Source organism: Eriocheir sinensis, chromosome 17 (genome assembly GCF_024679095.1).
Source record: "Eriocheir sinensis breed Jianghai 21 chromosome 17, ASM2467909v1, whole genome shotgun sequence".
NCBI classification, from domain to species: Eukaryota; Metazoa; Arthropoda; class Malacostraca; order Decapoda; family Varunidae; genus Eriocheir; species Eriocheir sinensis.
Window position 1 is genome coordinate 16,397,854 of NC_066525.1, and position 144,179 is coordinate 16,542,032.

At 43.3% G+C, this 144,179-nt stretch overlaps 7 protein-coding genes across 18 annotated transcripts in view; 3 read left to right on the forward strand and 4 right to left on the reverse strand.

The window, feature by feature from the left end:
* The first annotated feature begins 9,331 nt into the window (after positions 1 to 9,331).
* LOC127000028 (dolichol-phosphate mannosyltransferase subunit 1-like) lies at positions 9,332 to 21,854 on the forward strand. 5 transcript variants are annotated; one of them, XM_050863430.1, is made up of 8 exons: positions 9,332 to 9,470; positions 10,733 to 10,853; positions 11,845 to 11,944; positions 12,239 to 12,349; positions 12,465 to 12,655; positions 14,317 to 14,431; positions 16,538 to 16,686; positions 21,148 to 21,854. In XM_050863430.1, the coding sequence occupies exons 2-7, from the start codon at positions 10,750 to 10,752 to the stop codon at positions 16,640 to 16,642; spliced, it is 726 nt and encodes a 241-aa protein (XP_050719387.1). In that variant the 5' UTR covers positions 9,332 to 9,470; positions 10,733 to 10,749; the 3' UTR covers positions 16,643 to 16,686; positions 21,148 to 21,854. The 5 variants fall into 5 exon arrangements, with proteins under 5 accessions (XP_050719387.1, XP_050719384.1, XP_050719383.1 ...); XM_050863427.1 differs by lacking the exon at positions 21,148 to 21,854 and adding an exon at positions 19,554 to 20,976; XM_050863426.1 differs by lacking the exon at positions 21,148 to 21,854 and having other exon boundaries at positions 16,538 to 20,976.
* Positions 19,453 to 51,955, reverse strand: LOC127000025 (uncharacterized). Of its 5 annotated transcripts, XM_050863420.1 has the most exons (5): positions 51,703 to 51,955; positions 35,370 to 35,418; positions 23,914 to 24,022; positions 23,456 to 23,678; positions 19,453 to 23,288 (listed from the first exon to the last, which is right to left on the reverse strand). In XM_050863420.1, exons 4-5 carry the CDS (start codon positions 23,648 to 23,650, stop codon positions 21,831 to 21,833), a joined length of 1,653 nt encoding a protein of 550 aa, XP_050719377.1. In that variant the 5' UTR covers positions 23,651 to 23,678; positions 23,914 to 24,022; positions 35,370 to 35,418; positions 51,703 to 51,955; the 3' UTR covers positions 19,453 to 21,830. The 5 variants fall into 5 exon arrangements, with proteins under 5 accessions (XP_050719377.1, XP_050719375.1, XP_050719378.1 ...); XM_050863418.1 differs by lacking the exons at positions 35,370 to 35,418; positions 51,703 to 51,955 and adding an exon at positions 26,179 to 26,555; XM_050863421.1 differs by lacking the exons at positions 35,370 to 35,418; positions 51,703 to 51,955 and adding an exon at positions 26,179 to 26,555 and having other exon boundaries at positions 23,876 to 24,022.
* Positions 51,956 to 52,593: 638 nt separating this feature from the next.
* On the forward strand, positions 52,594 to 69,314 carry LOC127000027 (mitochondrial-processing peptidase subunit beta-like). The gene is made up of 9 exons (XM_050863425.1): positions 52,594 to 52,725; positions 60,984 to 61,205; positions 61,474 to 61,650; positions 63,560 to 63,711; positions 64,444 to 64,628; positions 65,236 to 65,411; positions 66,010 to 66,117; positions 66,798 to 67,001; positions 68,972 to 69,314. Exons 1-9 carry the CDS (start codon positions 52,657 to 52,659, stop codon positions 69,110 to 69,112), a joined length of 1,434 nt encoding a protein of 477 aa, XP_050719382.1. The 5' UTR covers positions 52,594 to 52,656; the 3' UTR covers positions 69,113 to 69,314.
* Positions 69,315 to 74,071: 4,757 nt separating this feature from the next.
* LOC127000026 (uncharacterized) lies at positions 74,072 to 85,119 on the reverse strand. Of its 2 annotated transcripts, none has more exons than XM_050863423.1 (9): positions 85,054 to 85,119; positions 78,160 to 78,642; positions 77,191 to 77,348; positions 76,807 to 76,911; positions 76,017 to 76,201; positions 75,567 to 75,790; positions 74,912 to 75,040; positions 74,339 to 74,569; positions 74,072 to 74,218 (listed from the first exon to the last, which is right to left on the reverse strand). In XM_050863423.1, the coding sequence occupies exons 2-9, from the start codon at positions 78,617 to 78,619 to the stop codon at positions 74,109 to 74,111; spliced, it is 1,602 nt and encodes a 533-aa protein (XP_050719380.1). In that variant the 5' UTR covers positions 78,620 to 78,642; positions 85,054 to 85,119; the 3' UTR covers positions 74,072 to 74,108. The 2 variants fall into 2 exon arrangements, with proteins under 2 accessions (XP_050719380.1, XP_050719381.1); XM_050863424.1 differs by lacking the exon at positions 85,054 to 85,119 and adding an exon at positions 84,986 to 85,044.
* A 4,462-nt stretch (positions 85,120 to 89,581) lies between these two features.
* Positions 89,582 to 114,084, reverse strand: LOC127000030 (transmembrane protein 42-like). Of its 3 annotated transcripts, none has more exons than XM_050863434.1 (4): positions 113,105 to 114,084; positions 100,175 to 100,382; positions 96,528 to 96,674; positions 89,582 to 95,980 (listed from the first exon to the last, which is right to left on the reverse strand). In XM_050863434.1, exons 2-4 carry the CDS (start codon positions 100,349 to 100,351, stop codon positions 95,834 to 95,836), a joined length of 471 nt encoding a protein of 156 aa, XP_050719391.1. In that variant the 5' UTR covers positions 100,352 to 100,382; positions 113,105 to 114,084; the 3' UTR covers positions 89,582 to 95,833. The 3 variants fall into 3 exon arrangements, with proteins under 3 accessions (XP_050719391.1, XP_050719389.1, XP_050719390.1); XM_050863432.1 differs by lacking the exon at positions 113,105 to 114,084 and adding an exon at positions 102,090 to 102,360; XM_050863433.1 differs by lacking the exon at positions 113,105 to 114,084 and adding an exon at positions 101,751 to 102,036.
* Positions 114,085 to 114,543: 459 nt separating this feature from the next.
* LOC127000031 (lipase lipl-4-like) lies at positions 114,544 to 139,738 on the forward strand. The gene is made up of 11 exons (XM_050863435.1): positions 114,544 to 114,667; positions 117,471 to 117,672; positions 121,524 to 121,828; positions 122,002 to 122,090; positions 128,778 to 128,892; positions 129,508 to 129,658; positions 130,627 to 130,719; positions 134,239 to 134,394; positions 135,962 to 136,046; positions 137,659 to 137,801; positions 138,440 to 139,738. The coding sequence occupies exons 1-11, from the start codon at positions 114,663 to 114,665 to the stop codon at positions 138,629 to 138,631; spliced, it is 1,536 nt and encodes a 511-aa protein (XP_050719392.1). The 5' UTR covers positions 114,544 to 114,662; the 3' UTR covers positions 138,632 to 139,738.
* Positions 139,739 to 139,773: 35 nt separating this feature from the next.
* The window catches only part of LOC127000032 (anti-lipopolysaccharide factor-like), a 6,532-nt gene continuing 2,126 nt past the window's right edge, over positions 139,774 to 144,179 (reverse strand). The window contains exon 3 of the mRNA XM_050863436.1: positions 139,774 to 144,179. This exon is cut by the window's right edge and continues 639 nt beyond it. The gene's annotated coding sequence lies outside the window, so the exon portion shown is untranslated.

Consider the following 144,179-nt stretch of genomic DNA (forward strand, 5'->3'; position numbering starts at 1 on the left):
TACACACACACACACATCTCTAGGTTCCCATCATCTCCGTCATTCCGTCGCCCTCCACCACCACCACCACCGCCGCCGCTAGCCCGTCCTTACAGTTCTATTGGGTGCGTCTGTATGATTCTCGATCGCTATCTCCGCTCACCTCGTTATTCCCAACTGGACAGGACACAGAAGGGGTGGGGGGAGGAGGGGTGAAAGCGCCGACTGATAGAGAAGGAAAAAATGATGAAGAAAAGTAGATGTAAAAGGGACGACAGGCAGATAGAGATTAGAAGTGAGAGAGAGAGAGAGAGAGAGAGAGAGAGAGAGAGAGAGAGAGAGAGAGAGAGAGAGAGAGAGAGAGAAAACTAATTAGGGACATGGAGGAGGGATGATAGGGCAGTGTGATAGTTGAAAGCTTATAAATGAGTTGTCGTTCTCTCTCTCTCTCTCTCTCTCTCTCTCTCTCTCTCTCTCTCTCTCTCTCTCTCTCTCTCTCTCTCTCTCTCTCTCTCTCTCTCTCCCCCCCCCCCCCCTTGTGCAACAAAGAACAGGTCAAGAAAAAAAGGCTTGCGAAAATCCACCGTGGAAGGGAAGGAGAGAGAAAAAACGGAGAGTAGCCAACGAAGGGAAGGAGGGAAGGAGGGAGGGAGGAAAGGGAAAGGAGAGGTAGGAGGAACGCCAGGAGGGAGGGAGGGGGGATGGGAGGGACGAAGAAAGCGAAAGGAAGCTGTAAGGAATGCGGAGATAACGAGAAATGGATTAGTGAGAAGCATGATTTTGTGGAGGCAGTTCTTCGAAGATTTTATTTCAATGATTTTTTCTCTCTTCCTACGCGCTGTCTTTTTTTTATCTCTCTCTTTCTCCTCACCTCCCCTCCGTCCTCCCTCCGTCTCTCCCCCTTCCTTCCCACCTCCCTCCCTCCCTCCCTCCCTCCCTCCCTCGTTCCCTTCTTCCTTCCCTCCTTGCAAAAACAAGTGACCGTTGCAGGACATTTTGCAAACAGTTCACCACGTGTTACCTCTTCTCCCTTCCTTCCTTCCTTCCTACCAGTCTCCCTCTCCTTCATTAATCCTTCATTATTGTCCCCTCTCTCCTTCCTTCTTTTATTATTTTGTTTCCTCAGTTTATATTCTTACATCTCCAATTTGTCTTCTGTTTTGCTTGTTTTATATTTTTCTATTGTTTATTTATCTTGGTAAGTTATTTCGTATCAATTTTGAGTGTGTGTGTGTGTGTGTGTGTGTGTGTGTGTGTGTGTGTGTGTGTGTGTGTGTGTGTGTGTGTGTGTGTGTGTGTGTGTGTGTGTGTGTGTGTGTGTGTGTGTGTGTGTAAGTGAGAGCGTTCAAAATTTGCGCCTTTTTTTTCTTCTTTTTTTATCTTCCTTCCACTTCCTTTTCCTCTTTCTCCTTCGCTAATTTTTACTCCGACTCATCTTCCTTCCTTTTTGTCGAGTCATGACCCTAACCCTGCCCTTCCTCCCTTCACCCTACCCTCCCTCCCTCCCTCCCTCCATACCCCTTCTTCCCTCTCACTCTTCCTCCCTTCTGCCCTTACTTTTTTTTCTTTCCATCCCTTTCTCCGCCCTATTGGGAGTAGATCTACCGAAAATATTTTGTTATTTTTCACGAGAGGGCCTGTCAGTCAGTCAGTCAGCCAGTGAGCCAGTCAGTCAGTCAGTCAGCCAGCCAGTGAGCCAGTCAGTCAGTCAGTCAGTCAGCCAGTGAGCCAGTCAGTCAGTCAGTCAGTTTGCCAGTCCGTTAGTCAGTCAGTCAGTGAGCCAGCCTTTCAGTCAGTCAGTCAGTGAGCCAGCCTTTCAGTCAGTCAGTCAGTCAGCCAGTTAACCAGTCAGTCAGTCAGTCAGCCAGTTAACCAGTCAGTCAGTCAGTCAGCCAGTTAACCAGTCAGTCAGTCAGTCAATCAACCAATAAGTCAGTCAGTGAGCCAGTCAGCAGGCCTGTTAATAGGAACAAAGCTGGATAAATAAATGATACTGGAACAATAACAACAACAACATTCACCAAGAACAACAATAACAACAAGAGTAACAACTACAACCGACTATAAATACATCAACAACAATAATAACTAACATCATCAATTTCAACAACAACAACAACAACAACAACAACAACAACATTGAATCCAGGCAATCCTCCACCACCACCACCGCTAACCACAACAACTAACACAAAAATAACAACAATCATCATAATAATAACAACAATTTGGCCATTAAGAGAAACATCCTTCACATTACACCTCCCTTCCTTTTGCAACGATCAAACGCAGAAGGGATGAGATGGTGTGCTTCAGGCTGTATCTAAGGAAATGGAGTCTAATACTGCTTTGAAGTGGCTGCTATATGTATTAAACTATCAGTCGTCCACTCCATCTATACCCCGCCCAGCCTCACCTCGTCTCCTCTCGTCCCATCCCTTTCCTGCAACGAACCCCCACTATCGCCTCTCCTCCTGCCTGGCTCTGGCCGCTGGTTGGCTGAGGGGCAGCAGCACGCGGCCCGCTCATTGGTGGAGGGAAGAGTTGCACAAATTGATCAGCTCAACACGAGGCGAAAAACCGTCCAAGTTTGTCTGACGTCACGAAGGTTGTGTGTGTGTGTGTGTGTGTGTGTGTGTGAGAGAGAGAGAGAGAGAGAGAGAGAGAGAGAGAGAGAGAGAGAGAGAGAGAGAGAGAGAGAGAGAGAGAGAGAGAATACAGCCTTTGCTATACAGGTCTCTTCTATTATCCAACATACGTAGCAAGACGTTATATTTAATTATTTTAGACAATTGATAAGCTACTGAATTATACTGTTTGTTTTGATATTCTCTCTCTCTCTCTCTCTCTCTCTCTCTCTCTCTCTCTTAAACTCACAAGTGTTCAATGCGTTAAGGACCTGGGGATCTAAATCGCGTCAAACCTCAAATTCTCACATCAATGCATCGATGCAGCAAATAAAGCGAACAGAATGTTGGGCTTCATTAAAAGAAACTTTTTATTCAAGAATAAAGATGTAATACTTCCGCTCTACAATAGTTTAGTCAGACCCCACTTGGAATATGCGGTACAGTTTTGGTCTCCCCACCATGCAAAGGACATTGCTAAACTAGAAGGTGTTCAGCGTCGAGCAACAAAAATGATCCCTTCCTCGCGCAACAAATCCTACGAAGAAAGGCTTTCTACCCTTAACATGTTCTCTCTTGAGAAACGTCACCTCCGAGGAAAACTGATCGAATGTTTTAAAATACTTAATGGTTTCACGAATGTAGACAGAACAAAATTGTTTATGATCGATGACACTTTGCGAACGAGGAACAATGGCACAAAACTCAAATGTAGATAAGTAAATTCAGACTGCACCAAATTTTTCTTCACCAACGTTGTAGTGCGAGAATGGAATAAGCTCCCACCATCAGTGGTCCAGTGTAACACGATTGACTCCTTTAAAAACAAGCTCGACCGACACTTCCTTGAACTTAATATTAACTAGAGTAGAAAAGCAACGTTTTGGAGCCATCTGATTAATGTAAAATCACTTAGGTTTAAGGACAGACCACCTAGTCTGGACCATGGGGTCTGTGTGGTCTGATTTTCTATGTAAATCTTTGTAAATCTCTCTCTCTCTCTCTCTCTCTCTCTCTCTCTCTCTCTCTCTCTCTCTCTCTCTCTCTCTCTCTCTCTCTCTCTCTCTCTCTCTCTCTCTCTCTCTCTCTCTCTCTCTCTCTCTCTCTCTCTCTCTCTCTCTCTCTCTCTCTCTCTCCACTAAAAAAGGGCCTCACTAACTCGCTTTCTGACAGTCGTTGGGGTTAAAATAGGGTTGTTTTGAGCCTTGTCGTAGGCCTTAAGGAGCAGCGGAAGTCTTGGCCCCGCCCCGTGGCCACAACCGAGGCTTCTGATTGGCTGTTCGGCCTTGCAACGCACCGTTCTGCCCTCTGATTGGCGGGCCTCGTGCAACAACGGCGGCCGCTTCCTCTTGCACACATTGATGAGCCTCGAGACGCGAGAAAAACTGCCCAACTTTGTCTGACGTCACGAGGAGGGCCGTGTGTGTGTGTGTGTGTGTGTGTGTGTGTGTGTGTGTGTGTGTGTGTCCCGATTGGAGGAGAGGTGGCTGGTTGCACGAATTGATCAGCTCAACACGGGCTGAAAAACCGTCCATGTTTGTCTGACGTCACGAGAGAGAGAGAGAGAGAGAGAGACTGACTGACTTTGTGGCTTAGAAGTGTAGACCAGGGTTGAACTAGTACGAAAGTATTGTATTTTTTTATGGGAATGGAAAGAAAATTATATATACTACCCTTCTCTCTGCCCTGCACCACCATATCATTAATTGTCATAATGTTGTCTACTCATAAAACCTCTATTCCTTACCTTTCACTATAAAGCACAATAATGCGTAGACTTATTAGCTAGCTGTCTTCCTCATCCATAAATCTACCCAACCTCTATTTGAAACTTTGTCTCGTATTTCCACTAACGACATGGTCCCTAAGTTAACTATATTGATTTTTTTTTAATTCCCATCATCACCTTATTAACTTTCTCACTTTCATTTCTGTTTCTTGTCTTTGGCCGTTTCCACCCGCTTCCATCTTTGTCTTTCTTCCATCATTTTTTTTCTTTGTCATCTTTTGCCGCTTATTTCTCTGCTACGTGTTTGTAAAATGACTTGTAATGGAGGATAAGGGGGAGAGACGCACATCGCAGGGTAAGGAGAATAACTGCTTGTCTAAAGTGAGGAAAAGAATAAGTCATCGAAGGAGTAATAGATGACCCGATAAAAGAAAAAAGGGATTAGGAAAATAATATACTATGGGCCGTATTACTAAACATTTCGTCGCTCAAGTATTCGCATAATTGACAAGGCTATCGTAGAAGTTTCGGGTATTTCCAGGAGCAGTTTTATGACCCTGGTGGTAGTCTGACCCTTCTTCTGTATCGTGAACCTAAAGAAACACTCATTAGAACCCAATTAATCCTCTCTTTGACCTTTAGAAATAGTTGATGTGAGAAGCGTGTGTCTTATAAATGCCGACCATAAACTCTGCGGATTCCACGTACACAACTTCACCAGTCTTATGATTCCACTCCTATGAAAGTGATCAAAAAGAGGTAAAGAAAGGAAGGAAAGAAATTCATCTCTGTTCCATCTACGTTTCCACTGTCGTTCGCCTCCACAATCTCCACCTTGATGACCCTTTCCACCCTCGTCAAGAAGACCGTCATTACCAACACCATTACCTTTATCATCATCACCACCATCATCACCGCCAACACCATCTCTGCTACCACCACCGTCACCTCCCATACCACCTTCACCTCTTCCTCCTTCACCACCAACACGATCACCATCAAGACTACCATCAGCACCGTCACCATCTTCATCACCATCACCTTTAACACCAGCACCACCACCCTCACCTCCCGTACCACCTTCACTCCTTACACCTTCACCATCAACATAATCACCAAGACCACCATCAATTCCACCACCATCACCTTCAACACTATCTTTGCCATCACCATCTCCTCCAACGCTACCTTCACTGTCGTTACTTTCACCATCACCACCATTATCTTCAGCACTATCCTTATCACCTTAATTAAACGAATATTGCTCCTCTTGCCATTTTTGTTATGTCCTCCAAGCTCGCAAATTTCTCAAATGATATTGCATTTAATAATTTTTTCATCGGCATTTTTGCTTTTTGTTTCATCTTTTCAATTTTCCTACTTTCCTTCTCCTTCCATCATCATCACCTTTCTCACTTTCCTCTCTGTCTTCCTTTTCTTCGCTCTTTTCCAGCTGCCCTCGTCTTTAAATGTCTCTCTTTCATTACTCTTTCTATATTAGCTTTAGTAATTTATTTTTCTTCATTATTTATGTTTCCACCCTCCGTCTTTTCGTCACAACAAAACCATCCCCATCTGTGTTCCAATGTTGCGACACTCAGCCACTCGAGCATTAGAACACTTGGATCTCCTCCTAAGCGCTGGCGGGGTGTTGCAGCTTCTCTGATGTTGCTCCACGTTGCACTGTTGCAGAGGCGCCGTCGGTGGTGGTAGCAAAGGGTATAGGGGGATTAAGGATGGAGGTAGACGGGGAGGGGCTTGGATCTTGCATACATTGATCTCTCTCAACACGAAAAAAGAAGCGGCCAAGTTTGTCTGACGTCACTGACAACCAAAAGGGTGAAAGTAGTGTTGTGCTGAGCCTGGTCGTAGGCCTTAAGGAGCAGCGGAAGTCTTGGTCCCGCCCCATGGCCACAACCTGGGCTTCTGATTTGCTGCTCGGCCTTGCAACACACAGGCGCTCCTCTCTTATTGGTGAGCCTCGTGCAACACTGGCGGCCGCTGCCTCTTGCACACATTGATCAGCCTCGAGACGCGAGAAAAACTGCCCAACTTTGTCTGACGTCACAGCCTGGCCAGCAGAGAGAGAGAGAGAGAGAGAGAGAGAGAGAGAGAGAGAGAGAGAGAGAGAGAGAGAGAGAGAGAGAGAGAGAGAGAGAGAGAGAGAGAGAGAGAGAGAGAGAGAGAGAGAGAGAGAGATATAGAGAGAGAGAGAGAAGAGGAGAGAGAGAGAGAGAGAGAGAGAGAGAGAGAGAGAGAGAGAGAGAGAGAGAGAGAGAGAGAGAGAGAGATGTAAACGTTTCACACTGATTGGCCTCCCAGTGACTTTTAATTTCTTCTATCTCAATCTATAATGTTTTAATCCATCTGTTGTCTTATCTCCTACAAGCGTCCTGACCATTGTATTTTTTTTCTAATTGCCTTTATTACTGCGTCTACGTTTGCTTGTTCTCATAATCATTTAATTGCATTTTTTTTTCTAAACCATTATAACGATTCTCAGCATTAATTTCTCCATTCCCCTCGTGACACCTTTCAATTTCCTTTCCCGAGCCTTGGCTAAATCTTACAATAGTTGCTGCTCCATTTTCTGCATATATCTTCAAGAATTTTAAAATAGACATTTCCACTGGTAGTTAATGAGTGTCAAAGAAAAAGATTTTCTGTAATAATTTGTTATCTATTACCTGTTTGAGTGTGATCGATCCATGGTTGGAAACCCCCTTCAAAGCCTGCTTGTTTCGTAATGTGACCACACCTGCCATAGATCTTACACCAGGGGAATTTGTCTCTCTCCTGATGTTTCGCCACATCCATGATTACGTGGTGTAGTGCCTTGCTACGATTCCGTTGGTCCGTGTTTGAATCCCCGCCCGAGCAGTCAGTGTGCAGCCCACCCAGCTGTCCATCCTCCTTCGGACTCAGTGGCGGATACAAGGGGTGGTGAGGGGTGGGGGGAGGGCTAGGGGACTCCAGCCCCCCCCCCCGAAATTTCGGACGATTCCTTAGTGTGTGTTAGGCAGTTCCATGCAGTATAGGGCGGGTTGGGTGCTCCTAAACACAAAGAAAGAAAACAGGCACGATCAGCTGCGTGGAGGCGAGCATGCGCTTCATTGCCGCAGTGAATTTTGAGGCGAGTTTTTCGATTTTTTTGCATGTCTGATGTTATTTTTCGTGCTTATTTCATGGTGAATACTGTTCCTGAATGTGCCTGGAGTGTGCAAGTAAGGTACTGAATGTGGAAAGACACTCAATTATGACGAAACGAGAAGACAAAAGAAAATTTCAAGGCACAAGATGCCGCCATTTCTGTATTTACATGGTGGAGGTGGTAGTGTTGATGAAATGTAGCTACTACACTGACTATAGTATGCATTAGTAACTCAATGTTTTAAAAAATTGTTTGGCAATATATTTTTTAAGCTACAAAATAATCGATAGTTTTTTCTCCGCAGGTATACTAACGTCAGTCATGGGCATACGAAAATTCCTGAAACGCCCCGCCCCGAGCCTTCGTCTCTCGATCTCGCCTCCAGTTCCGCTCTCGCTCAATTGCCTGAAGAGGGGAAAATCTGTGATCCCAAGAGGAAGAAGATAAAGGAGGAAAAAGAGCAGAGCGACGGCGACGCGGACCCAGAGGGCGACGATGATTCAGAAGGCGACACCGGTCCAGACGGCGATGCGCCTGCTCCTCGCCTGGACATATCTGAAGCCAGGAGCCAAAAGCTCACCGACGATGAAGTCGCTTCACTGATACATGAGGCCGTAGATCCGACAGACAAGTGTTTTTCCTAAGAGAGCTGCTGAAGAAGGCACCAAGCCGGCAGAAGCTACTCGAGGCAGCGAAGCCGTACTCCAACGATCTCGACCCGAAATCTCTCGCGCACGCCGAGATCGATGGCTGGCTGTTTCGCTCAAAAGAACATCCAACTGTGATGGAAGCACTTGAGTTTGCCAAAGAAAACTACTTCTCCAACATTATCGTCCTCCTCAAAATTCTGGCAACCCTCCCCGTTTCCAACGCTTCGGCGGAACGGAGCTTCAGCACCCTTTAAAGATTGAAGACGTATGTACCTGAGCAACACCATGGGCGAGGAGCGCCTGAATGGACTCGCTCTTATGGCCGTTATTTCATGCCGAGCGAGACATCGAGGTCGACATGGTTTTGGACAGATTCGCGATCAAGAATCGTCGTCTCATGCTCTAGGAGTCTAGGGGAGAGCGAGGCGTAGTAAGACATGTGCCATTTTAAGCATGCTACTGCATTTCGCTTAAATTTGCCTTCGTCCTATCATGTTTAAAGTCAGAAATCAGTCCGATGGCGACATAGGGGGCGTTTTGAACTCAAATGGCTCCATAGCAACCACAAAGAAAGAGATTATTCGAGGAAAGGGCGGGGGGTGACGTCATATCCCTAGCCCCCCCCCCCCGAAATGGATCCGCCACTGTTTGGACTGTAGCCTATACCCAGGTTGATTCAACTCCCGTAATTTTTATATATTTATTATATCAGCCATGTATTTTTCTGGCACCGTCATTTCTTTAGACTTTTCGACACTTCCTGTCTAGGCACTGTGTACATGCCAGTTCCAGTTCTGTTGAGTCTAATTTATGAAGCGGTTTTCGATTCTCTCGTTACTTTTTCTCATCATTTGACGTAAACAGAATATTACTGTCCTGTCTTCATCATCCTTCTTATGTGTGCTGTATACTTATAATAACACATAATTTCTCGTTTTAGCCAACCTAAAGATTATAATCTGACGAAATGGGCTGCAAATCGCATATGTACAGTACTGTGCATTCATCATCATCTCCACCCGAACCGACCTCTCTTTTGACCTTGTTCTTTCTGCTTTTATTCGGAGCAGCGCCGACAAGCGGACTTTTTCTTGTTGTTGTTGTTTTTTCCCTTGAACTGCCTCCCTTGTTAAAAAAAAGAAGTTTTATTTAACTTTACCATTTTGTTTGAAATTTTGTTTATTACTGTGCCATAAAATGAAGCTGTATACATTAAATTTCAATACATAAAATTATTTCATTAGGCCCGTAGTCGCCGGCGCGTGACGTCATCTGACAACACGGCAGCCACGGTGAAGGCGGCGAGGAGCGGCGCGGAGACTTTCCTACACAAGGTGGGTGTGAGAGCCCTAGTCACGGTCCCCAGCCTCACAGTACTCAAGAGGTGCCAGGCTCAGTACCTGTATCCTCAGCATTGATTTAAGTAACACATCAATTTATATATACATGTACGCAACTAGATGTCTGTGGTTTTCACCTGCTGGTACTCTTCACCTGGGCTAATAGGTTGACGGGCGGTCCCCTTCAGCTATTATTACTTGCCACTGTTGATCCTCGTCTGTATGTTTCCTTGATGGCGTGTGTCCTTGCTATGAATGTTATGTTATTATTACGTGCCACTGTTGATCCCATATTACTGATAACCCGGTTTTAAAAGTCTAAGAAGTAGTACATAACCTAATGCCACTAAAATAATAATGTATCACTACTTAAGGTTAAGATTCGTTTTAGGTCCGTGCCAGTATCATAATCTACTTTATGAAACATCAGTATCTCTTCATATAATAAAATTATCTTTTCTACAAACCTTCAACAGTCATGGAAACGCTTTGAAAATCCAATTCAAGGACTTTTTTTTTACTCTTAAAAATAGGGGATAATGTTTACGAAAGCGCGTCGCCTCCTCTGGCGACGGTACAGCCGGTATTGCGAGAAATACCTCCTCGCTGAAATAATTCACACATACATGTGGGGGGGGTCCAAGGGGGGCGTAGCCCCCCCTGGTTAGAAGGGGGGGTCGAGGGGGGTGCAGCCCCCCCGTTAGGAGGTCGTAAAGTTCGGTTGGAGTAGTTTAAATATGCTCCCCAACCCTAAACCCTCTGCGAGCTATTTTACGGCTGCGGCGGCGGCGGCGCGGCCACTGCCAGAGGAGGCGACGCGCTTCTGTAAACATTATCCCCTATTTTTAAGAGTAAAAAAAATGTCCTTGAATTGGATTTTCAAAGCGTTTCCATGACTGTTGAAGGTTTGTAGAAAAGATATATGAAGAGATACTAATGTTTCATAAAGTAGATTATGAGATACTGGCACGGACCTAATACGAATCTTTACCCTACTTAATTATTTAAGAATTAATTATAAACTAACAAAATGCCACCTTAGCTCAAGGGATAGCAGTTTATCACTGCTAATATAGTTCCATTACTTGGCACTGCTAAGGCTAGTAGTCTATCACCGTTAGGATAGTAACCCCATCTAAGAGAAACAATTGTTAAGCAAAACTACACATTTACCACTTCTACAAGTAGTTATCAAATGGCTTGATTTAAATGATGTTCAATTAAGTTGATTCTCTTTTTTTCTCATTTAACCCTAGGAGTGCTAACCTTTGAGATGGCAGGTAAAGGTGACAAGTACTCAGTTCTGCTGCCAACATACAATGAAAAGGACAATCTGCCTATCATTGTCTGGCTCCTCTGCAAATACTTCGATGAAAGGTATCGTATTAAGCGGAGTATCGCTCATTTTCAATTTTATATTTTTATCAGCCTTTTTCATTGATTATGAAAAAAAAATTCAACTAAGAAAGTATTAGTAAACTGAGTAACATTGTTAGACAAAGGAAAGCAGTAGTGACAACACAGTTATGGTAAATATGGAGATTCACTGCACGCTTCCAATATTGCCCCCACAAGAATAATAACCTTTCCAAGGTCTCACATACTGTTGCACTTTTCTAGTTTTACCAGTGCATCATGCATGTGGGGGGGGTCCAGTCCCCCCTGGTTAGGAGGGGGGTTGAGGGGGGCAAAGCCCCCTCATTAGAGGTTAGGTTAGGTGAAGTTCGGTTGGAGTAGTTTAAATATGCTCCCTCACCTAAAATTCATGATTTCCCAGAGGTCCCCCAAGATCGTTAGGGGAAGAGGATTAGTCCTTTTTCTGTACCTACTTTTAAGTACTTGCGCCTTCATTTTATGGTTGAGGGACGTGTATTTCATCCCTTAACTATAATATGGAGGCGCGGAGTTAATCTCCACAATTACCACAGTTACTCGTAGTAAAGCTCACATTAGAAGTTGGTCTAAGATAAAATCTAACCAAAGGCTATGTTTAACCAGGTGTTAATAGTATAAAGTTACCAGTCACTGGGAAGAGGGATAGAGGTCTGGGGTTACTGGGGTGCAAGTTCCCAACAACTTCAGATTTGGGGATTATCTTGTTCAGAGAATATATATCTAAGCCCAAATTTTAAATGAAAAATTTGTACCTAGGTTATCCTAGACATCTTTCACCCTGTATGCCAGAAAGGAAAGTAAGTTGGATAGTATCCATCTTATCACGCAAACTGTCATGGTGCTCAAAATTGTCCATCAATCATCATTAGTCAGTGAGATGAAATGTAAGATTCAGCTTCAATTTGTTTATTGTTAGAGATTTGAAATTGCACTGTAATGGAGCCTAACCATTGCTAACTCTCCCATCTTACAGTGGCTATTCCTATGAAATAATTATCATAGATGATGGATCACCAGATGGGACTTTGGCTGTGGCCAAAAAGCTGCAAGAAATATATGGAGACAAAAAAATAGTAAGTATTGATCCATTGGTGCCAATGTCAGTATTACATTTAAAATTAAGTTCCCCTACATTGTCTTCATTAACACTATATGATTTATTATTTTTTTCCATATTTTTCTTTAAAATACCATAGTTTTAGAAATGAAGACACTAAATTATTGTCCTTTTTTAGTTTTTCCTACCTACCAGACATTTCATTCCATTCAGTTACTTGTGTTACAGGAAAGAGGAAATGTGGAACCAGCACTTTTATGAAGCTTCCTTTCTCACACCCCTCTCTAACTTCGCCTTTGCGCACCCACAGGTTCTGCGTCCTCGAGAAAAGAAGCTTGGCCTGGGTACAGCCTACATTCATGGTATTAAACACGCAACAGGCAACTTTGTCATTATCATGGATGCAGATCTGTCCCACCATGTGAGTATGTTGATAAATTTCCTCATACACTCAAACAGAAAACACTTCCCATGTACAGCAGTGTTGAAATTTATACTCTTCCTCCACTGTACTCAAGAAACATTATTATTTACAGCCCAAGTTTATCCCAGAATTCATCAAGAAGCAGAAGGAGGGTAACTATGATGTAGTGAGTGGAACAAGATACCAAGGCAGTGGTGGTGTGTATGGCTGGGACTTGAAGCGCAAAGTAATCAGCCGAGGAGCCAACTATGTTACACAAATACTGCTCAGACCTGGTGCCTCAGACCTCACTGGCTCCTTCAGGTAATGATAATGACCTAAAATTATACAGGGAGCTCCTTTTTATCCCATTAATCAAACATTATATCAGAACTAATTATATTAATTCCTAAGGTCTATTTGAACATTAGATTTCAATGAAAGACCCTACTTAGCCTTTTACCTTCTTAATTCTGAGTGATCCCGTTCCAAGTATGAAACTGCCCAACTTTAATATGCAGTATTTTGTAACTAAGAACCTGACACCATTAAGAGTTATGTCATTCATAATATAATCAGTGTGACATCTGTTTACATGTAGCGTGTACTTTTTATGTTGTCAAGTGAATAACAGTCCTACACCAGAATGTCACAGGGACACCTGGTGTTGCATGGAAACTAAACTGTTACCAGATTCAACATGTTAAATAACGGTGTGCGTCCATCTTGACCCATTGCCAACTCGGACCATTCACGATTACCGACTCGGCCCACCTGGTGAACCAACTCGGACCATTTTTTAATACCAACTCGGACCATCAGCTCGATTCAACTATCACCGCTCACAAGAAACTACTTTGATCTGCCATTCAGTGCTTCTCTTCATGTTTAGAGATTATTTTTTGTATTTATTTCTTTTTTCTTTTTTAGAATTGTATGACTTAGGTACTTAACTTTATTTTCGTTCAATGTATACATATTTTAAGTTTTCAAATTGTTCGAACCATCAGCTCGATTTAACTATCACCGCTCATTACAAACTATACTTTGATCTCTCATTCAATGCTTCTCTTCATATTTTTGTGAGGCCCCGACAGGTATATGTACTAGTACAGTGAATCTAGAAAGAAGCTCAATGATAGTGCTAATCCTTTTTTGGTGATTTTTTGGGTGATAATGCCTTTTTTTTTAAAGGTAGTGTCCAAAAGGACTATTTTGTTCATTTCATAGTTTCTGCCTTGTCATTTCTATGTTCATGAGTCATGATTATATTCTGAGTGAATGAAAACATTGTTGCCACATAAATTTGTCCATTGCTTTTATTTTTAAATACAGGAGAGAGTTGTTTATAGTCAATTTAATTTCACGTTTTAGTACCTGTCCTCCACGAGGGCAGAACACCTATACCTCACTCTGTATCTTTTCTCATGGTGCTATTCCTGTTATTACATACAATCCTCTGTATGGCGTATGTGTTATACATATCTCTTGTATTGACTAGGGGTTGGAGAGGCATGATCCATCCTCCTTTGTTGAAATTTTCAACAGTAAACTATTCTATTCTATTTTATTCTATTTTTATTACTTTTGGTTTCAGCAATTTACTGACTGCAGCTTACTGTACCATGTAAATAGGCATTGTGCAGTTGAAGAGAATAGATTAAATTTCATTAAATATTGTAATTTCTACCATGTGTTTTGTTGTGTTGAATACACAATGGGCTGAGTTGGTATGCAGTGGTCCGACTTGGTCATGGGCCAAGTTGGCAATGGGCTTAGTTGACAAGCATTCTAAATAACAATGCACTGCACTTCATTATGTCCATAATTGTTTGTGGTCCATTAAACTGGTTAAATTTTTATTTGAGTGACATTCTACTGCTTAATGATCTCATTGACTTAGTTGTTTACTTTTTCTTCTAATTCTGGTACAGGTGTTATAACTTAAGATGCAGCTTTACATACCATTCTACTTTTCATCACAGGCTATACCGCAAGGATGTGTTGCAGAAGTTAGTAAAGGCATGTGTCAGCAAGGGTTATGTCTTCCAAATGGAGATGATCATTCGAGCCCGACAGTTCCACTACACCATTGGCGAGGTTAGTTGCTGACATTTACCATATCTTTAGTCATAGAAATGAGTTTGAGAGATCTTTTCTGGAGGTGCATTCACTTTTATTGCAAATTATCACTCATTGCCATACGTGTAGGGCAGCCTTCAAGAGCTTATTTAAGAAGTTTATTGGCCCATGAGCTTTTAATTGGTAAAAAACCCTAGTACCCTAGAATACATGGTAAGTTAACCTGTAAACTGCGGGACCCCTAATCTGATCCATGTCTGTCAAGCGGCAGATTTGAGTTTTTTGCAACTCTTGCAGAAATCAGTGAAATGTATATGAGCGTCTTTGTCTCATTCCCCCGCATCTGCCCATGTAATTTTTATCCATGTCAACCATCTGGTTACAGCGTACAAGCAGGCGAAAGGGAAGACCCCGCTGTAGTGAACTCCTCCCTGTTGTGACTCATTATTTATTGTTTCTATGCATACTTTTACATTGTCAATGTTCTTCATACTGTGACAGTGTAATGAGAAAAAAATGAGTGCAGTTTGGCTGTAAAGGCTGTGAAGACGGTCCAGGTGCGGGGGTAGTGGAAGTGGAGGTGGTGGTGGTGGTGTGGGGTAGGCTACCGCGACCCCTCCCTCCCCTCACAGCTCCTGTACCTCGTGGCCGCTTCTATCTTGTTCCTGAAGGTGCTGGTGGTGGTGCAGAAGCATTGGTGATGGCTGTGGAGGTGGTGGGGGTGGGTGGGCCAGCTTGCTCAAGGCCACCGTGACCACTCGATTCTCTTCCTCGTGGTTGCTTTCGGCTTGCTCCTGAAGGTGATTGTGGGGGTGGAGAAGCGGTGGCTGTGGAGGTGGTGGTGGTAGCTGTTGAGGTGCTGGTGGTGGCTGTGGGTTTGCTGGTGGCCGAAAACAAGCCTGCCAGCGACCTCTTTACATAACGTCTTCTCTCCATGGCTGCTGAGTGTGTCCTTGCATGTGTAGTGATGTGGGGTGTGATGGAATGGCGAGTTGCCATGTTTCGCTAGATCCAGACCTAATTTCAGCCTGATACTAGTGTCTGTGTGGTTTCTGAATGCGATTAAAAACCCAGGATCAATTGAGGACTGCCGCAGTCGTGAAGATGACCTCACATGAGGACTGCCACAGTTTACGGGTTAAAAATGGTTACTCTCTTCAGGATTCCCTAGCACCCATTTATTGACCAGTCTGAAAAGGAGAATGAACATGTGGGTTGACTGCATACAACCCCCCCAGGCCAGGATTGAACCTAGGCTTGTGTATTCATAGCTTATATAGGTGTCATTGGGTAGGTGAGGTAATGCACTGCCTAGCATATGCCCCTATTAATTGACTGATTGATAAGAATCATGTGGGGCCTTATCCAATGTCTTTTTTAGCTCCAAATATATGTAATCTGTTGATCCATCCCTTTCCTGCACTACCTCCATCACCCTTGAGTTGAAGCTTATTATGTTAGTATTACCTGATCTTCCTTCTCTGAATCCAAATTGTCAGTGTCAAAATCTCTTCTCTCTATATATAATCTGTCTATGTGTTTCTTGATAACATATTTACAAATTTTACATGCTACTCTAATTAATGACACTGATCTGTAGGGAAGAGGTTCGTCTGTTACAATTTTTATAAATCATGGTTATATCTGCTTTTTTTCCAGATTCTTGTAACTCATCCAGTATTTAGGAAATATTTAAACATGCTAAACATTGGTCAGCTATTGTCTACACATCTTTCAGATATGTCCTAACATCCCATCTGATCCTGTTACTTTTATTTCCTTCAAACTCATTACTATTTCATGTCTCCTCTCCTTTCTTTCAGTTTTTCTTATTTATTTTACTATCACCTGTTAATATGGATTATACCTTCTTCATGCTCTGAATTTTTATTTGTATTATGATTTGGCTTATTTTTTACATTTTCTTCTTATACTTGCATATTCATTTCTTGCCAATTCATATTCTCCTCTCCTTCTCTGTATCAGTTTTTTCCTCGTTCTTTTCCATGCATCATCCCTCTGGACCCAAAAGATGATGGTAGTACATCTTTCTAACTGGTATTAATAACCTTTCCTGGTGAACATGACATTTCTCACATATAGCTTTGATTGTTTCTGTTGCAGGTGCCCATCAGCTTTGTAGATCGAGTGTATGGGGAGAGTAAGTTGGGCGGGTCTGAGATTGTGGGCTTCATCAAAGGCCTCCTCTACCTCTTTGCCACCACCTAAGGTTGACATTATGTGAACAGCAATCTCGATGCCCACTTGAACAGGTAATATTTAGCTCATTGCAGCTACTACCCCTTGTCCTACTTTTATAACTACCAGGTCCCTCATAGTTTATTTTCTACAATTTTGGGTTAGAAATGAAACCATGTCAATTTTCTTGTTTGAAAAGGAACAACCATTGTTATAGTGTTCTCATCAATGAAATAATTAATCAGCATTATTGCTTCACTCTCAATATTTGGTATTCTCCACAAGCTACTTTATTTTATAAATCTTTCAAGTCAGTGTATGATATATCAGCCTTTCACTTCACTTGAATACATACTTAAATAGAGACTTCCCCTCACTATTATCTAGTTCTGTTGAGCAGTAATCATCTCTTGTTATTTACTGATATACATTTTATTTGTTACTCCTTTAACGTGTCTCAATTTATTCCCACTTGAATATGTAAGCACTTGGTCTTAAAATATCATATAACAATATTTTCTTATATATGCTACTTTTTATGTAAAGTTTCTTATGAAGTGTAAGAGCAACTGAATATTTTGGATCTTTACATGTTAGGGGATGCAATATTAGCTTTCATTTTAATATATGTAAGGGCCTAATAAATTATTCTTTGTTTACTCCCCTTGCTTTGGGAGGCAGCACAAGAACAGCTGAGTTTTACAAAGTTTTATCACTTGTGCCACATAATTAACATTAGTGTTGTCACTTTTCAACATCAATGTTGGGACCCTACGACTTTACACCTAATACCTTATGAAATATCTAGAATGAGGGGCATGGTTGAGGAAAAATAATTATTTTATTATACATGCTTGTATATTTTTATTCATAAATCATAGGATCATTTTGTGCAGTAACAGGATCTACTAATATATATATATATATATATATATATATATATATATATATATATATATATATATATATATATATATATATATATATATATATATATATATATATATATATATATATATATATATTTTTTTTTTTTTTTTTTCATTAAAGATATACAATACTACTACACCCTTGATCTGCACAGGCAGATAATCACAGTTAGAAAATTTGTTTCATGAAATGACTATTACAGTGCCTTGTCCTTTGTGAATGTGTGTGTGTGTGTGTGTGTGTGTGTGTGTGTGTGTGTGTGTGTATTGCATTATGATGTTCACATCTGCATAACATCGGCTGTCACGTTTGTGGCTCTATTTTAAGTACTTGTTGCCATTCCATTGTGATTGTATTTATAATTTATAAAGCAAGTGAATATGCTTACACTTGCATAGCACTGGTTGTTGTTTCTTAGTAGTGATGGTGACATCCATACTTCATTAGGAAAAATGGATTGTCTGCTACATCATAAATTGTAAATGTGGGATGTTAATTAGGTAAAATGTTACTTGATGTAAGAGCTTTTGGTAATATTTCCTAAATGTGTTGTGAACACATCAAAATGAACAGAAATGTGGTATCATGATTACCATTAATCATTTATACCTCATTCCCCCCTGACACGTGAGAATCAGTAATGATACCACAATGATGCTTATGATAACATGGAATCTAAGGATTTTGATATGAAATCCAAAGTATATCATTTACCTATTCATTGATCCATGAATATCATATTAAAGCATAATTTATTTCCACAAGATATTACAGTAACATAGTAGACACTCATCACCAGACCAGCTCTGACAGCCTCTGTTGCTGTAGCTGGTCTGTTGGCAGCTCCCCCCCCCACTGACCATGTTAACCTCTGGAGGGTCATCCAAAGGCCATCCATTCATGGTGCTGGAAAACAAGATGGAAAGTAGCTCATAGATCAGTGTCCCAGGTTGAAAAGCTTTGTGTGAATTTTCACACATAAAGCTGCATCCACACAAGGATTCATGACCATGCTTTTGCCTGTGCTCTGTTGCCAGAAGCAGATTTTGGGGCAAGTGAGGGGCAACAGCATACACTTCTGGTGATCGAGGCAGAAGGCATTTTCAGGGTAGGAGTGCAGTTGTAAAATGCACCCGCAACTGATAGTCAGGTGACACCCTCACCCTCTCCCTAGGCTGCAATTCACAGATGGGAGGACTTAAAGGGGTGGCTAAATACCTTTTTCTTCCCAATGTTTTAATACTACCATCTGTCAGTTGCAGCATAAGGCAGGGAAGGTGACCTGCCTCACTTAGGTTGAAGGAATCACCCACCGGCTAGTAGCCTATGTCACAGCACACTACCCACTGTATGAGAGCAAGGGTGTGCACATTGTGCACATCAATTGTACTATGTTGCAAAAATTGAACACACTAGTATCCATTGCATACTGAACATACCTCATGTTCTTTTTTACTTTGTTCATTCAGCACTGTCATTCAAATGCACCACTAATCTTTTGTTGTGCATTGAATCAACAACAGTCAGTATTCCTTGTGGATACTGAGCACATAAGCAATACATTCAATTCTTAAAGAGTAAATATATAAGCATGAAAGTTTGAATTTATTAATGCATCAGTCAATGTTCATACTAAAACACATGAATATTGATAGTCGTGTGGCCTTGGTTGATTCCCTCCTTTGGTCTGGCCATTCCTGCCTCGTCTTGGGTGGTGATATGTATGTAGCATTGGTATTAGAGTTATTGTGGGTAGATGAGTAGTGATGATTGATTTACTAGTTAAACAATTTAATACTGCAGCTCTTTTGCAGTAGTATGAACTATTAAAAGTTCATGCAAGATTTGTTAAGTTTTGTATTTTTTGTACTCATTTTGTAGCCAGAGAAGGAACAAATAAATTAATATAATATAAACATAATGCCTTCATTACATAAAAATGATCAAATAATTTCCAGACCATGATAATATAGCCTGGGACTGTTAACAACAACAAAACCATCGGTTTCAGTTACAGAGCTGAGATTTACACCATGGAAACACAATGCTGTCAAGTAAGAGATGAGAGTAAGTTACTGATTTGGTGTTTTATATGCAAGGCTGACCATACTGTTGTCTGTCTAGTGTCTTCAAGTACTCCAGTTGTTCATTCCATAGTCCCAGCAGCATCTTGCTGTAAAGCAGTACTGTCTCCTGTAAAACCAGGAGTTACATCGCTTCTTTAGATCTCTGAGACATGCAATATTCCTGTTTCTACAAACTACTTCAAATTGTAAATAGTCTAAACAAAGGTTGAAGATTGGGCTAAGTTAATATAACTAAGCAACTGTCAGAAATAATCTCAGAGAAATTACTCTCCAGTTGGCAATGTGCAGTTTGGAATTTAAACTCCAGTATGGTGGCATGCCTTTGTGAAACACTTCATTCATTCATTTCATCGACGCTTGCTCCTAGGAGCTCCCACCAGGGGATGGCCACGGCAGAAGAGCTTCCAACTTTCTCTATCCAGACACTTCCTCTTTGCCTGTTCAAAGTTTCTCAAAGACCTTTCCCCCCTCTCCCTAACGTACTCTTGCACCCTATCCCTCCATTTCACTGGCGTTCATCCTCTAGCATTCCCTCCCTCTATCTCACTCACATACACCCTTCTGGTCATCTTACTCTCCTCCATTCGCTCCATGTGGCTAAACCACTTTAAAGTCTGTCGCTTCACTTCTCCACCACTCCACACTTCTTCCCTTCACCCCTGTGACACATTCCAAAATGCTCGTACACACTTTCATTACTCATTCCATCCATTCTACTCACACCACAAGCACTCCTCCAATAACTCATTTCCACTGCCTGCACTCTAGACCTCTGACTTTCATTCCAGGCCTGTCTCACTTGCATATGTGAGGGTAGGTACTATTATTGTATTTCTTTGTGACACACTTAAATCAGAGAAGTAGTCTTCAGTTAGCATTGTGCTATCTATTTGAGATCCATAGGCTATCAATTTCACATCTTCATCCATGTAGTGAAATGCCCTCCCATGTTTGTCAGCAGCCCAAAGGTCTTTCCAACAATCTTATACATATGGTAACAAATTATCCTGGACCAACACTTCCAAGTCCTTCTCCACTCTTGTATTTGTGATTTGCTCAGTTCACAATGAATAGTTCAGTGGCAGCCTCTCAGTACTGTTACCCATCATCAATAATTTGCATTTCTTTGCACTCCTTAATTTTCCATACCTTGCTCCATTCATAACGTCTATCAATCTTACTGCAGCAGTTTGTAATTTTCCGGTTTCTACTTTCCTCATTATCTTTGTTTCATCTGCAAACAGGCTTGTGTAACTTCGTACCCTCCACCATATCATTCTATTAGTAAAGTTCTGTAAATTTTCGTGGGGATGAAATGAATTCCTATAAATTAAGATGAAAAGTCTGGATTACTTCTTTTTTTCCCATCCCCGCCTATAGCACTGGTAGGCTAAGTTTCTTCAGGGGCCAGATTGTCAGCCCAAGCCCATCGTGGCACAGGCAATTTTCTTTTATAGTGACACCACTTATGCTTGGCTCATGGTGCCCTCCGGAACTCATTCTTGATTCACTGGACAGTTTCTTCTAGAGTCCGGGTTGGTGGGTGGTCTTCTGGACAGCAAGTGAGAGGTCTTAGGCCACTCAGTGGTGACTGAAAAATCCTAGGTGGTAGCATGGGGATTCGAACCGACGTTGTCCATGGCGTGATGAATGTGAGCCCAGTACGCTAACCACTCAGCCACCACCTATTGATCCACCGCCTGTTGATGAACTGAACTTCCATCATATCTCAATGAATTCCAGATCTGGCAACAATGATTGGTAACATAATACAAGTGCTAATAAAAAGCAGTCTTTCAACACTAACATTGCCAAGCTGCCATAGGACTAGGGGTCTGCACCTCTCCCTTCACACTACTAAGAACTGTAAACTTCTACACCCTTATTCTTCAAGATGCCAACATTAAAAGTCAGTTTTTCAGTATTTGAAATTACATCATATAAACATTTAACATGTCAGTAATAACTTGTTTCATATCATTTTGCCTTTTCTAGTTTATGTGAGGAAACCTTTGAGAAAGAATTGAGAAAAATCAACCAAAAAATTGGTTCTACCAGTATTTTTTGCCATTTCTTATTTACAGTAAATTTCAGACAGTCTGACTCCATAGAGAATCAGTTATATGGAACTTTGAGATTAACTCTTTCAAGAGAGAATGGAATATTGTAGAAAAATAGTTCATTTTACCAGCACAGTGGACTCACAAATAAATTTCTGATTGCCATTTACCTATGTCTAACTCCCACCCGTTGTCTTGAATCTTCTTGATCAAAACCTGATATTCACCCCAATCAAAGGCCCATGAAGAAAGTGGTCCCACAGTATGCAGATGAGGACACTTATCTAATAATCTCTGAAGGCCCACCATTGTTATCATTGCCTTATTAAGATAGAGAGTTTGTAAGTTTTGCAGGTTACTAGAGTCTAACAGATTACACAGGCCATTGTCATCCATCATGACATCATTTGGACCGATAATCCGCAGTTCATTTAAGTTTTTGCACTTGCTAACTAATACTGCTAGGTCTTCAGGTGTGATTTCTACCTCTTCAAGACTTAAATGTTTTAGTGTCTTGAAGTATAACAAATCAGGCTCAGAACAAGAGTAAGACACATCAGGCTTTATGGAAGTATGGAAGAGTTTTAAATTAAGTTTCTCCAGCTTAGGGCACATATAGATAATATTTTGAAGGTCACTCCTAGTGAATTCCAGATGAAGTGGACTTCCTGAAAATTGAAAAACTGTCAGGTTCAGCAAATCAGCACCTTTCCGCCTTAGGTACCGCAGCAAAGCACGTATGTTACAATTAACTACTTTTAGAGTTACAAGCTTTAGGCTCAAAAGATGGGCAAGCAAGTAAGTGTCCTCTTTCTTTTCTCCAGTGCACACCAAGGAAATATTTTCCAGAAGGGGGCAGGTTTTGGTAATTGATGATAGTGTCTCCTTTTTAATGGGTACACTAGTGTTCATGCAAGTGAACACCTTTAGAGAGTACCTTCTTGTGATTTCTGAGTGTCTTTCCACATCAGTTCCATATAACATTTCAAATACAGATTCAGTACTGACATCAAAGTTACTAATGATTCCAAGTTCTTCAATAGAAGGAGAAATATACAAAAGAATCAAAGCACCCTGAGCAGAGACCTTGGTATAATGTAAACTGACTTTCTTTAGCTTAGTACAGACAGACTTTGAAGGTATTTTTTCTTCTTGTATGATCTTTTTAAATATTTCATAATCATCATCTGGTGAGTTGCCTGCAAGGTAAAAAATACCTGCATCAGTAACATCTGGACATGAGTAAATACCTAAGTCTTCTAAGTGAGGGCAGGACTTGGCTACAACTTCCAGTAAGTCATCACAACACATATGAGAACAGTGAAATGTTGTCAAGTTTTCACATGTTTTTAGAAAGCAGTATAGGCCTGCAAGTTTATAATATTTTTGAAAATCAAACGTGATCTCTTCCTGATTTAAAACATCCCCACAGTTACACCTCTTTATCTTCAGTGTCTTCACACTTTTGCCGTTCAGCATCCTAATAACTGGTGCCACACACAGGCAACTGGAGATCCATAGAAACGGGGACTGCAGCTCTGTGCATAGCAGCAGGCACCTCTCATTAAGGTGGTCACAAACAGACCCATAGCTCTGCGTCTACAAGAAATGTGAATGACTTTGTTAGTAACACTTTATATTTGATGGTATATCTTCCTCTCTTTATAATTTAATAAATAATATATTATCACGCTGAGATATTGCATAGTTAAGCAGGCAGAATAATGCATTGACAAACAGATATATATTGCAAAAGATGAACATACCTTAACTATATCCTTTAAGATCAGTTGACATATATTTACTTGAGCTTTCTGGGATAAGTAAGTGTTCATGTGGTCAGCAATAAGCTTCATATCCTCTAATGGGCATGACTCACTAAAACATAGTCTCTTAAGATGACTGGCCAACATTCCTAATACAGTTGACTGTAAACTTGGAAATGGCTTGATAGGTGGCATATTTGCTTAATTTTCAAAATCCCTGAAACTGATTAAAAAAGGATTAGTCACTAGCAAATGTAATATATAATAGGATGTTGACTTAACATGAAGCAGTTTCAAATTAATGATATAGTATCAAGTAACTGTGTCCCTAAAGCCTGGAAAAATGCCATCACATTAGTTCATATTTTAAAGGCAACATAAAAGACTTTACCTGTACAGCGTCAGATATGTATAACGTACATAATATTTTTTAATACCATCGAGCGTCAGATACGTACGTCGAATGTGTTTAATGTATCATTTTTTCCCCGTCAGTGGAGTGTGTCAAGGGTGATTTCTGTGGTGGAGCCCTAGTAGACTGATCCTTTGGGAATACTGTCTCCTTTTCTGTAAAAAGAAAAGAAAAAAAGAAAAAAAAAAAATGAATGGCAAGCCTGGCGGCCATTATTCTGGGTACACTTTTTCTTTTATTTGTGTGGATGTTGGAGGTGGTTTTGGATATTGTGATGTGGAAAATGAAGTGGTTGGAAGTTGGAAAGTGGTCTGACAGTGTTGTGGGTGAGGTATACTGACATCCAGAACCGGCAATTTTGGTAAGGAGGGGGGCCACGTATAAACTGTAATTGCGTGATTGAACACTTGTGGGCGACTGAACACCGAGTTGAACTATCAAAAAGCTCAAAATAAGTTACTCTCTAACAATATATATAAGTCTGTGCTAAATATTTTGAGAGAAACCGATTTACTCAGATATGCACCCTCAAATCCAAGAAAGTCTACAGCAATCAACACGACCATTTCGCTTCCCGACTCGACTAAAAATGGCCCAAAACACCGATTTCTAGGCGACGGTAAGCTAAAAGACGTTTCATTTCTTCATTTTTCATGGTTTTAAGCTGTTTTATGCAAAAATAGAAAAATCGATTTTTCCTCCGATGCTGGAGTGAGGAGGAAATTACAAAATACCAAAACGCTGTACGGGTTAAAGAACTAGGTAATTACCAACCTTGGAATTAGACTGCATGTGACAGTGGAGTGTGAAAAGGATTGCAAAGACAATGGAGATAATGCAAGTAACTTTGACTGTATTGGGATGTGAAATGAATGCAATGGTGGAAAGAACAGGAAGGGAAACAATGGTGTTTTTGTTGGGACTGTCTGATGGAAAGAAATTGAAATATATTGTGATTGCTGCTATGAAATATTTCTTGGAGAATGTGACACGGTGTATCTACTGATACTGTATGCAGGGTAATGGGTAAAGATTCGTTTTAGTACCATGCCAATATTTCATTATCTACCTCATGAAATATCACTAGCTCTTCAATATCTTTTCTACAAATGTTCAACAATCATGGAAACGCTTCCAAAATCCAATTCAAGGACTATTTATTGTTGAAAATAGGGATAATATTCACAAAAGCGTAGCCTCCTTTGGCAGCCGCCGCGGCGACGGTGCCGCTGCCGCAGCCGCAAAATAGCTCGCAGAGGGTTTAGGGTGGGGGAACATATTTAAACTACCCCAACCTAACTTTACAACCTGCTGATGAGGGGGCTCCGCCCCCCTTGACCCCCCCTTCTGACAAGGGGGGCAGTGCCCCCCCCCCCTGGACCCCACCCCCCCCCACATGTATGAGCATATGCGACTTATTTCTGCAAGGAGGTATTTCTCGTAACACCAGTTGCACCGCTGCCGCGGCCGCCGCCAGAGGAGGCTACGCTTTCGTGAATATTATCCTCTATTTTCAACAATAAATTCCTTGAATTGGATTTTGAAAGCATTTCCATGATTGTTGAACATTTGTAAAAAAGATATATGAAGAGCTAGTGGTTTCATAAGGTATGTAATGAAATACTGGCACGGTACTAAAACAAATTTTAACCGGGTATTGTTCTCCATTGCATGAGCTGTCAATATGAAGGCATATCTCTAAACAACTCTCTTATTGCATCAAGAGCAAGATTTGCTCCAGGAGACACCTTGTTTCTGCTGGTCTGCATCACCTTACCTAGACGGGTTCCACGAGAAGGGAATCCCACAAGTGCCAACACGCCAGCAGAATACATATTTGTGTAATTACTCTTAACACTAAAACTATTAAGCCGCTGCTGGAAAGTGTGTTGATTGCACTAAGTAAAGACTAGTTATAAAATATAATGACATATTTATATAAGTGAAATAAGTATTTATATTTATATTGCTGTAAGTAGAATAAAGTAATTTAGAGTTAATATGTTCTTTGACCAGAGTGTTTAGGAACTATAGTTAAAATGAGATCATATGAAATTATATATGAGAATACATTGGTATTAGTATGTAGGGGTTAAAATTCGTATAGCCTTTGACCAAGGTACTCTGCTAGTTTTCTCTTAAGCACAGTTAAGGATGTTGACAGGATAACTGTGTCTGGCAGGCTACTCCACAAAGCAATCACTCGGACTGAGAAGTATCGCCTACGTATTCCTGCTTGCTTGAGGCTGCATTGCCACTGCAATATACATGAAAAAATCTAGAACTTGCATTGTTTTCCTGTTTAACTTACCTGAGTCACTGTCAGCCACTGCCTCGCCTGCCACACCCTTGGCCAAGGAGACTATAAAACGTATATAGTCTCTTTGCCCTTGGCCCACTGATACTGATAGCAGCTACATGGTGACGGTGACCAGTGAGTCGCCCCCGAGCCGTCCAGAGTAACCCTTTAGGCTTCTTGGTGTAGTAAAGACTCCTTAGTGATCGCTCGTAAGAAAGTGTCTTTGATTTCTTACCCAATAAGTATGGCATAAGCTTGTTGAATGGTTGGACATAAGTGCTATACGTAAACATGATAGACCTGTGAGTTGCCAACGTTTATTTTGTGCGTTTATCCCGCCGCGTAGGAAAGTAGGTAGAGGTCCCGAGCCACTTCATAGCACGCAGCCTACTCTTTACGAATCTTAAGATCTGGGTCACCTGTTTTACAGTACATCAAGTTTGTGAGTTCCCCAAACAAACACAAAATACAACGAAATTGCCCCAACGAAATACCAAAACAGAAAAAAACAAAAAAAACATTGTAGTGTTAGGCGTTGATATAAAAGGAGGAAAATTTTGAAAGCCACACGTCCTACGTACAATGACTGAAAAATTATCGCCCTGCTTGCCCCCAGCCCTGTCATTAAGCCGCGAATTTTGGAAAATCAGTGCGAATCGCCATAACTCCCTTATTTCTGGGGCTACAGAAATGTTTTTGGTATCAATCGACGGCAAAATGAAAGGGCTATATTTTGTAATAAGCGACCGGGCTCAAAAACCGACTCGAAAGGGAAAAAAAATCGAAATTCGCAATAAACGACTGAAAAAAACCCTATTTTTGAGTTCTGAAACTTGAAACTCACTCTTTTTTTGAGAATTTCAAAAACCTTATTTAACCCGTACCGTACTAGCGACCCGTATACGCGTCAGCAACTTTTCTTGCAGGAACTACTAGCGACGCGTACACACGTCGGGCTTGCTAAACACTGTTAAAGTCGATGTAGCGTGTTTATTTTTGCTACAGAGACTGCTGCAGACAATGGCAACACTGTGCGAGTGCGTTTGTAGCATTGGCAACATTATTCAAGCTGGAAAGAAATCACAAGCGACCTATGACATCAAGATCAAGATCAAAACCAAGTGTAAACAATGTCGCCGCAGTCCATTCCTTTTGCCATATGGCGATAGACAGTGAGTTTGAGGTTTCCTCATCTGAAGGAGACGTGGGAGCACTCTCAGACTCTGGTTCGGACAAGGATTATGTGCCAGATGAGGATATAGGCTATATTGAGCCGCCTTTGTAACACGAGATTCTACTGTCCTGAAAAATCTGAAAATCCCACACTTAAACTCCATGAAATGATACTCTGTGGAGTATTCTATACCTGTGTGCAACAAAAATGGGGGTTAAGATTCATTTTAGGTCCGTGCCAGTATCTCATTACCTACCTTATGAAACATCAGTATCTTCATATATCTTTTCTACAAACCTTCAACAGTCATAGAAACGCTTTGAAAATCCAATTCCAGGACTTTTATTGGTAATTATTGAAAATCACTCCGCACCTCGAAAATACGATATTACGCCTCCATATTGTACTTAAGGGACGAAATACATGTCCTTTATCCATAATATGAAGGCGGAAAAACTTAAAAGTAATGAAAAAGTGGTAAAGGTAGTGAAAAGGCGTATTATACATACCGACGATGTGTTTACATGGCGACGCCATTGCAATATGAGCAGCGTTGCCAACGATCCGGTTAGCAATGGTACGCTAGGTTAGCGGTGGTACGTTTAGTTAGCGATTAGCCCACGCATGAGACCAGGTGTACCACGCGTGGCTATTTTTTTTTAGAACACGCACCTTTACCTAATACTATTACCGATGGTACGCTAGGTTAGCAATGGTACGCTTAGTTAGCCATTAGCCCACGCATGTGAGACCAGATCCACCACGCGTGGTTATTTGTTTTTTAGAACATGCACCTTTACCCAAAGGGTTTTGTGAAGGTTTGGGCCGGGTATAGTATTAGGTAAAGGTGCGTGTTCTGGAAAAAAAAAAATAACCACGCGTGGTGGACTTGTCACATGCTTGGGCTAATGGCTAACTAAGCGACCAACGCTAACCTAGCGTACCGTTGCTAACCGGATTGTTGGCAACACTGCTCATCTCCGCCGCCGCCGCCGACGACGACGACGACACAAGCACATCGCGCGTATGTATAATATGCCTTTTCACTACCTTTACCACTTTTTCATTACTTTTAAGTTTTTCCGCCTTCATATTATGGATAAGGGACATGTTTTTCGTCCCTTAAGTACAATATGGAGGCGTAATATCGTATTTTGGAGGTGCGGAGTGATTTTCAATAATAACCCTTTTTTTTTTATATACTCTTGAAAATAGGGGATAATGTTTACGTAAGTGCGTCGCCTCCTCTGGCGACGGCCGCGGCAACGCTGCAGCCGGTGTTGCGAGAAACATCTCCTCGCTGAAATAAGTCACATATACATGGGGGGTAGGGGGGGGGCGTTGCCCCCTGGTTAGAAGGGGGGATCGAGGGGGCCGCAGCCCCTCCGTTAGTAGGTCGTGAAGTTCGGTTGGTGTAGTTTAAATATGCTCCCCGACCCTAAACCCTCTGCGAGCTATTTTACGGCTGCGGCGGCTGCAGCGTCGCCGCGGCCGCCGCCAGAGGAGGCGACGCGCTTTCGTAAACATTATCCCCTATTTTCAAGAGTAAAAAAAGTCCTTGAATTGGATTTTCAAAGCGTTTCCATGACTGTTGAAGGTTTGTAGAAAAGATATATGAAGAGATACTGATGTTTCATAAAGTAGATTATGAGATACTGGCACGGACCTAAAACGAATCTTTACCAAATTGGGCTACCTGGCCTCTATCACTTGTCAAATCCTCCATAAACCATCGATCACGTACAGGGACCGTTTCCATCCACACTGTGGTAACACTTCATGGAGTTCTCCTGCGAAAAGTAGGTCTATGACTTTTTTTTCCACATTTCCCATCACATGGAACATTTTCAAGCCCCCCCCCAAAATGGCCGGTACTGGGCAAGCCAAAAATATTTAAATCGGCCGGTACTGTACGGGTTAACAAATAATTTAGCCCTACCAATGTGCTTTCCAATATGATGCATAACATTTCCCTACTCCCAGTAATTTCATCGCTAGAGCTCGAAACGTAAACCCTTTTGAGTGCGATTTTGACGAACTCCAGACACTTTGCCATTTTTGTCTAATGTGGTATTGCTATTGCCTCTAGAAAGCTGTAATTTGGCATGTAGCTCCTCTTGGCAATGTAGTTTGACTAGCTCGACGGATTTTTTGATAGCTCGATTCCAAGTTTGTCGTCGAGCCATAAAAAAATAGCCTGTTTTTCATCCCTTTTGCCGCGATTTGGACATGTCCTAGTTTTTTTGCTTATAACTTTTTTTTATTTATTTAGTGCTTTCCAATTTTTTTCTGATTATTAATCAGTATTAATAGAGCTTTCATTTGCCACAAAGAACGCCTTCCTAACTTCAGTAGTTTTTGCTCGAGACCAGAAGTCGCGACGAAAATTCGCCGAAACTGACTCATTTCATGCGCCGCGACGAAAAACCTTCCTGACGCCACAAAAATTAATATATTTGCATAAAAAAATCATATTTGAACACTTCAATATGCTGACTATCTTGTGTTAAAATCATTTTAAGATATCTTTATAAAAAGTTACTATTTTTATATAATCATTTCATTATATAAATCAACTTATATGACGCGCCGGTTCAGCAAGAGCAGATTAGCCTACTTACAAGTTCTCTTCATTGACGGTTGCAACGCAGCGAGCAATCTGCAACAACTCTGGTGGACGTCTGGTATTCAAGAAACTATCAGGTCCATCCGGAAAAAAAGTAAGACCTTCAAAAACACCAACGAACCTCTTGCCGTTAAAGCAATTGAAGGTGACGGAAATTGTCTTTTCCGTGCATTGTCATATGCCATCACTGGAGAAGAGGACCAACACGACGTTGTCAGAAGCTTGATATGTGATTTCATTGTCAGCACTGAAAACATCAAAGTTGAATCAATGCGTCAGAATAAAGTGTGGGGAACAACAGAGATGTTAGCAGCAGCCAACATGTTCCAAGTGAATGTATGTGTGTGGGCAAAGTTCGGTTCTATGCACACATGGCATATACATAGGCCGAAATGCAGAAAAGTAGTAAACGAGTCAGTGTACCTCGACAATAAAGCAGGCAACCATTTTAATGTAGTTATTCGTGTGTAATGTGCACATGATTAGTGACTGGCTTTTGGATGGGAGACATTAATGTACTGTAGTGTGATTACTGATTAGTTTTTGTATGGGAGTCAACATCAATAAATCTTTTTCATCCAATAATGTGAGTCACTTCAACCTGATGGAGAGTCATATGAAACCAGTTTCAATTGACTGGGGAGTGCTATCTAACTAGTTTCAATTGACTGGGGAGTGTTTTAAAACTAGTTTCAAGAGACTCCGCGAGTCATGTCTAGGGGGAGTGTCCTGAAACGTCTACACCAGGGCGAGACAATCACATTAATGCCCTGGACGTGACGCCAGAAGTTAGGTTGTTTTAGTATCTTTTTTCGCGCCGAAGTTTCTGTGCCCATTAATTTTAGCTCGGGTGAAGCGGCAATTGCACGAGTTTAATGAGAGGTGTGACGCTGAACTTCGTGCCTGGTGATGTCCTGCAGGTATTGAGCAAAGTGGTCTACACACACACACACACACACACACACACTCATCGAAACATTAATCTGTCACTTTTTTTTATTTCAAGGTCGTGAGGTTCAAAGCGTCGAAGCTTCGGAGATCACAGTAAAGCAGTGAACCTGATGCGACGTAACAACTGAACGAGAGAGAGAGAGAGAGAGAGAGAGAGAGAGAGAGAGAGAGACCTATACATGAAAGGTATACAGAAAGAGCCATTCATCCATTATATTATTTCTGACGGTTTCTGGTGACGGTTAATTACGCTAGGCGATTGTTTTATTAATTCATTTATCCATCTATTAATTTATTTGATGATGGTGTTATTCATTTGCTATCAGTTATATTATTCTATCCTAAATTCAGTTACATTTCTTTTTTGTTCCAGGTCCCGGCGGCGGGCGGCGATGGGTTGGGGGCCACATAGGGACTGCCGCAAGTACGCCGTCGAACCCAAGCCTTCAACTCAGGGCAGGGAGCGATGTGCTGAACCCCTACCACCTACCACCTCCACGCATCACCACCAGTTGCTCTCCGACCTCCTCAGCTCCACAGCGCGCGGACCTACTTCTCACCCGGACCTTCTCCAGCAACAGCTCTCGCCTCCTAGCGATCGAGCTGCTGCTGGGAGAGCCAGCTCTTGACCCAGCTTGAGGAGTACCTGCCCTTTGTGGAGTTTGTTGTTTGCAGCTTTAGCGGGCCCTTTTTTGGGGCTCTGCTCCGTGTGCTTACGCGTGTTACCTTAAGTGCTTGTGATTAGTGATTAGTGATTAGTGTTTTCGAGTGATTTGCGTGTCTCCGCGGTGCTCTCTTGCAGGGCACCGAGTTGAGTGTGTTGCGCTCTGCGCACGGGTGTTGTGTACGTTGCGGTAGCAAGCCTGTGACTCCGGATCAGGCGCCGCTTGTGTAGTGTGCTTTCTTGCCGTGCCCATTCACAGGGTGTGGGCAAAGAGTTGAGCGTGTTGTGCTCTGTGTAGTGCGCTTCCAGTGTTGTGTACAGTGCGTCAGCTCGCCTGCGTCTCGGGCTCAGGCGCCTCTTGAGTGCAGTATTTTGTTGCCGTGCCCGCTCACAGGGTGTGGCTTCGAGTGCTCGTGCACTGTTAGGTGTGTGTTTCAGTGAAAAGTGTAGTGGATGATAGACACTGTCTGACAGACATGTCTGCCGTCGCCCCCCTAGAGGCCGTCTCCTTGGACACGCCCAAGAGGAAGGCCGACCGGTCCCCAGAGGACCACAAGCCACCCAGGAAGCGGTTCCTGGAGAACGACGACCTACCGCTGCTCTCGGACCCGGAGTCCTCGGACCAAGAGCTAGACCGATCGTCTACCAGCGCCGACCCCGAGTTTGTGACGCAAGAGAAGAGGAAGACCGTCCAGCAGAGGAAGAGGCAGCAGACACGAGCCGTGGAGGTCGCTCCTGCCCCCCGGGAAGCGGAGCGGAGGAGACCCACGGAGGGGCCCCCCCGGTACCGCCTAGTGCACAGGGGAGACTGCACCAGCGATTACCTCGCGGTGCGACACCTGGAGACACTGCGCCGCCCGGCGCCGGCTGTGCACCTCCAGACCCCGACGCCATTCCTCCTGACTCCGAGGGACGCGGCCGCGGCCGAGTTTCTCGAGGAGGTAGTAGCTCGTCGCCCTCGAGGCATTGTCCTCCAGAGGCTGGATCAAGTACCGAGGAGAGTGAAGGGGGTGCTTGTGGGGTACCCCCTCGAGTACGATGCCGAGGACATCAGGAAACTAACAGACAGCGGAGTGACTCACGTCAGGCGTTGCCATGTCGTGAGAGAAGGACGGAGACTACCCACGAGGAACGTGGAACTGGTCATGGACCGGGAATCGCTTCCCAAGGACTTGTCACTCGGCTGGCTCGGCAGGTACCGCGTACGGCCTTTCGTAGAGGAGCCGACGCGGTGCTTCAAGTGCCAGAAGTTTGGCCACGTGGCCAGGCTCTGCCGCGGGTCGCGGCTAACCTGCGCGGTGTGCGCGGGCAACCACGACTCCATCGTGTGCATCGGAGCCAGACGGGAGGAGGCCAGCCGGCCTCCGCCAAGATGCTGCAACTGCGGCGGGAGCCACCCAGCGTGGTCGCGGAGGTGCGCGGAGCGGAGGCGGCGACTTCCAACCACGGAGAGGGGACCGGTGCCCCAGCCGCGAGGCCACGGCCAGACGGAGATGACGGCGCCACCACGGCCCCCGCCCCCGACGGAGGAAGACTATCCGCCGTTACCCGCTCAGCAGCCACTGCGGCCAAGGAGCGCACCCCGCCGCAGGGGGAACCGCAAGAAGAAGAGACGACCAGCAACCACGGCGGAGGGACCCACTCCCGCCCCAGTGGAGCGGCGCACGCCCACAGAGACGGAGCACCTCAGCTCAGCCGGAGTGGAGACGCGTGCGTCGTCCGGGACGGAGGCCGCCCCGCCACTCAGCCGTACGAGGAGGATGAGCGCGCCCGGCCGTCTAGACGTTGGGTTGCTGAAGACGTTTTGGGTCAGCCCAGATTCCACCAGGAAAGCGACCGTCACCTATCGCCCCACCGCTCCGACCTTCGACCTGCACGATCTGATGATGCGCCTGCAAGCAGTGATGGCAAGAATGCACTGCGACCTGCTACAAGCCCTGGGGCCCATCGCACCTCGGCGACGGACGCTGTCCTGAAGAGAGCAGAGAACGACCTACTGACCTTGACGCCAGGGACGCCGAGGAAGACGCGACCGACGACGAACTCCGTGGACGAGGAGAACCCAATGCTGGAGGACCTCCGGGCCGCCCAGGCCTGAGGTTCTTACAGTGGAACATCCGAGGACTCCGCGCCAACAAGACTGCTCCAGGCCGCTCTCATCGAGGATGAAGTAAGTGTTTGCCTCCTACAGGAAACGCTGGTTAGGGGGGATTGCCACCTCCGCTTTCCCGGATACACGGCCCACCATCTCCCGATCAGGGACGAGACTGGGGGTAGAGGTTGCCTGATCTTGGTCAGCAACTCCATCCCCCATAGGGTGGTCGAACGCCCCATAGACTGCGGCGAGGGTGTCGAGACCCAAGCCGTCACCCTCCTCCTTAACGGGACGGAGGTCATAGTCTACAATGTATACAGCAAGCCGAGACGTGAGCTTGACCTCACTGAGCTCCTCGCTCTTGCCGGAGAGGCCAGCGTCCTTGTTGGAGGCGATTTCAACGCCCACCACGAGGTGCTGGGTTCCAGGAGCAACGCCAACACTGCAGGGCAGCATCTGGCAACGCTGCTCCAGGATCTTGAGGGCGCCGTGCTGCTAAACACAGGTGAGCCGACACACGTCCAGGGCAACGCCCTGGACCTCACGTTAGTTTCTTCCGCGTTGGCCGACGGAGCAGACTGGCGACTACACCCGACCTTGACGAGCGACCATTTTGCGATTCTGACGACGCTCGATGTCCCCCTCCCGCCGAGGGAGGCCGGGCCGAGCAGGTGGCGGCTGGACAGGGCCAACTGGGCCACCTTTCGTAGAGAGGTGGCTAAGTGGTGGCTTCACTACAGCCAGCCTGATGACATTGACCGCTTCGACCGCGACCTTGCTGCAGCTTTGACCGACGCCGCCGACAGAGCCATCCCGAAGGCAGTTGGTCGTAGACCGCCTACCAAGAACGGATGGTTCCGCAGCCCCCGAGTCAAGGAGATGAACCATCGAGTCAACACCATCCGCAAGCGCTTTCGCAGGGACCGCACGCAGGAAAATCTACAGCTACTTCGCGAAGCAGTGGATCACGCCCGACAGGTTGCCAGGGAGGAGAGGGAGACCAAGTGGCTGAGCTGGTGTGAGAGCTTCGGCTCGCGCACCAGCCTCGGAACGCTCTAGTCATGCCTCCGGCGGGCAACGGGAGGGAGACCTCCCAGGCCTGCCGCACATCCCACCCCGAAGGAAGAAGCCAACAGGCTCATCCGTTCGTACGCGGACCGCGCATCCGCAGGCAACCTCCCCCAAGAAGTGCGACGAAGGCAGCAGGAGCTTCTACAAGGCAGGCTGGCCCGCATCCGGCGTGCGGAGGCCCGGCCTGCAGACTTTTTCAGTGCCAATTCATTTTTCAGCAAGAGTCGCGCGTGTTCACCATTAATCATATAAGGAGACGAGGCGGCGCAGTTCGGGCATGCCCATGTGTTCACCGTGGTACGTACAGACAGCTTTAAGGGCCATGCTGCCCCCGCGAAGCCCGTGTCGACGCAAATAGCAAAGTAAAGGTGATTGGGTAATACGGGGATGACTTTGCAGCACGCGTTGAGCAGGGGATAACCTCGATAGATCTTGACGCACTTGTGATCAGCTGGTTTTCACGCCGCATATGATTAATATGATCAAAGGATTGTAAAGAAGCTGAAATATTAATAGAGGGTTTGTTTTTAGTTCACGTTAGGCTTCAGTTGATGTTGGGGGTGGAGGAATGAGTTGTATTTTCACCACACACACACACACACACACACACACACACACTTACCTGCACTGACCGACAGCATCATAACAATACACAACATTGCTCACCGCGCCTGTGAACAAGGAAAGTCATTAGTCTCTCTCTCTCTCTCTCTCTCTCTCTCTCTCTCTCTCTCTCTCTCTCTCTCTCTCTCTCTCTCTCTCTCCATCATCGTAACTTATTTAAGGGTCATCCACACATCACCACCTGGTTGTAACATCTCGGTTCTACCTACACATCCTCACTGCCTCGTATGCACATTCTCCCGCCAACCGCGCACCTTCTGGCAGCTTATCTTTCGGCCACCCCATGTCACATCTTTCTTAGTTATTGTTTGCAGGCAGAGTTTGTCCTTGTTTTACCCTCGCACCCTTAGGATAGTTTGTAGCCGTCACCAGTAGTAAGGAGAGCCAACATCTTTCTGCTTGTTTGCTTGTCAACCTCTCAGTCTCGCCCTTTGATGATTGCTTAAGTCGTTGTCTGCCTCTCGGTTCGTTATGCTGTCCCTGTTTCTCTGTCTTTGTCTGTCTCTATGTCTTTCACACTCACACACACCAACACACCGAATCCCACACACACACAGCTCGGTTGTCTACTTTGTATAGCTTAAAACATCATCCCACGCCAGCTTCGCACAAATCCGAGACAGTCTTCTCTAAACTTACACTATACACACCCAATGCACGACGTCAACAAAATTCGGAATGGCCTCTCAAATTCACATGGCATTACGTCAAGCAGTATATTTTATGAGCCTGGGTTTATAGTCGCCGGGTATATCACCAACCCTTCCACTATCCACCAGTCCATTCTCAGTCCCTTCCGCTATCCACCATTCCCTTCCCTATCACTTCCCCTATCCACCAGTCCCATTACCAAACCCTTCCCCTCTCCACCAGTCCCATTACCAATCCTTCCCCTCTCCACCAGACCCATTACCAACCCTTCCCCTATCCACCAGTCCCATTACAAACCCTTCCCCTATCCACCAGTCCTATTACCAATCCTTCCCCTATCCACCATTCCCATTACCAACCCTTCCCCTCTCCACCAGTCCTACTACCAACCCTTCCCCTATCCACCAATCCCATTACCAACCCATCCCCTCTCCACCAGCCCCATTACCAATCCTTCCCCTATCCACCAGTCCCATTACCAACCCTTTCCCTCTCCACCAGTCACATCACCAATCCTTTCCCTATCCACCAGTCCCATTACCAGCCCTTCCCCTCTCCATCAGTCCCATTGCCAACCATTCCCCTATCCACCAGTCCCATTACCAATCCTTCCCCTCCCCACCAGTCCTATTACCAACCCTTCCCCTCTCCACCAGTCCCATTACCAACCGTTCCCCTCTCCACCAGTCCCATTACCAACCCTTCCCCTATCCACCAGTCCAATTACCAACCCGTCCCCTATCCACCAGTCCCATTACCAATCCTTCCCCTCCCTACCACTCCCATTACCAATCCTTCCGCTCTCCACCAGTCATATTACCAACCCTTCCCCTCTCCACCAGTCCCATTACCAATCCTTCCCCTATCCATCAGTCCCATTACCAATCCTTCCCCTCTTCACCAGTCCCATTACCAACCCTTCTCCTATCCACCACTCCCATTACCAACCCTTCCCCTATCCACCAGTCCCATTACCAACCCTTCCCCTATCTACCAGTTTCATTACCAACCCATCCACTATCCACCAGTCCCATTACCAACCCTTCCCCTCTCCACAAGTCCCATTACCAATCCTTCTCCAATCCAATAGTCCTATTACCAACCCTATCCCTAACCCCCCAGTCCCATTACCAAGCCTTCCCCTATCCACCAGCTCCATTACCAAGCCTTCCTCTCCCCACCAGTCCCATTACCAATCCTTCCCATATCCACCAGTCTCATTACCAACCCTTCCCCTATCCACCAAATTCATTTCCAATCCATCCCCTATCCACCAGTCCCATTACCAACCCTTCCCCTATCCACCAGTCCCATTACCAACCCTTCCCCTATCCACCAGTCCCATTACCAATCCTTCTCCAATCCAATACTCCTATTACCAACCCTTCCCCTAACCCTCAGTCCCATTACCAAGCCTTCCCCTTTCCACCAGTCCCATTACCAACCCTTCCCCTTTCCACCAGTTCCATTACCAACCCTTCCCCCATCCACTAGTTCCATTACCAACCCTTCCCCTATCCAACAGTCCCATTACCAATCCTTCCCCTATCCATCAGTTCAATTACAAGCCCGTCCCCTATCCACCAGTCCCATTACCAATCGTTCCCGTATCCATCAGTCCCATTACCAATCCTTCCCCTATCCACTAGTCCCATTACCACCCGAAAGAAACCTTGGACCGACCATCAGGATCCACCGGGAGGAAGCCTACCCGCGCAATAGGCCGCAATGTAAAAAAAATAAAATAAAATAAAATAAAATAAAACAGGCCCATTACGAATCCTTTCCCTATCCACCAGTCCCATTACCAACCCTTCCCCTCTCCACCAGTCCCATTATCAACCCTTCTCCTATCCACCCGTCCCACTACCAACCCTTCCTCTCTCCACCAGTCCCATTACCAATCCTTCCCCTATCCACCAGTCCCATTACCAACCCTCTTCCTCTACACCAGTCCCATTACCAACCCTTCCCCTCTCCACCAGTCCCATTACCAACCCTTCCCCTATCCACCAGTCCCATTACCAATACGTCCCCTATCCACCAGTCCCATTACCAACCCTTCCCCTATCCAGCAGACCCATTACCAATCCTTCCCCTCTCCACCAGTCCTATTACCAACACTTCCCCTCTCCTACAGTCCCATTACCAATCCTTCCCTTATCCACCAGTCCCATTACCAACCCATCCCCTATCCACCAATCCCATTACCAACCCGTCCCCTCTCCACCAGTCCCATTACCAACCCTTCCCCTATCCACCAGTCCCATCACCAACCCTACCCCTCTCCACCAGTCCAATTACCAATCCTTCCACTATCCACCAGTCCCATTACCAGTCCTTCCCCTATCCACAAGTCCCATTACCAACCCTTCCCCTATCCACCAGTTCCACTATCAATCCTTCCCCTATCCACCGGTCCCATTACCAATCCATCCCCTATCCACCAGTTCCATTACCAACCCTTCCCGTACCCACCAGTCCCATCACCAATCCTTCCTCTATCCACCAGTCCCATTATCAACCCTTAACTTATCCACCAGTTCCATTACCAACCCTTCCCCTATCCACCATTCACATTACCAAACCTTCCCCTATCCACCAATCCCATTACCAACCCGTCCCCTATCCACCAGTCCCATTAAAAAACCTTCCCCTATCCACCAGTCCCATTACCAACCCGTCCTCTATCCACCAGTCCCTTTACCAACCATTCCCCTCTCCACCAGTCCCATTACCAACCCGTCCCCTATCCACCAGTCCCATTATCAACCCTTCTCCTCTCCACCAGTCCCATTACCAACCCGTCCTCTATCCACCAATCCAGTTACCAACTCTTCCCCTCTCCACCAGTCCCATTTCCAACCCGTCCACTATCCACCAGTCCCATTACCAATCCTTCCCCTATCCACCAGTCCCATTAACAACCATTCCCCTATCCACCAGTGCAATTACCAATCCTTCCCCTATCCACCAGTTCCATTACCAACCCTTCCCCTCTTCACTAGTCCCATTACCAACCCTTTCCCTCACCACCAGTCCCATTAGCAATCCTTCCTCTATCTACCAGTCCCATTACAAACCCTTCCCCTCTCCACCAGTCCCATTATTAACCCCTCCCCTATCCACCAGGTCCATTACCAACTCCTCCCCTCCTCAACAGTCCCATTACCAATCCTTTCCCTATCCATCAGTCCCATTACCAACCCTTCCCCTCAGCACCAGTCCCATTACCAATCCTTCCCCTATCCATCAGTCCCATTACCAACCCTTCCCCTCTCCACCAGTCTCATTACCAATCCTTCCCCTATCCACCAGTCTCATTACCAATCCTTCCCCTATCCACCAGTCCCATTACCAATCCTTCCCATATCCACCAATTCCATTACCAATCCGTCCCCTATCCACCAGTCCCATTACCAACCCTTCCCCTATCTACCAGTTTCATTACCAACCCATCCCCTATCCACCAGCCCCATTACCAACCCTTCCCCTCTCCACCAGTCCCATTACCAATCCTTCCCCGATCCAACAGTCCCATTAACAACCCTTTCCCTATCCATCAGTCCCATTACCAATCCTTCCGCTATCCACCATTTCCATTACCAACCATTCCCCTTTCCACCAGTTCAATTACCAACCCTTCCCCTAACCACCAGTCCTATTACCAATTCTTCCCCTATCCACCAGTTCAATTACCAACCCGTCCCCTATCCACCAGTCCCATTACCAATCCTTCCCCTATCCACCAGTCCCATTACCAACCCGTCCCCTATCCACAAGTCCCTTTACCAACCATTCCCCTCTAAACCAGTCCCATTACCAACCCCTACCCTATCCACCATTTCCATTACCAACCCTTCCCCTCTCCACCAGTCCCATTACCAACCCGTCCCCTATCCACCAGTCCCATTACCAATCCTTCCCCTATACACCTGTCCCATTACCAACCCTTCCCCTATCCACCACTCCCATTACCAATCCTTCCCCTATCCACCAGTCCCATTACCAATCCTTCCCATATCCACCAGTCCCATTACCAATCCTTCCCATATCCACCAGTCCCATTACCAACCCTTCCCCTTTCCACCAGTTCCATTACCAACCCTTCCCTTATCCACCAGTCCCATTACCAATCCTTCCCCTATCCACCAGTTCAATTACCAACCCTTCCCCTCTCCACCAGTCCCATTACCAATCATTCTCCTATCCACCAGTGCCATTACCAACCCTTCCCTATCCACCAGTCCCAATACCAATCCTTCCCCTCTCCTCCAGTATTATTACCAACCCTTTCCCTCTCCACCAGTCCCATTACCAATCCTTCCCCTATCCACCAGTTCAATTACCAACCCTTCCCCTCTCCACCAGTCCCATTACCAATCATTCCCCTATCCACCAGTGCCATTACCAACCCTTCCCTATCCACCAGTCCCAATACCAATCCTTCCCCTCTCCTCCAGTATCATTACCAACCCTTTCCCTCTCCACCAGTCCCATTACCAATCCTTCTCCTCTCCACCAGTACCATTACCAATCTTTCCCCTATCGACCATTACCATTACCAATCCTTCCCCTATCCAACAGTCCCATTACCAACACTTCCCCTTTCCACCAGTCTGATTACCAATCCGTCCCCTAACCACCAGTCCCATTACCAACCCTTCCCCTATCCACCAGTCCCATTACCAACCCTTCCTCTCTCCCCCAGGCCCACTACCACCCCTTCCCCTATCTACCAGTTTCATTACACATCCTTCCCCTCTCCACCAGTCCCACTACTAACCCTTCCCCTATCCACCAGTCTCATTATAAGCCCTTCCTCTCTCCACCAGTCTCATTACCAATCCTTTCCCTATTCACCAGTCCCATTACCAACCTTTCCCCTTTCCACCAGTCATATTATCAACTCTTTCCCTATCCACCCGTCCAATTACCAATCCTTCCCCTCTCCACCCGTCCCATTACCAACCTTTCCCCTCTCTACCAATCCCATTACCAATCCTTCCCCTATCCACAGGTCCCATTACCAACCCTTTCCCTATCCACCAGTCCCATTACCAACCCTTCCCCTATCCACCAGTCCCATAACCAACCCTTCCTCTATCCACCAGTCCCGTTACCAACCTTTCCCCTCTCCACCAGTCCCATTACCAATCCTTCCCCTATCGACCAGTACCATTACGAACCCTTCCCCTATCCACCCTTCCCATTACCAACCCTTCCCCTATCCATCAGTCCGTTTACCAACCCTTCCCCTCTCCATCAATCCCATTACCAATCCTTCCCCTCTCCACCAGTCCCAATACTAACCCTTCCCCTATCCACCAGTCCCATTACCAATCCTTCCCCTATCCAATAGTCCTATTACCAACCCTTCCCCTTTCGAAGAGTCCCATTACCAATCCTTTCCCTATCCACCAGTCCTATTACCAAACCTTCCCCTATCCACCAGTCCCATTACTAGCCCTTTCCATATCCACCAGTCCTATTACCAAACCTTCCCCTCTCAACCAGTCCCATTACTAGCCCTTCCCCTATCCACCAGTCCCATTACCAATCCTTCTCTTATCCACCAGTTCCACTATCAGTCCTTCCCCTATCCACCGGTCCCATTACCAATCCATCCCCTATCCACCAGTTCCATTACCAACCCTTCCCGTACCCACCAGTCCCATCACCAATCCTTCCTCTATCCACCAGTCCCATTATCAACCCTTAACTTATCCACCAGTTCCATTACCAACCCTTCCCCTATCCACCATTCCCATTACCAAACCTTCCCCTATCCACCAATCCCATTACCAACCCGTCCCCTATCCACCAGTCCCATTGAAAAACCTTCCCCTATCCACCAGTCCCATTACCAACCCGTCCTCTATCCACCAGTCCCTTTACCAACCATTCCCCTCTCCACCAGTCCCATTACCAACCCGTCCCCTATCCACCAGTCCCATTATCAACCCTTCTCCTCTCCACCAGACCCATTACCAACCCGTCCTCTATCCACCAATCCAGTTACCAACTCTTCCCCTCTCCACCAGTCCCATTTCCAACCCGTCCACTATCCACCAGTCCCATTACCAATCCTTCCCCTATCCACCAGTCCCATTAACAACCATTCCCCTATCCACCAGTGCAATTACCAATCCTTCCCCTATCCACCAGTTCCATTACCAACCCTTCCCCTCTTCACTAGTCCCATTACCAACCCTTTCCCTCTCCACCAGTTCCATTAGCAATCCTTCCCCTATCTACCAGTCCCATTACAAACCTTTCCCCTCTCCACCAGTCCCATTATTAACCCCTCCCCTATCCACCAGGTCCATTACCAACTCCTCCCCTCCTCAACAGTCCCATTACCAATCCTTTCCTTATCCATCAGTCCAATTACCAACCCTTCCCCTCAGCACCAGTCCCATTACCAATCCTTCCCCTATCCATCAGTCCCATTACCAACCCTTCCCCTCTCTACCAGTCTCATTACCAATCCTTCCCCTATCCACCAGTCTCTACCAATCCTTCCCCTATCCACCAGTCCCATTACCAATCCTTCCCATATCCACCAATTCCATTACCAATCCGTCCCCTATCCACCAGTCCCATTACCAACCCTTCCCCTATCTACCAGTTTCATTACCAACCCATCCCCTATCCCCCCGCCCCATTACCAACCCTTTCCCTCTCCACCAGTCCCATTACCAATCCTTCCCCGATCCAACAGTCCCATTAACAACCCTTTCCCTATCCATCAGTCCCATTACCAATATTTCCGCTATCCACCATTTCCATTACCAACCATTCCCCTTTCCACCAGTTCCATTACCAACCCTTCCCCTAACCACCAGTCCTATTACCAATTCTTCCCCTATCCACCAGTTCAATTACCAACCCGTCCCCTATCCACCAGTCCCATTACCAATCCTTCCCCTATCCACCAGTCCCATTACCAACCCGTCCCCTATCCACAAGTCCCTTTACCAACCATTCCCCTCTCCACCAGTCCCATTACCAACCCCTACCCTATCCACCATTTCCATTACCAACCCTTCCCCTCTCCACCAGTCCCATTACCAACCCGTCCCCTATCCACCAGTCCCATTACCAATCCTTCCCCTATACACCAGTCCCATTACCAACCCTTCCCCTATCCACCACTCCCATTACCAATCCTTCCCCTATCCACCAGTCCCATTACCAATCCTTCCCATATCCACCAGTCCCATTACCAACCCTTCCCCTTTCCACCAGTTCCATTACCAACCCTTCCCTTATCCACCAGTCCCATTACCAATCCTTCCCCTATCCACCAGTTCAATTACCAACCCTTTCCCTCTCCACCAGTCCCATTACCAATCATTCCCCTATCCACCAGTGCCATTACCAACCCTTCCCTATCCACCAGTCCCAATACCAATCCTTCCCCTCTCCTCCAGTATCATTACCAACCCTTTCCCTCTCCACCAGTCCCATTACCAATCCTTCTCCTCTCCACCAGTACCATTACCAATCTTTCCCCTATCGACCATTACCATTACCAATCCTTCCCCTATCCAACAGTCCCATTACCAACCCTTCCCCTTTCCACCAGTTCCATTACCAACCCTTCCCTTATCCACCAGTCCCATTACCAATCCTTCCCCTATCCACCAGTTCAATTACCAACCCTTTCCCTCTCCACCAGTCCCATTACCAATCATTCCCCTATCCACCAGTGCCATTACCAACCCTTCCCTATCCACCAGTCCCAATACCAATCCTTCCCCTCTCCTCCAGTATCATTACCAACCCTTTCCCTCTCCACCAGTCCCATTACCAATCCTTCTCCTCTCCACCAGTACCATTACCAATCTTTCCCCTATCGACCATTACCATTACCAATCCTTCCCCTATCCAACAGTCCCATTACCAACACTTCCCCTTTCCACCAGTCTGATTACCAATCCGTCCCCTAACCACCAGTCCCATTACCAACCCTTCCCCTATCCACCAGTCCCATTACCAACCCTTCCTCTCTCCACCAGGCCCATTACCACCCCTTCCCCTATCTACCAGTTTCATTACACATCCTTCCCCTCTCCACCAGTCCCACTACTAACCCTTCCCCTATCCACCAGTCTCATTATAAGCCCTTCCTCTCTCCACCAGTCTCATTACCAATCCTTTCCCTATTCACCAGTCCCATTACCAACCTTTCCCCTTTCCACCAGTCATATTATCAACTCTTCCCCTATCTACCCGTCCAATTACCAATCCTTCTCTTTATTTCATTTTTGCTGTCATATTTTTCTTATCTATTTTCTTTTTTTCTTTTTCTTTTTTTCCTCTTCCATTCTCTCTCTCTCTCTCTCTCTCTCTCTCTCTCTCTCTCTCTCTCTCTCTCTGTATCAGTTATTTTTTTCTCCCGCTTTCCCTTTCTCTGCAACACCTCCTTTATTCCTTCCTGCCTTGCCATGCTCGAAAAACTTTATTCACATTATACTCTTACGTTCATCTCTATTTTCCCTTCCTTTCGCTTGCCTTCCCTTCCCTTCCCATCCTTTCTCTTATTTTTCCTTTCCTTTCCTTTCTTTCCCTTCCTTTCCTTCCCTTCTCTTCCCATCCGTTCTCTTTCCTTTCCTTTCCTTCCCTTCCCTTCAGTGCTCTATCAACCGCCTGTCTGCCTCTTAATACTATTGTTAGCCGTTCACTTACATCCTCTGATCTTTCCTTACTCTCCTATTTTCTTTTGTTGTTCTTTAAGTTCTGAGCTCAACGTCTCCCGGTATGTCTTCACTCGCCCCGTCTCTATTATTTTCTTCGCCTCTTTTGCTCCGTGTCCTAGTTCTCATCTCCTAGTTCTTGATTCTCCCAGCAGTAGTCATTGACTACTGCTGGCAGCCGCGTCACTGGCCTAGCTGACGGGATCGAATGGTCGAGTAGCGTGATATGAGAGAACAAAAAAGTTTAACCACCGGAGTGTTGTAAACAGGGGCGGATCCAGAAAATCACTTTGGGGGGGGCCCAATGGTAAAATTTCATAAGTTAGCGACAGCCTCAAAACAGTGAAGACCAATGGATAGTGATGGCGGTTCTTTGCTTAAAATCCGCAGCTCCCGAGCAATCAACGTATATGTGACAAATGAAAGAAACAATTCAAATTGTACATCCAACCAGTGAAAAGACAGGTCTGAGCAGGTAGAAATCATCACCATACGAGCATTCGAAGAAAACTAAACGTTTATTTCGATATGTAAGCGGCAAGGGTGATCATAATACAGGTCATATATAAATTACAAACCTAACCTTTACAAAAAAGTTAATATGTAAAATTAGACACAGCTGAAGATAAAAAGGAATTCTTATAGGGCTTCTTTTACATGGGATTGAGGTAACACATTTGCAAAGATTGGCTGATCTAAAGAAATATATTTACAAATTCCCAAGTATTCAACAAGTGCCTCACTAAGCAAAGAGTAGTCGGCGGTTTTTTTCGCCGAATTCGCCGAACTCTCGACTGATATGGGGATATCATAGTGGACACAGAGCAGGGCAAGTCCGTTCAGGCGCTCTTGGCCGACGGTACTCCTCAGATAGGTTTTCAGCCTTTTCAATGCTGAGAAAGACCTCTCGGCTTCCGCGTTGGAAACTGGAAGCGTCAACAGAGTTTTCAAGAGAATGGCGAGATTGGGGAACATGCTAGTGCTGGCGTGTGCCTGGGCTTCTTTGAGAGTTTGGAAGACCGTAACAGATAATGCCCAGCGCTCCACTTCCGCCTTCACGAGTGTCAGGGATGCGATGTCGAGCTCGTAGAGCTTCGCCGCTTGTAGCACAGCTGCAACGTCCGTTTCGGGGCCTTTTAGGAGTTGCTTGAGCTGAAGTGCGACAGGCACTGTTTCGTCGCCGAACCGACTCTTCAACTCAGCCAAGACGTGGTCCACGAACGGAATGTACACCGCCCGGCGGTAGTAGGTACTCCTCAGCATTCTCCCACGGAACATTTGATCGCTGGATCTGTCGTCCACAGAGTCGTGGTACAGGGATGGTGTCATGCGATGACCCCACCTCGACCAAAAACTCTTCCGCTTTCATGAACACGTCGTGGAAATGATTCTCAGCATCTGCTCTGAACTTGGCAAAAATGGTCTCGATGCCACGAATCGTGGCATAGGCTGACACCAGGGCCCGGATTCATCAATCTTACCAACCACGCCTCTGGTATCTCTCACATTTACCGGAGCGCTACCAGAGCTGCGGCATCTTTCAAACACGGCATTCATCAACGGTATGGTAACGCTCCGGTAACTCGCACCCTAGCAACGATTGGTTGGGCTGGACAGCCAATCACGTGCGACCTTTGATGCTGTATTTCAGCTTTCACGTGTCGTTTGTTTACTAATACACAGACTTCAAAATCAAGACATGTGTATTGTACAGGCGTAAACACTGTCTTAAAACAAACAATTAGCGTGGTGATCCCTCAATTAGATGCGTTGTTACTTGTATATTTATTCTTGAAATAAAAATATACTCGCTTATGTAGCCTAGCAATATTCTGAACATTTGTGTATGTTACCTACATAGTTTTCCGTCGCCAACGCCAGCTGCGTGCCTCGCTATCACTAATGTTCGCCCATACTCACCCCTCGCAACCAAAACTGGCTAGGGGGCCATTGTCATCACGCCTCACTGGTGCAGCCAAGCAATGGGCGTGGGCGTGGGAAGCTGTGGCTGCTGAGGTGAATGGCGTGATGAGTGGCTTCGTGAGTAGTGTGGAGGAGGTCAGAGCAAAATTTTACGACATTAAACTCCACAGCAAGAATATTGGAGACTTGAGACGGGAGGTGACTCACAGACAGAACACTATTCCCTCTGCAGTGTTTTAACAAGTAGGGAAAAGTCATGTGGATGGACAGTTCCATGAGACGGGAGGTGACTGTCACAGACAGAACACTATTCCTTCTGCAGTGTTTTAACAAGTAGAAAAAAGTCATGTGGTGGACAGTTCCATGAGACGGGAGGTGACTGTCACAGACAGAACACTATTCCTTCTGCAGTGTTTTAACAAGTAGAGAAAAGTCATGTGGGTGGACAGTTCCACAGACTTACATACTATAGAGTGCGGCCTGCAAGTGAAGCCGGCCTGAGGCCGTGCACGGGTCTGCCCAGTTCATCCCAAACCGACGACTTCACACACCTCACTCCCACCCCGTTTCCTGACCCCAACATTCATTTTTGAGAAAAATGGAGACCACCATCATCTACACATCACACTAGCATACAATTGTAACAATAATGTGTAAATACACATACGAAAATCAAAGTTAAATGAATAGGGAGTACACATTTTCTTGCATTTATTTCTCTTCAACTCCTTCGTACTCAGCTGGTTTTCGTCACATCGCTTCTATAAGCCCAGATCCTAAATCTGCATGCTTTTCTGCTTCAGATGGTGTAGGGCACGTCACGAGGTAAAAAATACATAGGCTCAAAATCCCCTCCGAACATGAGGCGCGGCAGTGTCTAAGCACTTACCACGCCTGCGGTAACTCAGTTACGGGTGCTCGGAGCCGCGGTAACTTTTGGCCTTATCACGGCTCCGGTAAGTGGTTGATGAATGCAGATTTACCTTGTGGGCGGAGATACCGCGAAACTTACCAGACAGAGGTCCGGTAAAGGGTTTGATGAATCCCGCCCCAGGTCGCCATCTTTTCTCTGAAGATTTCGGCTCGGCTCGAGAGTATGCGCCAATATGCACTCCACTACAACCAGTCCAACGAGAAAGCGGGGAACACGTATAGCGATGAGGAGCCCAGCGGTGGCGTCAAGTTCTTCCTAGAGAAAAACAGTGATGACAGGCATTCAACGAAAACCAGCACTGCGTCATGCCTCTCAATCCACCTGGTAGGGCACAGGGGAACAAGCTTTTCGCGCTTGGCCGAGGTAAGCTTGACAACCTTTGTGAAGCGGAGAGAGCGCATATTCGAAGAATGAACGAAGTTGTACACATCGGTCAGTGTTTGAAGAGCGATCTTCACTTCCTTGACGTCACACGCCTTCGTCAGTACTAGATTCTGCCGGTGGTTAAAGCAGTGGATTGGCTTGGCCAGGGTGTATTCTTGATGAGTACTGCGGCACACCCTTTGAATTTTCCCATCATGGCACTTGCTCCATCGAAACCAAGTCCCCTGCACTTGGCCATGTCCAATCCGAGGTCTTCAACGGTGTGCAAAAGTAGCCAGGCTAAGCCTTTACCGTTGAGGTCATGGGCGTGCACAAAGGCAAGGGAGTCTTCCCTTATTTCCTCTTCGAAGTGCCGAATGATGATAGTGGTCTGCACTAAAATTCACTTTCTGCTTGCATGTGAGGAATGAGGTCACAAAGATATTTTCCTAGGCCTTTAAATCTTGCTCTTTAATATTCAGTATACGATTCCGTAACTTAAATACTGAAAATAAATAAAGAAAATCCCGAGTTCTCCAGAAATGGAGCAGAAAGGTACCAGTTTTAGTTTTGACTCTCAGAAAGTGGACATTTTAGCAGAGGGGGGGGAGGGCGTCCGACACCCCCGCCCCCCCTGGGTACGGCGTACTACGGCCCTGTACGAGTATATAGATTGTTAGATGAGTGCGGGCCCCATAAGAGCGCGGGGCACGTGCTAGTGGCGGTCGGCTTCGCTCTCCAGCTCTCTAGATTTTTAGGGGTATCTTAAATATATTTTGTTTTCTCAATTCATGGGTATTTCAAATATTTTAGTTATCCTAATATTTTTGTGGGGGGGCCCGCGCCATCTGGCTCCCCACCCCCGTATCCGCGCCTGCATATGCCTACAGCTGACGACACATTCCGTATTATAGTTGCAGCACATTTTAAGCGAGTCAGTTCTGTACCCACTATCCGCATACACTCGAGATTTTCTGGGGGGCGGATATTTTTTGGGGGGCCCAGGCCCCCTGGGCCCCTCCCCTGTATCCGCCCCTGGTTGTAAAGGGATAAATACCATTACCTAGACTATAATTTTGTAGGCTACAGTGAGAAAATAGAGGGAGGTAATGAGTAGATTTTCAAGTGTTGAAAAAAGTTTATGCTTCTCATGTAATACTTATCCTCCCAACTGACGATCGAAGTACTATGTGGCAAATTAGTTTATTTCTAGATGATTCGCATGATTATTTGGCCCCTTCCGCATATAACTATAAAGGCCTCTCAATGATCCTCTCATGTTAAAAGTAAAGTAGCTAAGGGAATATAAAGGGGTTGCACTGACGTCACACCGCTTCGCTTTTGTTGTAGGAAAAACAACTGTCAGCCATTTTAGGAGGCAAGAGCGATCAGCTGAGCCCCTGCCCCCTGATGATGGCTGGCCCGTGCCTCCCGTTTTCATAACACAATCTAAGAGAATATGCAAAAAATCTGGACAGTGAGGCTAGGCTTCGTTATATAACTATTCATTAGGCTGTCAAATGATGATGGACATGCAGTTTTGACATTTATCAAACTTCAAGATATATTTGATGATAAGAACAATGAATATATAACTAATTTAACCCCGGGCATCCCCGGCCGGTATTTAGCAAAAACATAAGAACGCAAGGGGTTCGCAAAAAGCCCATTGACCTATACTTGGCAGCCCCTGTCGATCTACCGCGAGTGGCAGTGTAGCACCTATCAGTAACAGTAATAGATGGGCCACTAACACACCCACCCACACAGTAATAGATGGAAACTAACACATACACCACCCACACATTAATAGAGACACTAAAACCCACACCCACACAGTAATAGATGGGCCACTAACACACCCACCCACACAGTAATAGATGGACACTAGCAACCCCATACACACAGTAATAGATGGACACTAACACACCCACCCACACGGTAACAGATGGACACTAACACACAGTCACATAGTAATAGATGGATACTAACACCCACACCCACACAGTAATAGATGGACACTAACACACCCACCCACACAGTGAGAGATGGACACTAACACCCACACCCACAGTAACAGAGGGATACTAACACCCACACCCACACAGTAATAGATGGACACTAACACACCCACCCACACAGTGAGAGATGGACACTAACACACCCACCCACAGTAACAGATGGATACTAACACACACACTCACACAGTAATAGATGGACACTAACACCCACACAATAATAGATGGGCCACTAACACCCACACCCACACAGTAATAGATGGGCCACTAACACACCCACCCACACAGTAATAGATGGGCCACTAACACCCACACAGTAATAGATGGGCCACTAACACCCACACCCACACAGTAATAGATGGGCCACTAACACACCCACCCACACAGTAACAGATGAACACTAACACACCCACCCACACAGTAACAGATGGACACTAACACACCCACCAACACAGTAACAGATGGACACTAACACCCACACCCACACAGTAATAGATGGACACTAACACACCCACCCACACAGTAATAGATGGACACTAACACACCCACCCACACAGTAACAGATGGACACTAACACACCCACCCACACAGTAACAGATGGACACTAACACACCCACCCACAGAGTAACAGATGGACACTAACACACCCACCCACACAGCAACAGATGGACACTAACACACCCACCCACACAGTAATTATATGCGTGTTATGCACCTTCTTTGGTGCCCTGCGCATTATTATCCAGATCCAGATCCAGTAATAGATGGGCCACTAACACCCACACCCACACAGTAACAGATGGAGTGATGGACACTAACGTACACACCAACACAGTAATAGATGGGCCACTAACACACCCACCCACACAGTAATAGATGGACACTAACACACCCACCCACACAGTAACAGATGGACACTAACACACCCACCCACACAGTAACAGATGGACACTAACACACCCACCCACACAGTAACAGATGGACACTAGCACACCCACCCACACAGTAACAGATGGAGTGATGGACACTAACATACACACCAACACAGTAATAGATGGACACTAACACACCCACCCACACAGTAACAGATGGACACTAACACACCCACCCACACAGTAACAGATGGACACTAACACACCCACCCACACAGTAAGATAGACACTAACACACCCACCAACACAGTAACAGATGGACACTAACACCCACACAGTAATAGATGGGCCACTAACACCCACACCCACACTGTAATAGATGGACACTAACACACCCACCCACACAGTAACAGATGGACACTAACACACCCACCCACACAGTAACAGATGGACACTAACACACCCACCCACACAGTAAGATAGACACTAACACACCCACCAACACAGTAACAGATGGACACTAACACCCACACCCACACAGTAATAGATGGGCCACTAACACCCACACCCACACTGTAATAGATGGACACTAACACCCACACCCACACAGTAATAGATGGACATTAACACACACACCAATTAACACAGTAATAGACGGGCCAATAACTCATCCACCCACACAGTAATAGATGGATACTAACACCCACACAGTAACAGATGGGCCAATAACACCCACACCCACACAGTAATAGATGGGCCACTAACACACCCACCCACACAGTAGCAGATGGACACGAACACCCACACCCACACATTAATAGATGGACACTAACACACACACCAACACAGTAATAGATGGGCCACTTACACAAACACCAATACAGTAACACGGCGGGGAAAACTGAGGAGCTCTCTTGCGGTAAGTATGTGCCTCCCAAAATGGCGGGCCTTTGCCGGCCGGCTGAGAAGTGATCAGCTGATCGCTGATGATGACGTCACGTGCAACCTCGGATCTCATGCATCTCTGTTTCATTGACCTTTAAACGGTGACAACAAAATTTCGCTTACATGAGGATAAATAAATAAATAAATAAATAAATGTCCAGCTAGGAAAGGGGCAGGAGCGTTTCTTTGGGAGGGGCAAAGGCCCCCCCCCCTCAGATTTTAAGCTGGCCCCTGGGTTGGCCCCCCCACATTTTTGGTCACTTATAAAAGAAACAAAATACACGAAAAATACCCAGAGAGAGAGAGAGAGAGAGAGAGAGAGAGAGAGAGAGAGAGAGAGAGAGAGAGAGAGAGAGAGAGAGAGAGAGAGAGAATAATAGTGTACCTTCGACAGGTTTACCCATATACTCATTTTTCATCAGTCCGGAAAAGATGATGGAGAGTTTTTTTGAGTTCGGCGCCGTCTGCCCCGGGCCGGAATCGAACCCGGGCATCGGTATTGCGCAGTAATCCAAGAGTGGGAAGCCAGCTTATATTTTGAGATCACATTCCACCCTGATAATAGAGTCATCAATATACTCACACGTGGAGTATATTGACTTGCATGTATTTTTAACTGGGGAATGAAGGGATTTCATCATCGCGACATTATCTGCTTGGAGGCAACTAGGGTAGACTCGCTGCCGATTATTACATTTTTATTTTTCGTAACTGTACTTCTGGTATGTCAGTATCTCGTTATAAAAATAACCATGATATTTTATTCTAAGCAATATTTTGTGTATATGAAAATATGTGTCATTCCCTATTGATATCCTCGTCGCTGGAGCTAGCCCTGGAGCCTCCATGTTCTGCCGAGCCATTCCCCTCCACCAAGATGTCTCGCCTGGTCCGGCCGGCTGGCGCTCTCCTCAGGGCCTACACCAACAAGACGGCCCTGGTCAAGGTGAGGAATTAAGGGACTATTGGGTAAGGCCGTTGTGGTTTGCGGGTGGCGGCGGGGCTCGGGGCAGGAGTGGTGGCGGCCTGACCCAATAATTCATGTCGGCTCTTTTAGTTTTATTTAAGTTCCCTGAAGTGGATTTGTGTACTTGGGTGTTCAGCCGCTGGTGAAGGGTTGGTGAGAATAGGCTTAAGGCGTACGTGGTCATGGCTGGGGTGTGTTTTATTGGGGGTTGTGGTCACGTAACAAACACCGGATTCTGGGTTTGCAACACACACACACACACACACACACACACCACAAACGTAAGAAAGTAAGATCACCGGATTTACCGACAAGTTGAATTTAAAGTAATCTGGCAAACGAAATTTTGTATTCAAACCTATTTTATACCATCAACTTAACTAATTTCTCCACCTGCCTTAAATTCTAGACTCATTCATTCACCTCAGGTCTTCAAGGTGATAGGACGTGCTCTGGCTAGCTCTTGGGTTGACCATGTCTGGTGGGATGAGTTTCGGTGGTGTAGTGAGGGGAGGAGGCGGGGCCGGTGGGGGTACAGTTGAGTTGGCGAATTCTCTCTTGGAGAGAATAGAAGAGTTGGAGAGGACTGTGGAGGCCATGAGGAAGGAAAATCGAGTCCTTCGTTCATCAGGTCCTCAGACAGGCGATGTACATAGTACACCGCCACAAGATTGGGGCTGGCAGGTAGTCCGGAGCCATGGCAGCTGCTTGAGGTTGAAGAGGTCCAATCCTGTGGGTGTGGAGTGCCGCAACTCCTTCCAGGCTCTCTCTGAGCCGAGGGAGGAGGAAGGAGTGGAGGAGCAGGAGGTGAAGGAGAGGAGGGCAGTTGACAAATCTCTGCCCAAAGGTAACATTTTGGTTGTTGGGGATAGCCAGGTCAGGTTTTTATATAGGGCCTTCTGTGCTAAAGATAGGAAAAGAAGGACCAGGGTGTGTTTTCCAGGTGCGGGGATTAGGGATGTCAGCGATAGGGTAGAGTCGTGCATGTCAGGCGAGGGAGTCAAACTCATCATCTGCCTGAGCGTGGGAGGGAACGACATAGGCAGGTTAGGTAGCGAGCAGCTTCTGCATCGCTACAGGGAGGCTCTTCGAAGAGTTATGTCCATGGGCGGGGTTCCTGTGGTGTGTGGGGTTCTGCCAAGGTGGCGGGTTGGTGGCATTTGGCTGTCCAGGACTATTGTATTAAACTGCAGGTTGGCAGATTATTGCAAAGCCAATTGATGGACATTTGTCGATGCCTGGGACTGTTTCTTTGACAAGAACTACCTATACCAGAGGGACAGGGTTCACCTTTCACAGGAGGGGGTACAGATCTTGTCTGATGCCCTTGAAAGTGGATTGGGGGCCCTACAGGGTTTTTTAGGATAAGTAAGAAGGGGCCTAAGATGGCAATACCAAGTGGGAGCACTAAGTATAGTAATAATAATAGCAGCTGCAGGGTAAAGCAAGGGGTAGGTCTAAATGTGTACTATACAAACAGTAGAAGTATTAGGAATAAGATAGTTTATTGAGGGGAAAGGCGTGCATAGAGAAATTTGATATGATAGTGATCACAGAGTCATGACAGACACTTTCTCCCAGAATTAGAGATTAAAGGGTATAAGTTTTTCCGGTGTTATTTTAGTGTTTGCCTATACTCACCCCTCCCAACCAAAATTGGCTAGGGGGCCACTGAGACTTCGGGGAATGCAGTAGTAAACATGAAATGCGTCGCAAATGCATAGTTTTTGAGTTATGGGGGGTTGAAAAATACCCTAGATGTAGGGAAATTCCTTACAATTACTTAGATGTAGGGAAATTTCATACATTCTGGGTTTTTTTACAACGTACGGAAACCATGCAATTTCACTCACTCTCCATACCAAAGGGGGGTTCAAGTTACAGCATTAAGATCAATGAAGCATCTAAACGGTAAGTAATTTACGTCATAGGAATCTTGCAACCGTCATATACGACTATGTATTTACTTACTAGTAGCACATACGAACACGTGAAGCAGGTCCGAATGCAGGTTACTTGTGTGTCAATGTCCCTCAGTTTGCTGTTCGCTTGGGGTATTTTAAGAGGGTGGGTGGGTCCAGGGGGGAGCTGTGCCCCCCCCTTGGCTAGCAGGGGGGTTGATTGGAGTTCAGTTGGAGTAGTTTGAATATGCTCCCCCACCCAAATACCCTGAGTTCACGCAGGTCCCTCAAGATCGTTGGGGGAAGGGGATTAATTCGACTTCTTTACTTTTAAGTACTTTGTTTTTTTAACTATGATATATGGAGGCTTATTATCGTATTCTGGAGGCGCGGAGTCAATATCCACAATCACCTTGTATACTGGGAATACGAACCCGTGAAGCAGATTCAAAATCCGGTCAGTATGGATTCACATGCTCGAACAGCTTGGGCAGGAGGTTTGAGGGCCTGCACTTCCTGTACACCCCGCAGTACTGTTGGACGGATCCCGGCTAGCCGGTGGTTTTACTTGTGTCAGTGATAAACAATGAAGATACACTGTGTTTGGTGCCTCGTACTCTACTTGGAGGACAGAAACCTTGCGATGAGGTGACAACCTACTAGAGAGGGCATGAGTGTGGTGTAGGCGGTTTATGTGAGCACAGATGGCCTCCGACGCCATGCCAGATGGTGTGGTGAGCATTGTTTGGTGGGTTCACTACGCTTCTCTCCCAAAACAAGCTTGGGGATCCAGTGAGTGCGTGGTTTCCGTATGGGAAACACTAAATTCGTCGCAAACGCTTATTTTAGTGGTGGTGGGAGGAAAAATTCCCTAAATTTAGGAAATTTCCCTAGATCTAGGGAGTTCCCCCCCCCACACACACACACTAAAAAAAATATGCGATTGCGAAGGATTTCGTGTCCCCCACCCGAAACCCCTCATTCCCACCAGGTCCCCAGGCTTGTATGGGGGGGAGGGGGGAGTATGGGCAAACACTAGAATTTTACCGTTATTCCACCAAGATCGAATAGGCAGGAAGGGGGGTGGGGTCGCACTCTTCGTCAGGGACAATCTTAAGTGTCTCATTAACAACTCAATCAAGGTAGATAGCAATACAGAATACCTCTGGGTAGAAACAATAGGTAGGAAGGAGAAGCTTGTCATAGGAGTACTTTACAGACTGCCCAACCTTACCAAGGACAGTAGCCAACCCCTTTTACAGGAAATTAGTAGGGCATCAAGATATAGAAATGTGTGTGTAATTGGGGATTTCAATTATAAGAACATAGTTGTATAATTTATCCGGAGACCAAGAGGCACAGGATTTGTTTGATGTGATACAGGATAGTTTCCTGAAGCAGTTAATTAGAACACCAACGAGGGAAGCAAATATTTTGGATTTGTTGTTAACTAATAGAGAGGACATATTAAGCAACATTGAGGTTGGGGATTCATTAGGTAACAGTGATCATAAGGAAATTAGATTTAATATCAAATGGAAGGATAGAGTCAGCAGTAACTACACATTAATACCTGACTTCAGGAAGACAGACTACGAGGGATTAAGAAAGCAGCTGCAAAGGTATATCAGAGGTAGATCAGGACCCAGAGCAGGGAGGGGCGTTAATCTCTGGTGAGGTCACTAGTCAGGTCAGCAGCTTGGAGGGTGAGTACAATAGTCTGGTCAGGGAGATTAAACTAGGGCAGAAACAGTTCATACCTCACAGGGAAGTCAGTTCAACAGACTGAAATAGGAAGGAAAAGAGGACTATATATTTGAATCAAAAGGGGGGAAACTCACCTAAGGGATAGTTACAATGATTTAGCTAGAACAGTGAAGAAGAACACGCATATGGCAAAACGTAATTATGAGATTAGAATTGCCAGGGAAGCAAAGACCAATCCAAAGGGCTTCTTTCAGCTTTATAAGACCAAGGTTAGGGATAAGATAGGGCCGCTTAAGTCAGGAGAATCACCGATTGATAGAGATGAGGAAATGAGCGAGGCATTAAATAGATATTTCTTAACAGTATTTACCAAAGAAAGATTAGATGATATACCTCAGGGAGAATAGATCTACAGGGGAGAAGAGGTAGAAGGATTCAGGGGTTGAGAAACTTGCCATACGAGGAAAGACTCAAACAGTTAAACTTGCATTCTCTAGAAAGGTGAAGGGTGCGTGGAGACATGATCGAGGTTTATAAATGGATGAAGGGCTTTAATAAGGGAGACATTCATAAGGTTTTGTTGGTAAGAGAACCGGGTAGGACATGAAGTAATGGGTTGAAACTGAATAAATTCAGATTCAAGAGGGACATAGGCAAAAATTGGTTTACAAACAGGGTGGTGGATGAGTGGAATAGGCTTAGCAGTCATGTGGTGAGTGCCAATACAATTGTCACATTCAAAAATAGATTGGATAAATTCATGGACAGCGATATTAGGTGGGGTTGGATACACGGGAGCTTAGGTTCAGAGGAGCTGCCTCGTACAGGTCTACCAACCGCTTGCAGACTCCTATGTTCTTATGTTCTTATTAACCAACATCAACATAAGTAGGGAGCGTGTGATTAGACAGATAGATAGACTTAAAGTCACCAAGGCGCCAGAGCCAGATGAACTTTTCCCCAGGGTAGTAAAGGAATGTGAAACAGAAATCAGTGGGCAGTTAACAGAAGTATTTAGGAAGTCGCTAGACACAGGGGTGGTGCCTGTTTCATGGAGGCAGGCACACGTTATTCCAATATTTAAGAAGGGTGACAAATCTTCTATGGAAAACTATTGGCCGATTAGTTTGACGTAGTTATAGGTAAAATGATTGAGTCAATAATAGCTGATAGTATTAAGGACCATATTGACAGACATAATTTAATTCACAACTCACTGCGTGGGTTTATTAAAGGAAAGTCATGCCTCACTAATCTTTTATCCTTTTACAATAGAGTATATGAGGCAGCTGACAATGATGAGAGCTTCGATGTAGTTTATCTTGATTTTAGTAAGGCCTTCGATAAGGTACCTCACCAGAGACTGTTAAATAAAGTCAGGGCTCATGGAATAAGAGGAAAGGTATTTGATTGGATTAAGGCGTGGATTAGCGACAGGAAACAGAGGGTTACCATTAACGGTAAAAAATCCGAATGGGGTAATGTTACCAGTGGGGTTCCTCAAGGTTCAGTTTTAGGCCTGCTTTTATTCATTATCTGCATCAGTGACATAGACAATGGGATAACTAGTGACATAGGTATATTTGCAGATGACACCAAAATAGGATGTACTATTAGGACTAGAGCTAGAGCACTGCAGGAGGATCTCAACAAACTGTCAGCTTGGTCTGAGAAATGGCAGATGAATTTTAACATCACCAAGTGTAGCGTACTTAGTGTAGGAACACACAACCCATTACACGGGTATAGTTTAGACTCCACAGCGATACGCAGATCAGAGTGTGAAAGGGATTTGGGTGGATTAGTGAACTCTGACGTAAAACTAAGGAAACAATGTATTAGTGCGAGGAATAGGGCTAACAGGGTATTAGGCTATATTAACAGGACGGTAACCAACAGGAGTTCAGAGATCATCCTCAGACTCTATTTAGTGTTAGTTAGGCCACACTTGGATTATGCTGTCCAGTTTTGGTGCCCACACTACAGAATGGACATCAACTTGCTAGAATCAGTTAAGAGGAGGATGACCAAGATGATTCAGGGGCTGAGGAACCTCCTATATCAAAATAGGCTGAAACATCTAAACTTATATTCACTAGAAAGATGAAGAGTGCGGGGAGATCTGATAGAAGTATTCAAATGGGTCAAGGGTTACAACAAAGGTGATATAAGTAAAGTACTGAGAATTGGCCAGCAGGATAGAACACGCAGTAATGGATTTAAATTAGAAAAGTATAGATTTAGGAGAGATATAGGCAACCATTGGTTTAGTAATAGGGTGGTGGGGGAATGGAATAGATTCAGCAATCACATAGCTAGTGCAGGGACGATAGCTTGTTTTAAGAGTAGACTGGATAGCTACATGAACGAGGATGACAGGTGGCAGTGAGGTGTGGGTGCAGTAAGGAGACAGGGTACTGGCGCGTACGCCCGTACTGAAGCTAAACGAGGATCAAGCCTCTACCTGTAACCCCTGAAACTACACCTCACCCATCGTGAGTAGTGGGGGGGATTCTGGAGTTGCCTTGTGTAGGCCACTCGGCCTCTTGCAGTTTCCCTATGTTCGTATGTTCTTATGTTAATAAACATTCATTTATAATTCAGGAGAACTAAGTGTCTTCCCACACAGTTATTACTTATGGTTTTCATATTGTTATTGTCTGTTTAGTGCCAAGTCTACTTGTATTCAGAAAAAAGTCAACATTCTTGTGAGGTCATAATACCTTTCCACCGTAGGAATTGCCTCCCTGAAGATTGCTGGGACATGGGATTCCACATCTCAGCTTAGGCTAATAATTAGGTCATTTCACAATTATTTGCTCATTTATTTTTCAGGATTGCTAATTATCAAAATGATTGCACTAAACAGTTTACCATTAGATTTATGTATTAATTGATCAAAAGACGATTTGAGAAAGTTCATAGTGTGAAAGAATGGATTGACTTACGTGGAGGGTTAGACCCCATGCAAGTTGGCTTGGATGAGTTGATTAGTTACCTGCTGTAGCCACTACTGAACCAAGATCAACCACACAACCACAGCACTGTGCAGTTTTCCACGGCAATATACACTTGAGTTCATTTCTGTACAAAATATGTTGCTTTTTTGTTAAGGATGTATTTGATTCTACCTTGAAACAGCTGTGATTTGGTGACTGATTTGCTCTAGCACTCTTATAGCTTCTCTGTTGAATGAAACTCTTCAGTTATTGTTGGTATAGTTTCAAAAATAAGGATAACCTCCAGAAAACTTAGGAGAATAGGAGAGCAAAGTTCCTTTTCCCCAAGATGAAAAGATGGCAGTGCAGCTCAGCCAACTTTCTCCATTTACTTAAATTCTTCTGCCAGTTATAATGAATCATGGAATTGTCAGTGGTAGAGTACAAGTATATATTTAGTCTTTTTTAATAATGAAATAAAAACCGAACTGGTGATGGCTAGCACATTCATGTAGGGTGTGTGTGTGTGTGTGTGTGTGTATGTGTGTGTCTTGTGTTATACATAGTGTGTTGAAATAGCTACTCTCATCTGTTTTCATTATTTCATCGACGCCTGCTCCTTGGAGCTCCCATCAGGGGATGGCCACGGCAGAAAAGTTTCCAACTTTATCTATGCTCAAAGTTTCTCAAAGATCTTTCCCCCCTCTCCCTAATGTACTCTTGCACCTTATCCCTCCATTCCACTGGAGGTCGTCCTCTAGCATTCCCTTCCTCTATCTCACTCTCATACACCCTTCTGGTCATCTTATTTTCCTCCATTCGCTCCATGTTGCCAAACCACTTTAAAGTCTGTCGCTTCACTTCTTCCACCACTCCACACTTCTTCCCTTCACCCCCATGACACATTCCAAAATGCTTGTACACACTGTCATTACTCATTCTATCCATTCTACTCACACCACAAGCACTCTCAAATAACTCATTTCCACTGCCTGCACTCTAGACCTCTGACTTTCATTCCAGGCCCACATTTCACTTGCATATGTGAGGGTTGGTACTATTATTGCATTTCTCAAATCCCTCTTTACCTCTATGCTCACACTTCTGCCATTCATGATTCGTCCCAAAGACCCTACCACCCTTCTTACTTTCAATGCCCTTTCTCTTATCTCTCCCTCCGTACCACCATGCTTACACATAACTAATCCAAGATACTTAAACTCAATGACCTCCTCCATTTCTTCACCATTCCAAATTATTTTGCATTCTTTTTCACATTCAGTTTCCACTTTATATGGGCATACAAAATCTACAACCTCACTTCTACTTCACTCACAAACCATCACTTTACTTTTGTTGACATTTACTTTCAGCTTTCTCCTTTTACAGACACTCAAAAACACTGACCAAATTTTGTAAGTCACTCTCTCATCTATTGTATTTCTCCCTTAACAGTTGGCAGTAGCTTACAGAAAATGAGCAAGGTGAATGCCTGCTGTTTTGATCCTCCACATTCCTTACTTTCTACCCACAGAAGCAGGTTTCCCCTACCTTTGATTGTGATGCCTAAAAGAAAAATTATACTTTTACCAGTTTGAGAGATCATTATAATCCCTTCAATAGTCTTATGAAGAAGTCAGTAATATCATCAGTGATCAAAACTAATGCCATACTTCTTTCCCATTCCTAGCCTGTGCGATGGAGGGCTACAGCTGCTGCCGCCAGCTATGAGCAAACACTCCTTAATGTGCCAGCCACACGTGTTACAGTGCTGGACAATGGCTTGCGTGTGGCCACTGAAGACTCTGGGGCACCCACAGCTACTGTTGGTCTCTGGATCGACACCGGCTCTCGATTTGAGACTGATGCTAACAATGGAGTGGCACACTTTCTGGAGCATATGGCCTTCAAGGTGAGTAAAGAGAATGTGGTTTACTTTCAGAGGAAATTAAATATAACAAAAAGAAGGGAATCAAGAAATTCACTTTTTTGGCCCTTTTATCAGCAGTCTCTGGAACAGTCCGCTCATCTAGAAAGTTTTGTGTACACAAGGATTTAAGATCACAGTATGCCAGTTGGCCCATTCATGGCAGCTCCTGAGATTAAATTATTGACTTACTCCTTGCCTTATCCATAAATCTATCTTAACCTCTATCGGAAACTTTCCATTTCCTTTATAGGGAACCTCTAAGCGCTCTCAAACTGATCTAGAGCTAGAGGTGGAGAACATTGGGTCACACCTCAATGCTTACACTTCCCGGGAGCAGACTGTGTTCTACGCCAAGTGCTTTTCCCAGGACATCCCCAGGGCTGTGGAGATCCTCTCAGACATTATCCAGAACAGCAAGTTTGGAGAGGTAAGAATGATATAAAAGAGTGAGAAAGGATTTATTTGTTCTTTACTTATATTTCATATTTATATGAAGTATAGAAACAGGGAAAAGGGGTTGAGTTAGGTACCATATGAGAGTTTATTCTTTAACATTACCTTGCTGCTCCATCAATCCAACCTTCCCTCCCCTCTTAGTACTGAGATGTGGTATCACTTCATTCCCTACTATGATGCCAAGGTTTAGCTGTTCTGCACAATACAGTATGTGTGGAAAGTGTTGTCGCCGCCTAAATAAAATATTGATTATGACATTCTGGGAGAATGGTGGACAAACAAATACGTATCATTGGACCAGTTAGTATTTATTTGCATAACCCTTCCTTTTTACAATATCCTCAAGACATTTAGGGAGACTGGTTGCAAGGTTTTGCAGGTAGGTGAGTGAAAAACTGGCCCACAGTTGCTTGATTGCAGCCTCAAGTTTCGGCACTGATGACGTGTCCATACCACGCAGGTGTCTCTTCATGTATCCCCATAAGTTTTCTATGGGGTCAATATCTGGGCTATTTCCAGGCCAATCACTGATGAAGGGAATATCACAATCAGTCAACCACTGCTTCACAGATTTTGCTACATGTGCAGGAGCAGAATCCTGCATAAATACTCTTGCCTTTGTTTTTTCAAACGAATCGCACAGGACATCACTTAATAGCTCCAAATAGTTGTGTTGGTTTACCCTAACGTTAGCAGGAAGAACAACTAATTCACCAACTCCATAGTAGGTGAAACAGCCCCACACCATGAGTGAAGCTAGGTGCTTCACAAACTTTGACATGTACTTGGGGTCCAAGGGGTTGGTGCCTGGCTTGCGGTACACTCGTGATGACGGTGTCCCAGTCACGGTGAAGGTTGCTTCATCACTCCATAGCACCGTTTTCCATTCCTCCTCACTCCAGGCTAGGTATTTCTTGCAAAATTTTACTCTCTTCTTTTGCTGTGCAGTTAACGGGCTTCTTGCGGGCGTGGTAACATTTGTAGCCAAGGTAGCTGCTGTATGCTCCCTAGAGATACATGTTCCAGTAACTGTGGGTTCTTTTCTTTGATTCCTCGTGCTGTCAGCCTTGGTTCCTTAACAACCTGCCTAGAGATAACTTGCTTGTATGATTTCCCCCTTACGGGGGAACGGGCCTTTGTCGTACAAACGACGGCCCGTAGAACCTAGAGATAAGTGCACGGGTCCTAGAAGTAGTCTTACGAGGCCAGTCACACTTGGGAAGGGGTGCCAGTGCAGTAGCCTCTCCGATGTCCTTGAAACGCTGCACCAGCCACTGTGTTGTGCTGAACCCAACACCAGTTTGACAGGAAATAAATGGGAGATCGTAACCAGCCTTATATAAAGTGAACACCTCCTTCTGTTTGTCTCTGCTTGTAGTCATTTTAGGCATACTGAGAGGGTGGAATTAAGCAAAATGAGAGCGCCATTAGCCTTCGTCTGGCACGCCTGACGATTGTACAACCTCTCTAAATGGCAGCTGAGCAGCTACCATCGGTGACTATCAACACTGGTGCCTGCTCCCCGGAGAGCGTAGAGGGTTGCCAGTTAGTGATGCAAAAGCGTCAGAACATCTTGTGATCCCGGGAGGGTAGTTGTGAGCCTCTTTCACTTAACGCGAAAAGAATTGTCGTCGGCACCTTGACGACAGCACTTTCCGCGCATACTGTATTTATGCATGATGATGGTCTTTAAAATGTCTGTGGACACAATCTATTTTGCTGTGGGATTGATCCTCAGCAATATACTTGCAGCACTGTAAAAGCTCAACACAAATTCATTTACTACTTCACGTAACGTGACATAGTCATCCATCTCTTTTTGTATCATTTGTCTTGTGTCCCTCAAAGATATTGTATTTCTATTATATTTTTTCATTCAGGCTGAAATCGAACGAGAACGTGGTGTGATCCTGCGTGAGATGCAAGAAGTGGAAAGCAACCTGCAGGAGGTGGTATTTGATCATCTGCATGCTGTGGCCTTCCAGGGTACCCCACTAGGCCGCACTATCCTGGGACCCACTAAGAACATCAAGTGAGTGGTCAAATGATGTCTCATAGATTGTACGAAATTTAGTGTGAGGTTATTCGATTGTTGATGTGTACCTACTAATCATTGTTCATCAGTTGACCTGTCTGATTGTTTCCCAAACATTTTTGGTTGTTCTCTGCTTTTCCTATCCTTGAGTAGGCAACTGTCTTGATCTATTTTTTTTTTTTTTCTTCTGGTTTACCTTACCTGATTGACACCTTTATGGCCTTATTATTTATCTTGTTATTATAGCCCTCCTAATTATTGTTCTCTGATGTGACACTTTAAAAGGTGTTCCTTACCCCTGGGTGGGCACTTTTAGTCGCAGGTTCTAGCTCAGGCGTGGAATTCGAGCCAGAAATGCAGGTTCTTCAAGCAGTCATAATTTGTCATAACTTCTAAAGCATACATGTTAAAGACACTTCTGCATTTTGTTGAACAATGAGCTAAGTTGGAAGCTCACCATCTGTCCAACTCTTTGGTTGTTTACATGTTCATTTTCCTTCACTTATTAATAGAAATAAAACCATCCTCTTTTCTTTCCTCATGTGAAGGTGAAAACTGATTGGGTTATGCAGCATGACAATCATTCCTTGATTTTTAAGAGGGTAAAAGATAACACTAGTCTTTACATTTACCCTTTAATGCATAGTTCATGTCATGGTCACTCAGCTTTATAAGTTTAAACAGAATAATCAAAAAGTTCTTACATTGACCACCTGATGTATTCCTCAGATCCATCTCTCGCAGTGACCTTGTAGACTACATCACAACACATTACAAGGCTCCACGCATTGTGTTGGCCGGGGCAGGTGGCGTTGATCATGGCTCCCTGGTTAAACTGGCCGAGGACCACTTCAAGGGTCTCGGCGTGACATACGAAGGGCAGACCCCTGAGGTAGCCCCCTGCCGATTCACTGGTAAGTCCTTTGGTGGTTCTAATACTCTAAACTTGTGTTTAGGTCAATACAGGACACCAAGAAACCTAGCAGAACATAGGATTGTAATTATACCAACATGGATGAGTTGTTGTTAAGCTGCTGCATGAGGTTTCATTACTTACCTTCATCACTCGACATAAGAAGCAGTTTGGAGGTAATAGCTTGGGTAGGTTTGTAGGTTTAGTTGGTGTAGGCAGACAGTAACAGTAAGGTATTCATAAGAGTGTAAGGCAAGTAAAAAGCAGTTTTGTTGATCATTTTTGTCTTAATTCAAAACATTTTATTTTGTGGAACATTCCATTAAATTGAGCCTCCTAGAATGCAATTTTAATGTCATGAACTATGTTACTAAATCTCATTTAGTAGATTGCTTGATTAAATCTCAATTTAAGATTTGGACAGTTCACTAAACTGAGTTCAAAGTAACCAAAAAATACCTTTTGCTAAATCTTACATCTAGTAAATGAAGATCCATTGAAATGAATTTGTATTGTAAATACTTTGCAGACAAAGTACAAAGCTAAACTGTACATGAAAACCATGATTAACATGAACTAGTCAACATCATGACTCGTTTCAACCACAGGTGCAGATATTCGTGTGCGAGATGATGCCATGCCCCTCGCTCACATTGCCATTGCTGTGGAGGGTGCAGGCTGGGCTGACTCAGATAATATCCCTCTCATGATTGCTAACACCATCATTGGCTCCTGGGACCGAACACATGGTGGAGGTGCCCACAATGCTTCTAACCTTGCTCAGGTATGGTCAAGATTATCCCTGGTTGTAGCCCTGTGCCCAGTACACTTCTGAACATTGAACAATAAATGTAATACAGAATAAAAATAATAATATTCAGCTATTATCACACTAGTCCACCCAAGGACACACTGACACTATTACTTTTGTTGTACATTTGTTATCAGGTCAATACATATTACATTCCCAAGTCCATTTTTTATTCTTGATAGTTATCAAAATACCTTGTCTTTGTCTTCTCTCTTATCCATGATGCTCGCTTCCTGTCTCCATTTTATAGCTACTCATAATTGTTGTCCATTCCTCTAAGCTATTCCTCAAATATTTAGAGTTGCCAAGATTCTGAACCTTGTGTTAGGACTGGCAGGATAGGTACATTGATTGTACACTTTTTTTATCAGGTACTGTGGTGGGTTAGTAAACACATACACACACACAACTAACATAGCATCAAGTACTTGGGCACAGGATTTGCTTTAACACATTTATTATTTAGATTTTTTTCATTCAGTATTTCATTTGCAACTTCCACACATGCTTCACATATTGTTCCTTAATAGTGAAGTCTTGTACAAATGCTAGACTAAAGTTTGTCTTGCAGGCTGCTGTCCTTGGGAACTTGTGCCACTCATTCCAGTCCTTCAATACATGCTACAAGGATACTGGCCTTTGGGGGATGTACTTCGTGTGTGAGCCACTCAAGATCGATGTAAGTTCTTTGTAGCCTTCTAGCTGACAATATATTGACCATTTTCTTACTTGAATGCTTTTAAACTTTCATTCCAGAAGTTTGTTGGATTGGCATTTTTTAGAGATATGCCATCAACTACATCTATTTATTTTAGATTCCTCTTCATTGTTTTATGAATATGTATTACTTAATGATCAAAAGAAAAGAAACATGCCAGCCAGCAACAGACACAGATTGAAACCTTCCAAATATCACAGAAATGACTCACCTGTCTGAAGTACTTAGTCTTGATCAGTAAAAATATTCAATGCCCATCTATTTAATTTTTTTATTTTTTATTTTATACATCCCCACCTATAGTGCTGATAGGCTTTCTTCAGGTTATGCTTGGCTCATGCTGCCCCCCGGAACTCATTCTTGATTCACTGGACGGTTTCCTCTAAAGTCCGGGTTGATGGGTGGTCTTCTGGACAGCATGTGGGTAGTCTTAGACCACTCGGCAGTGACTGCTGGCTCCTGAATTCTAAAGAGGATTGTTTGCCACCCAGTGACCTAGTCGAGCATGTATCTCAGAATTACACAGCTTTAAGAATTTTCTGTTTTCACCTCATCAGTGTATCTAGTTTGGTGGTTGTATTAGAAATCACATCAGCTCTGAATCTTTTTCAAAACCTCAATCCTGTTCCATTCCCTTTCAGGACTTTATGTACAACCTGCAGTCAGAATGGATGCGTCTGTGCACCAATGTAACAGAATTTGAGGTGGAGCGTGCTAAGAACATCTTACGCACCAACCTTCTGCTGCAACTTGATGGTACCACCCCTGTGTGTGAGGACATTGGACGACAGATGCTGTGCTACAACAGGCGCATTCCCCTGCATGAACTGGATGCCAGAATTGAGGTAAAGAAGAATGTGTTGTTGTTCTACTGCAGGGGCTTCTCAAACAGGAATATAAATATCTTTCACTGGTACAGTCGCGATATGAAGTGATGTCGCCGTGTACGTTTATTTTCGATCACGCAAGTATCTTTATATATTTTCAAGAGTACCATTATTTTCTTGTATCTTCATCATAACTTAAATAAATATATTTTACAAGCTAGAAAAAAAATAGAAAAGAAATATTCAATGATGCCTTACGAAGAGTTGTCGAAATATTTTGACACTGTTTTCGTTCACCAAGGAAAAAGTCAAATGAAGTCCAAATATCGACATATTACTCAAACAAAGTAAAATTATCTTTTAATGATCATTATTGACAACAATAAATCTAACATATGCACAATATATAGGACATGCATAATTAGTCGATATCTTAAACTTGGATGGCGTAATTTATTTAATTTATACTCTTGTTTGATGACGTCATCACCCGCGCACCATACCTATTATTCACCCCTGACTCACTCTTTGCCTTTCGTGGTCAACATAACGATAACAAAAGCTTACCGTGGACTTCTAATGCATGATAATGATCAAGGGAAGATGCCCACAGCCTATAACTACCGTGGGATAGTCGGAGATGGAAAAATAAGAATAAATAGCTTCAGAATAGGCTAGTTGTGTTTTGTAACTCCAAGCTCACTCTTTGCCACCGATCACAAACATCATTGCCTTTCTTGGTCAATATAACGATGACAAAAGCTTCATGTAGACTTCTAATGCTTGGAGGTGATCAATGGAACATGTCCACAGCTTATAAGTGCCATAGAATAATCGAGGAAGATGGGAAAATAAGAATATATGGCTTTGAAATGGAGGTGGTGATCGTGGTGCAGGCGGGTAGGCTAATTGCAGCGTTGCCAAACATTAGGCTATGGTCGAGTGTTCGTAGAGGCGTCCGGAATTTTGATAGTTCAGATATGGCAACCCTACCTATGAAGGCATTCTTCATTCATCATCGTCACTGAGCATTGTTACTACATATTCCAGTGCCCATGCTTATGATAAGAAGCCATCATAGTGAATAAAAGGTGTTAATGTGAAACTTTATTATTTGATCGTTTCTTAATCAATTAAACGCAAAATAATGACAGTAACTGTCCATTCGCTTCGTGTCATACTGTGCGTGTGTATCAACTGTATTAATAACTGCAGAAGACAGTTCATGGAATGACCCAGAAGAATATATATATATATATATATATATATATATATATATATATATATATTATATATATATATATATATATATATATATATATCGCCTAAATCTGAACGACGTATAACAACTGTTTTGCAAAGATAAGCACACGACGTGAGCTAAATCATTTCAAGGTTGTCTTCAGTACTGAAGACAACACATGACATTCGCAGTCGCATTTTTTAAAACAAATGCATGTATAATTGTAATTCAGGTACTACTACGTTATTTTACCGTGTTTTACATCACAACGTATTATAGATTATCATTAAAAGGGAACATTACAACATAAACACAAAGTAAACATCACTTCCGTTACCTTCAAATGCTCCTGTACGAAACATTCTGAAACCGGCGACATCACTTCATATCGCGACTGTACATAACATGAATTTTGTCATTTGATACTGTAGTCAACTTCAGACACTGGCTAAAGATGGAACAGGGGTTAAGTTTATCTCATTGAGTATATTTTTTCAGACTATCAGTGACAAACTAAACTAATTATACCCCAACACAGCTGTACTCTGGGTACATTTAGGCCATCTTTGAAATCTGACCTTCGTAATATACAATGTTAGGATTTTAGTGAGAGCAGCTTGGTTGTATTGCCAGAACTGAATGGACAGGGAGGGGTTTCATTAGTTGTGTCCAGGGTTTACTGTATTTTTGATTGAATAAGATATATGATTAGCTCTCACATAACCTTTTATTCTAAAATCACTAGGCTGTGACGACTGATGTTGTGCGCGACACCTGCTACCAGTATATCTACGACAAGTGTCCTGCTGTTGCTGCTGTTGGTCCCTGTGAGCAACTACCTGACTACAACCGTATCCGCTCCAGCATGTACTGGCTCCGAGTGTAACCAGCTCACCTGTCTTCCGGGGTGTTTGCAGGACTAGTAGCATGGTATTTATTATAAGATGAAAAGATTATGTAAAGAACTACAAGCATCTGTCATCGATTTCCCCCCACTATTTCTGTTTCCCACACTTGTCTTTGTACATTCATAATACTTGTACATACGAGGAATATTGTACAAAAGAAATACATCAATATAATCATTACTGAAGATAACTGTTTTCTCCTTTCACTCAATGGAGTTTTGTTGGTAAGAGCAATAGACTGCATTTTGAGTATTTTGAGTAATTTCCTCACTTCTCCCTAGGATAAGAAATGGCAACCAGAAGTGAAATAACCAAGGCATTCAGGTAAATGGGCCATATGGTGTTATTGGATATACTAATCTGCCAACACTTAAGCTTGCAGCATGGCGTGGCGAGGCCTCACTGGTTGAGTACCAATAGCTGCCGCCACCCAGGCTTGCTGCAAGGTGAAGCCTCACTAACAGAATAGTGATAGCTGCTGCCACCCATGACTGGCACAGCAAGGCAAATAGCTGCTGCTGCTGCCCATGATTGTGGAGCGGCAAGGGCTTACTTGCTGAGTACCAATAGCTGCCACCACCCATGATTGCAGCATAACATGGCCTCACTAGCCTAGTATCAACAGCTGCTGTCGCCCACGCTTCCAGTGTGGTGAGGCCTAGCTGCTGTTACCCAGGCTCACGGTGTGGCAAGGCCTCGCTGGTTGAGTACCAATAGCTGCTGGTGCCCAGGATTGCAGTGTGGCAAGGCCTCACTGGTTGAGTACCAATAGCTGCTGGTGCCCAGGATTGCAGTGTGGCAAGGCCTCACTGGTTGAGTACCCATAGCTGCTGGTGCCCAGGATTGCAATGTGGCAAATCCTCACTGGTCGAGTACCAATACAGTAATCCCTCAATATAACGGACTAATTGGGGGGGAACATTAAGGGCCTATCACACTGGGCAAATTTTCCGTGGCCCTTCAGTCAAACCACGATTTCTGCTGGCGTAGTTCTCATTTCCGTGGTTTTCTGACGTGTCCATGATCTTCCGTAGCTACAGCAGATTTCACCGAAGGACAACGGTATTCATAATCATCATCAGCAGCAATAACAAGAAAAGAGAAGAGGATGCTGCACCCTACTGTCCCTATACATTCGCTTAGCTATGAGTGTTGTTGCCTGGACCAAGGCCTTCGAGGTCACTTTAATTGAGAAAATACGGGACACGCCTTCCTCGTTTTCTAGACATAGCTCTTGCAACAGCTGCATCACTTCACTGCCGCCTCCACATTCTTTTCTATTTCCGTTGCTTGTATGAAGTGAGTGTCACTATATGAAAATGGGGGTGCAAACAGGATGTCAGGCGTCAGCCATATTTGTTGTGAGAATGTGTCGGTCAAGATTATCGTACTCAGAGCATAGTATTTACCGGTTTCTGGTGCCTAACTATTGCCAAGAAACATCAGGAATTAACTTTTAACGATAATTATAAGTGAATCTCCTTATTGGGGTCCACAAGACAGTTTTTGGGTCAGAAGTCGGTAAATATAAGAGGCTGAGTAAGACAATCTGGCAACGTTGGCAAGACCACGGAATGCGGGGCAAGTGTGATTGGAAGACGATGGTAGTGTGTCCACGTAGGCAAAAATCGGCGATTTATGACTGAAGATCCACAGAAAATTTACCCAGTGTAATAGCCCCTTTAGTCCATAAATAAAAACCCACACTGGCAGACAATAGTTATATTTTCAACCAAATAGTTTCGGTGGACACTGCCACCATGCCACCATCTTCAGTGGTGTAAAGGAAGAGTAGAAGGCTTCTTCTTCTACTCTTCCTTTACACCACTGAAGATGGTGGCAGTGTCCACCGAAACTGTTTGGTTAAAAATATTATTATCGTCTGCCAGTGTGTGTTTTTATTTATACATCAAGAAATCACGTTAGTGTGATTAGCTACTCCCCCCTTTAGTCCATTAATGCCGAAAGTCTGTTATAAGCATAGGTATTTATATATATTTTTTTATTGTATATGTTGTGTGCACGTTGTCTGTATAACCACACAGCACACTTAGTGACAGACTGCGAGGCACTGAGGCTGCCAGTAGGGCCATGCGTGGGGGCTGTATTGTGACCGGTATGAGTAAAATTTTACGTGTGTGCCAATCCCACACTTTTAGACTAAACTTTTTAGGGGTAGTTTTCGGTATTATGAAATAATCTGTTTACTGTTTGTCACAAATCGTTAGATGATTGACTTTTCAATGCCTGTGCAACACCCACCACATCCCACAGCTGCAGCTGCAAAATAACTCCCAGAGATGTTCAACTTGCTTACATTTTCTACATTTCACTCACTGCCCACAAAAGTCACAAGTGGACAAACTAGATCAAAACCAGTCAAATTAATGCTTTTCCTGCTGTGTATTCCCCCCAGTGCACATATGTGGTGGACAGCAGAGTGACTTATTTCTGCGAGGAGGTATTTCTCGCAACACCGGCCTGTGCTACTGCCATGTCCATCCTCCGCAGCGTGTTTCCACTGCCCCACACTGTCCTGTGCTGCGTATTTGCTCGCCCCCACACCGCGTGCTGAATAAATTTACTAACCAAACATAACATAACCCAACCTACCTAACTAGGGGCTTAGCCCCCCTCGACCCCCTCAATATGTGTCAGTACTGACACTTGCCACATTTGGCTATTTTTCATTACAATTACGTCCTGCTGGATTGATGCATAAGACTTTCTTCTGGTAAAAATACGTTTTTCATTTGAATGGAGACCACAAAGAGGAAAATATTTAATCAGGTGAGCTGAAAAAGACTACGGTAACCGAAGGATGGAGCAGGGAGGGAGGGGAGGGAGGTGGCCAGCAGAAGCTATTGTAGATATCGAAGGCAGGTGGTTCAAGACCTATTCTTGGTCACTGGGGATTTCTGACCCTCTGACCTTGTCCGTTACATCCAGAATCCGTTATATCGAGGGTTTACTGTAGCTGCAGGTGCCCAGGCTCACGGCACGGCAAGGCCTCGCTGGTTGAGTACCAATAGCTGCTGGTGCCCAGGATTGCAGCGTGGCAAGGCCTCACTGCCTAAGTACTAATAGCTACTAATAGCTGCCCAGGCGAGAGTCACAGCAAGGCCTCACTGGTTTAGTGTCGATAGCAAAGACATTTTACCATTTTCCGATATAGTAATCCCTCGTCTATCATGGGGGTTAGGTTCCAGAACCCCCCGCAATAGGCGAAAATCCGCAAAGCAGCGACCTTATATTTATTTTATTATTTATATTTTAAGGCTTTATAAACCCTCCCCTTACCCATATAAACTTTTCCCACACTCTTATAAACACTTCCTATACAGGAGGCCCTTGGGTTACGACTGTCTCGACCTATGGCATTTCGTCGTTACGAAGCGGTTGGTATGCTGCCTAGCTTCTACTCGGAAAGCTCAGGTTCGATTCCCGGCACTCAGTGGTGTTCATTATGGTGGTTCCAATAAATGATTATAGATTCTTGTCTCAACTTCCGACATTTGCTTCGTAAATACGAACTTCGCAAAGGAACTAGTTTGTTGAGCGGGGCGGAAAAATACTCGGAGAAAGGACAACATGAGCATAGCTCACTTCCTTTATAACACAACTAGGTAAATACGGAAGGGGTAAGGGAGGAGGAGAGGGACAGAGTGAGTGGTAAAAAAAATACAGATGGAGGATGTAAGAAGGGAGAACAAGGAAAAGGAGTGGAGGAAACAGGGAGAGATAGAGAGGATGAAAACAAAGAGAAAGGAGAAGGGTGTGGGAGGAGAGAGTCAGGGCTTCGGTCAAGACATCCCCCTCCCTCCCTACAGGCTTCCTATTTCCGTGTGTGTGAGAGAGAGTGTGTGTGTGTGCGTGCGTATTTACCTAGTTGTGACATAACTGTGTTACAACTAGGTAAATGCGGACACACACACACACAAGGTCATGTCCTAACCGAAGCCCTGACCTGACCCTCCCTCCCCAGACCCTTCTCCTTTCTTCTTTATGTGTGTGTTCAAATTATCCAATGGGGAAGGAGAAAGGGAGGAAGAGCATGATAGAGTGAGAGATAAGGCTAAAGATAAGAGGGTGTGAGAAAGGAGGAAACAAGGGAAATGATTGAAGGAAATGGGGCAGGAAAAGAAGAGAGAGAGGGTGGGAGGTTCAGGTAAAGGTAAGGAAAAAGGGAGAGAAAAGAGATTAAAAGAAAAACTTGGAAGGAGGGGAAAGGAAAAGAAGAAAGAAATGAGAGGGAAGGAGAAAAAATACAGGGATTGAGAGGGAGAAGAAAGAAAGGAAGTAGGGGAGGAGTGAACCAGGGAGAAGCCAAGTGGCGCAAAAGGCTGTGACGGAAAGTCGAAAATCGGGTTACAACACGTCGTTAGAAACGGAACTCCGTCGTAATTTTAACAAGATATAAAATTCAATTTTTATTTTTATTTTTTTAGGCTAGAAAATGCTTATTTTACCGCAAAAATATTTGAAATAAATATATAAAAATACCTATAAACAGCAAAATCCCGCAATATAGCGAAAAATCTGTGATACGATACAATTTAAAAATCCGCGATAAGTGAACTGCGAGGGATTACTGTACTTCTCTGAAAACTGGAAAAGTGTTCAATGAAAAGTACATAATTGAAATGAAAAAACCTGTAAATTTCATCCTTCAAAATTACGCTGTAGAAGGTAATGTTCCATACATATACACACCAGCATGCGGTGCCTTTCAGTGCCTACTGCCACCCATGGAGAGGATTGCTGAGCAGTTCTTCAACTTGTCTTTCAACCTCTGTCAAAAGACTAATCTGCTCAAAGAATATGAAGCTTATCATGATGTTATAGAGTAAAAATAGTGGTTGAGTAGCTGCAGTGTTAACCTACTTTAGTAAAAACGAACATTTTCTATGAGACTGAGGAATAACAATAAGCAGGAGTAAAGTTATAATTTATTGTAACCTATCTCTATCTCTCTCACTCCACCAAATACCTGAAGGTCTGATCAGCCCATGTGAGGGCGACCTCTAGACTGCGTACCTCTCGTCTCTGTCGCCGCACACTGATCTGACCTGACACCAGTTCACCTGAGGAAACAATTGCCATCAGCTAATCCATTTCTTTTAGAGTGTGTTAAAGAGATAATTGTAAAAAAAACATTACTACTATATAAGACCCTATTGAGTATATCTCTCTCTCATACTTACCTTTGGTAACTGGGTGTGGGTTTGGTAAATGGAAGATGGTCTGTTTCCAGTGTGTAGGGGCAGAATGGGGCCCTGTGGGGAGTGTCACAGGGCATGGAAGGTCAAAGTGAGCATCAAAGTACCCCGCAAACCCTGTCATCTGTCCATCCCTTGTGGCATGAAGCGAGAATGGACATGAGAATTCTGTGTCACTTGGCTGGGCAGTCATCAGGTTGAACTCTGCAATCTGTGCTGTTTTGAGGAGAGAGAGAATAGTAATGGTGAATCAATATGGGGTTTTGGTACGTTGGGGACTTCCAGGGCTGAACTTGTAGGGTTAGTTTGAAATGAGAAGACAATCATTAAGGAAGTTTTAAGGTGTCAGTTAATAATTATATAAAATGTTCCTACTATTAATCCATTCTACTTTTCTGTACATCCTTTACCATTTCCTCCATGCTTGTTTGCTCCACAACAGAACAATTTGCAACCATCACCCAACTCTCACTCTATATCCCTTTTGTCTTGTTTCGTGCATGCCTAAAACAAATACACAAAGAAAAATCATTGAAAAATATTAATAAAAGTAAATACCTGCAGTAGTGAGCACACAGGCTTCCTTGACCACATCTGTTGACGCCTCCTTCACCACTTCCCGCCTCATGCAGCTCATCTTAAACCCATACACATCATCCCAGAAGGTTATCAGCTTGTTGTGTGATTCTGTAGGGAGGGAGGGTAACCTATTCACTAAAGCAGTTTTGAGCATACTCATATTCTCACCCAGACCTATGAAATCCCACCATTCAGTTCTAGCAAGACAACCAAAGGCTGCTCTTGCTGAATTAGGCAAGGGATGATGAACATTTCCAAAGATGGTGTAATGAGAAAGGTAAGACTGTAAGGCTTGGGAAGTGGATAAAGATGTAAAACTCGAATGAAATGTATGAAAATACTGGTGCTCCTTCAAAAAGATGAGAGGATCTTGTCAAAAGTTTTGCAAAGGTATGTAAATGCAGTTAGATAAAGTAAGGTTATAATATAGAACTAGTGAAATTCTTGAAATGGTAGGTAATCAAGCATTTTTAAATACAGATTATTGAAAGTTTACCCAGTGGAGTCAACAAACTAGAAGAATTGCAAACTGAGAACTTGCAAAGAATGAAGAGGAACTGTATCTAAATGAAAATTTGATACATAATCTATTAAAAAGTAAAAAGCAACAAATACATAAAACACAAATACCTACCCAGATCTTCTATGCCAAGCAGGTGAAGAGAACAGCGATTGGGCATGAGTAGACCCCCAGGTGCAAGGTGGTGGTCACGGGCATAAAGCACAGAGTCCAGCATGCCCTCAAACAGAAGGAAATACCCCATCCACTCAGAGACAATGTAGTGGTACTTATTAGGGAGTTCCAGGTCCTCCAGTTTACCCTTGCAGAAGGTTATTGCTCCCTCCATCTTATTTTCTCTGGAACATCAGTAAGGTAAATTCAGTCAAAGCTAACTTAAGGAAAATACTGCACCCATAAAACACACCTATCTATACACCTGATATCAAAGTCAAAATATAACATCAATGTATACCACACAATAAAATAGTATCAATAATTTGCTGAATTGAACCATATTACATTCCCTTTTACAAACACACACATGAACACATGCATGCACTAATCCACACCATCAAAACAAACCTTACAATCTCCATGGCCTGGTAGATGACATCTGACATGTCTACTGCTGTCACCGTGGCTCCTGCCTTGGCACTGAACAAGGATAAAATACCAGTGCCACAGCCCAAGTCCAGCACTCTCTTGCCCTTCAGCAGCTCAGAGTTACCCAGGATTGCATCACGGTAAGCCTCAGTTCTCACTCGGTCCTGTGGTGAAGGTTTTACTTGACTCTGTACATACCTGATCATGTGGTTGCTTGATATCAAACATTCTCCAAAGAAGCTAAACAGATTATCCCTTTCCCTGCTACCAACATTAACTGGGTCTATTGCTAGGCTGGCCACTGAAGAATTGAAGGTCAGTCATCAATCAGTGAAATAATAGTAGCAAAGCTATATATTCAATCAACAGGGGCATACACCAGGGGGCATGTCGCCTCAACCAGCTTATGACGCCAGGCCCGGGGATCCCTCCAGGCAAGTTTCCATGCATGCCCTCTTCTCATCCCAAGTACCTGATGGCAGGATCTATTGACTTGCTTAAGTTACAAACTCTGGGCATCCCCTTGGCCTCCTCCACTCAGGATTGTCTCATAGAAACAACCCGATGAGAAGGGTCAGCTTCTAGCAACTGTGAAACAAACTCATTCTTCACATAAGTTATTGCCATTGTGGCCTTTCTTTTTGCAAGTCCTAATAGGCAAATAAGTTGTTATTCTTGCTCATATAACTAGAATTATTAATTAATAATGAATATAACTACCACTTGAATAGACACCTATATATGCAGATACAACATGCAGTCAACCTACTGAAAGCATTTCGTGGTGAATATCAAAGTGGGCATAGGAATTGAAGTAACCCTCATCCTCTTCTGGCCTTCTGTCTGCAACAGTGTGCTCCCAACCATCCTGCTTCTGTGTGAAAGAAAAAAGTAGTTTAGAACATGTGTATTCATCTAGCTGTCATACACATGAAGTGAGCTACACTCGTAGGGTCCTGGCTCCAAATCTCAGCTTGCCAAGTTGAGCTTTAAACATGAATATTAGAGTTCATTTCAGGTGTTAATGGATCTGTGGGAAAAGCTGTTTCTTGATATCCCTCAGGCAACTTGTGGGGAATGATGGTTCTGATACATTATGGCTGCACTATGAAAATGGGATAGCACATCTAACAGGTCCATAATCTGTGCACACCTTTCCATCAGCCAGACATGCAGCAGCCTGAAGGAGTCTTTGCAGCACTTCCCTCTGTTTCAACACAATTCGTTTCAACTCCTCTCTAGTTGCATGCTCACAGCTTCTCTCCATGTTCTCCTCCATTTCCTCCTGCCTTCCTGGAAGCCCTTCCACATCTGCAAGGGGAGGGAGAAATACAAATAACATGTATGGGGCTTGAATCGGAGAATGTAAGGAAAACTGATTTTGGTGACCACTACTACTAAAGGCACTATACTAAAACATGAATTTGTTCAGTGATCAAACTTATCTTGAGCAACTTTTTCTGAGCTGCTCATTAAACTGATTATACAGTGATGCAAGTTTTAATGAGCAATCTTGATCTTGACTTTGTTAAGAAACATCTGAAATTTTGGGTTTTGATCACACATGACCAAAATAATAATAACAGTGGCTTTGAAGGAAAGTGTCAAGCACCAGTTTGGGGAGGAGCATCATTTCCACCTCTACAGAAAGTGTAATAAAGTATGAAGAACCAAAAATGCATGTGACAACACCAGCAGGCAAGGGCTATGGCAGATGTCTAGAGGGAGGGGGGGGGGACAGTCAGGAGGGTGTAGGGGATGTCTGGTGTCTTGATGGTTAAGGAAGGGGTACTATCAAGTATCTGCATTACTAGATGATGCATCCAAGTTTATGAGCTTATGAGGCAATTGTTATGACTACTGGACACCATCAGCTATCTGTTGAGGGAAGGATGTGATTGTTACTCCTTGTTTTAGGTTAAGTACTAATTGAATATACAAGAAAGAGATAAAGAAATGGCTGACACCACCAAAATATGATGTGTTAGCTGGGGAACATAATATCATACTATACTATTGCAATTACTACTCATATAACTACTGTCAACCTCACAAATTCAACTACCATCATAACTTGTTCAACTAATTCCTTCATCCCTTCTCTATTTCATCACTGTCTTACCAAACATGAGAAGATGGTCATCCCTCAGGACAGGTGTGAGGTGTGTAGCAGCATCCCAAGGAGTTCCTTTAAGAGCTATGAGTTCTTCAGGGGAATGTTTAGTGGCTCTCAAATAATTTACCAACTTGATATATCCAACTTGGTCCAGCCCAGCACGGCACACAAATGCCACGAGGTCAAAGCCATGAGAGTCAAGCATGTGGGCCAGACAGGTGGTGGTGTTTTTTTCTGTTGACTCACAAAACAAGCAGATGACATTTCCTTTCTCTTCTCCCTCCTCCTCCTCCATTTCAAGCCAATCAGAGTCGTCATCTGAAGTACCTTCGCAGTCATCATGAGTTAATGAGATCTCAAGGAATGGGGCTGGATGAGGAGTGGGGGACAAGTGCAGGATGGCTGTGGACTGAGGTGATGTGGAATCATCTTCCAAAGGTGGCATTTCTCCATCACTGTTTGACATTTTCTTCCCTGAGCTGTCAAGTTCTGAAGGAATAAAATGACAAGGATGGGTGAAATATAATAAAAGTGGAGTAAAACAAGTATTAAACAATTAATAGAAGATTATAATGAATGGAAATCTTAGACTTCAACATTTGACTGATGGCAAGAGTTGCCGATACTAGAGGAAAAATAATCACCAGCTATAAAAAAAAGTATGAAGAGATTGATCAATAACATCATACATTGGAAAGACTTATTTCTCAGCTAAAGTGTGAATCATGTTCACACCAAAGGCATTACTAAATAAAATAATTTCTAAGTATGAGGTATGACTGATAATGGACTGTATTGGCTATTCAGGCAGCCAAAGCAGTCAAAGGCTCTTCGTCTAATCAGCTCTCCTCCTCATACTGATAGTCTTCTACCTCTCAAATTCTGCTGCCATGTTGCCTCTCTTTCTATCTTCTATTGATATTTTCATGCTAACTGCTCTTCTGAACTTGCTAACTGCATTTTTACTTTACACTTAAGTCATGATGTACGCAACGTGGTCTCTTCCTCCCTCACACTCGCAAGTCTACGTCACTAACAAGCTTTAGTAGCACCATTACCTCAATTATCATCTCCATTTTTCATGTCCTTACGCAAGAATAATTCCTGAGTGATGGAAAAAAACTAATTTTTACTCATCTATGAATATTTTAACTTCAGGCCAGTACAGAAGGAATAGTAATACTTTACTCCAACCAAAATATGACGTAGGAAAAAATGGAAAAATATTTGCATGTAGGCCTATGGTATGATGCATCAGTTACGGATTTCGAACACTCTAAAAACTTAGAGTATCAAACACAAATCTTTAACATCTGGGGTGATTAATTACACTGAAAGGAAAATAAGCCCTCGCACCCTCTTAACCCTTTCATTGCTAAGTGCTCGCAACGAGTCTATCCCCTCAGGCGTGCTCGGGAACCCCAGCGGGGGAAGGGGATCTCTTTTAACCTCTGTATCTCAAAAACTATTTATCACAGTTACAAAACAAAAAAAAAACATTGGAAAGAGGTGGCCAAGATCTATAAGATTCGGTTATGTAAGACTCTCCTGGGAACGTACAGGCACGTTCAGGGGGTGTTTTTTGCTGTGAGTGCGACTGGCGCTCGCAGCAAGCTTTTAGCACCACCAACAAGTGACGCTAGTGCTCGCTCTTTTAACCTCTGTATCTCAAAAACTATTCATCACAGCTAAAAAACAAAAACACCATTGGAAAGAGGAGGCCAAGATCTATACAATTAGGTAATGTAAGCCTCTCCTGCGAAAGTACAGGCACGTTCAGGGGGGTGTTGCCTGTGAAGACATATATTTATATGTGCACGACAGTCAGCTGTAAGGCATCTATTGTAGATCTCATGATGTGGAGTTGGCAGGGCAGTATTGCCAGTAGCAAAATTTACAACTATTTGGTCAAAATATCAGTCATGTGACAGGTGAAGCTATGCAAAAGTCGCTATATTGGTCAACAATATCCACCAGTTACTCGTCCGTAGATTTTCCACGCTGGGCTGACATGATTTTCCACCAAATTTAGTGAAGAACCCACTCAATTGGCAATCCTGTGTTGTGAGAATTTGTGTTGGAACACTATCATATGTGGGAGATTTGAGTGCGGGTGGAGCTCGCAACGAGCATTTAGCGCCACCAGCAAATACGCCTAACGCTTGCTTCGAGCGTTTAGCAATGAAAGGGTTAATACTAATTTTATCTACTTGGTGGACCCTCCTCTGAAATATTGCTCAGCCCTAAGAATCAAGCAACGAATGACCAGGAGTAATTTTAGTTTTTTTTCAAGTTGATTTTAAAGCACAACTATATTTATTAATCATTTTTTAAATTACATTTACTGCATTTTTAATGTCGTCTTACATTTGCATGTGTACCTTTCTGCAACAAATAAATATTTTTGTTTTTTTCCCATGTTTCGTTTTCCTTAACTCAAATATTTCACATTTTAACCAATATCAAAAGCTTTTGATATGGTCTGGCACAAATCTTTGTTTTCCAAACTACCTTCCTACGGTTTCTATCCTTCTCTCTGTACCTTTATATCCAGTTTCCTTTCTGACCGTTCTATTTCTGCTGTGGTGGACGGTCACTGTTCTTCCCCTAAACCTATCAACAGAGGTGTCCCACAGGGTTCTGTCCTATCTCCCACTCTCTGTTGTTCATTGATGATCTTCTTTCCAAAATGAACTGTCCTATCCATTCTTACACCGATGACTCCACTCTGCATTACTCAACTTCTTTTAATAGAAGACCCACTCTACAGGAACTTAACAATTCAAGGCTGGAGGCTTAGCCTCAGACCTTACTATTATTTCCGATTGAGGCAAGAGGAACCTGGTGTCCTTCAACGCCTCAAAAACACAGTTTCTCCACCTATCCACTCAACACAATCTTCCAAACAACTATCCCCTATTCTTTGACAACACCCAGCTATCACCTTCTTCAACACTAAACATCCTCGGTCTATCCTTAACTCAAAATCTCAACTGGAAACTTCATATCTCATCTCTTACTAAATCAGCTTCCTCTAGGCTGGGCGTTCTGTACTGTCCCCGCCAGTTCTTCTCCCCCACACAGTTGCTATCCATTTACAGGAGCCTTGTCCGCCCTCGTATGGAGTATGCATCTCATGTGTGTGTGGGTGGGTGGGGGGGGTCAACTCACACAGCTCTCCTTGACAGAGTGGAGTCAAAGGCTCTTCGTCTCATCAGCTCTCCTCCTCATACTGATAGTCTTCTACCTCTCAAATTCTGCCGCCATGTTGCCTCTCTTTCTATCTTCTATCGATATTTTCATGCTGACTGCTCTTCTGAACTTGCTAACTGCATGCCTCCCCCCCTCCTGCGGCCTCGCTGCACACGACTTTCTACTCATGCTCATCCCTATACTGTCCAAACCCCTTATGCAAGAGTCAACCAGCATCTTCACTCTTTCATCCCTCACGCTGATAAACTCTGGAACAATCTTCCTTCATCTGTATGTCCTCCTGCCTACGACTTGAGGAGGGTATCAGGATACCTCTCCTCCCGAAATTGACCTCTCTTTTTGGACACTCCTTTGACCTCTATTCAGGAGCAGTGAGTAGTGGGCTTTTTTTTTCTTTTTCTGTACGCCCTTGAACTGTCTCCTTAGCTGAAAAAAAAATAATAATAACAAAGAAGAAAACAGTACCAAGAATCGATTTACAGTCGAAGCGCCCCAAGTCGGTGCCCCAACTTTTGGGGCACATCGACTCGTGACTGAATCAAGGCACCCCAGGGTGAACCATGGCACCCCAACTATATAAATATTCATTTGAAGGGGGGTTGTAAAATCTCAAATCCCATGTTAAATTCCTTATGTTCTAAGTGTATATATCTCCTCCCTTACTTACGGGCCGATTTCTTTCATTTAAAAAGCATTTTAATCAGGAAGGATGGGAAATTAACGTTTGCAATCGATAAGTTTTCTACAATAATAAAACATTTTTTTTTAAAGTTCGATGAAATAATAAAAAAAATGACATGCATTACTAGCCTTTCCAAGCCACCGCATACTGTTGTGTTACTCTAGTTTTACCAGCGGATCAAACATGTACTGCGTCTACAAGTGATGATAGGAAGTAATAGTTTTGGTGGCGGCGGTGGCCTTTGGGAAGTGAGCAGTGCTGCCAACGATCCAACGCTTGGTTTGTGATTAGCCCATGCATGTGGGACCAGGTCCACCACACGAAGCTATTTTTATTTTTTTTTATTTTTTAGAACATGCACCTTTACCCAAAGGGTTTTGTGAAGGTTTGGGCTGGGTATAGTATTAGGTAAAGGTGCGTGTTCTAAAAAAATAAATGGCAAAATTCTAGTGTTTGCCCATACTCCCCCCTCTCCCCCATACAAGCCTGGGGACCTGGTGGGAATGTGGGGTTTCGGGTGGGGGACACGAAATCTGTTGCATTCGTGTATTTTTTTAGTGTGTGTGTGTGTGGGGGGGGGAACTCCCTAGATCTAGGGAAATTCCCTAAATTTAGGGACTTTTTCCTCCCACCACCACTCAAATAAGCGTTTGCGACGAATTTAGTGTTTCCCATATGAAAACCACGCACTCAGTGGATCCCCAAGCTTGTTTTGGGAGAGAAGCGTAGTGAACCCACCAAACGATGCTCACCTCACCATCTGGCGTGGCACCGGTGGCCATATGTGCTCACATAAACGCCTCCACCACACTCATGCCCTCTCTCTCAAGTAGGTTATCACCTCATCGCAAGGTTTCTGTCCTCCAAGTAGAGTCCGTGGCACCAAACACTGTGTATCTTCATTGTTTATCACTGACACAAGTAAAACCACCGGCTAGCCGGGATCCATCCAACACCGCGCCTTTAACACTACTGCGGCTTGTGCAGGAAGTGCAGGCTCTCGAACCTCTTGCCCGAGCTGTTTGAGCACATGAATCCTTACTGACCGGATTTTGAATCTGCTTCACGGGCTCGTATTCCCAGTATACAAGGTGATTGTGGATATTGTGTCCGCGCCTCCAGAATACGATAATATGCCTCCATATATCATAGTAAAAAAAAACAAAGTACTTAAAAGTAAAGAAGCCAAATTAATCCCCTTCCCCCAACGATCTTGGGGGACCTGCGTGAACTCGGGGTATTTGGTGGGGGGAGCATATTTAAACTACTCCAACCGAACTTTACGACCTGGTCTCACATGCGTGGGCTAATGGCTAACTAAGCATACCATCGGTAATAGTATTAGGTAAAGGTGTGTTTAAAAAAAAAAAAAAAAAAAATTAACCACGCGTGGTGGACCTGGTCTCACATGCGTGGGCTAATGGCTAACTAAGCGTACCATCGCTAACCAAGCATACCATCGGTAATAGTATTAGGTAAAGGTGCGTGTTCTAAAAAAAAAATAACCACGCGTGGTGGACCTGGTCTCATATGCGTGGGCTAATGGCTAACTGAGCGTACCATCGCTAACCAAGCGTACCATCGGTAATAGTATTAGGTAAAGGTGCGTGTTCTAAAAAAAAAATAACCATGCATGGTGGACCTGGTCTCACATGCGTGGACTAATGGCTAACTAAGCATACCATCGGAAATAGTATTAGGTAAAGGTGCGTGTTCCAAAAAAAAAAAAATTAAATAACCATGCGTGGTGGACCTGGTCTCACCTAGCGTATCATTGCTAACCAGATCGTTGGCAACGCTGCTCATATTGCAATGTAAACACATCGTCCGTATGTATAATATGCCGTTAAGTACAATATGGAGGCGTAATATCGTATTTTCGAGGTGTGGAGTGATTTTCAATAATTACCTTGCATGGTTTCCGTACGTTGTAAAAAAAAAACCGAAATGTATGAAATTTCCCTACATCTAAGTAATTGTAAGGAATTTCCCTACATCTAGGGTATTTTTCAACCTCTCATAACTCAAAAACTATGCATTTGCGACGCATTTCATGTTTACCACTGCATTCCCCGGTCTCAATGGCCACCTAGCCAATTTTGGTTGTGAGGGGTGAGTATGGGCAAACACTAGAATAATATCAAATAAAAGTGTGGTGGACCTGGTCTCACATGCGTTGGCTAATCGCTAACTAAGCGTACCATCGCTAACCTAGCGTACCATCGCTAACTTAGCGTACCATCGCTAACTGGATTGTTGGCAACACTGCTCAACTCCCAATGTCTGCCGCTGCCACCAAAACAAATGTATGTATATACCTTTTCACTACCTACCACCATCGCTAACCACCCTAAAACAGGTGGCGGTATTTGTCCGCCACTTTTTACTAATGTATTATATGTATGCAAAGGGTTTTGTGAATGTTTGGAAGAAAGTAGACCAAAATTAAGGCACCAGAGTTATAATGAACATTTACCACTTTTTCTTTACTTTTAAGTTTTTCCGCCTTCATGCTATGGTTAAGAGACATTTATTTCGTCCCTTAAGTATAATATGGAGGCGTAATATCGTATTTTTGGGGCGCTTCGACTCAGTCACGAGTCAATGCGTCCCAAAAGTTGGGGCGCATCGGCAGTGGGGCGTTTTGACCTGCTACCCCCAAAATCGCCTCCTCAATGTTCAGAGCCTAGTGTAGGAATGACCCATAGTCTTTGACCGTTGGACGGTTCGCCAAAAATTCGGCGAACCGTCCAGAGACCGTCGGCGAACCGTCTGGAAGTCCTCCGCCACCAGGTGCGCCGCTCCGCAGTCCCGCAAGAATCCGTCACGCTCGTCACACCCATCACTGACCACACCTAGTGCCGTGGGATACACTATCTAACTGCGGTATCATTAAGAAAGGATTGGCTTAATTAATTAAACTATAAATGACGCTACACGTGGTAGAGACGACGTAACTCTGCACTCAGCCACTGAGCCAACAATCTTCTTCTTCCAGCACTCACCTCCGCGGCCATGTGGTGGTGTTTACCTGCCGCCTCGGTCCGGGCCTGGGCGCCGCGGGGCTGGCCTTCAACGGGCTATCCATCCCACAGTTTGACATTTTCTTAAACTGAGCAATTAAAGACTCCACTATGCATTCATTGTGAAGAACGACTTTTACTATATAGAGAATTTGTATCATTCGATTTAGGGACCACAGCGACATGCAGAATATATATATATTTTTTATTTACTATTTTTTTTTTTATATACAACAAAGGAGACGGGTCAAGGGCAACCAAAAGTGTAGTAAATAAAAATAAAAAAGCCCGTTACTCACCGCTCCCACAACAGACAAAAGTAGAGTGGCCAAAAGAGGTCCAATAATATAAGGGTACGTGGATTGGTGTCTTGATACACTCTTCTTGAAAGAGGTCAAGTCATATAGGTATAGTCAGGGTCTGCCCCCCGTGAGAGAATAACACCTGCACTTATTGACTTGCATTGACTACCCAAGGCACGAATAGTCTACAAAATATGTGTCTTGACTTATCAAGCAACGCGACTTGGTAAACCTGGATATTTGAGAAATATTCTACAGGATTTTCATTTGGACACCGCCATGTCAGTGAGACACAGTACAGCAGAGAACGGTATAGACTCTGTGAGCCCACAGGGTCAATCTGAGAAGAGTGCCTCGCGGCTCTATAATGAGTTACCCGGGGATGTTAAGAACAGTGATAGTCTGGCAATCTTCAAGAAAGCGCTGAAGACTCACTTATTCACTAAATCCTACGACTTAACAAATATGAGGATTGAGGACAACTTTAGGTGCTAATATTGTTATGTTAGCGGCCCTGTGGAGCGCTGCTACGGCGGCGGACCGGGGCCTGAAACCTCATCAACGGTAAACGGTAGTTTAATTAAATAATTGGATAATCTAATAAGGTCATATTATAGTGTTGAGATTATTTAATTTTTAGGATAATAACAAAGATTTTATATAAATACCAGGACACTTGACAACATTGTATTCAAACACTGTCGTGTGTGGCAAGGTCCGGGGCAGGGCTGACCCCCCCAGCCGCCACTACCCATCCGCCATGGAGTTTCTCGTGGAAATAATATAGGAGGAAATGCAGACGAAGGAAGGCTGTTCCAGAGTTTAACAGTGTAAGGGATGAAAGAGTGAAGATGCTGGTTAACTCTTTCATAAGGGGTTTGGATAGGATGAGCTAGAGTGGACGGTCGAGTGCAGCGGGGCCACGGAAGGGGGAGGCATGCAGTTAGCAAGTTCAGAAGAGCAGTCAGCATGAAAATATCGGTAGAAGATAGAGAGGCAACATGGTGGCGGAATTTAAGAGGTAGAAGGCGGACAAGGCCCCTGTATATGGATAGCAACTGTACGGGGGAGAAGAACTGGTATAGACGATACAGAACGCCCAACCTCGAGGGAGCCAATTTAGTGAGAGAAGAGATATGAAGTTTCCAGTTAGGATTTTGGGTTAAGGAAAGACCGAGGATGTTTAGTGTTGAAGAAGGTGACAGATGAGTGTTGTTGAAGAATAGGGGATAGATGTTTGGAAGATTGTGTCGAGTTGATAGGTGGAGAAATTGAGTTTTGGAGGCATTGAAGGAGACGCAATTAAGGTTCCTTTAACCCCAATCGGAAATGATAGCAAGGTCTGAGGTTAAGCGTTCTGCAGCCTCCAGCCTGAAGTCATGTAATTCCTGTTGAAAGAAGTTGAATAATGCAGAGTGGAGTTGTCAGCATATGAGAGGATAGGACAGTTTGTTATGGAAAGATCATTGATGAAAAACAGGAAGAGAGTGGGTGATAGGACAAAGCCCTGTGGAACACCCATGTTGATAAGTTTAGGGGAAGAACAGTGACCTAGCTTCTACTCTACCACAGCGGAGATAGAACGGCCGGAAAGGAAACTGGAGATAAAGGAACAGAGAAGGATATACGTATAGAAACTGCAAGAGGGCAGTTTAGAAAGCAAAGTCTTGTGCCAGACTCAATAGAAAGCTTTCAATATGTCTAGTGCAATTTAGAAAGTTTCACCAAAATGGGTGAGACAGGATGACCAAGAGTCAGTTACGAGAGCAAGAAGATCGCCAGTGCAATGCCCCTTGCGGAACCCATACTGGCAATCAGATAGAAGGTCAGAAGTGGAAAGGTGCTTTTGAATCTTCCGGTTAAGGACTGATTCAAAAGCTTTAGATAGACAGGAAAGTAAAGCCATAGGGTGGTAGTTTGAGGGATTGGAATGGTCACCCTTCTTAGGCACAGGCTGTATGAAGGCATACACTTCCAGCAGGAAGGAAAGGTAGATGTTGATAGGCTAAGACGAAAGAGTTTGACCAGGCAGGGTGTCAGCACGGAGGCACAGTTTTTAAGGACAATAGGAGGCACTCCATCATGTCCATAAGCCTTCTGAGTTGAGGCCAGAGAGGGCATAGAACACATCGTTCTTAAGAATCTTAATAACAGGCATAAAGGAGTCAGAGGGGGGATGAGGAGGAGGAATATGCCCAGAATCGTCCAGAGTGGATTTCTTACAGAAAGTCTGAGAGAAGAGTTCAGCCTTAGGGACAGATGAGACGGCAGGGCTGCCGTCAGGGTTAAGGAGAGGAGGGAAAGATGAAGAAGTGAAATTGGAGGAGACATTTTTGGCTAGATGCCAGAAGTCCCGGGAAGAATTAGGAGAAGCAAGGTTTTGACATTTTCTATTGATGAAAGAGCTTTTGGTAAGTTGAAGAATAGATTTGGCATGATTCCGGGCAGAAATATAAAGATCATGGTTACCAGGAGTGCGAAGGCTCTGCTACCTTTTGTGAGCTGCCTCTCCATCTTTGATAGCACAAGAACAAGCGTGATTGAACCAAGGGGTTTTAGCATGAGGAATAAAGTACATGGAATGTGTGACTCCATTCCAGAGACAATCACCTCTGTGATGTGCCGGGCACACACAGAGGTGTCTCTCTCCTGGAAGTAGTAGTCATTCCACGAGAAATCGGAAACCACCGTCAGGTCGAAGCAAAATGCCAGAAGCATCACCTGTTCGATGGGTCTAGAGTCTAGCTACAACCCTATATGGAGCAAAGTCCAGTTAGACAAAGTACAAAGTACACAGAGATCGATTAAAATTTAGGCTGGGCCCCAGCCCTCCAGGGGTAACAAATATATTTTTTTACATTATGAAAGTCCTAGCGATGATTTGTAGTGTGTATTTCGACTGATTGTAGTAGGGCCCACAGTCAGGAAACATACTTACAGAATCTATCACTACTGAGATGCTGGGTCCCCACCGGTGAAGCAAAATGCCAGAAGCATCACCTTCGATGGGTCTAGCAGCAACTACTCAACTCAACAAAGCAAAGGTCCAGTTAGAACAGACACAAATGTATGCAGAGAGATTAAATTATATTGTTGGCCCCAGCAGCAGGAGGAGTAACAAAATATAATTTATTATTAAAGTCCTATCGATGGAGTCTTGCAAGTTGACTCCTTGACTGATTGTGGGGCCTACAGTCAATAGAAGGCAAAGAAAAATCTACTACTAGGACCATGTAAATCGTCCAGTTACATCCTCAGGTCGTCCCACCGAGGTGAAGCAAAATGCCAGAAGCATCACCTATTCGATGGGTCTAGAGGGTGTACAGGCACGATAGGACAGGATACAGAAATAAGGTTGTGATTGGAGGAGCCCAACGGAGAGAACAGTTTGACAGAGTAAGTAGAAGGGTTAGAGGTAAGGAAGAGGTCTAGTATGTTGGGCCGGTCTCCAAGACGGTTGGGAATACGTGTAGGATGCTGAACCAACTGCTCTAGATCACTGAGGAGAGCAAAGTTGTAGGCTTGTTCACTAGGCTGGTCAGTGAAAGAGGATGGAAGCCAAAGCTGGTGGTGAACATTGAAATCTCCTAGGATGGAGATTTCAGCGAAGGGAGAGTGGGTCAAGATGTGCTCCACTTTAGAGTTCAAGTAGTCAAAGAATTTTACATAGTTTGTAGAGTTAGGTGAGAGATAAACAGCACAGATGTATTTAGTAATAGAATGAAGTCTTACCCAGATGGTGGAAAATTCATAAGAGTCAAGGTCGTTGGCACAAGAGCAAGTGATGTCATTGCGCACGTAAGCACAACATCCAGCTTTGGATTGAAATTTAGGATAGAGATAGTAGGAGGGAGCAGAGTAGAGATTGCTGTCAGTAGCCTCAGAAACCTGTGTTTCAGTGAGATAGAGGAGGAGAGATGGTGTTCCACAGAATTAAATAACTGAATTACTGACGGCTGCCTTGAAAGTTTGCATATGGTGAGAATCCGTTCTATGAGAACCTCCAATATAAACCTCCAAATCTCTGGGCTCTCCTCAACCTGTTTTCTACTCTCACTACGGATTACAGTGTTATCTGCAAAGATCATATGTTATAGTCCATGAAGACTCGTGCCTGACCTTGTCCATCAAGCAAACATTCACATGTTATATTATAATTTTACATGGTATTTAATATCTATTATTTAAGATCAAAAGAAATTACCAAACCAATATATGATGCATATATTTTTGAAATGTGATGATCAGCATGCATACAGTAAAATTTGAATCAAAACTTGTTCAACAGTCTACCAAGGCAATATAACACTCTACTACAAAATAAGACCTAAAGCCCTATTAATTCCATGTGATTTCAACGTAATATTGTGTGTATGCATTACTCAACAAAGTACTCAGACATACAATAAAATGCTATTACCTTAAGGTGCAGCACCTGTTGTAAATAAAATTCTATCATAACTAGTAGTATATTCTACCTTTTATATGGCATGTTTCTTGGATTAAAAAGGTAATAAAAATATACTTTACAGACATCTAATTTCACATACTACAAGGGGCATAATTTGGAATGGGAAAAAAAAAGAAAAAAAAAAGCAATGATAAGGTCAGCATCACAAAAGTAGAGTGGGTAATATTTTGCATAGCAATACAAACCTTAAAGACTGATTGAAAAGAGACGCTGCTCTACTGAGGATTCAGTGTTTGGTTCTCTGAAGCTGGTTGTGACAGCAGCCACATAAATGATGCTGAATAATGAATAGAAGGGGAGATACAACCATTGATAAAAGGTAAGCTGCAGAGATTCTGCTGAAACAGTAAGGCAGTACATACCCAAGCATTAACAAGATTATAAAAGTCACAGTTTCTGTGTTACTGACAAGCTCATCAATAGAAGTTTCACTTTTCATCAATGTATGGTTAGGATGTGTTCAAGTGTGTCTCATTAGTACGGAATAATTCAGAGATCAGTTTAACCTTGCCATTTGTTTTGATATGCTTCAAAATAGTCTCAATAAAATATCTATTAAAATTTCTGAGATTCACAAATTGTTATGAAACACATATGGTAAGTACAACTGCTGTAAGGACTTAGCAACACATTGATATTTTTCACATTCTAATAAATGCTACACAGAGTACATCTACATTGCACTAGGACTAGAACAATGGTGCACATTAGTACTTCAGTATGGTAGTGTACTACAGCACAAATGATATATATTTCTCTTGTTTCTCTATATTCCATCCTTGGACTATAATCACAATCATAGTAACTGGCTGCAGGAGGGTACAAAATAGTAGCTGCAGCCTTTATGGTTATAAAACTCTCTTAATAAAAATTACTTACTAATTAATGACAATATATGTAAACTTGTAAAGGCAGTGTCTGGTAGGACATTTGGCTGCACTAAGTATACTGCTTTTATTTTCTAACTTTCAAAATTTGCTATGCTGTCACATAGTACAGTCCATCCTTGCACTTTGAAAATTCCTAGTTTGCAAACCCCACAGGAAAAATATAACCCACAGGTATGTCATTTAGGCATTTAGGTTTGGTCTTGTGTGTGTGTGTGTAAATTATAGTTGTAAAATAAAGGGGCATGCTGGAAAAAAATTGTGAAAAATGTGGACACTGGATGAGGTGTCCACCATATACACTGCAAACATATTTTTGGTCTGCACTATGTGATTTTGCACTTTGTGAGGCATTATGTCGACTACTTTCTTGCAAAGTATGAGGATGAACTGTACAGTACTCATGTCTGTCTCCTTGTCATCTGAGCCCTTGCAGGTGGAGGTCTTTTACTTGGGATATGAGGCCAACTGTGATCTCAGTATATCACTGGAACATTCATTACCTTGCAGCTTTATGATGTATTGTAATCTGACTTCTTGAAAAACATCTGTAATCCCCTATGGAACACAATCTTGCTGGCACAGACTGCCAACAACAATTTAATTTTTTCACTCCATTCTTAGTTAACATGGCATGAGAGTGCTCCAATGTTATCTTTTACCTGTTGATTTCATTCTCTTTTAGGAAGCAATGGTGAGATACACATCTGTGGCCAATTGTCAAATAAAGTGCCACCAGTAAAGTTCAAACAATGAATTCACCAAACACTAATGGTAACAGCAGAAAATACTGATCTGGTGAAAAATTCAATTGTACTTATTTTAGTTGGTCTGAGAAATAATGGTCCCTAGCATTACTAACTAAAGTTTACTATGGTTCACCTACTATAAAAAGAAATATTGGTTATTGTAATACAAACATATGAAATTTTACAGTCATTTTATAGAGGAATAAGTATTGTTTGATGATCCTCTGATACAAAAAGATATGAATTTATCATCTATTTTTATAAAAGAACAATGGATGTTTAAAAAATTGTCATGTATTGTAGAAAACACCACTTTGTGACATGTTTTGAGAAAATTTACAAATTTGTGTATTTAAATTATATTCTAACATCACTTCCTTAAAAGTTAAAACTGAAAATTTGGAGAAAATCAAAAATTAAAAATAAATAAAGCAACAGACAAGAGAGTATAAAGAACATTTCAGTATTCATGCTGTTTAAGGTAACATACAAAATTATACAACTTCCCAGTTTGCAACTCACCCAAATAACCAAATTTGCCAGTTTGCTCTTTCACTTGACTTAGGTAACAAATAGTGTTTGTCATTTCAAGTTTTCAAATCATATTGATGAACTACAAAATCAGTTAAACCACCCAAAAGTTCTTCACAGTGTCTAAAACCAATGAAGTTTACAATTTTCTGACATTATTGTGCCATTTAATTGTCCTATAATTTCAATCTTATTATATATTCATACAAAAATAATTTAGTAACCTTGGCATTTCTATTCTTTTCATGTTAGACATTTATTTGCCTGGGTTTGATTCCTGATTTGCTTTTTTTGTTCACTTGGTGTAACTGAAGAATATTAGTTTGATAAACTCACATATAACTAGGCTGGAACGATTTATGGAATGTAGCTATATAAACAAAATATAATCATGATCATTTCCTAACCATCACTATTAAAATGATAAATTCAAACCACTACTCTTGTTGTCTTCATTCTATTGGTAAATTTTCCTCTATCTATTCATCATAAAGTTTTGTTATGTACCTCATATCTATATTCTCATTCACCCTCTCTAACTTATGCACTCTACAGAATTTGTTTATGCCCGTGACTGTAAGGCGGCCTCACTCCGCCTCCACTTCAACTCCAGGTAAGCCAGCCTCCGTTGCTCACTGATTTACCGCCCCCCCCTTACCCCAGTGAACCATTCCTCCCCCTTCTCCCCAGTGCATTATTCCATCCTGCCATCATAATGATAAATGTCTAGTGACGAATAATTACATCGCTCTCACTCTGCCTCATCTTCAACTCCATGCCCGTTTGTGACTCGCCTGCATCAGCCTCGTCCACACACATACATATTTTTCCCAACCCCTTCCCTTGCCCAATTCTTTATCAGTATGTAGTCATTTGTTCATGATCTTGTGAGCAGTCCCATAGGGCCTCCAAGGTAATCTAATGTAAGCTTCAAGTTCGTTGTCTCACCCCCTTGTGAGCGTTCCTAAGGGCTTCGAAGGTTTATTAATAGGGTACTAGTATTACATAGGTTATAAATTCATTATAGTAAACCTTGTATAACTATAATATTACTGTATCTTTCTTGTTTTCACTGAAACCCTATTAATCCCAAGGTTACGAAATGGATCGGCCAGACAACACACGGGAAACAGTGCCTCACGCCCTCCGTTCTAATAAGGGCTCACGCTACCCCAAGGAGTCACTTTTTTTCAATTCCTCACCCCGGCGTGATTGAGTGTAGTTCAGTTCATTCAGTCTTCTTCAGTTTATTTCTCCCCATTGAGCTGTGGCTCAGTTAACAGATTTCTGGGGTGGTGGCAGTCCTATCTTCGTCAGTCACACTCAATCACGTGGGAGTAAGCAATTCAGTCCTATTAACTTGTCCATATTCATTAATTAAATAATTTTCCAATTTATTAAAAAGAGAGTTAACCCCTGTCAGATCCCAGGGCATTACATGTGTGTGTGTGTGTGTGTGTGTGTGTGTGTGTGTGTGTGTGTGTGTGTGTGTGTGTGTGAAATGCCAGAATTTTTCTATTTACTACACTCCCACACGACCACAGCGGATAACAAAACACACGAGAAATTAATCCAGACAAGGAAAGGTTTGCCGGCGCTGGGGATCAAACCCACGACCAGCGTAACGGGAGAGCCACTCCTTTACCAGTCGGCCAAAGAGGTACCCCCTTGGCAGAGTGAGTTATGGGAGGCTTGCCCATCAGGCAAGTCAGCACTACATGGCTCCCCATTCCCATTTAGATTAACTTCTGTATGTTGAGTTCCCATTTTCTATGAACTTCGGAGAGCATGGGCCATCACTCCACCTGTTACCCTCTCGGGGTGACACAACAGAACCACAGGAGAGGATGCCACTGCCTTGCCACCAGTGAAATGCCTGAATTTACTCCTTACTACACTCCCACACGACCACAGCGTGTAATGAAACACACGAGAAATTAATCCAGACAAGGAAAGATTTGCCGGCGCCGGGGATCGAACCTGCAACCAGTGAGACGGGAGAGCCACTCCTTAACCAGTCGGCCAAAGAGGTACCCCTCTGGCGGAGTGAGTTATGGGAGGCTCGCCCATCAGGCAAATCAGCACTACATGTGTGTGTGTGTGTGTATTTACCTAGTTGTGAAATAAAGGAAAAGAGCCGTACTAGGCTCGTGCTGTCCCGTCTCCATAACGCTTATTATCCAGTTTGGCTTTAAATTCATGAATCGTTTTTGCACACACAGTCTCCTCGTCAAGTCTGTTTCATGTTGTTATGCTTCTGTGTGGAAAACTGGTGTGTGTGTGTGTGTGTGTGTGTGTGTGTGTGTGTGTGTGTGTGTTTACCTAGTTGTAGTTTTACAGGACCTGGGGCTTATGCTCAGTGTGTGTGTGTGTGTGTGTGTAATTAACCTCTTGGTCTACTGCGGGTCTCTCTCAAGACAGCCAGCTGTTCCCGTACAGAAGAGCACAGAGCTCATAGTACCGATCTTTGGGTAGGACTGAGACCACTCACACACAACACACCGTGACAACGAGGTTACAACTCCTTGCCTGATGTTGCGTACCTACTCACTGTTAGGTGAACAGGGGCTACACATGAAAGAAGATAAACCCAACTTATCTTCACCCGGCCAGGGAATCGAACCCTGGTCCTTCTGGTTGTGAGGCAGACGCTCTATCCACTGAGCTACCGGGACGTGTGTGTGTGTGTGTGTGTGTGTGTGTGTGTGTGTGTGTGTGACTAAACATTCGAAATACCCAAATACATAAGGAAAAGGAACAATTACTTGTGAAACATGAAACCCCTGATATATCATGGCACATTATGTTTGAGGCAAAATGTCAGAAAATTTGCAAAATTTTGAGGGTGGAAGCTTGAGAAGACTAAAGCATGTTGATTATACACATGGTTATAAATATTTGATAAAAATTAAGGATGGAAGTTTGCGTAGACAAAAGTACGAAGGAATGTAGTGTATGTACAAGATCTGGTGGGTGTGGCCACCATGGTGAGAGTTCTTAGAATCAGTTACCAGAAAAGGTGAGATCTAATAAATACCATTCACAATACTTTGGTTAAAAACTGGTTAAATCAATAACCATATAGTATGAGGCCACACCCCAAGAAATTCTGAGTGTTGACCTTATAATTTAAGTGAAACAAAATTAGGTACATCAGTTATGTACAAACCAGCTGAGTAATCATTTTCATGGCTTAATGTTATGACTGTCCTTAAAAGACTGCATATAAAAAATATAAAGGTATATTCTAGGTCAGAAATATTTATGTTTCTGGTCGCTTTGCCAACACTAAATGCCCCAAGTTGCATAAACTCTAATGTGGACAACGCAACACAGCAGACATGTCTGTGCCTCTGCTCCAATTACTGCTGAGACAACTAGTGTTAGCAATTGCTTTGGATTGTGGTGCTGATTATAATTACTTAAAATAAATCAGATATTCCCTAATAAAAATGTATCAGATAATCCATAACATGGAAACTCTTAATAACATCAGAATTTCAGAGCCAATAAGGTCACATATTACCATTTACCTGACTTTCTCACAACAAAAGCCACTTGAGAATGAGAAAACAACTATTGGGACACTCCCTGGACTATTGCATAAATTTCTTATCCTATTTAAGATCAAGAGTTTTCCTTTTCATATCAATGTAACTGTGCTGCATATCTTTCTTTTAAGAAATGGAAGAAGTCCAGTAATATAATAAATATAGTAGAATAAGATACTGTCCTGTAAAGTTAACCTACTGATACATATATTTGAGCCTTAAGTTCAACACTTCACGTACGCCCCTAAGTTCAGGCTTAAGTATTGGAAACCTAATGCATTTTTGGTCTCGTTCCAGGTTTGCGAGGAGGAACATTGCTGGCATGGTGCATGAGAAGCAGCCCACATAGTATTAAGACTGTGCCCATCCACCACAGGGTTGTGACAATCTCTCCAAATAATACTTGTCCCAAAATTGCCTGAAAAAACAAATGTGTTAGTAAAGATAAAACATTACTTTACAACAGTACTTTACAACTTTTGTAAAGCAAATTATTGAAATCTCAATGTGTAAAGGATACACAGCATATAAAGCACTGCCTTCAGAGTGAATCTCCCCATCAATTTATGATTTTTTTATCATGACCTCCTTTTCCTCCTTATCATTATTATTGTTATTACATTTTTAATGTCAGAAGATTCAAATTACCAACAATAATTACAGAAAAATTAATTCCCATTAACTAACTCCAAACACACAAATGCAAATAAATACTCACCAGCACACAGCATTTATGTTTCATTAATTCACAAACAACAAAAGTACCACCAGTTCATCCATCCACAGTTCACTTCAAAATATTATATCATAATACATAAAAATGAACAGAATATTATATCATTATACATAAACATTAATAAAAAAGTCAATCTTAGAAAAAAATTAGCTTTGGCACAACTGCTACTACTACTAATATATAATAATAATAAAAATAATACAAATCACAACTGATAAGACTATCTTACTGTGAAAAAGAAGTTGGCAGCTGTGTTGGTGATGGTAGCCTCAAGAGATGTAGAGGAGAAACGGAGAGCCTTTGTGAAGGTGGTCCACATGACACAGTTCACACCCACCATCAGCACAAAGAATATCGCCCTCAGAACTATGGCGTACTGAAATCAAAATTGTAGAGAGAGGAAGAGAAGCTGAAATTCTTGGTAGTCAAAGTAACATTGGTAATTTCTAAATATATATTACAAGGAAACATGAGCTGAGGACTGTTACTCTGTCAGTTGTGAGATAATTTAAACATACTACATTTATTTAGTGAATATGAAATAATGGGGTTGAGATAAAAAAAAGTTGTGCATACTTTACTCCCCTGAATAGATGATAAAATAGGGTTTGGATATCTAGAAGCAATATGGTTCCTTACTAATGAGACTTAATATACAACAAAGTGAGGTCATTCTTTGTTGATTTATACCAAAAGGTGTTGGCTATCATGTGTTTGAAGATACCCTAAACTTAACCTAACAAAAAACAAACGGTTACTGAACGTCTTGACTCAGAAAATTCATATAAGCTTCCTTACTAATGAGACTTTCTATACTACAAAGTGAGGACATTCTTTGCTGATTTATACCATAAGGTGCTGGTAATCATGTGTTTGAAAATACCATAAACTTAACCTAACCTGAGTCTAGACTCAGAAAATTCATATATGCTTCCTTACTATATAATGAGACTTTCTATACACAAAGTGAGGTTGTTTTTTGTTGATTTATTTTATGGTATGAAATTAAAACAAGCAATAAAAGAAAGTAAGAGAGTTGATGAAGACTTTGGAAAAAGGCTAAGTGAAAAATATAAAGGAAACAGAAAATCATATTGGAAAGAAGTAAAGAAAGAAAGAAATGCAGAAAATATCTCCCCAAGTACAATAAATTAACTTATGGATGAGAATGGAAAGATGAGAATGGGAAGCTGTGGAAGAGAGATGGAGAGAATATTTCAAAAACTTAATGAATTTTGAAGATGGAGGTCCAGCAGTTGTAACAGCAGTAATTTTGAGTGGAGGTAGAGGAGGAGTATATAAAGAAGAAAGTACAACATATGAAGAAGTAAATTAAGCAATAAAATGGAAAGGCAGCAGGAATTGATGGAATTACAGCAGAAATGTTGAAGTGTGGAGAAGATGAAGTTACTAAATGGATGGTCAAAATTTGTGAAGTGGCATGGGAGGGGTGGGGGGGGGCAGCAGACTGGACAATAGCCATCATTGTCTCAGTTTACAAGGGGAAGGGTAGCAGAGGGGAGTGTGGGAGCTATAGAGGTATAAGTCTGCTGAGTATACCCAGAAAGGTATATGGAAAAGTCATAACAGAGAGGGTGCAAAGACTTACAGAAGAGAAAATCAGTGAACAAGGAGGCTTCAGGAATGGAAGGGGATGTGTGGATCAGTTATTTTCCTTCAGGATGGTAGTAGAAAAAATATTAGCAAAAGGAAAAAACACTGTACGCTGCCTTCATGGATCTAGAAAAAGCTTATGGCAGAGTCGATTGGCTGGCATTGTGAGAAGTTTTAAAGATATATGGTGTGGAAGGAAAACTGCTTAATGCAATAAAGTCTTTCTATGAGGATGCATCCCCATGTGTCAAAATTAGTGGAGAAACAAGTGAACATTTTGAGACAAAAGTGGGCTAGAGGCAGGGGTGTGTCATGTCACCATGGTTGTTCAATATTTATATGGATGGTGTTATGAGAGAAATGAAGGGCAAAGTTGGGGAAGTTGGAGTAAAAATGTATGCTGAGGGAAGGAAATGGGTGCTGAATTCAGTTTTATTTGCTGATGACACAGTGCTCATTGCAGAAAATGAAAGTGACTAACAAAATTTGGCCAGTGTTTTTGATAGTGTATGTAAAAGGAGAAAGCTGAAAGTAAATGTCAACAAAAGTAAAGTGATGGTTTGTGAGCAAAGTAGAAGTGAGGTTGTGGATTTTGTATGCCCATATAGAGTGGGAATTGAATGTGAAAAATAAAGCAAAATAATTTTGAATGGTGAAGAAATGGAAGAGGTTAATGAGTTTAAGTACTTTGGATTAGTTATGTGTAAGCATGGTGGTACAAAAGGAGACAAGAGAAAGGGCATTGCAAGGAAGAAAGGTGGTAGGGTCTCTGGGATGTATCATGAATGGCAGAAGTGTGAGCATGGAGGTAAAGAGGGATTTGAGAAATATAGTAATAGTACCACCCCTCATATATGCAAGTGAAACATGGGCCTGGAATGAAAGTCAGAGGTCTAGAGTGCAGGCAGTGGAAATAAGTTATTTGAGGAGTGCATGTGTTGTGAGTAGAATGAATGGAATGAGTAATAAAAGTGTGTATGAGTGTTTTGGAATGTCACGTGGGTGAAGGGAAGAAGTGTGGAGTGGTGGAGGAAGTGAAGCGACAGACTTTAAAGTGGTTTGGCCACATGGAGCGAATGGAGGAGAGTAATATGACCATGAGGATATATGTGAGTGAAATAGAGGGAGAGAATGTTAGAGGATGACCTCCAGTGAAATGGAGGGATAGGGTGCAGGACTATGTCAGGGATAGGGGTGAAAGATCCTTAAGAAACTTTGAGCAGGCAAGGAGGGAGTGTCTGGATAGAGAAAGATGGAAACTCTTCTGCCGTGGCTATCCCCTGGTGGGAGCTCCTATAGTCTATCGATTTTAACTTGAGCCCTTGGGCGCGACTCAGGGATCGTGCTGGTGCCACACCACTCCCTTACTCTCCTCAGAGAGGGTCGCTACCTCTCTCTCCCTTTTGCATGGCTGTGCAGGGCACGAGAGTGAGATCTACTTGAGTTGTCCATTGTGACGTAACGCTGAATGGTGCGGCCTGGCACCTGTTGCCAAGGTCCGTCAGGCGGCAACGTCGCATGAGCCACGTTGCCAAGTGATATGGAAGGTTTACTGAGTCGTTGTCTTTCCCTCTAATCCCAAGCCATTCATAACACCATGCAGTTGTATTATGAATGTATATATATTCTATAAATAGATAAGATACAGACTAACAGTGAGACAGATCGCCATGCGCAAGTCATCGCTAGATCTGTAAACAATGGGGGTTTCCCCGGGCCAAGCCCCAGGGCTCAAGTTAGAGTTGATGGACTATAGGAACAGGCGTCAAAGATGAATGAAAAATGAATGATTTATACCAAAAGTTGCTGGCAATCATGTGTTTGAAGATGTCCTCAACTTAATCTAACCTAACAAAACCACAAAAAGTTACCATATGTCTTGACTCAGAAAAATCATCTATTCTTCCTTACTAAATGAGACTTTCTATGTAACACAGTGAAGGCTTTCTTTGTTAATTTATTCTTTAGGTGTCTGGACATACTGTGTTTGAAAGTTCCTTAAACTTAACCTAACCTATTGGAAACAATTTTTGTTGCTTAAAACTTTTTAATTAGTAAGAGTTAATTAATCCCAAAATTCCCAGAAACTTTCTATTTTTCCAGAATATATAGGCTACCACCCTTTATAACCCTATTCCTGTGGATGTAAACTGGAAATACAGAGGGAACAGCTGAGTATATATCTATTCAATACGAATACAAAGAAAGGGCCAAGCATTTATCATCAAAAGTATCGAATATCTAACAGTGAATGAAACAAACCTGATCACATGTAGTATTGATTCCATTTGCTGTTGACACTTCCTCCTCACCATAGAGAGCTAAAAGAGCCGCTTCACAGAGGTCCTGGGCCTCTGTGCTGGCCATGGCATACTTCCCACAAAGGCTTGCCAGTGCTGCCAAAAGTCCTGACACAACTGCATAAACTTGGCCCTTCATTGTTCATCCACATGTGCCTGGACTGCAGTGCCTGCAAATAATAAATTTTGGATTATTGTTCACAAGGTCTTATTTTGATGCATTTCCTAATTTTGAGTGGTGAAGTTATAACATTTTTTACTTCATACTAAATAACTGTAATACGTAGATGCAATTTTTTTCAATTCCTAAGGTTCATCTTGGAAGACTGGGTCACCTTTATACATAAAATGCGTGGTGTTCCTTAGAACACCACGATGTGATTACGATCATTAGATGAAGGCAGTTGAGGAGCCGTTAAAGCCACAATGTAGGCTTGTCGCAGTTTACGGGTTAAGGATAACATATCATGCGCCAAACTAGCATATCAAGAGATGAAGATGGAAATATTGCCATTAACATTAGAATTGGAGTAAAAAAATTACTTTTATATAATATTGTTAAAGAAGGAAGATTTGCAAGTGGAAAGAATATACAATGATATAACAAATTTTAAGAATGATATCGAGATATAACAGATGGCAAAAGATATATGACTAAGTAAATCAATGTGAAATCATTAGTAAAAACAAGTAGTGTAAATGAATTGGATTCAAAGAACAGGAGAGAAGGGTCCTTTAATAAAATTATAAGTTCTGAAGAAGAAACAATAAAACTGAAAACTAAGGTTTGTTATGACAATTAACCTTCATCGGTGACATTCTTTAGATGTTGAGCCAACATATTTGCTCTAAGTGACAGTAAACAGATTTAAAAATGGTGATGTAAATGCAAAGAGTGTGGGGCAGAGAGGTAAATAGGCGAAATAATGACTAAAAAGAAAACGAGTGTTCTTTCAGGTTCATGATACGGAAGAAGGGTCAAACTACCACCATGGTCATAAAACCTCCCATATAAAGGCCAAGAATTCTGTCAAAAGCCTTGTCAAATATGTGTAATAGAGTACTGAGCTGTTTAAGAATATGGCCCCAATTTCTGAGATTGAGGCCCCCAAGAGGACCTTCACGAGTAAAATCACAGGGATCCAGCACATGAACTACTGGGAGAGGCTCAAAGAGTTGCAGTTGTACTCTCTTCAAAGATGCAGGAAATGCTACACTGTCATATACATCTGGAAGATATTGGAAAAAAGGGTCCCCAACACAGCCATCCAAGAAACGAACCATCTGAGGCGAGGGAGGCTGTGCTACATTAGGACCACCCCTGGATCCACTCAGAGAATGAAATCTCTGATCCAGCACAGCTTCACCTACAGTGGCTCGAGACTTTTTAATTGCATCCCAGCCAAACTGAGGAACATGAGACAAGTGGGTCGTCGGTCTCCTGACACCTTCAAGAAACATTTGGATGCATGGTTGGCTGAAATACCGAGCCAACCGCCACCACCAGGATACCCCAGCTTCAGCTCCAATGGACTCACTGATTGGAGCAAGGAAGAAATGGAGCTGCCTGGTTATAGTGGAGCCCCATCTCTGCTGGGTCACTGGTCGGTATTCACTTTCGATTCACACATCAACTATTTATAGAGGTCAAACAGGGGATCCATCAGGTTCTAATGGGTGTTTTTTTTAAGTTCATGCTACTGAAGAAGGGCTAAACTACCATCAGGGTCATAAAACTACTTCTGGAAATGCCCAAAACTCCTACGAAAGCACTGTCAAATATGTGAACTTGGACGACGAAATGTATGGTGATACGGCCCACTGACTGACCACATCCAACTGAGTGTAAATGTAAGTGTATCAGTGAGTCCACGTACGGGGCATGGGGGGGCACACACGGGGGTCCTGGGGCGCGGTGTTCCAGGCTGTCCCGGGCGTCCTTATGGAGTCACGTCAGGAACACACACTAAAGGCTTCTCGTTCTTCTTTTGGAGTGTTTTATGGGGCTAGTTAGGCTGTTCCTTCTTGTTGTTAGGTGCAGGTGGAGGCGGCGGTGCTGGGCCTCCACGCCGCGCCAGTGTTTACAGCGGGTGGCGGGGCGGGGCGGGGTGCAGCCTTTCCTTCGAGGCGACAAATCCACGGCTAGGGCAACAAAATATATACCTCTAGGGCCTGCCTATTAGAGTGGCTGTATTACGACTCATCACATATCATCACATGCCAGGATCTTAAATATCTTATAATCAAATCCCTAGGCAGGCTGAGAATACGGCGACATAACTTCCTGCAGGCAGAACAGGACCACCGAGATAGTCACAGATCGGTGAGGCATTGGCGGATCCAAGGGGGATCCCAAGGGGTCCGGGCCCCCACGTCCCATGGTTCTGAGCGGATACAGGAACACTATAGCTCAAAAGCGCGCTGCGGCTACAACAGTGCTTTTTCTCAGAGGAATCGGCCGAAGAGGAACACTGACCGCCCAGGAATGCTTTGGCACCAAGACCACTCGATATGTTCATTGATTCAGGTCAGTCCACCAGTTATTCAGGAGCAGGACTGCCGAGAATGGCGAACCCTTAATGCTAATGCCCCTTCCACCCGCAAAAATCCTGGCATCGCCCACCCCCCCAAACTTTTTTCCTGGATCCGCCCTTGCGATGATGTAATCAGCGGAGTACCACAAGGCTCGCTTTGTGGCCCCCATCTCTTCCTCATGCACATGGGTGACATCGATGTGACGATGGGAGACTCCTTTCTCTCCTCCTTTGCTGCTGATAAGAGTGTCAACATGCAAGCACAAGAGCAAAGGATGTGCAAAAACTACAGGAAAACCTCAACAAAATATATCTGTGGGCTGCAAACAGAAACATGCAGTTTTAAAGAAGATAACTTTGAAATGCTATGGTTTGTCCCTAACTAAAATATCAAACTGACAACCAAAGCTGTGGGCAACGCAGGTCATAGCCCAAGCGCACGTGTCAAATGCCTGGACATACTACACCTTAGTAATGACTGGCTGGATAGGATCCACCTTGATAAGAACATTCAACTCCAGAGAGGCTCGTCATGCTCACACTGGAAAACCTCGGTGCAATCCATACTGTCACTTATGTAGCCAGTTAGGTCTGCACGGGAAAGGCGACATCCTGAGCCTGGAAACTGAACAAACGCCCTTCACCAGACAAATTAGAGGGATAAGAGACCTAAACAACTGGGTAAGGGAAAAACAACAGAACTCCGGGCCTCTACTCCCAACAAAGAAGGGACCAATGGCAGGGACAACTATCGAGTGTGACCCGGGAGAACCTGCTGATGCCTAATCTCACACCCTTCGCACTGACTTCAGCAAATAGTGAACTAGCAGGCCATAAGTGTCGAAGAACAATCCTCCTAACAAGAGCCCCAGAGAAAATCAAAACCCTAGCTGCTTGCAACCAGCCTAGGACATGATGGGCCAAAAACTTTCAATGCTCTGCCGAGGGAAATAAGAGAAATGTGTGTGTGTGTGTGTGTGTGTGTGTGTCCTGTCTGTCGGTCGGTCGGTCTCTCTCTCTCTCTCTCTCTCTCTCTCTCTCTCTCTCTCTCTCCAATGGATCGCGAATTGGTTGAGCAACAGACAACAAAGAGTAGTGATTGACGGATTTAACTCAGAGTGGGCGCCTGTCACTAGTGGCGTCCCTCAGGGCTCGGTCCTTGGCCCAGTGATCTTCATTATATACATCAACGACGTGGATGTTGGACTCAATAACCGCATTAGTAAATTTGCAGACGACACAAAGATTGGTAACTCGGTTCTCACTGACGAAGACAGGCAAAGCCTCCAAGAGGATTTGCACAAAATTTCAGCTTGGTCGGAGAGATGGGAGATGCCCTTTAACGTAGACAAGTGCCAGGTCCTTCAAATTGGAACGAGGAATAAGAAGTTCGAATACGAAATGCGCGGCGTTAAACTCAAAAGCGTTCAATGCGTCAAGGACTTGGGGGTCAAAATCGCGTCAAACCTCAAATTCTCACAGCAATGCATCGATGCAGCAAATAAAGCGAACAGAATGTTGGGCTTCATTAAAAGAAACTTTGTATTCAAGAATAAAGATGTAATACTCCCGCTCTACAACAGTTTAGTCAGACCCCACTTGGAATATGCGGTACAGTTTTGGTCTCCCCACCATGCAAAGGATATTGCTAAATTAGAAGGTGTTCAGCGTCGGGCAACGAAAATGATCCCTTCCTTGCGCAACAATTCCAACGAAGAAAGGCTTTCTACCCTTAACATGTTCTCTCTTGAGAAACGTCGCCTCCGAGGAAAACTGATCGAATGTTTTAAAATACTTAATGGTTTCACGAATGTAGACAGATCAACATTGTTTATGATCGATGACACTTTACGCACGAGGAACAATGGCGTAAAACTCAGATGTAGACAAGTAAATTCAGACTGCACCAAATTTTTCTTCACCAACGTTATAGTGCGAGAATGGAATAAGCTTCCACCATCAGTGGTCCAGTGTAACACGATTGACTCCTTCAAAAATAAGCTCGACCGTCACTTCCTTCAACTTAATATCAACTAGAGTAGAAATGCAACGTTTTTGGTCTTTTCTGATAATGTAAAATCACTTAGTCTTTAGTTTAAGGACAGACCACCAAGTCTGGACCATGGGGTCTGGTCTGATTTTTTCTATTTATATCTATGTATCTCTCTCTCTCTCTCTCTCTCTCTCTCTCTCTCTCTCTCTCTCTCTCTCTCTCTCTCTCTCTCTCTCTCTCTCTCTCTCTCTCTCTCTCTCTCTCTCTCTCTCTCTCTCTCTCTCTCTCTCTCTCTCATATATATAGATATATATATATATATATATATATATATATATATATATATATATATATATATATATATATATATATATATATATATATATATATATATATATATATATATATATATATATATATATATATATATATATATATATATATATATATATATATATATATATATATATATATATATATATATATATATATATATATATATATACATATACTTCAGTCTTCACCATAAAACTCCTTCATCACCTTTATCTTTTATTTCCTTTTGTTTCGTGAGTTCGCGGTTCGGTTTTCTACTTTTCTCGCGGCATACACATCTTTTTATGTATATCACGTTTTCGTTAACTCTGAACACTAGATCCTGACGTCAGAGCTTCATTGATTCTCATTATCTTTAGCCTTCTCAGGCCTCCTCTCCTTTTTCTTTCTTATTAAGAGTTTTTTTGAAAGTTCTACTGGTTTTATTATTTTGTCTCTGGATGATTGTACCTCCACGCTTCCGCGCCTCTCTATTCGTAACTTAGTTTATGAGGAGAGAATACACTGATTTCTTTTTCAGCTTTTATTTCAAAGTTTCCGTTAATTTTTACAGCTTTTGACTATTGTATCCCAAAGAGATGTGTGGGTGCACAACTGGAGATGAAATAATTGAGCCCTAGCTTCTGAAGAAAAAAAAAAAAAAAACTGTGTTCATGGATGATAATGTTGGTGCATGGAGGAGCGGTGCTATGACGGCCTCTGACTCTAATCCTTTAATTTTAGTAGGTGCAAAGGAATTAGAGTCAGAGGCCGTCACAGCACCGCTGGCTTAGCAACATGCTTGGTCGCATCATTCTGACAACGCCCGCACTCCTCACGCTGCAGACCCGTCACAGTTACTTTCCGCCGCTACAGTTGTGTGATCCATTGGAGCAATCACACAATATGACACGCTAAAGTTTCCTTTGACCAATCCACGAGGGGAGTGATGCTTGCAACAAGCAGCCCTGCCATCCTGCACATTGATGCGGAAATTTACAGGAAAAAAAAAAAACTCTAATAAAATAAAGTATCCAGTCACAGGAAGTGATCTGACTATTTAACCCGCCCACTCGCTGACATCCCGGGAAGTGAAAGTGGCAAGGCAAGCTGCTCGGACCCTCGGCGGGAGGACCCGACGAGGCCCTTGTCTCTCTGCGGCCAACATCTGGATCAGCTTGACTGACTTGCGGATACACACATACCTAAGGCTAAGGCTATAAGGGCGGCTAGGAAATTCTTCCACCACCACACCCACCCACCACCTCCCTCCTTACCCGCCGCGACTGCCTATTAATGAGAAGTGATCATGGACACACATGCATATATATATATATATATATATATATATATATATATATATATATATATATATATATATATATATATATATATATTTTTTTACGTCGTGGCCTATTGCTCGGTAGGCTTCTCTACCGAGCAATAATATATATATATATATATATATATATATATATATATATATATATATATATATATATATATATATATATATATATATATATATATATATATATATATATATATATATATATATATATATATATATATATATATATATATATATATATATATATATATATATATATATATATATATATATATATATATATATATATATATATATATATATATATATATATATATATATATATATATATATATATATATATATATATATATATATATATATATATCTTGCAACTATGCTAATCCGGTTCCATACTAGCAATTGTGAGTAACCTTGACTTTAAAGTTTTAATGATTCTAAACGGTCTACCAGTGCCTTTGCGACAGTTCCTTCCTGTTCTGTTCTACTTTTTTACTATCGCTCCTTACACTTCCTAACTTCCTCAGTCATGGGCAAACTTGATGGCGCCTTACATAAGATGACTCCTTCCTGTTCCTCGTCGACGTGTAGCCGCGGGGAAGCCCGGCCTCCGCGTCCCTGCGTCATGTAACCCTTTACAGGTCAACGCTCTGCACCTTGTCTCGTGTGTCACCAAAGCCCGGCCTTCCTTCCGCCTCTTCCTCCTTTCTTCACTGTAACTGGCACATATATAAACCTTGTGACCCAAGCAAACGGTTCTTTAGGTTTGAAAGACCTTGATCAGCTACATCTGAATTTGACAGTGAGATCTTGTATGCTCTGAGACAAACCTGATATGTATGCATGTGTGTGTGTGTGTGTGTGTGTGTGTGTGTGTGTGTGTGTGTGTGTGTGTGTGTGTGTGTGTGTGTGTGTGTGTGTGTGTGTGTGTGTGTGTGTGTGTGTGTGTGTGTGTGTGTGTGTGTGTGTGTGTGTGTGTGTGTGTGTGTGTGTGTGTGTGTGTGTGTGTGTGTGTGTAAAATCGCGCGTGCATTGCTTTACCTTTTATATCGAGGTTTATTATACTTGTGTTTTTTTATAATACATATTTTTGATTTGACAAAGAAAAAAGATCTTTCAATCTTTGGTTAAGGAAGCATGAGACATCATAAAACGACGCAAATGTACAGACCTTGAAAAAAAATAATAAATGATGGCGAAGCTTCCTTGTTCAATCTCTGAGCGTTATCACTTGCCAACCCTGAGGAATCTGTAATCATCCATCCTCCCCGTCTCATTCCTGTCCACGTGTAGCTTTTATCTCTGTTCTAATCAGCCTTCTCCTCTACCCTTGCCACCCCCAACCCTTCGGCTTGTCCCTGCCCTTGCCTTGTATCTGTTCTGTATTCCATAAATCTCCATCTTTTATCGTTTCCTCACAGCTACACCCCTCCCTGTTCCATGCATTATAAACGTTCAGTCCCTATCCTTTCCTTGTACTACCTGCAACTCTTCAACTACTTTTTATTTATTTTTTTTCCTGTCCCCAAGCCTTTCCTTATTTCCTACTCCCGCCCTCTGCTATCAGCTTCCCTACCTGTACGGTACCTGAACCTTCTCCCTTCCTACTACCATTAAAATTGCTATTTCCGCACCTTTTTATTACCTTGTTCCCACACCTGCCCTGTTCCCTATTCCAGTTTTGCCCCCTCAGCCCGTCCACTCCTTACCCTTGCCCAGACATATGCCTCCCACCCCTAATCCTGTCTTCTTCCTTCCCCTTTTTTTTTTTTTTGTTCAAGGGACGGGAGTGAGGAAGTGTTCGGGAAGTCATTTGAGAGAACTAGGATAGGTTTTTTTTGTGTGTGGAGTGAGAGTCTGGATATATTGTGTGACCTTTCGCTTTATCTTCAGTACAAGGAAATGGAGGATGGATTTCCGAGACAGCGTCTCCTCTAAATGCCATCATAATATTGCCAAATTTATTCTGATGTGTACCTTGCATGGAATTTTCAGTAAGAATCCAATGGAATTATATATATATATATATATATATATATATATATATATATATATATATATATATATATATATATATATATATATATATATATATATATATATGCACCATGTGCTCTATCAGTTTTCATCACAACCTTTCATTCCGGTCACTGCTGTGATAGTAAATGGTGGATTGTTTGAGCGCGCCCAGTTTTTTTTAGTTATCTGAAACATACGGTAGCCTGTTTTTTTAATTTTTATTTCTATAACACAATTTTGCAATGACGGCTACCTTAATATTGTTTCTTTCCATGTTCTCGTTTGTGTGTGTGTGTGTGTGTGTGTGTGTGTGTGTGTGTGTGTGTGTGTCGCAGCCTCAATAGTTTCTTGCTTCAATATTGTGTGCCGGAGCTGATGAATTATATGTTCTGCGCGGCTCGCCTCTTTAAGTTATGGACCCGCCCAGCCCAGAGGTGCCCACGCGCCGGCTTGTTCCCCTTTGACTCCTTTTGTCTGAGGACTTATTGCTAGAGGTTTATACTGTCCTCCGAGCACATGGAGGTAAGACGTGGTGCGTAATTGTCATGAAGTGTGACGAGCTGTGAATGTTTTCATTATAATCTATTGCTTTGATATTGTATTATTTTCGCAGTTCATGGAGGTAATAATGCACTACTTGGAAGGTGCGTTGCAAGTAAATTTTATTCAAGGCTAGTTACTGGTAAGAGAATAAATGAGGTATTTTGTTTTGACTCATTTTGTGAAACCGTGATATTAGCGCTGGCAAGCTTTGTCTTTATATTTTGTGATATATGCATATTTGGGTGTAAAATATATTACTGAGTTCTATTTGTAATATTTTTTTGATTTTCATTCTCAATTGTAAAGGTAATTATACCTTCTAAATTAAAGACCGAAAAGTATTTTTAACATATTTTCCAGTGTTATTGTTCTAGCCCGGTGTGCACTCTCTCCCTGGCCATCTTCTGCGGCGAACCACAACCCTCAACACCCATTCCCTTTTCACCCTTGCCACTAATTAGTCGTTACATCAACCTGTTTCCCCATCCATCCTCCATTACCCTCACCAGTGTAGTCAGCCATCCTTTAAATTCCCACCAATGGATATAGGCAACGTTCCTTCTCATGCTTATAAGTGAAGCAGTTAGTCATGCAAGTCACGCCTATCCCCACGTGTGAATGGTCCATGTCTTCGTCCGGTGTTGTTTTGCCGTCCTCGAAGGTAGGAGAGTGCAGGACCCTGGGAGAGTTTTTCATCTGTGCCTGTATTTGCCTGCCACTGCCCTGGGTCCGAATTCAGCAAGCCAGGATGAAGAATCTTATGACCCCAAACATGGTGCGTGCATTATATTTTCTCATTGTCATCACTACCCTTGCTTGTGATTCCTTGCATGTCAACATTTAACATCTCCAATAGTTCCCTTTTTTCTCCTTATTACTGCCGACACCGCTATTACCTACATTACTCTTCCCTATCATAGTGTAAGGCAGTAATATGTATGAGATCATGTACATAGAGATGAAACACAAGCTCTGTATGGCGCCACCGTGTTTAAGCGAGCTAAAGTTGTTTTGACTGACGGGTACAATACTGTAGGGATGTACCGATACCAAAATTTTGACCGATACCGATACCGATACCCCAATATTTGACCGATACCGATACCGATACCCCAATATTTGACCGATACCGATACCGATACCCCAATATTTGACCGATACCGATACCGATACCCCAATATTTGACCGATACCGATACCGATACCCCAATATTTGACCGATACCGATACCGATACCCCAATATTTGACCGATACCGATACCGATACCGATACCCCAATATTTGACCGATACCGATATAGATACCGATACCGATACCGTACATTAATTTTTTTTATACAACAATTCCAGCAGCTAAAAGGCAAAATCAAATGTTAAGGAAAAAAAACCCACTACTCGTTTTTCCACCATAGAAGGGAAGAAAAAAATAAGTAACCAGTGGTGGCCTGAAAAAAAGGTGTCCATAGATCCGTAGCCAGACGTGCTGACCACTGCACCACGGAAACGCATATTAACCATATACGGCGCGGCGAGGCAGCACTGCATGGTTAACCCAAGTGTTAACACCCATCCCTATGAGTTTCGACAAGGGGCGAGGGAGGAGGCGCCTCGTGAGGTCTAGTTGACTCAGCAAGGTTAGCTTTACCTTAATTGCCGTACATTTAGGCAGCCCTGGCAGCGTACCCCGTTGTGGGGCGACCGTCTGACTGACTGAGGCAGGCAAATGAGGCGAGTGAAGGGGTTCCGCCAATTCCGCGCCGAAGCTACTAAACCTGTATTATACGCGTCCGCGGTACCAAAGGCTATACTGTATACCAAGTACAGGTAACTCTCGATTTACGCGAGTATTGTGTCCTTGAAGAGGTCGCGTAAATCAAAAATAATGTAAATCACACAAGAGGTAGGTTTGTACCTTTATTGCCTGCTGTATCACTCTGACTCCTCTCCCTCTCGTGGTTATTTAAAAAAACGCGTAAACCAAACTCGTGTAAATCGAGAGTTACCGTATTATATATTTGTATTCAAAGTAATATGAATCTTATCGTTTAAAGTGATGAAAATTAAATCGCGGAAATTCTCAAATTAGTAGTATCATGATACTGGATAATTACACTTTTCTAATATTTTTTCAACAAATTAGAAAATCCAATTTCTGTTGAACAAAATTATTTGCAACGAGTGACATGCGACGTACAAAACTCTTTCAAGTATCGGTAGTATCGGCAGAAAATCAGCCGATACCAATACTCTTAAAATGTGCCGATACCACCAATACCGATACCAATACATCGGTACATCCCTATACAATAGCATAAGCCACCCAATCACCTCCATCCATAACCACCCACCTCTCTACCATCACCACAGTGCCTCGTCGTCCACCATCCTTACTTCACATCCACCACAACCCACAACCATGCATCTGCCTCGCTTTCCCCGCTGCCAGTCATCATCACAACCACTACCGAGACTCACAGCCCACCATGCCTCAATGCTTTACTACGCGCTGTCCTCTTTTCCCGCTCCACCCTCTTCATCTTCATCACTTACCTTTCCAAACCTATATATATCATCGCTACACTTAGAGTTCGTTGCTCGCTATTCTTTGTAGTCTGATGGTTGACAAGATCAAAGTAAGGAGATGGTTATGATCGTTGCTATTTACTTTCTTTGATATCAACGTAAAAACTTTCATGTCCTTCATTCTTTCTTTCCTTCCTTCCCTCCCTCCTTCCTTCTTTTCTTTCTTCCTTCCTTCCTTCCTTTCTTCCCTCCTTCCTTCCTTCCTTCCTTCCTTCCTTCTTTCCTTCCTTCTTTCCTTCCCTCCTCCCTTCCTTTTTTTTTTCCTCCCATCCGCTGAATTTCTTCCTTATCACTTTTTTTTCCATATTCCTCCCTCCCTCCTTTCTCTATTCCTCATTTTCTTCCTGTTTCTCCTTTCACACTTTTCCCTCCGCCTATCCGTCCAACTATTGTCTTCCTTCACTGTGTCCATTTATTATTTCATCCTCATAATGTTCCTTCCTCCTTCCCTCTTCCTGTTCCCCTCACTATCGCACACACATTTACAACCCTTTATTTCGCCTATTTCCACTACTTTCCCCTCAATATACCTATACATTACCTTCCCTTTTTCTTCGTTGCTTCGCTTCCTGGTGGCACAGATGAATACCTACCTTCGCTTCTGCTCCCCCTTTCCCCTCTTTTCCCTAACCATTACAAACGCGTACACTCCTTTCTCTTTCCCCTTCCTTTACGCTTACCCATGGCAGACCTATTCATTATGTTCCCCTTTTCCTTTCTGCCTCTTCCTCTCGAGGCATATACTCTTAGTTCTTCTTTACTCCCCTCTTCTCCTTCATCCTTATTTATTTATCTCTTTTTTACTCCTCTGAACAAATTGACTTACGCTGCCGACGACTTTCTCTTTTCCTCTGTTCCTCTTCTCTCCTTTGTTACGTTAGATTATATTCATCGCTCATGATTCAAGATAAGCTTCCCCATATAGTATTCTAAGTAGATCAAGGTCAAGCGAGCGTCCAAACATCCCATATATCACTCCGTATATTTATAGGTAGCAACAACTGCAAAGAAGAAAAAAAAACATACAAGGAGGCTTCTTAATCATGTTCGTAATCGTAATTTATGGGCCACCTTCCCCTACGCGCACACACACACACACACACACACACACACACACACACACACACACACACACACACTATTTTTTTCCCTATAAAGTATCTTGTCACGTATGGAATCTAGAGTAATTTTGTTTAAAGTCTGGAGATCTTGATGAGCAAATAAAATAAATAAATAAATAAATCATTGGGCCTTCGACGATACTAGAAATAATGAAATGGCATATATACTGCTTTACTGTAGTTGCGTAGTTTTGACAAATAATTCTTCTTCAAATACCGAAGAAAAGTTAGTCAAGGTGTCTGGATGTGGGTCTGCTTGGCATGTAACGAAAACGGTTCTGACTCAACACTATTATAAGGAAGAGAAGGTTGGGCGTGGGTGATACACAAGAACGAAAGAAGAAGAGAGGGAAGAGGAAGAGGAAGAAGGAAATGGATGTCAGGCATATCCCAAACAGGTAGGAGGGGCAAAAATTGTGACGTGGAGGCACTCACCTTGAGGAGCGACGAGGGTGGTGGCTGGTGGGGAGTCCTTAGTTTACCACACGATCTCTCCCGGCCAGGCCACCATAACTCCTGACCCGCCGCCGACAGGAACACGTGCGTCGCGGCTCCTCCTTCTCCTCCTCCTCCTTCTTTACCTGCTGCTGCTGCTCCTAACTTGGCTCACTTCACCGCTCGGCTCCTCTCGTCGCTTCTTCTCTTCACGAGTCCTCACACGCCGCACTGCAAAGAAAACAAAAGAAAGTGGAGACAAGCGTTACCTCACTGGACATCCACGTGCTTGCAAGAAAAGTGAAGAAAAACCAGTCAGTTTGAAGTTCTGACCCAGATGTGAATGGGATAAATATAATACCAATTTCTAGGTGTTCAGTGAAGGTAATCTCGGTATTATTATTGCTTTGGATTCTTTTATAGTGTGTTTTGTGCGTTCAAACTATCTCTCTAAAGTGAAACCCGCGGCGATACCTTGAGGCTGATCCAGTACAGGCGTGGAGTGAGGAAATACCGACCTTTGGAGCTTGTGAGACCGTGGAAGTAAGCCCAAAGCCTCGATCTGTACACGGAAATCCGCCGCTAAGTGAATGAATGACCAACAAACGCGGAAATACGATTAACAGCGACGCATATATACATACGAGACGGGGAAGACCTATTTTTATTATTCAAAGTCCAGGAGTGGTTGACATAGCAGCATACTAAGTGGATCCTCATGAATAAAAATTTTGCTTTCCCAAGGCCACTGGAAGGCGAATGAGCGTGCGTGCAAGAACTTGAGGAGCGATATTCAGGGTCACTCTTTGGCTCACCCTGACCTCACCTGACGACGCTCACCACCCCCAGCAGGCAGCAAGCAAGCCTACACGTGCAGTCGCTTGGCATTCCGACTAAACTTCTCTCTCTCTCTCTCTCTCTCTCTCTCTCTCTCTCTCTCTCTCTCTCTCTCTCTCTCTCTCTCTCTCTCTCTCTCTCTCTCTCTCTCTCTCTCTCTCTCTCTCTCTCTCTCTCTCTCTCTCTCTCTCTCTCTCTCTCTCTCTCTCTCTCTCTCTCTCTCTCTCTCTCTCTCTCTCTCTCTCTCTCTCTCTCTCTCTCTCTCTCTCTCTCTCTCTCTCTCTCTCTCTCTCTCTCTCTCTCTCTCTCTCTCTCTCTCTCTCTCTCTCTCTCTCTCTCTCTCTCTCTCTCTCTCTCTCTCTCTCTCTCTCTCTCTCTCTCTCTCTCTCTCTCTCTCTCTCTCTCTCTCTCTCTCTCTCTCTCTCCTCTCTCTCTCTCTCTCTCTCTCTCTCTCTCTCTCTCTCTCTAAAGTGAAAAAGCAAAAAAAAGGCAAAGGCAGTGAGCAGTGGCAGAGCAGCAGGCGCAGAAAAAGAAATTTCTCTCTCTCCCTCCCTCAATCAATCGATCGATCAAAGCAGCAAGAGAAAAAGAGAAGAGACGAGGACAGGAGCGCACGCAGGAATATACCATACCGACTTCCTGATCACCTTCCCTCCTTCGTCCTCATTCTTCTCTTCCTCCTCCTCCTCCTCCTCGTTGCTGCCATCTGCCTGAGCCAAAGATGAGGTAAGTTGTCCCTTCTCAAGAGTGCCATATAAGTGTCTGAAGGATGAATACGATAGAGGTGTGTTACATGCCATCATCCTTTTTTTTCATGTTTTTTTGTAGTCTACGTGTTCGTACAGGAGTCATTTTACCTTTTTTTTCTTTGTTTTGTTCTGTTGTGCTTTTGAGAGGAGGATTTCATTGTCTTATATCATTGTCTTATCATTGTTATTCGTCAATATTGGTGTACCATTGTTATTATCATCACTGTTTATTCATTCCAACTCTTCTTCAACAAACGCGCGGATATATATATTTTTCTCTCTCTCTCATTTTATGCTATTTACTTTCACTATTTACATATTCTGCCACCTGTTATTGGCCTCGCTACCACTCATGAAGCTAAGTTATAAAGCGATTTGTTCATTAGAGCGCAAACGTCAATGGTTTTACATCCTCTGTTCCGGAATCGCTTATATTTTATTTTCTGTTTTCCTTGTCACTGTTTCTCTTACTGCTTGTGATCGTTATTTCATGTCTTTTCTTTCTTTCTTTCTTCCTCTCTCTCTTTCTTTCTAACTTTTTTCTTTCTTTTTCTTTCATTTTGTTTCTTCCTATTTCTCTCTTTCTTTCTTTCCTTCTTTTCTTCTTTCTCTTTGTCTTTTTCTTCTTTCATTCTTTCTTTCTTTCACTCTTTCTTTCTTTTATTCTTACCTTCTCTTTCTCTTTTTCTTTCCCTTTGCTATCTTCAAATCCTCCTCCTTTCCCTAATACATTTTCCTTCCTCTATTTGGTCAATGATTCATTTTTTTCTTTCTTACTTTCTCTCCTTCTCTTTGTCTTTCTCTTTGCTATCTTCTTAATTTCTCTAATACATTTTTCTTCATATATTTGGTCAATGATTATTTTTTTCTTTCTTTCTTACTTTCTCTCTTTCTCTTTGTCTTTCCCTTTGCTATCTTCTTCTTTTCTCTAATACATTTTCCTTCATATATTTGGTCAGTGATTTATTTTTTTGGCGCACGCGTGTAAGTACTCAACTACGGGGCGTAACGTTGCCACCTGCCTTGTGCCACCTGGAGGAAATCTTGTGAGAGTGAAGTAAAAGTTAAAAGTAACCAATTACGAGCAAGGAAATTCGTGACAGTCGTGACGCAGAAAAGAGAAAAGAGAAAAAAAAGAGTAGAGAGAGAGAGAGAGAGAGAGAGAGAGAGAGAGAGAGAGAGAGAGAGAGAGAGAGAGAGAGAGATTCTTTACTGAAAATGTATCACTTTACTTTCTCCTTAATGTGTGCGTGTGCGTGTGTGTGTGTGTGTGTGTGTGTGTGTGCGTGTGTGTGTGTGTGTGTGTGTGTGTGTGTGTGTGTGTGTGTGTGTGTGTGTGTGTGTGTGTGTGTGTGTCCGCGCTGCTTGAAAGTCCTTCGCTACGTGTGTGCGAGTACGCCGCAAGGTAATGGCACACGCAAAACAGAGATATATATGAAAACCACTGACACATGCACCGACTTGCCTCAGAGTGAAAAATAAATAATATAAAAAACCCACAAGAAAAAAGGCATCGCTAATCAACTAAAGCATAAAATGGTACTCAGATTCTCACGCTGCCATACCATTTTCTTTTCTTTTAGCTTTTTTTTTTTCTTCTTCCGTCATGACTGAGTGATCGATTATCTTGTTTTCCCCGGACATGCAAGCAAGAAAACGATAATGAGATAGATGGGCAAAATCCTTATATGAAATCTGTCACATACTTCCATTTCTTGCGTAATTTTCCTTTTCTTATATATACATACTAATATATATGCCTCCGTCACTATATGCCCTTGGAAATGGCATAATAATCGTACATATTAATTTTTCACTTGCCTAATTTTTTCTTCTTACCTTTTCAATAGCTCACAATGTTGATACGTTTATAAGAATAAGGAAAATGAAACATGCCGTTAATTTTAAATATAACCAGTGGAGTTTAATGATATATGCATATTTTTTTTCCATTTTTTTTTCTCATTACAGTAATCTTCATGCATTTACCAGTTCGTTTCCTACTCTCTTATGGTCGAAATGGCCTTAAAATTACACTTACTCGAGTTTCACCTCTTGCTTAATTCAATTTTTAACTTCTCATGGTTTAGTTGAACAATTAGACAGCAATGAACACGAGAAATGGCGATATATCATGTTATTACACTTCACTTATTCACTATTTTTCGCATTCTTCCACGTTCGCAAATTCACCTCCCAGCCCACGCACGCTTATCACCTAACGAGATATTTACGGTTTTAATTTCTCTATCCATGCGTTCTCACCGACATTTGCTGCCATTACTTACGCCTTGACGCCATTCTATTTGCTCCTTAGACGCGTCCCCAACTTTTCTCACATTCGCCCCTTCACTCCGAGGCAACGTCATACAAGCAAACATTACCTGACATGCTATTTTAAGCCATTTCGATTACCTCCTTCATTCTTCCTCACTCTCCCTCACATTTATCATCGCTTTCATTCCCTCTGTTTCCCATCAAGAAGGTAGAAATCTCTCCACATGCTATCTTATAATCTTCAGTCATTCTTGCTCACATCCATCAAGCAATTACCAACACTTTCTTTTCGCTCTTCTCTGGACAAGCACATAATCTAGCATGATATATTACATTAAAACTCACCCACTCACGCTATTATTACAGCACTCTTTTCCTCATTCTCTGAACAAGCAAACATAACCTAGCACAAGAAATTACACTAAAAAAATAACCGCTGACGCTATCTCACTTCCATCACGTGATTATAGCGGCATTCTTTCCCTTTTTCTTCACACAAACAGACCGCACGTGACTAGATGCCTGTCGGGGAAGGAGTGCGCCTCGCTGGTGGGGCTGATGGTGGTCGTGGTGGCGGCCGTGGTTGCTCATGCCGGCGGAGGGGAAGTGCCGCAGATTCTTGGTGCTGAAGACTTGAATTTGGAGTCCCTCCCTAAACTGTCGAGGAGCAAGCGGAACCTTCACCCTCACGCGCGCCTCCCGACGGTAAGTTTCAAGGATGATTTACTGCAGGTGGCGGGGTATTGTAAGGTCTAGCGCCATAGGGAAGGTATATTAGTTGAGGTTTGTATTGGAGAGGAGAAGTTTAGGAAATTATAATATGCATCTTTCTTCCACCCAGTATCATCTGTGTGTGTGTGTGTGTGTGTGTGTGTGTGTGTGTGTGTGTGTGTGTGTGTGTGTGTGTGTGTGTGTGTGTGTGTAGCCTTCGGGTGCGGCCACTGTGTTGGGATGTCCAGAGGAGGTTATCAAATAGTCTCTCTTCCGGTTTTCTCTCTCTCTCTCTCTCTCTCTCTCTCTCTCTCTCTCTCTCTCTCTCTCTCTCTCTCTCTCTCTCTCTCTCTCTCTCTCTCTCTCTCTCTCTCTCTCTCTCTCTCTCTCTCTCTCTCTCTCTCTTTCAGTTCCACCATATTATTATTTACGGTGTTGCGTCCGTCGAGAAAGATAATGGGCAAGAAAGTTCACAATCGCGAGAATCCGTCTGTCGTTTCGAAGATTTGCACGAAGAGAAACCACTTTCGCTCTCTACGCCAGGGTGGTTTGTTGCACGGTACGGGGAGGAAATATCGGCATGCTGAGAATGAAAGTAAAGAAAAAATGATAATTATTAAAGTAAAGCTTTATAGGAGTATCAAGACAACCTCTCCATCCGAAACTGACTTCTCGTCTGGTCACTCCTATTTGCATTTGTAGGAGAAGCGATTTACATAGATTTACATAGAAAATCAGACCACACAGCCACATAATTCAGACTAGGTGGTCTGTCCTTAAATTTAAGTGATTCTACATTAATCAAATGGCTCCAAACCGTTGCATTTCAACTCTAGTTATTATTAAGTTCAAGGAAGTGACGGTCGTGTTACACTGGACCACTGAAGGTGGGAGCTTATTCCATTCTCGCACTACAACGTTGGTGAAGAAAAATTTGGTGCAGTCTGAATTTACTTGCCTACATTTGAGTTTTATGCCATTGTTCCTCGTTCGCAAAGTGTCATCGATCATAAACAATTCTGATCTGTCCACATTCGTGAAACCATTAAGTATTTTAAAACATTCAATCAGTTTTCGTCGGAGGCGACGTTTCTATAAGTGGCCTTTTTTTCTTTCTTTTTCTATTGCCCTTGAGCTGCCTTCTTTACCGTAAAAACAAGCTAAGTCGCGGGATCTGCCAAACTACAGACATGTGCACCTTCAGGCGGTGGTGCGGTTCGTGCCTATATATGGTTGACGTGGAAGACTCGTTGACTCACCTTCGGGATATAGAACGGGATAGGAAACGGGCTCTAGCATCCTCCCACAAGCATTACGCGCTCTCACTCTTGATGCGTAAACTCAGGACCTTAGTGAGGTTAGCATAACCTCCACGGCGGCGACCCGGTGGTCAGTGGCTGCCCTTGGTGTGTGTGTGTGTGTGTGTGTGTGTGTGTGTGTGTGTGTGTGCTATGATGGTTGCCACTTGACAGACAGTTGCACTGCTGGAGTGAGTTTTTGTGCTTGTTGTTGTTGAGGGAGATGGTCTTGAAGAACGAACTCGGGATATATTTAACTCTTGTCAAATATGGTCTATGAAGTGAGAGATTGAACAGAAAATAGGCTACTACACCACGGAATTACTGTAGTAACGCATTATTATGATTATTTTTATTTTTATTACTATTACTATTATTATTACTTTTGTAGTAGTAGTAGTAGTAGTAGTAGTAGTAGTAGTAGTAGTAGTAGTAGTAGTAGTAGTAGTAGTAGTAGTAGTAGTAGGACAGCCATAGTAGGAAAAAATAGGTTTGGTAGCCTTGACAAGGAAAGGAAAGTAGGAGAAGCGAAGCCTGTCCCACATGTAAGGATTTCAGGAAGTCAGGAAGGAGATTAGTTGAAATTAATTACAGTGTCTGGGCTGGGTAGGAAAGGGATGGAAGGTGAGATGGGGTTTGCGGCGAACTGATTGCCAACTAGGTCATGTTTTTGCAAGGGTGTCCTGAGGCGGCGGTGTCGGGGACGTTAGGTGGTGGTGGTGGTGGTGGTGGTGGTCAAGGAGGGTGGTGGTGGTGGTGGGGAGAGGCAGGTGAGAGGCTCAAGGTCATGCAGAGATTTACGGACAGGTATCTTCCTTGCTCTTTACTTTTCCTTTCGTTCATTTTTTCTTTATTTTTTCATTTTTTTATCTTTTTCTTTTCTTTTCTTCCTTCATTCATTAATATATTTATTACCTGCTTCTTTATTTCCTTCCTTCCTCTATGAACAGTCTAGTATTTTTTTTCTTTTCAATTTTGACACAAGAAATCGAAAGCATCTCCCCAAAACAACTATTCACTTCCATTCATCTCTCTCTTATTCATCTATATTTCAACTTGAGACTGGTTTGCGGGTGAGTTCCTTATCAGTGTTCTTTTGTCTCGTTAAGAAAACAAAACCAGTTCATATTTGTAATCAGGTATACAAGTGTAACACATCAGCACATGGGCGTATTAGCTTTACATGGGAGAAGCAGCACCTGCCACACCCGTCATACTGTCTCAAGATCCAATGGAAAACTCTTACACTGCCGTTTGGAGTCAGATTCTTTATATATTTAGAATCCGGAAGAGTCGATCATGCACACCCACACACACACACCCACAAAAAAATCGTCGAGTGTGTTTCTCTCGCTTTGCTTTTTGTATATACAGAGTTATGATCATGAGATATAAACCTACATGAGAGGCGTAAACCGTTGACTATAGATGTGATAAGAAAACGAGTAAACTCTTTCGTTGTCTAAGAAAATTTATATACAGAATTATGATCGTGACCTATAATCCACGTAGCCGTAAACCGTCGGATATAGTTGTGATAAGAAAACAGGTCATTTCCGGCATTAACTAAGAGAATAAACGGGATTTCCCCACGACATTAAGGTTCTTCGAGCACTGTACGTACATTAAGGTCACACGGGCTTGGCGGGAAAGACTTCCAGGTCCTTGGCGCAGCAGTCCATAAACAAGGTCCGGTAATTTCCGACCCGCCCTCGCTTTCCTTTCTTCCACCCCCTTCCCGGCCTGTCTCCCCGCTGATGACTCCGCTGTTTTTATTAACCAGTTCACTTTCAAGCCCCAGGGAGGTTTTCAACTTCCGTGTGGGTCTTTCATGCGTGCCAATGTGATTCCTTTCGCCTTCCGCCATTGGGGATGCTGGGGTGTGGTGTTTTTGAGTGCGAACTAAGTGCACTCGAGTACCAGCTGCCATTTCCATTAACATTCAGTGCGTGTGTGTGCTATATATTGCCCCTCAGTCTGGTATAAGCGCGTATCACTCAGGTGGGTGTGCAAGCCAAAGCAGTTTATCTTTCCATTGTGTTCGGTTAACGTCCATCATTCCATTGTGTTGCAAACGTGCTTTACTATATTGTTTTTCATCAACATACGTCATTTTTTTGCTCATCCGTGTGTAAGACCAGAAGCCTCGTCACATCCCTCCCGCCACGGCCAAGGGCAAGGCCCCATTGTGTTCCCACCCCTCCTCTTCCTCTCAGTCTTGCCTCCCACGGCGAGTGACAGCGGGGTCGGCCGAATCATTCCTATGCTGACCACTGACTGGCGCGCGTCGTGCGAGGGACGCAATGAAAAACAAACATGCATAAATTATATCGGAGGTTACTTATGTAAAATAGGTTGTTACTTGTATAACGAAGAACAAATTTTTGCGTCTTTGTCAGTTGCTCTTTGGAATTATCAACTTTAAGGCATCATTCCATTGTCTTTGAATTATCATTAACCATACTTTCATCCTATGCACCTGTCCCCACTGAGCTCTGGGAATCCCCGACCTTTCTCATCCCGACCTTGCCATCGCTTTCCCCGCAGCCGGAGCTGATACGCGCTCGTGGGTACCCTGCCGAGGTGCACCAGGTGGTTACGGAGGACAAGTATATCCTGGAGATTCACCGGATACCCCACGGGAGGCACGAGAGTCCAGTCCAGGGCCCGACCTACAAGCAGCCTTATCACGATGGCAAGACGTACTCCCACACACCCTCCAGACCGAACACCCTGAACCACAACCACCACCAGCAATATCCCGCCCACCCCTACCTCAACGCTGGTGGTGCCGACTCGTGGCCGAAGGAGAGGCACCATAACACGACCATATTGGATGGCGATGATGTAGGGTGAGTCGTAAATCTTCAAATGACCTTCTCACTCTACTTACTATCTCTCAAGTTCACATAAAAAAAAAAAGTGACCATACATGTAATCAACGGCGGTGACGAGGCAGTATATCCTCGTGGTGAGCGTGATGGTGATTTCTAGTTCTCACATACTTTTTTGTGTGGGTTGACAGACGGAACGGCAGACGGGTCGTGTTCCTGTTCCACGGCATCACTTGCTCCAGTGCCGACTACGTCATGAACGACCCCAATCAGGCGCTTGGTGAGTGTCTGGCGGCCTTTAGTCTCTCATCTTATATATTCGTGCTGGTTTAAATCCACGTGTTATCAACGTAGAAAGAATAAATCTTATAGACACTGTTTTCGTAGAAATTAAAAACCGTTCAAGTAAATTAGTTATTGGCATTGTTTACAGACCTACAAACCAAGCAATGGAAATAGACAGAAAACTGTTCGAACAAATTTCTAACATATGCAATCAATTTGAAGCTGTAATTATGTAAGGAGTTGGGGAGACACGTTAAACATACACTCAGGTCACGATCTATACAGTAACTTAATAGAAACTGCGCTTTATCAGAATGTGCATAAACAAACTCGCGATAATAACATCCTCGATCTAGTTCTCACAACTAAAGAAAGCCTAGTTAATAATCTCAATGTTGGTACAGAATTCAGCGACAGCGATCATCGAATGATTTCGTTTAAAATAAAAATCAAAGAGGACATGAAAACGAGTGAAGAAAAAATGCCTGATTACCGACGTGCGGATTTTGACAAACTAAGAAATTTACAAGCGAATCCAGACTGGAGCGAAGTTTCTGCAGCCTCAGATATAAATAAAGCTTGGGAAACATTCACAGAAACTTTAAGTAAAGCCGTGAACTTATGCGTACCATTCCGTAAAAGACGACCAACAGCCAACTGGAAGCCTAAGTGGTGGAACAATCAACTCAAACGCCAAATTGAGAATAAAAATCGAGCGCGTCGCAAATACTTGATCACAAATAATGAAACATAAAATTGAACGCCAAAGATTACGCCGAGAAACAAAAAGAATCATACGTCTCAATAAAAGAAACCTAGAGCTTCATATTGCAAGCCCCAGCAAAACAAATCCTAAAGAATTTTTTGCCTACGTAAGAAATAAAAAAGTTCTCACCCCCAGTAGTGGCCCAATAGCAACTGTAAATGGCGAATCCACGAATGATAATAAAGAAATCGCTAACGCAGGGTAAGAGATGACCTTATAGAAGTGTTTAAAATTTTCAAGGGATTCGATAACGTTAATGTTTATGATTATTTTACAGTCTCTCAATCAAGTGTAACAAGAAACAATGGATACAAAATAACGAGGAAGCGTTTCAGCTCAAATGAATCAAAACACTTCTTCAACCGTGTCAGCAATGTATGGAATGTTTTTTTAATAATTTTTTTTCACGTCTTGGCCTATTGCGCCGGTAGGCTTCTTCCCGGTGGATCGTGATGATCGGTCCAAGGCTTCTTCCCGGTGGGGCCTGATGGTCGGCCCAGCCCGATCTGGCGCAGGCGAGTGTTTATAGTGGCGCCATCTTGCATTGGCTCATGCTGCCCTCCCGGAGCTCATCTTTAATCCTTGAATCTAGAGTCCAGGTTGATTGGTGGTCTTCTGGACAGCATGTGGGTAGTTTTAAGCCACACGGCGGCGGTTGAAAAATCCCAGCTTGGTGGCACCGGTCGGGGATTGAACTCGCGTCCTCCTGAACGCGGGGCCGTCTCGCTATCCGTTCAGCCACCGCCTCAAAACGTCGTCGAAAGCGAAACTATTTGCACGTTCAAAAATCGACTAGACAAATATTTAGAAGCTAACCCGAACATCCGCTATTTTGCTCCGGTCTAACAGAAAGTAGTGTTAGCTTAGTTGTCGTGTATGATCTTCCTTCTGTCCATGTAAAATTCCATTGTAGTTTTTCTATACTACATGGTATTCTTCCTTTTCGTGCCAGCCTCATCTGGAGGGACTGGTGGGAGGGGAGGAGCCTTCACCTTTGCTGTCCTGTGTCTCTGACTCGTAGATTAGAGTAGATGGTAGCAACAACAAACAGCCTAGTTAGGACCAAGAGGTCTGTTGCTGTTTGCTTTTCCTTTGTACTCCTTTCTATTCCTTTGTACTCCTCCTGCTCCTCCTCCTTCGCCTCCTCTAGCTTCTCCCCCATTCTTCCTCCTATTTCTCTCCACTCCTCCTTTTTCTCCTTCCTCTTCCTTTTCTTCTTCCTCCCTGTCTTTCTACTTTTCCACCTCCTTCTCATGTTTCTTCTCCCTCCTTCTCTTCCTTTCTCCTTTTTATTTCTCCTCTTGTTCCTCCTTCTACTCTTTCTCCTTTCTCTTCCTCCTCCTCTTATTTCTCTTCCCCTCCTTCTTCTCTTCCTTCTCCCTGTCTCTTTCTCCTTCTCATCCAATTTCTTCCCCATCCTCCTTCTCCTTCCTCCTCTTCCTCCTCTTCATTCCTCCACTCACCTTCTTCCCCAACCATCCATTTCCCTTCCCTTCTACCTTTTTTCCGGTACAGCCCACGTACCTACCTAACGATCTGCCCACGCTTATTTCCTCCGTAATGAGCCAGACTAAGTGGGTGATGGCGGGGCTGAAAGGGAAAGGTTGCTCTGAGGTTCTATACTCATATGCAACCCTCACCTGTCGCCTTACCTGACCACTAATGACTCTGACCTTGCCACCTGTCTGCCTGCTTACACTTCTAGTTTAGCAACGCCCCTGACTAGACGCTCTTGACAGGGAAGAGACAGGGGAGATACGCAGACACGATTACGCAAAAGACAGCAACAGTTCAACATCTGCTTATTCAGTTTTCTAAGTCCATGTCTGTCAGTACTACTTTCCAGCTACTCTCTTCTCTATTTGCCAGGTTTTCTATTACAATACTGACCTACCAGCATTCCTCCCGACCAGTCTATACGTCTCTTGCCATATATATTGACTTTCATTTATCTACTTGCTCATTACATGAATGAGAAAAAATCTATTTATAATTGAACAACTTCCAATTATCACAGGGTCTTCCATTAGCGACATTTTCTACCTTTCCGCCTGTTTTTCTACCTACCTGCCGAACTAGCTATTATGGAACCCTACCTGGCAATTTCCGAACCAGTCTACCTGCCCACATTATCATCTGCTTCACTTCCTCATTCTTTGACCCCATTCCCCCGGCTCAGCCTTCCTTCCTGTTCCCCCGGACGTAGCCGGCCTTGAAAGACGGAGGGCGGGATGGATGGACGAATTAGTACGTTCATTCATCCATTCACTGTTGCGTAATATACAGGCATACATACATACATATATATTAGATACAGATACATACATATATACATACATACATACATACATACATATACATACATAGTACATACATACATATTTTTATACATGGAAGAATACATATATACAGTCAGTCAGATAACCAGCCAGACAAAGAGATAATGATAGACAGATAGACAGACAGATAGATAACTTGATATTGACAACACCTGAGCAAAAATTATACGTAGTTACACATTTTATCTTTCAATGGTCCAGAAAAAAATAAAAATATATGAATATAAACATTAATACAAAAATACATACAAATTCAAATCACAAGTGAGCAATCCAAAATTTCGGAACATAAGAAAACAAACAAGAAACTCTGAACTTAAGCTAGCAGTACACACAGGCAACATAGTGCTCTTATATAACTTCACAAATAATGACAATGATCTGGAACTGCCCCATGAATTAGATTGAAAGATGTTGCGAACTTCTAAAATTAAGATACCTGACAAAGACGTGTTCTTCCGTGTGTGCCGACCCGCATGTACACAGCGGCTCCTCGCAAGCAAACGGCCGCTAAGAGGTGAGATGATGACACACGAAAGCGCCTAAAAGCTATTCCAAGGGCTTCGTTGATGCTATGTTTATCGCGGCAAATAGATCACACTGTTAGGTTTGAGTTGCAAAATATTAACCCGTCCGCTGCGATTGGCACGGATTTCGCCCTCACTGGTAGCCTGGTAACACATGCTCCCAGGTCTTTTTGTGCCTCTGTGGTGAGTAGTAGAGTGTTTCCCTTGTGGTATTGGTATGCTGGATTTACCCTCCCAAGATGCATGACCTCACATTTTTCTTCACTAAATTGGAGCAGCCACTTTTTGTTCCACTCCTGTAGCTTGGTGATGTCTTCTTGTAGGAAATCCGCATCCAATGGGTTAAAGTAGGCTATCCTCTTGGCGATACAGAATGCATGGCGCGATTCTTTAGTGTGTCCCTCGCTACTGGAACTTGCAGTCACCAATGTTTTTATTTGTACGATCTGTTATACATACACCCCAGTATTATACCTCGTGTTTAATACAGCTCGTGATACAGAGGGAAAAAAAGAGTCATCATCAAATCCATGCAGCTCTAAGCACATTCTCGCGTTAAACTTTATTTCTCTACTTTTAAAATAAGCTTAAGAGGTGGCAGCGAAAACATACGCCCCCATCTTTACCTGTACCTTTGCGCGGTGGACGGACTGCCTGACTCAATGTAGCAGATGTATTGCTTGTCGTAGCTCTGACGCCAAGGATCTGCATCAGGAACCACTCATATATATTTTTTACATCAAAGGAGGGAGGTCAAGGGCAAAAAATTAAAACAACGACAACAAGCCCGCTAATGCTGCTCCGAACGAAAGAAAGAAGAACGAGAGGTCGGAAGAGGTCAAGTTCGTTTAGAGAGGCGTCATGATACTCTTCTCTTGAATGTGTATGTGCATAATTTGACCCCTGCTACACGGCTGCAGATAATACTACAACATCACTTTTCTTTGCAATGACGGATTATTCTTTTGCACCAAGGAATCAAAATCATCGGAGTGAGCCACATCATCCTCTGCGTGAGCCCTAGAGGTCGATGGCACTGAGCCGTCCCTCCTGTAAGGTGATCGGCGGCTGGTGTATCGACCGCAGTGACTCGGCCAGACCCTCCACAACCAAATCACTCTACTGTATCATCCATGAGGACCAACAGGCGTAACAACGATAAAAACTCATCTGACTCTCAACCTTCCTTTACCATTTTAACGAACAATACTAACGCATATAATGAGCGGTAAACAGGAAATGGGAGGCACTTGCTTAACTCTTATAGCTGTCAGTATGTGCCGCGGCCATTCTGCCTCTCCACCTTCTCCTTAAAAGACTTAAACCACTGATTCAGCCTCGCGCAAAATACCAAATCAAGAACCCTTGCGATCGGCGGACACACATAATTATGTGTGCCCAATCAATGGAAAGTAGCTAATGTGACGCCGATTTTCAAAAAGGGAGACAAGTCAGCCACCTCAAATTATCGCCAAATTAGCTTAACATCAGTTGTAGGAAAGACGTTGGAGTCAATTATAGCCGGGAACATTCGGGACCATCTAGAGAAGCAATAGAGCTCTGAAGTCATTCTAAAACTTTACTTAGCACTGGTTAGACCTCATCTCGATTATGCAGTTCAGTTCTGGTCCCCCTACTATAGAATGGATATCAAAATGTTAGAATCTGTACAGAGGAGGATGACAAAGATGATTCAAGGGGTGAGAAACTTGCCTTATAAAGATAGACTGAAACATTTAAATCTACACTCGCTGGAAAGGCGAAGGTTGCAAGGAGACCTGATCGAAGTCTATAAATGGATGAAGGGCTTTAATAAAGGGGATGTCAATAAGATTTTGGTAGTAAAAGAGCCAGGTAGGACACGTAGCAATGGTTTTAAGTTAGACAAATTTAGATTCAGCAAAGACAGGCAAGAATTGGTTCACCAATAGAATGGTAGATGAATGGAACAGGCTTGACAGCCATGTTGTGGGTGCAAATACCATAGATACATTCAAGAAGAGGTTAGATGAAGTCATGGATAGTGAGGTAAGGTGGGGTTGAGAGTACAGGAGCTGCCTTGTATAGGCCAACCGGCCTCTTGCAGACTCCTTACGTTCTTATGTTCTTATGTTATATAAGCGGTTAGGGACACAGGAAGATGACCGCGTAATCTGAATGCAAGTCCCGAGAATGGTTGTCTGTTCTCTCAGTCCTCCGTATAATTTCCAGCGGACCGGTCAACGCTTTTAACCTTCGTAATGACTGCAGCACACACACAAACCAAACAGAGTATACAGACATGCTAACAGGAAGATAAACACACACACACACACACACACACACACACACACACACACACACACACACACACACACACACACCTCACCCCCTTCCCTTCCTTTAGTTTCCCTTTTTCTCCTCTCCTCTCCTCTCCTTACCTTGTCCCACTCTCGCTTCTCCCTTTCCTTCCCTCTCCCTTCATTATCCTTGTCCCACACTGTCTTGCCCTACCCATACCCTCCTCGTCCCCCTCCCTACCCTCTCATTCCCTTACTAGCCCTCCCCTACCCTACCTTACCCTACTCAACTTCTTTCAACCATACTGACCTCCCTTTAATCTCCTAATCCCAACCTACTCATCTTGCTATGCACCCCGACCGTCTTGTCCCTTCCCTCCGGCCCATCCATCTTGATTGTCCCCATCCAACCTTATCTCGACCTTCTCTCTCCTTCACTATCACTCGTTCCCTTTCTTCCTCTTCCTTGTGCCATCTTACCTTCAGAAACCTACTCTTTTTCTAGTCTCGTCCTCCCTTTACCTTCATCTTTTTCTCACCCTCGAACACCTTTTCTTCCTTCTTTTTAGTTTTCCTTACTGCCGGTTTCCTATATACCTCACCTTACCTCACCTTTTCTCTCCCATTCTAGCCGCATCTCACCTCTCCTTGATGTTCTCTTTCTCCTTTGAATACCATTCCTTCCCTCTTATTCGTTTCTCTTCCTTCCGTTTTCCTACTTAACCTCACTTCGCCTCAAGGACTTCAACATCTCTTATTTTCCTTGCGCAGGTTTCGTGATGGCTGACGCGGGTTACGACGTGTGGATCGGGAACATCAGAGGCAACTTCTACGGGCGTCGCCACGTCAGCTTGTCGCCCGAGGAGGAAAAATTCTGGGACTTCACGTGAGTTTTTTTAAATTTTTTTTTACGTCACGGCCTATTGTGCCGTAAAGCTTTTTCACTGATGGGGGCCTGATGGTCGGCCCAGCCCGTTGTGGCGCAGGCGAATGTTTATAGAGGCGTCATCTTGTTTAGGCCCATACTGCCCCCCAGAGCTCATCTTTGAGCCTCTCTTTGGAGAGGTAATCTAGAGTCCGGATCTCCCGGCACGCTAACCACTCAGCCACCGCCTCCCCATTGGGAGACGACGTTATCAAACCACAAGGGCGCGGCTCAAAAACAGTTAATGGGCGAAGGGATGACAAGCTGTGGGGATAAAATACGTAAAAGAAAGTAATTTGTTTTTGTACAGGGCGAGACTTGGTAATAGTTGAATGAGTGAGGGAAATGAATGAAGGGAAACAGAATGCAGAAGAAGATGAGTGAAGGGGCAACAGGATGAATGAGGAGTAACAAGGTGAGAAGAATGAGAACGAATGCATGTGAACGTGACTAATTAGAAAAAAAAAACTATAAAACTATCACTAAAACACTTGCAACTTCTTTCCTTTATTTTTCTCCATCCCGAGATATGTCTACCGGTTGTTGTTGCCTCAGTGTTGTGGCTTGTGGTTGCAGGTGGAGTGAGCCCGCCCGCTACGACGTGCCTGCCATGCTTTCCTACGTGATGAAGGTGAGCGGTTCCAAGAAAGTGAGTTATGTTGGTCACTCTATGGGCGCCTCCCTCCTCTTCGTCAGTCTTCACCTCTACCCCGTCATGAACACCTGGGTAAGCACACGTACTCAGCCTCTTGTGTACTCTTCTGTGTTACCTGTTGCTTTGGGGAGGGGGAAAGGGGGGGGCACTGTTTTTTTTTCCCTCTCTCTCTCTCTCTCTCTCTCTCTCTCTCTCTCTCTCTCTCTCTCTCTCTCTCTCTCTCTCTCTCTCTCTCTCTCTCTCTCTCTCTCTCTCTCTCTCTCTCTCTCTCTCTCTCTCTCTCTCTCTCTCTGTGTGTGTTTATCTTTTTCCTGATTATTTTCACAGTCCGTTTTCGTTTAGTGATTTTGGGCAAGTGCATTCTTACCTGTCTACCTGTCACCTTCTTATCTCACTCACATTTCGACACCTGTCCTCTGGTTGATTCTCTCTCTCTCTCTCTCTCTCTCTCTCTCTCTCTCTCTCTCTCTCTCTCTCTCTCTCTCTCTCTCTCTCTCTCTCTCTCTCTCTCTCTCTCTCTCTCTCTCTCTCTCTCTCTCTCTCTCTCTCTTTACCCTCCCCACTACCACTTCCTTATCCTCCCATATTTACTCTTTTCAGGAAGGTAGTCATTTCCCGTTCTTTTTATTTATGTTACTTCGGTTCTTTTTATAGCCTTAATTAAGTCCTCCATCACCTCCCCTCTGCTGCTGACACGTGTTCCGGGTATTTCGTTGGGTTAAAAACAAAATATTTTCTCTCTTCCTTCTCTCTGTGTTTTACCTGTCCCTTTCATTATCATCATGTCATAATTCGTGGCTGGTTTCTTGTCTAGCTTGTCCTTTCCTCCCCCCTCTTGATTCCTTCCGTGAGGTACACCCTTTTAATTGCACTCCCCTACCCCCGTGTCTTGCCTCACGAACAACGATCTACTTCCTTCCTCGTTTCCTGCCGGCCGCTTTTTTCCTGTCATCCTTCCAGCCTGTTTTTCCTGTACTTTTCCTTTTCTTCTCATCCACCTTGTCTCTCGAGTTACCATCCTTTGTGTTACCTTCCTGCAGCTGCACGGAGTGGCTGCGCTCGCTCCTGCGGCCTACATGCACAACAAGCAGGGGCCCCTTCGCGTCGTCGCACCCTTCATTGAGGAGATCGAGGTAAGTTGTCGAAAGAAGAACCATTGTTGTGGTATGTAAGGAAAATCTAATGCTAAGTAACTTAACCCGGTAGCAGCGGGGATCAAGTTTCTTAAAGGCCCTTCCCTCTAAGCGAGGAAAATGAGAAAAAAATCATCACTCACGGAAACCATTTCATAATATATATCAACGCATTTGTGAACAGTTTATGCATCATCTATTTTGAGGGGGTTTATATCATAGCAAAAATTTGGCCTGTCGCTGGCACACGGTAAAGTCACAAATTTGGCCCGTCGCTGCTACCGGTTTAAACATTGATTAGCGGTATAACGGTAAGAAAAAACTGAGGAAAAGTAACTTATGCATTGAGACCAGAAAGACGGAAGGAGTCAAATAGAAATTGCCAGTTTTTGTGAGAATGCTGCACGACCCCCAGCGTGATCACGACTAGTTATATATATAGATTCTGGGTCTGAGGTCAAACACTGTACTTGAGTGGAGTTTCAAGGTTGTTCCAGATTTAGAAGAGGGCGGAAGAGCGGGTATGAGTGATGGGCGGGGAGGAGAGCTGCATAGAGGAGGAAGTTCAGGAAAGGTGGGATGGAGACAGGAGAGTGAAATTATGCGGAGGGAAGGGGTGGGAGGGGAAGGTGTGGGGAGGGCAAGGGCAAGGGGGAAAAACTAAAACAAGAGAAATTGCAAGAAGCGAATGAGACAAAAAGCATTCCATATTCTTCTTGCATTTTTTTTTTCGATTCCTCCCGTGAGAGCGTCTACCCTGGATGTCTTAATAAAAGGTTACCCGTTTATTGCGTCATTTTAATCTTCACAAACACCTAACATTGTGAGCGTCTAACCTTGCAAGTTTCTCTGCCTCGTGTTGCTCTATTCTTCATTAGAGAGAAGGGCAAAAAGCCGTTTCAGGAACTAGCAATTTTGAAGCTTATTCTGCAGGTTCTTGGATAAGGTGACTTGCTGTTGTCTTGTAGTGATCAGGGGGAGACAGTGTCGCTTCAGGAGAGCATTTCTGAATCACTTTTTTTTTTTTTGTCGCGGGACGGGTTCGTTATAATATTCTTTCTTATCGACCCGCCTACAGCAAGGTATTCGTTACAACTTCGACTCTAAAAACTGTATATGATTTTTTTTTTATAATTCTGGCAATGCAGCCATTGTCCTCCCAAAACAGTTTTATGAGTGATTTTTAATTTCATATTTAATTAACTCTCACCTGTGACTCCTTTCATTTGTTTAACAGAAACAGGTCAAGGTTTCTTACAAAAAAAGGAACTTACGTTGGCTAATAACATTTTTAAGTTAGTTTAGATATTTAAAAGTCATTAAAACAAGACTCTATATGCGGTCACCTTGCGCCGTGATCTTCAAAGCGTCTGGCGGCGGTCAGGAGTATGTCAAGTATAGGAAATGTAAGCCTGAAATGCAGCATTGCTTAATTCTTATATCGGAAAGGTGGACATTCAGTAAGCGTGAGAACGTGTGGAAAGTTTTGTGCAGTGGACCGACATGAGGTGGAGGTGTGGAGAGAGGGAGTGGGGAGAGGATAGACACGTGGGGTTGTTGAGAGGGCCAAGGACGAGAGGCTGCGAAATGTTGTTATTTGGTTCTGAGGAATAGTTCAGGAAGTAGGGACTAGGCGGGAACCGGGCCATACGGCTTTAGGGAAAAAAAGTAAAAATCTTGTAGAAAACGGGAGGGCGAAGGACAAGGTGATTGGAAAGATAATGGTGCAGTGAAAAGAATGTTATTTCTTTTATTTTACAGAAGCACTTTCATACATTTTTCTTTTGCAAGGTTATCGTGAGTGTACGTGCGTGTGTGTGTGTGTGTGTGTGTGTGTGTGTGTGAGAGAGAGAGAGAGAGAGAGAGAGAGAGAGAGAGAGAGATGGTAAGAGTGATAGAGCTCGAGAGAAAGAGAGAGCGCCAAAGAGGAAGAGGAAGAGCGCAAGAGGGAGAGCACGCGAGGAAGAGCATGCCAAGTAGGAGAGAGGGAGAGGAGTGAGTGAGAGCGCGAGAGAGCGAGCGAGCTAGAGAGCAAGAATTGTAACGCACAGGCCTTGACTTATTTTTCATCGAAACAACATAGATGCATACTTGTGTGTGTGTGTGTGTGTGTGTGTTTGTGTGTGTGTGTGTGCAGCGGTAATGTACAAAGTAGGCCCAGGAACGTTTTTCAAAGTGGGTCAGGCGTCTGTGTAAGGTCAGCAAGAATGATGGTAATTATGAGGAAAATATCTACACGATCGGTGAGGTTTATGTTGTTGACCTTTCCTTCAGAAAAAAAAGAGAAAAAGAAATCGTGTTAGCAATCAAGTAGATATAAAAATAATAAAGTGCAAGTCACTGAGGACGAGGATACGTTTCCAAGACTGTTGATGGGCATAAACTGCTGCAGGAATACAAGCATAAAATCCTTGTTAATATTTGTTTATATTTTTTTCTTTCTCGTACAACAACAATTTCCTGACCAGACGGACGGGGAAGCAAAGCAAATTACTGTCCATGAGAATATGACTGCATAGCAAACGAGTGAGTGAAGGGCAGGAAGGTGGGATGCTCATACTGCCGGCATAACAAACACGTCAGAAGGGAAAATATACAGAGAATGCCTCGGCTGAAATCAGAGGGGATTCCATGAGGTGTAAAATGTATACCTAGGAATGACATCTTTCCTTCATCGGGATATAAACTGTACGTTAAAAAAGCGGGATTAGAATAGTGGACAGGTAGGAAATGTGAAACAGAGAAACAGAGGGAGGCAGCGTTAAATTGCAACACCATATGAGGCGTAAAACTCTATAAAATAAAAATAATGTAATGTTTTCCTATGCAAAGGAACGAATCATGCACAAAATATATGACAAACAAGTGGGCAATGTGTGACGTTGTGAGTAGGCTCAAGCTGCAGCATTACGTATAAACGGCGCAAACCATTTACGTAAACATGCGGAAGTGAGAGAATAGCAAGCACCGGGTGTGTGCAAAATAAAAGATAAACATGGGGGCACACGCTGCGCGGCTGCGTGTGACTTCGGTGCTCACCTCCGTCTCATCGGCCCATGAGTGTGTGATGGATAAGGGCCCGTCACCCCGAGACACAAGGCAAGGGTGACATCCTTGTTACCTTAGTTTACCGTCCCCAGGTTTCCTCAGGTACCTTTTTATTGATCACCCCGAAAGAGAGGACAAACAGCTAGGTGGGCTGCGCTCCGACTGCCCAGATCGAGATTGGAAGCTGGAGTTTTACCCATGACAGCACGGAGGCGATCTGTGAAGACAGGAACACGTTGTGCTAACGGAGTATCTGAGACAGGCCGGGAAATTGTATATGAGCAATGTGTGACAGAGGAACAGAGGTAAAGGGTAAGCTAAAGCGTTCATATATACGTATATATATATATATATATATATATATATATATATATATATATATATATATATATATATATATATATATATAATGTTTTAACCGAGCAAAATGTATGACGTGTGTGCTAAACATGGGTGACTGTTGTGTTACAGAAGAGTTTCCGGCGGTCCGGGAAATACGAGCTGCTGCCCCTGAGGCCGGAGAGGCCCTACCTGGCCCACCTGTGCTCGCCGCTCTCCTTCCTCAACCCTGTCTGCTCCTTCATTCACTTCCTCATCGGCGGACCCAACGAAAACTACGTGGACCCGGTTAGTGCTTGAGCTTCCTCTTCTAAAGGACGCAAGATTTTGGGCATGAATATATTTTGCCAACTGTTCTTGAAGAATAAATACATTTTTCCCTCTGGACTGTAAAACAAACTTTTTCAACAGATTACACAGTGGGTAAGCTTTCTCAGTAAGCAACCCGATTACAAGCATATGCAGATTTTATAGTTTGAATACAGCCTCAACAATCTTTTCTTTACCTATTATCAAACATATTTGTTAATATTCAATGCAGGGATTGCTTATTGCTAAATAGACAGGCACTGTCGACCCAGCGAGAAGCTAAGTTTCCTCTCATAAATAATACAGAATAATCATGCAGAAGCACCTATCTTGCCGGCTATGTCTAATTCATACATCCTTTTTTCTTTTCCTTGTTAGAACAAAAGAAAATAAGCGTCATTATTGGAAGCTTTTCTTTCCGAGGACAATTACTTAACGTCAGTTCAAACAGTATTAGTATGCCAGACCCTGTCCTGAGCAAACCTTCTAACATGCTAATCTTCTTTGTTAGTAATAGACAGCATGGCAAAAATACGCCAAGCAAAACAAAGATGATTGCACGTAAAGTGTAAATCAACAAAGGCGAGAACCAATTAGAAGCTGCCGCTGGTCTTTGAGATGGTAAAAACTGACATCTCTTAGTGTGAAACATCTTTGATCACAGCGAATAATGGAGAGGAAGTGAGGTAAGGATTTTCCACACGCTGTCAGCCTAATTAATCACGTAATTACACACTACGGAGGCAGGGAGGTGGAGATTAATTACAATACCTCGAAATTTACTTGAAAAGTCTCCTTACAACTTACAAAAGACTGAATTGATTGGTATAGGAATTAAACAACGACAGATTACACACTTGTGGGTAAGTGACCCTGTTGGATATAGTAACTGACACTTTTCTGGTCACTCATTTCTGTTTACGTTTACAGGAGGAGCGTTTAGCGGACTCTTTTGTCTTTTGTTATTATTGTCCTTGGGCGTTTTCCTTTACTGTGAAAAAATATAATCTTCAGAAATGTAAAAAATATGAAAAGGCCCGCCCCACTTCCTTGTATGGGCTGCAAACCATTTAAACTTTCTCCTTTAACACGATATGAAACACAAATATATAGTCAAGAGTACGGAAAATTGAGAGGACGAGAAAGCACGGCAGAAGAAAACAACACATACAAAAAATATAGAGGGAGAGAAAAGATACGCATATGAAGATAGAATAATAAAATACATAAATAAATAAATAAGTAAAGTAAAACCAAATAAAATAACCTATAACCTCACACACATTAATGACCCAACGAGAAAAGGAATGTTAAACTTGCGATGCTCATTCCTTGTAGATACCTTCGTGTGGTTGACGCCAAGATGAAGCGGAAAACAACATGTAAACGTATGCGTATAAAAACTTGTTCTCTGTAAACTGGTGACTATTCCTCTTCCTTTTCTCTTTCTTGTCTTTCCGTGTCTTGTCCACCCAAAGCTTCCTCTTCCTCCGACAACCAGCGCCTAATCTTTCTTCTTTTTTCTTCTCTTCACTCTCCCTTTCAGAACTACCTGCCCGTGATCTACGCCCACACACCTGCCGGGACCAACTTCCGCATCCTAACTCACCTTTTGCAGATTGTTCGGTCACGTGAGTTTTTCTTTGATAATTCTTGGTAGTTCTGCGTCAGTCTTAACCTTCATGTCTCTGTTCGTCATTGCTTTCATCAGTGAGTTTCTTTTTCATTTCTCTCTCGCTGTGTCTGTCTGTTCGTCTCTGATTGCACCAACTTTTCAAGATCCTGTTTTTCTCTCTTCCTGCTTTCGTAACTTTGCATCACAGTTGACCTTACTTGATCTATGTTCCGCCGCATTATGTTGTGATATATTTTCTTCCTCTCTCTGTCTGTTTGTACTTTCGTGAAGCTTATACGAGGCATCTTACGGTATCGTTTTTTTGGTTTCATACTTGGTTCCATCGTTATTTTGTTTATAATATTTTTCCTGTTTCCCCTCCTCCTAATATTGCCATTGATACTATCACCACCACCACCATTACTTTCGTTGCAACAGTAACTACTACTACTACTACTACCACTATTACTACCACTTCCACTACCGCTTCTACTACTACTACTACTACTACTACTACTGTTACTACTATTACTACTACTACTACTGTTACTATTATTACTATTACTATTACTACTACTACTACTCCTACAATGACTGCTACTTCTGGTACTACTTCAATTTCTGCTATTACTACTACGTCAAGAAGTAGTAGTTGTTGTAGTAGTAGTAGTAGTAGTAGTAGTAGTAATAGTAACAATTATAGTGGCCCCGTTTCTGACACCAAGAGCTGAGTAACTGAAGAAACAACAATAGTAATACAATGAAAATAAACGGTCTTCCAATCAAGTGATCATATTAGCGCCAGCAAGGACGCCCGCACACGCGCCCACACCCACTCTCTCTCCCCCTACACACACACAGACTATGAAATCACCTTCCACACGGCCACCATCGCAGCCAATGCCATAACCTCTGCGGCACTGCACGTCTTACTGTCACATGCACTTGTACTTGGAATGCACACCTATACGATCAGTTTTTTATGTCGTTCATTCTCTCTTTCCTACTAACACCACAGAGAGGTCATACTGCATGCATTTCCTGTGCCCCACATCTTCGTAATGTACAGTCACACCTAATTGATTGACTCTACTTCCCCCTTGAACACAGATGAGTCTTGATACATACGTCATATGCGCAGAGTCCAGTCCTTCACAGTAAATTCATTCACATAGATAAGTCTTGCAGAATCACTCCATTGACTCAACTCTTTTCTTGATCACTCTAGTCACTCTACCTTCTTTAACATGGGAAGGTCTTATTGCATATGTCCAGTGCACGTGAACCAGGACTTAACAGATGTAATCAGACTTCCACACTCCTATTCACTCTGCCTTTCAGAGACACGCCAGTTCTCGTCGACAGACCGACTTGTTCGGCTAGATTTCGATCGCTGATAGAGTCAGTCTGTCGGCACCCTGCTAGGGCCGCCTTTGGCATTGGCCCGTGCTCCCCCGTACAGGGGGGGAGCAATGTTTTCCCTCTTAACGGGCCGTCTCCGGACAAGGGCCCGTTTCCCCTAGTGATACTAGGGGATAAATCTTTTGACTGACTCTGCCTTTCCGTAATGTACTCACTCTTTCACAAACCGTCCTATATTCATTCTACCTTCCCTAATTTCCACACAGAAAAGTTCCAAGCTTTCGATTATGGGCAGGAGAGGAATGTGAAAGAGTACGGTACCCCCAGCCCCCCGCGGTACTCCTTGGGCAGCGTGAGGGTCCCCGTGGGCGTGTTTTGGGCCGAGAATGACTGGGTGGTGGATCCCAAGGTAAGACAACAGAGGCTTTATTTTTACGCCTCTTCCTTACTTCCTATTCTTTCTTCCTTTCAATGACTCACTCTCCCTTCTTCCCTCTCTGTTTGTCTTGCTTTTGTAATATCTTTGTCTTTCTTCCGCATTGCTTTGAGCCCCCCCCCCCTTTTTTTTTGCTTCCTTTTCTTTCCTTTTGTTTTTTGTTTTAATCTTTCTTTCGTTCTCTCCTTGTTTCATTTCCACCTTTTCCTCTCTTTCCTTTATCTTCCTTCTTCCCTTTAATTTTTTCCTTATATAATTCTCCTGATTCATTGCTTTTCTTCCTTTTTTCTTCAGTTTTCCTTCCACTCAATGTCCCGTTGTCATAAAAAAAAAAAGAGAACCGTCATAGAAAACGGTTCTCACTCGTTGACAAAGTTGATTAGCAGCTTTTCTTCTTGCGTAATATAAAAGTGTGCATAATAAGGTTATACGCCGTGTGAATGGTATGACCTTGTGTGTGTGTGTGTGTGTGTGTGTGTGTGTGTGTGTGTGTGTGTGTTCGTGGGAATTACAAACATGACTTGCGGGTTAACTATTATTTGCTCTTGTATACTCTGACCGCCATACCCGGCACACATGACTGGACAGGAGTAACACTTTCTTTTTTTCAGGACGTGGCACTCACCGCCTCTGAACTCCCCTGGGTGGCTTACAACTACAAGGTTCCCCTCAAGGATTTCAACCACTTGGACTTCATGTGGGCCGAAAACGCCGCCGAGCTGGTGTACAAACCGGTGCTGGAATATCTAAGGAAGTGCGAGCAGCGAGAATTCCACCACAACCACCAGAACAACTATTACTGAGAAGAGGGATGAGAGGAAAACAGAAGTGTGTGTTTGATGTGATTTGGAGACGGTAACGCAATACTGTGATATCTGTAAAAATGAGTAGTGAAAGTAGCCGTCTTGGGTGTGAATGCAGGTCCGATTACCGTGCCATTGGAAATTTGTCAGCTAAAAAGCAACAATGAAAAACACAGCTTGACCAGATTTTTCAGTGGAAGGGAAAAGGAATGACCCACGCAAAAACACTGTTGGAACATTAGTAATATAATCTGCTCTGGTCTGTGGAACACCGGAATAACATGACCTTCCGATCACTCCTTAGTCAAATATACCAGTGAATATACCAGTGAATGTCCAAGAAACACCGGAGCTGAGAAATCTGAAGGAGCATTGCCGCCTTGATCAGGGCTTTGTAAGAGGTGAGCAAACAGACAGACCTGACTATTAGAGTCTTAAACCTCGATACAGCGAAATTAAACTATGCATCAGTGTAATGAACAAAACCCTGAAGTTGAACAAGGAACAGTGACGGGCTGCCTAGTGGAGAGATATGAGTTTTAACAGTGAGGAAATGCAATACAAACATGCACCAGTGGAAGGAAGTGAAAAGCCTCTAGTTGAATGAGGAAGTAAGTTAGCGGAAGGCCCAGACAGCGTCCCACCGTGCAAATAGACTCAGCAGGATCGCAGACGACCTGAGTGGTGGGTCCGCCGCGGAGTGAGTTCGGGACAGACTGACGCAGCGCAAAGAGTGAAGGAAAGAAAGAATGAAAGAGAGAAAGAAAGGAAGAAAAGATGAGGCTGACCGATAATACTCATATGATAATTTCAATTGGAAAGTGAAGTAGAGACTAAATGAGTAGATTACGGTGAATTAACGGTGATAAAACGAACGCTCAACAGTTTGGTGTGGCGGCGTCTGCACGTGACTGACATGTTTACTCTGGGCATTTGTCTGTGATTAATATTCTCTTTCGGTTACGAAGGGAAACAGTTATTGAATTGATAAAGCTCTTTCATGTCTGTTTGTCTCTGTCCACCGGTCTGTCTGTCCCTCTCTTTTTTTTTTTTGCTGCATTCCTTCTCTTTTGTTGATGTATTTTGCAAATATAGTTTTTTTCCTCATTCGTTGTCCGTCTCTCTCTCTCTCTCTCTCTCTCTCTCTCTCTCTCTCTCTCTCTCTCTCTCTCTCTCTCTCTCTCTCTCTCTCTCTCTCTCTGTCTCTCTCTCTCTCTCTCTCTCTCTCTCTCTCTCTCTCTCTCTCTCTCTCTCTCTCTCTCTCACTACTAAGGGTGGGAGGGGGTACTTTCCTCGTCGTGATGTCTATAGCGTCGCTGCCTCGTCGCCTCCTTCACCCGTCGCATTAACTCAGTAACCCGTACTCATGGGGGTGGCGCCGGGACGTCTTCAGTGGTGAAAAGTCCCTCAGTGGGTCATGGCGACACGGGCACCTCTTATATAATACTTCCTTGTTGACTTCATCGCTCAGTAGGTTCAGTGCCACTTGCTCTCTCCTCCTAGCCAGCCTCGCGTGTCCTTTCCTGCTCGTTGTCAGTCCGCAAGCTCAGTTCTGACGTATATGTAAAGAGAGGACGCACGGGGCGCAATGCTTCCTTGTTGGGTTTACCGCTAACCACATGCTGTCGTTCTGCAGCAGCCTTGGGCATCCTGTGTATGCTCTCCATCCACGGAGAAAGGGAGGGGCGCTTGTTACATAATACTCCTTTGTTGAATGCAGCAAACAGCCTCGTAAAGACCATCAGGTCTGCTGTCCAGCTTCATGTGCTTCCTGATTTCCGCGTTCCGACAGTTTCCGTCCGCCCTTCTTTTTGTCCATTCATCAAACAGGGTACAAACGGGATGGATCTCAGATAATTTTTCCTTTTTGTATCAGACCAGGTCTCGTGCTTTCAAACGATTCGGGTCTCTTGCTGCGACCGTTTTTAAAGGCCACGGAGAAAATAAGACAGGTTCTCGTGAGTGTTTTCCCATTTATGGCGCTGAAACCTTGCTATTCTACCGCTAGGGTCATTAAACCACCCATGGGATTCCCTAATACTTCTACGAGAGCCTTTTTAAACAGAAGTACTAAGGTGTCGAAGCGTTTGAGAATAAGTTACCTGGCAGCTCTTGAAGTTTCCAGTCCTTTTCAGTAGTGACATGTGTTCCTAATAACCACTCTCATCTGTCTTTTTATCTAAATGAAGAGCTTAAGGGACACAAATCTTGCAGGGTATTAGTATGTTTCAATGGTATAGCGTTTGGGCAAGTTCTGAGGCCGATGCTGTATCCCTCTACTCAAATCACACCTCCTTCGATACCGTTCTTCCCCGTCTGCCAGCGTCTTTCTACTTGTCTTGAAATGAAAACAGGGTAATTATTTCATGAACTAATCGCGAGGGCATGGTCTGAGGCCTATACTATTTCCTCTCCTTTGACTTCCATCTCTCTCATCATCGTCCTCGTCAGCCGAGTCTTTCTTCTGTCCATTGACTATTCCATCGAGGGCAACAGGTGCTCTCTGTTTACATGACCCGGAAACAAGTCAAGTGGTTTCTCCTGAGTCGCCGCGGTGGGCAGCCTTACAGAGCCTCACGTCGCCTCCCTCAGGATCATAGGTTATCTCAGCTCAGGGAATGCTAAGTATGAGTCGTAGATCGCCATTTTGACCCTCAGTTAGGCTGCTGGAGAGCTTAGGGTAGCCAGGGGGACGGTGCCGAGACAGGGTGCTAAGGAGTGCCAAGGCCGGTGGGTGCCTCTTCCCACTCAGGTCACCACGCCTTGCCTCGCCTCGCCTGCCTGCCTTGGCGTCCCTTTCAGCTGGAGTCACGAGGCCTTCCTTAGCACCCGGTGTCGAACGAGGGATGAGTTATGTCCCGGTGCGTAAGCCACCCCCGTGAAGGCCATGGTTTTGTCGTTATTAATGTTATAATTATCATTGGGAATTTTCTTATAATTGTTTTTACTTGTAATGTGAGCGGCATTATTATTTTTCTTTTTCTTATGACTGTCTTTATCAGTATTGTGGGTGGCATTATTATTATCATTGTTATCATCATCATCATTATTATTATTATTATTATTATTATTATTATTATTATGATTATTATGATTATTATTATTATTATTATTATTATTATTATTATTATTATTATTATTATTATTATTATTATTATTATTATTATTATTATTATTTTTATTATTATTATTATTATTATTATTATTATTATTATTATTATTATTATTATTATTATATCTATTATTATTTTTATTATAATTGTTATTATATTATAATTATTCTAACTATTATCATTATTATCATCATCCTAATTATAACTATCATTACTGGTACTGGTATAATTATTATTATAATTATTCTAACTATTATCATTATTATCATCATTCTAATTATAAATATCATTACTGGTACTATCATCGAAATATTCAGCATGTTTGCACTCGTGTTTGTACATAGTGGTGATTTATGTGTTCCACAACATTAGAATAACGATGCAGAAGACAGTTTCTTGTACAGAAACGCAATGATCTATGTGCGTTATACTCGCGTAGTATATGATTACAAACCAAGAGTTTTAATTTATTTCAATACCTCAGCAATGGGCACCCTTGAGGCATTTCCAAGGCATGATTAAGAACCTGGAGTTTACATAGAGCTTCACAGATACAGTCGAGTTATTTGTTTCTATCTATCTATCTATCTATCTATCTACCTATCTATCTATCTATCTATCTATCTATATCTGTTCATTAACTCTTTCTTCCCCTTTGATTATTTTGTTGGAGTACGCAGGAAGACAATTATAATATGACTGACAGATAAAAGGAGAATCATAGACAAAGGCGGTGGCCGAGTGGTCAGCGTGCGGGCGTGGTGAGTCCGTGGACCTATGTTCGAGCTCCACAGACACACTCTGATTTTTCATACCATCGCCGAGTGGCCGAAGATTACCCACATGCTGCCCAGATCGTCAGTCAACTCTAACTTCAGCGACTTTGTTCAATTGGAGCACCGAGCAGCAGCATGGGATAAGCAAGAGTCATATCACGGCAGCCACTATAAATAAAATTCGCCTGCGCCACTAATGGGCTGGGGTCGTCTAAGAGACCCTTCAAGACAGCTTACCGGCGCTAAAGGCAGCACTTAGAAAAAAAAAAGATGAATAAACAGATTGATAAATGCAGATAGACACATAAAGATATATGGATTAATGAATGGAAAGGAAAACGTATAGACAAAAAAGTATCTATCTATCTAACCAAACCTCACTCCAACCTCACAGTCCACCCACAACCAACCTAACCTACATCCTACGTGACCCCAAACACCTGCATAAAAATCCTACGCTGCAAAAAATGTTTAGGAAATATCCAGTCATGCGTGATATAGACAGTCCTTGGAAGCAACGGTATACACTAAGCCTGTTTGAGACAAGTTGGCTCTCTGTCGACCTCCCTCTCCCTTGACCTGGTGCCTCCCTCCATCCCTCCTCTCCATGTGTTGCTTCACCTTCACCTTCGCCGCCGCCTCAATGCTTAACCTTACCTGGATTAACACACTGGAAAAGATAATCCTAGACACCTTTAAATCCGTCTAGAAATTATTGAATGGTCCATGGTACAGGGGTTAGCACGCTCGGCTCAGAATCAATAGCAGGACCGTTTTTGATACCGGGATGGAATAGATTAAGGGGGGGCAATCAGCTCCTTTATGGCTGCATCCTTGGGAGGTGGCCTTCTCTTAAGCTATGTATCCATCGTCACAGCACTCCTCCATGGCGCCGAGGAGTGGGTGAGGGGAGGAATCTTAACTCATACAGGGGTACCAATAGAGCCGATGTCACTGTGCGGGTGCCGTTACCCGATATTAGAGACCATCAGTAGGAGATGAGTGAATACAAGATATCATACACGTCTTCCTTTCCAATTCGTTTGTTTCTTATTATTAGTGTCCTCACGATATATTTCCTATTGGCATTTACTACCGTTGATGGCTTTGTCTCCAGCATTATTCCTCGCACTCACGGCCCACCCCACCACGCTGACTACCAAAATAAACATCATTATTAAATATTAATATAATATGACTATTACCTTGGACCACAGCTTACGTATGCAGTCTCTGGCCACACATCTCCATAATTATGGTCAGCATCAACTGTATCATTAACTGTATGTATTATTGTTAGCATTAACTATATGTATGTCAATATTAACTGTATTAACAATATCGCGACTATCATCATTGTCTTATATAGAGAAGGAATGGCGTACATTTACGGTATGTAGGGACATTCATATATCAGGAAGAGTAATTTAAGTATTTTTATTTTTCCATTGCATCAATAGCCTGGACAACAAAACACACTAATAAGGGAAATAATTAGTGAAATTTAAATTTTGAATGAGATAAGAGGACGAAATGTCAGAATGCTGCGCTTTAGCTTAGGCAACAGTGAAGCCTCGTTCACCGCCAACGTGAGGCCCAACCTGACTAAGGATCATAAAAAAATGTCCAATAGAAGTCACTGAGATTAATACAACCAGT

Coding starts and splice junctions, on each gene's coding strand:
- LOC127000028 (XM_050863430.1), top strand. CDS start 10,750: ATGGCAGGTAAAGGTGACAAGTACTCAGTTCTGCTGCCAACATACAAT. Junction 10,854..11,844: donor TGCAAATACTTCGATGAAAG/GTATCGTATTAA, acceptor CCCATCTTACAG/TGGCTATTCCTATGAAATAA. Junction 12,350..12,464: donor ATGCAGATCTGTCCCACCAT/GTGAGTATGTTG, acceptor TATTATTTACAG/CCCAAGTTTATCCCAGAATT.
- LOC127000025 (XM_050863420.1), bottom strand. CDS start 23,650: ATGCCACCTATCAAGCCATTTCCAAGTTTACAGTCAACTGTATTAGGA. Junction 23,289..23,455: donor TCTTAAAGGATATAGTTAAG/GTATGTTCATCT, acceptor CATTTCTTGTAG/ACGCAGAGCTATGGGTCTGT.
- LOC127000027 (XM_050863425.1), top strand. CDS start 52,657: ATGTCTCGCCTGGTCCGGCCGGCTGGCGCTCTCCTCAGGGCCTACACC. Junction 64,629..65,235: donor AGCCCCCTGCCGATTCACTG/GTAAGTCCTTTG, acceptor TTTCAACCACAG/GTGCAGATATTCGTGTGCGA. Junction 67,002..68,971: donor AACTGGATGCCAGAATTGAG/GTAAAGAAGAAT, acceptor TAAAATCACTAG/GCTGTGACGACTGATGTTGT.
- LOC127000026 (XM_050863423.1), bottom strand. CDS start 78,619: ATGTCAAACAGTGATGGAGAAATGCCACCTTTGGAAGATGATTCCACA. Junction 75,791..76,016: donor CAGGCCATGGAGATTGTAAG/GTTTGTTTTGAT, acceptor CTGATGTTCCAG/AGAAAATAAGATGGAGGGAG. Junction 75,041..75,566: donor GCTTGGCATAGAAGATCTGG/GTAGGTATTTGT, acceptor CCCTCCCTACAG/AATCACACAACAAGCTGATA.
- LOC127000030 (XM_050863434.1), bottom strand. CDS start 100,351: ATGAAGGGCCAAGTTTATGCAGTTGTGTCAGGACTTTTGGCAGCACTG. Junction 96,675..100,174: donor TCAATACTACATGTGATCAG/GTTTGTTTCATT, acceptor TTTTGATTTCAG/TACGCCATAGTTCTGAGGGC. Junction 95,981..96,527: donor CTGCCAACTTCTTTTTCACA/GTAAGATAGTCT, acceptor TTGTTTTTTCAG/GCAATTTTGGGACAAGTATT.
- LOC127000031 (XM_050863435.1), top strand. Junction 117,673..121,523: donor CTCACGCGCGCCTCCCGACG/GTAAGTTTCAAG, acceptor CTTTCCCCGCAG/CCGGAGCTGATACGCGCTCG. Junction 134,395..135,961: donor ACGAAAACTACGTGGACCCG/GTTAGTGCTTGA, acceptor TCTCCCTTTCAG/AACTACCTGCCCGTGATCTA.